Raw genomic sequence first — 144,179 nt, forward strand, 5'->3', positions numbered from 1 at the left:
AATGGGCCTTCAGTCCAGATGGAATCTGAAGCCCAGCAGAACGGTATGTGTGAAGAATTGGTTCCTTGATCCACCGCGCCAGGGTGGATTTGGAAGCTTGCGATCCCTTATGCTGACCAGCGACTAGGACAAAGAGCGCATCCGAACGGCGTAGAGGCGCCGTGCGAGAAATGTAAATCCTGAGTGCTCTCACCAGGTCCAACAGATGTAAACCCTTTTCAAATTGGTGAACTGGATGCGGACACAAAGATGGCAAAGTGATATCCTGATTGAGATGAAAGGAAGAAACCACCTTGGGAGAAAACTCTGGAATTGGACGCAGTACTACCTTGTCTTGGTGAAACACCAGGAAGGGAGATTTGCAAGATAACGCCGCCAGCTCGGACACTCTTCGAAGAGATGTGACCGCTACAAGAAAAACTACCTTTTGTGAAAGCCGAGAAAGGGGAACCTCTTTCAAGGGCTCGAAAGGCGGCTTTTGAAGAGCAAGGAGAACCTTGTTCAGATCCCAGGGTTCCAATGGCCGTCTGTAAGGAGGAACGATATGACAAACTCCTTGGAGAAACGTGCGTACTTTAGAAAGCTGTGCCAAGCGCTTCTGAAAGAATACGGATAACGCGGAGACTTGACCCTTAAGCGAGCTAAGGGACAAACCTTTTTCCAACCCAGACTGCAGGAAGGAAAGAAAAATTGGCAATGCAAATGGCCAGGGAGAAAACCCTTGAGCCAAGCACCACGCTAAGAATATCTTCCACGTTCTGTGATAGATCTTAGCTGAGGATGGTTTTCTAGCCTGTCTCATTGTGGCAACAACTCCCTGAGATAAACCTGAGGCCGCTAGGATCCAGGACTCAATGGCCACACAGTCAGGTTCAGGGCCGCAGAATTCTGATGGAAAAACGGCCCTTGAGACAGCAGATCTGGACGGTCTGGTAGTGCCCACGGCTGGCCTACCGTGAGATGCCACAGATCCGGGAACCACGACCTTCTTGGCCAATTTGGAGCGACGAGTATGGCTCGCTGGCAGTCGGACTTGATTTTCCGGAGAACTCTGGGTAACAATGCTAGAGGTGGGAACACATAGGGGAGTCGGAATTGCGACCAATCCTGAACCAAGGCGTCTGCCGCCAGTGCTCGGTGATCGTGAGACCGTGCCATGAAAACTGGGACCTTGTTGTTGTGCCGTGACGCCATCAGATCGACGTCCGGCGTCCCCCAGCGGCAACAGATCTGCTGAAACACGTCCGGGTGAAGGGACCATTCTCCTGCGTCCATGCCCTGGCGACTGAGAAAGTCTGCTTCCCAGTTTTCCACGCCTGGGATGTGAACTGCGGATATGGTGGACGCTCTGCTTTCCACCCACGTCAAAATCCGCTGGACTTCTTGAAAAGCTTGGCGACTGCGTGTTCCCCCTTGGTGGTTGATGTACGCCACCGCTGTGGAATTGTCCGACTGAATCCGAATCTGCTTGCCTTCCAGCCATTGTTGGAAGGCTCGCAGGGCAAGATAGATTGCTCTGATTTCCAGAACATTGATCTGCAAGGTGGACTCTTCCTGAGTCCACGTCCCCTGAGCCCTGTGGTGGAGAAACACCGCTCCCCACCCTGATAGGCTCGCATCTGTCGTGACCACTGCCCAGGACGGGGGAAGGAACGACTTTCCCTGTGACAATGAGTTGGGGAGAAGCCACCAACGTAGAGAGTCCTTGGCAGTCTGAGAGAGGGAGACAGTCCTGTCGAGGGACGTCGATTTCCCATCCCATTGGCGCAGAATGTCCCATTGGAGAGGGCGCAGATGAAACTGCGCGAACGGGACTGCCTCCATTGCTGCTACCATCTTTCCTAGGAAATGCATGAGGCGCCTCAGTGAGTGCGACTGGCTCTGAAGGAGAGATTGCACTCCAGTCCGTAGCGAGCACTGCTTGTCCAGTGGAAGCCTCACTATCGCTGATAGAGTATGAAACTCCATGCCAAGATAAGTCAGAGATTGGGTCGGGGTTAGATGAGACTTTGGAAAGTTGATAATCCACCCGAAAGTCTGGAGAGTGTCTAGCGCCACCTCCAGACTGTGTTGGCATGCTTTTTGAGAGGATGCCTTTATAAGCAGGTCGTCTAGATACGGGATGACCGAGTGACCCTGCGAGTGCAGAACAGCTACTACTGCTGCCATGACTTTGGTGAAGACCCGGGGGGCTGTTGCCAGACCGAAGGGTAACGCTACGAACTGTAGGTGCTCGTCGTGTATGACGAAACGTAGGAAACGCTGATGCTCTGGTGCAATCGGCACGTGGAGATACGCATCTTTGATGTCTATTGATGCTAGAAAATCTCCCTGAGACATTGAGGCTATGACGGAGCGTAGGGATTCCATCCGGAACCTCCTGACTTTTACGTGTCTGTTGAGCAACTTCAGATCCAGGACGGGACGATACGATCCGTCCTTTTTTGGGACCACAAACAGATTGGAGTAAAAACCGTGACCCTGTTCCTGAAGAGGGACGGAGGTCACCACTCCTTCCGCCTTTAGAGCGGCCACCGCCTGCAACAGAGCATCGGCTCGGTCTGGTGGTGGAGAAGTTCGGAAGAAACGAGTTGGCGGACGAGAACTGAACTCTATCCTGTACCCGTGAGATAGAATATCTCTCACCCAACGGTCCTTGACGCTTGCTAGCCAAATGTCGCCAAAGTGGGACAGCCTCCCACCGACCGCGGGTGTGGGCATCGGAGACCGCAAGTCAGGAGGACGTCGTTTTGGCAACGGTTCCTCCGGCTGGTCTTTTTGGGCGTGACTGAGACCTCCAAGAATTTGAACGTCTCTGGTCCTTTTGAGTCTTTTTTGACGAGGCGAATTGGGACCTGCCCTGTCCTCGAAAGGACCGATAACCAGACTGACCCCTCCTCTGTTGGGGCTTGTTTTGTCTGTGTTGCGGTAAGGAAGAGTCCTTACCCTTGGAGTGTTTGATGATTTCATCCAAACGCTCTCCAAACAATCGGTCACGAGAAAAAGGCAAATTGGTTAAGCACTTCTTGGAATGAGAATCTGCTTTCCAATGTCTCAACCACAGAGCCCTACGCAAAACAACTGAGTTGGCTGACGCCACTGCCGTGCGGCTTGTAGCGTCCAGAACAGCATTAATCGCGTACGACGCGAATGCCGCCATTTGCGAGGTCAATGGTGCTACCTGCGGGGCAAATGCACGTGTGACTGAGTCGACTCGCGCAAGCCCGGCCGTGATAGCTTGGAGTGCCCATACGGCCGCAAAAGAAGGCGCTAATGACGCTCCAATCGCTTCATAGATGGATTTCAGCCAGAGCTCCATCTGCCTGTCAGTGGCATCTTTAAGTGCCGCTCCATCTTCAACAGCAACCAAGGATCTAGCTGCAAGCCTGGAAATTGGAGGATCCACTTTTGGACACTGGGTCCAACCCTTGACCACTTCAGAGGGAAAAGGGTAGCGTGTATCTTTAAGTCGTTTAGGAAAACGCCTTTCAGGATAAGCATGGGGTTTCTGGATTGCGTCTCTGAAGTCAGCGTGGTCCAGAAAAGTGCTTAATGTACGCTTAGGGTATCTGAAATGGATTCTCTCGTGCTGCGAAGCTGACTCCTCTACAGGAGGAGCTGGTGGGGAAATATTCAACATCTTATTGATGTTAAATATAAGATCATTAACTATGGCGTCACCATCTGGTGTATCTAGATTGAGAGCGGTCCCAGGATCAGAATCCTGATCAGTTACTTCCGCCTCATCACCCATAGATTCATCTCGCTGGGATCCTGACCATTGAGATGAATGTGAAGGCCCGTCATAGCGAGCCCGCTTAGGCTGCCCGGGGCCATCGTCCGAGTCAGAGTCTTCACCCTGAGGTGTAGATGCCCGTCCCGGAGCTAGGAGCTGAGGGGGACCAGGGGGCAATACATGCACAGTGTCCGTGGTCTGAAGTACAGGCCTAGCTCGCAATGTGTCAGGAATTTGTGACATAGTGAGAGACATTCTGTCAGCAAAAGCTGCAAACTCAGTTCCTGTCACCTGGACAGCATTCACAGGTGGTACACCCTGGGACACGTCCAGCAGAGGTCCCGACTGTGCAAGCGCCGCAGGGGCCGAGCACTGCACACAATGGGGGTCCGTGGAGCCTGCCGGTAGAAAAGTCCCACATGCGGTGCAGGAAGCATATAATGTCTGTGCCTTGGCACCCTTGCGTTTTACGGGCGACATGCTGCTGGCTCTCTGCATGTGAGAGAGTCTATAGCCAAAGGGCGACCAGCGCTATGCAGTACAAAGTATTTGTAGCAACAAAATACTAAGAATACTACGAGCACAAGAGGGGGTGAGCCCTGAGGGCTGCTTACCGCCCGCTGAACAGCGGGTAAGAGGCTGTAGAATGCCTTGTCTGGGTCTCCCCGGATCCCCTCTGCAGCTCAGCGTGTCAGCAAGAATGGCTGCCGGCTTGTGTGGAGAGGGGCGGTCCGTGGGAGTTCCCAAACAAAAGTGCGGGAACAGTGTCCCCTCTGTGCTGACTGTGAGGGCTGGAGTATGTAAAAACGACTCCAGCCCTCAGCGCTGATGCACTGGCCAGCGTCCCGCCCCTCTCCTGACTGGCAGGTCTGGGGGCGGGAACGAACGAAAGCAGGCCGCAAAAGCCGGGGACTCGAGTTATCAGCGCGGCCGCCGTAAAAGCGCGGGCCGCGCTGAAGTCCCCGGCGCACTACAAGTGCCAGCCGCGCCGCTGTTCCAGCGGCCGGCGCGACCGAGTCCTAGACGTGGGCAGCGTCCCGCCCCTCTCCTGACTGGCAGGTCTGGGGGCGGGAACAAACGGAAGCAGGCCGCAAAAGCCGGGGACTGTAGTTATCAGCGCGGCCGCCGTAAAAGCGCAGGCCGCGCTGAAGTCCCCGGCGCACTACAAGTGCCAGCCGTGCCGCAGTCCCAGCGGCCGGCGCGGCCGATCCCATAAGTGTGCCTGCTTCAGCTAAGCTGAATGAGGCCATGGCACAGGCGCCGCAGCGCTGACGTCCCCCGGCGCACTACAACACCCAGCATGCTGCGGTGTGAGCGCCTGCACGGGGACACAGAGTACCTTAAGGAAGCAGGGCCATGTCCCTGATGTACTCCGCTCCATCCAGCATCTTCTCCAGGGGCTGTAGATGGAGCACGGTCTCAGTGCCTGGAGACCGGTAAATCCCACTTCACCCAGAGCCCTGTAAAAAGGGATGGGGAAGGAATCAGCATGTGGGCTCCTGCCGCCGTACCCGCAATGGGTACCTCAACCTTACAAACACCTCCGACATAAGTGGGGTGAGAAGGGAGCATGCTGGGAGTCTGTATAGACCCTCTTTTCTTCCATCCGACATAGTCAGCAGCTGCTGCTGACTAAAAACAATGGAGCTATGCGTGCGTGTCTGACCTCCTTGCGCACAAAGCTAAAACTGAGGAATCCGTACTCCTACGGGAGGGTGTATAGCCAGAAGGGGAGGGGCCTTACACTTTTAAGTGTAGTTCTTTGTGCGGCCTCCAGAGGCAGTAGCTATACACCCACTGTCTGGGTCTCCCAATTAGGAGCGAAAAAGAAAATAGACTAGCTGAATCCTAACTTTTGTAGAAACATGGAATATTTTTTTCATGCATTAGAGCTACACATCTAGGTCACGAAAACACTTTGTTGTTTTAATGATGACTCATTCAGGGAAAAGAGACTTCTTGTTTCTACAGGGAGCTTGGAAAAATTCAGCTAGTCTGTTTTTTAGTCACGTGATGTCAGACCTAATGGAAAATAAGAACTGGGTAAAAGGGCAAAATGAGCAATACAGTGGTATAATATGACTACAATATGTTTAGAGGATAAAATCTTTGATGGGAGTGCTTCTTTCAATATTTTAGGAGATTACGGCTATATTCACAGGTTGTTGTTTTTTTTTTTTTCCCCCATGCAAATTAAGAAGGGAATTTTCTTTACTTACCGTAAATTCCTTTTCTTCTAGCTCCTATTGGGAGACCCAGACAATTGGGTGTATAGCTTCTGCCTCCGGAGGCCACACAAAGTATTACACTTTAAAAAGTGTAACCCCTCCCCTCTGCCTATACACCCTCCCGTGCATCACTGGCTCCTCAGTTTTGGTGCAAAAGCAGGAAGGAGGAAACTTATAAATTGGTCTAAGGTAAATTCAATCCGAAGGATGTTCGGAGAACTGAAAACCATTAACCAAAAGAACAATTCAACATGAACAACATGTGTACACAAAAGAACAAACAGCCCGAAGGGAACAGGGGCGGGTGCTGGGTCTCCCAATAGGAGCTAGAAGAAAAGGAATTTACGGTAAGTAAACAAAATTCCCTTCTTCTTTGTCGCTCCATTGGGAGACCCAGACAATTGGGACGTCCAAAAGCAGTCCCTGGGTGGGTAAAAGAATACCTCGATAAAAAAGAGCCGAAAACGACCCCCTCTTACAGGTGGGCAACCGCCGCCTGAAGGACTCGCCTACCTAGACTGGCGTCTGCCGAAGCATAGGTATGCACCTGATAGTGTTTCGTGAAAGTGTGCAGACTAGACCAGGTAGCTGCCTGACACACCTGCTGAGCCGTAGCCCGGTGCCGCAATGCCCAGGACGCACCCACGGCTCTGGTAGAATGGGCTTTCAGCCCCAAAGGAAGCGGAAGCCCAGAAGAACGGTAGGCTTCAAGAATCGGTTCCTTGATCCACCGAGCCAAGGTTGACTTGGAAGCCTGCGAACCCTTACGCTGGCCAGCGACAAGGACAAAGAGGGCATCTGAACGGCGCAGGGGCGCCGTGCGAGACACGTAGAGCCGGAGTGCTCTCACCAGATCTAATGAGTGCAAATCCTTTTCACATTGGTGAATTGGATGAGGGCAAAATGAAGGTAAGGAGATATCCTGATTGAGATGAAAAGGGGATACCACCTTAGGGAGAAATTCCGGGACCGGACGCAGAACCACCTTATCCTGGTGAAAAACCAGGAAGGGGGCTTTGCATGACAGCGCTGCCAGCTCCGACACTCTACGGAGCGATGTAACTGCCACTAGAAATGCCACCTTCTGCGAAAGACGTGATAAAGAGACATCCCACAGCGGCTCGAAAGGTGGTTTCTGAAGAGCCGTTAGCACCCTGTTAAGGTCCCATGGTTCCAGCGGATGCTTGTAAGGTGGGACTATGTGGCAAACTCCCTGCAGGAACGTGCGGACCTGCGGAAGCCTGGCTAGACGCTTTTGAAAAAATACGGATAGCGCCGATACTTGTCCCTTGAGAGAGCCGAGAGACAAACCCTTGTCCATTCCGGATTGAAGGAATGAAAGAAAAGTGGGTAAGGCAAAGGGCCAGGGAGTAAAACCATTATCAGAGCACCAGGATAAGAAGATCCTCCAAGACCTATGATAGATCTTGGCTGACGTTGGTTTCCTGGCCTGTCTCATAGTGGCAATGACATCTTGAGATAACCCTGAGGACGCTAGGAGCCAGGACTCAATGGCCACACAGTCAGGTTGAGGGCCGCAGAATTCAGATGGAAAAATGGCCCTTGTGACAGCAAGTCTGGGCGGTCTGGGAGCGCCCACGGTTGACCCACTGTGAGATGCCACAGATCCGGGTACCACGACTGCCTCGGCCAATCTGGGGCGACGAGAATGGCGCGACGACAGTCGGACCTGATTTTGCGCAGCACTCTGGGCAGCATCGCCAGAGGAGGAAATGAGAATGCATGAGTGGATGTGTGCCTCCTTCCACACAAAGCATAAAACTGAGGAGCCCGTGATGCACGGGAGGGTGTATAGGCAGAGGGGAGGGGTTACACTTTAAGTGTAATACTTTGTGTGGCCTCCGGAGGCAGAAGCTATACACCCAATTGTCTGGGTCTCCCAATGGAGCGACAAAGAAAAACCGTTTTACACTACCATTAAAAGCTATGATCTATAAAAAAAAATCTAATGCCAACACTTTTTTTCTCTCCAGACAAATGGAAAACTGCTGCATTTTCTAAAGTAGCAGCATGCCAATTCTTTCAGTGGATTTGTTTGTTTTTTTTAACCCATTAAAAGCAATGAGTGCAATGCTGCCACTGCATTTTTGCGGTGAATGAAAGTCTATTTAAACATTTACTGTAGACAAATGACACCAAAACCTGCAGCAAAAAAACCTGCTTTTGGGAAGTAACTTTTTTAGTGCAGCAAAATAAAGCAACATGTGAACATACCCTAAATCACACAAGAAGAAAAATATTCCTCTTCTTTGGCCCATGCACCTGAGGTATAGCCCTGGACACGAGCCCATATTTTTGTACCAGCTCTCCTATATAGCTCTGTCAGATCTAGTTATAAAACCTGAGGTCAGGCCAACAGTTTGTCATTTTACATGTGAGTCTTTGCTTAACATATATTCACATGCCGTGGTACATGGGCATGGTTATGTCTGCATGTTACACACAATGCGCCAATATCATCATACTGACTCAGTGGGATCAACAATCCCATTAAAAGCTTTGTCTACAGGTTATGGATTATTTAAGTCCGTCATCTCCAGAAGAGAATGGCAGTTCCAAGCGCCGAGAACCAGAGCAGTTTCTGGATGAATTCAGACATCTGTGTTACACGGTACAAGTCCAAACTGTGATATCAGGCCTAACCGCAGGTCCCTTAATATCAATGGTCACTTTTTTTTTTTCGGTCCAGACATCGCGACCTCCATTGGCACTATTTCATGGAAGTCTGAATTGGGCCTTAATGTATCTCTCACCCCCCCCAAAAAAAAAAAATGACTTAAAAGGGACTGCCACCAGGTTTCATAATGTAGAGGCAGAGATCCTGGCTGCTTAGTGTAGCTTTTAATCACTGTTTAATCAGCAGCAGATTATCATTACAGGACTACTTGGCATGCTGCAGGTAGTCCAGCATATTCCTGAGCTCTGTATAAGGCCAGAGTCACACTTGTGAGAGACTCGTGCAAGTCTTGCATCACATCACCCGACATGGCCTGCAGCTCACTGGACAGGAGCGTCTCAGCTGCAAAGAAATACATGCAGCTGACCCGCTCCAGTCAGGAGAGTGTGTGTCCACGTCAGGTGATGCGATGTGAGACTCGCGCGAGTCTCTCGCAAGTGTGACTCCAGCCTAACCGCTAGATCTGCAGCAGAAAAAACACTGATTGTATCAAAATGACAGCACACAGCTCAGTAAGTGACACATCACTGGAATCAGGGTCTCTGTCTCTATATTATGCTGCCCTGAGATGAGGGAACAAAAACCTGGTGATAGATTCCCCTTAAAAATACCTGCCCACCAATTTATGCCTTTTTTTTCTTTCCCCCCAAAACTCATATTTCATTGCCAATAGCGATACTAGTACCATTTTAATTCCATGGTCTCTGGAGCTGATGAATAAGACGGTTAACACTGTATAAAGTGTCCTCATATTGTAATATCCACTGCGCTGTAAGGATACACAAGAAAATCTTTCACGTTCCCTTTACTTACATCATGGTACAAATAAAACTTGTAATAACATCAGTCTCTTTGGATAAAGGTTAGAAGGGACTGTGCAGTAACCGAGATTTGGGTCTTATCATATAGTGAACATTTCAAAAGACTGACCTGCACATCCTACAAGTGTGTATAGGTGCCAGCTGAAAAAACCTAGCAAATACAAAATGGATACAGCTGCACACTAACTGACTGAGCACTCCGCCCTATAAACCAGGCTGTGTTCGCAATCCTTATACCAGGAGTCCTAGCTGCCCAGACATGGAGGTTAGTCCAGATAGTGGCATTTCAAGTTAGATTTTTAGTCTAGCTGCCCAGACATGGATGTTTTAACCTAGCTAGTGGCATTTTAGTTAGGGACCCGGAATATTGAGATTTACCTTGCCGTTTGGTTTCCGGGCTTACATGCATTGGCCAATTCATAAACTAAAAATCACTTTTTCATATAGCAGTAATGCAGTACCAGAGTTCCCTTATACATTGATGGCATTTAGTGTGCGGCTGTATCCATTTTGTATTTATCATATAGTGAGGCATAGTAAAATGACCACTTCCATGTACAATTCATAGTGCAATCTGTTACACATTTCCACCATGTTAATGTCAGGAGTTAGTGTTGGGATATGAAGGCAGGAGTGATTGTAATAAATATATAGGAAAGATGTTAGGCTAGACACAGGGGACTTGCACTACTCTTCAGGGGTACTTTGCACACTACGCCATCGCAGGTGCGATGTCAGTGGGGTCATGCCGAAAGTGACGCACTTCCTGCGTCGCTCTCAACATCGTAGTGTGTAAATCCTAGATGATACGATTAACGAGCGCAAAAGCATCATAATCGTATCATCGGTGTAGCGTTGGCGAAAACCATAATTACGCTGACACGACGGTCCGATGTTGTTCCTCGCTCCTGCGGTAGCACACATCGCTGTGTGTGAAGTCGCAGGAGAGAGGAACATCTCCTTACCTGCGTCCCGGCTGCAATGCGGAAGGAAGGATGTGGGCGGGATGTTCACATCCCGCTCATCTCCGTCCCTCCGCTCCTATTGGCCGCCTGCCGTGTGACGTCGCAGTGACGCCGCACGACCCGCCCCCTTAATAAGGAGGCGGTTCGCCGGCCAGAGCAACGTCGCACGACAGGTGAGTGCATGTGAAGCAGCCGTAGCGATAATATTCGCTACGGCAGCTATCACAATGATATCGCAGCTGTGACGGGGGCGGGGACTATCGCGCTCGGCATCGCAGCATTGGCTTGCGATGTCGTAGTGTGCAAAGAACCCCTTAGTTATAGACATGGCCACTGGTGGAGCAGTCACTGATGGTCCTATTCATCCAGTGCAGCTGGTAATCGCAGTCTCACGCCGTCATCCAGTCTGAAGTGGAGATCAGGCTACGGCGGTGTGTGATGGAGGTACATATCTGGAGGCTTTCCCATGGTGTAACTCCGAGCTATGTTGCTATATAGCCATATGTAACCCATAGGCTTCCATTACAAGAAAAGAAAAAAAACCTAAACAAAACGCTACATGTAGAGATGGGCGAATAGTGAAATATTCGGGATCGGATTAGGCTTCTTTCACACTTGTGTCGTATTGCATCAGTTGTGTGACAGATGCAACGGATGCGTTGCAGAGAGTGCCACAACTGATGCTGCAAAAAAACTGATCCGTTGCAGCTTTTTTTTTTTTACCTGGAATTTACTCATCTGAGCATGCTCAGTTGGTAAGTGATGGCTCCATCACAGGAATCTGTCCAGTGACGCATTCCAACGGATTCCGCACCTATAGGCTTCCATTATAAAAACGACGGACGCCGACGGAATCCCGCACATTGCGTTTTTTCGACACTCTGAAAAACAATACATGCTGCCGCCCGACTGTCAGTCATTCCATAACTGATCTGTCACGCGGCGGATACAACGTAGGGCCATCAGTCACAATTCGTCGTCCATACAAGTCTATGGGGAAAAACGGAATCCTGCAAAATATTTTGCAGGATATCGTATTTCCTAAAGGCGACAGGTTGCAACTGATGCAAAATGACGCAAGTGTAAAAACAGCCTAAGTCGTACCAAATACCTAGCACTAGTCCAGTATTCGTCACAAATAACAAACCTAATGCAAGACAATGGGGAACCAGAGCGTTCTTCTTGAGGATTTCCCAGCAAAATATTCAGGTTTCCCATTGACTTGCATTAGGTTTGTTATTCGTGACTTCTACTGGACTGGTACTAGGTATTCGGTACAAATAATCCAAATATTTCACTATTTACCCATCACTTCTTACACTTTCTGTTAAGGTGTTACCTTTGCATAGAAAAGGTATCCAGATATGTACCAGCGCTATCTTTTTGCCTCTGTGTATATGTAAACCTATGCATACACTTTACGCATAGACCAAGAACTTTTCTGGTGCATGCGACAGAGTGTAAATGCAGCCTTAGGATCCTGGAAGATCTGCTCCCTTTGTGTATAGGTCATTCTGTTATAGGATAACTTTTCCTATTAACACATACAGCAACAATTTAAAGGGTTAGGTCTAGGACACATGGCAAGTAAAACGGCCCGAATGGAATGCGAGAAAAAAAAAAAATATAAAATCACATTCCACTCGGACCCATGTTACTTTATGGGGCCGTTCCCATCTGCAAATATTTTCCCAGTCCTAATGGGACCGCGAAAACAGTTGCAGCATGCTGCGGGTGGAATCTGATCCATATTCACTCACACCCATACAAGTCTATGGGTGCGAGTGGAACATCACACTACACTCAGATGACACCGGAGTGCAGTGCGATAATTGTATCAGCTGGCAAGGGAGGAGATGGGGAGATTAATCCCTCCTTCACCTCCGCAGCTGTGATCAGATTGCAGGATTAGATCACAGTTGCATGACGCTCTGCTAACACTCGCAGTACAGTGGGAGCCAAGGGTCATTAGCACACCATTGCTCTCACATCGGATGCCATATGCTCATGTGGCCGCAGCGTTAGTCTGAATATGAAAAGTTATGGATCCACAGGTTGGATGATAACTTTCTGATCATGGGGGGTCTGACTGCTGACAACCCCCACACATCCAGACAACTCAGCCTTGAAATTCCCTATCCAGAATTGAGGAACAGCAATCTCAGGCAGTCCCATAGACAATGAATGGAGCATTTCGGAGCCTCTTTCTTGAGAAATGTGATAACTTGTAATATTGGTGTTGGATGATTCCAATCAAACAGCCCCCTGTATCTCAGCTTACTAGATCCTAATGAGGGGGATATTGGGATAAAAAGTAAAAAAAAACAAAAACAAACCCTCGATCTCTTATAAAACCTGTTTATCTGTTTTTTAATTATCCTCCTGAAGTTTATGAAGTCAATAAGATTAATGGATCAGTGGCCGTTCCATATGGTTGAAGAGCACTTATATAAGTAAGCGTTAGTTTCCACGTAAAATACAGCAGATATATACAAGGATCACGTGTCTATCAATAATGGAGATATGAGTGGCATTTCCACCGAGCAGATATGATACATGCGGAAAGGAAGGGACCCCGTGTGAGCCGTGTCTGTAATATGCAATTATAGCTAAATCTGGCCGTACATTGTAGACAACTGTAGGGGTAACATTAGTGGGGCAGACAGCAGACTATATACGCTTGTCATGCAGAGCTGTGCTTTTCAAAACTGCCGTCATACCGTGCAATGGGTCCAACGTGGGAGTGAATAAAGGCAAATGTGGTATGCACGATGATAAAACAACATGGGGTAAGACTGACAGGTTTAACAAGACAGATGTTGGCGGACAGGCTGCATGACTCGGTAGTGGGATTACCTACTATGTGCTTCATAGGACAGGACAAAAATAAATAAATATGAGCAACTAAAACCAGGACGGGGACTGCGGGGTCTTCACAACCACCTGAGAATCCAGTTTTGCTTGAAAAAAGTTGTATGAGAGTAAAACTAAAAACAGCACCCCCTTTTGTCTATAGGTGGTGCCTGGTATTGCAGCTTTTCACATTTTTTTTTTTAATGGTGTTAAGCTGCAGTACCACACAAAGGCCAGGAGTGGCGCTGTTTCTAAGCTAGTTCAGTCCTTTCTAATCTCAAACAACTCGTTAAAGGGAATCTGTGACATTGAACACTCATCATCTTACCTTTGGGGTCTCTGCCATAGAGCAGATTGCCATACATTAATGGGAAAATATTTATTTTAAACTTAATTTATATCCCTGCTCATTCTAGGCTTGCGTAGTCCAGTGGGCGGTTACATGTCGTGATTGACAGCTATCTCATTGGACAGTTATTCACAGAATGCTGTCAATCACTGAACAGGACCGCCCACTGGACTCCTAAGCCTGGAAAGAGCAGAGAGCTACATGTAAAAAATAAGTCATACTGAAGCTTTTCCAGTAAAGAAAAAAAAAAGTTAATCTGCTCAATAACATACTGCCCACAGAGAGGAGTGCAGGTACAATGTAACGGGTTCCCTTTAAAGGGAACCGGTCACTAGATTTTTCTCTTATGAGCTGTGGCCACCACCAGTGTGTCCTTATATACAGCATTCCAGAATACTGTATACAGTGTGTCCACCGCCATTAACTTGAGAACGGCGGCAGCTATAGGCATAGAAGTGGTGTCTAGGTAAAGTAAAGTAGCCATGCGCTACGGAATGAAACCACCTATAGCGCCACCTGGTGGAAAACAACGGAGTTATTTTTAACTCAAACGGAACGAGATAGAGAAAAAAAGTGAATTACAAAGTTGCAGGACATCATCAATTCAATACAAATCGACACCTTGCATACAGAAATGCTATGATTAGAATGTGTAAAACTCACAAGGCTGCGGACATGAAGCGATACCTCATGGAGACCTTCCTACAAGTCATTGGGTGTGGTGGCTGTGTGGAGTGGCCTCCACATTCACCTGATCTGACCCCATTGGACTTCTTCCTGTGAGGTCTCATCAAACAGCAGGTGTATGCGACCCCTCCACCAACATTGCAGGACCTACGACGACGTATCACAGATGCTTGTGCAAACGTGTCACCTACCATATTGCACAACGTGCAGCAAGATACAGTATGCTGTCCAGAGTCCAGATGTGCATTGCAGCTGACGGGGGCCACTTTGAGCATCAAAGTTAAATGAGCGCCATATGCGTTACCAGCATTCAATGTTTTGGGGGGTCATGGGTTTCATATCATAGCATTTCTGTATGCAAGGTGTCGATTTGTATTGAATTGATGATGCCCTACAACTTTGTAATTCACTTTTTATCTCTATCTCGTTCTGTTTTCGAGATAAAAATGCCAACTCCGTTGTTTTCCACCAGGTGGCGCTATAGGTGGTTTCATTGCGTAGCGCATGGCTACTTTACTATACCTAGACACCCCTTCTATGCCTATAGCTGCCGTCCGTTCTCAAGTTAATGGCGGTGGATAGGATATGGGTGGACACACTGTATATAGCATTCTGGAATGCTGTATATAGGGGCTCACTGGTGGCGGCTGCAGCTTATAGGGAAAAATCCTTGTGTCAAGTTTCCTTTAAAGTGTGTAGGATAGCGGAAATAAAGAGGGGACAGAATCTGCACTTTCCTGCATCTCCTGCAATGTAACCTACACTCCCTGCAGACAGGCTGAGTGACAAGGATACTCCACAACAAAGACAAAATCCAGATGTCTAACTATATAACTATACTGGTCTTTTATTACATGCAATAGAAACATTTTCCAAAATCCATGGAGTTTTAAGGTTTAACATGTTACATCTTTTCTTTGTGGAGTCAAGTAAAATGCAATTCTGGAGGCCTGTGCGGCAGTGTGAGTGCGGGGGACACAGCGTATCCTGACCCACTGCAACATGGATCCTTCACTTATTTTTAGGTCTTACGTCTGCTTATCTGTTACGGTAGAATTGGCTATAACGCGATAAAAGAGGAATTTTCGCAACAGACCTTTGCACAAACCCTGGCGCAACGTAATACACATAAATAGGAATGGGATAAAGGCGTTCCTCTCCTAGGAGCTCTCTGCTGGTCTTTACAATGTCAGATCTTTTACCTTTGTGTGACCACTTCTTGGCATGCTGGAGAGCGCATACAGACACATACATTCACACCCACCCACCAGTCACCTCCCGACCACACTCTCATACTCAAAAAGCGAGTTTTAAACTGAAGTGGACAGATATCGCGATTTGGTCTTCCTGGATGTTAGAAGGTCTTTCTGTGGATAGCTCTGGGTCCGTCTTCTTCGTATTCCTTCTTTGAGACCCACATTTTCTTGAAGGTGTCCAGAGAGGCCAAAATAGATCCACTGGAAAAGGAAAGGAGAACAGTTTACTTTAAAGGGGTTATCCGGCTTCTTTTGACTTTTTTTTTTTTATTACCCTATTGGGCTACATTGGGGCAGGTAAGTAGATAGAGACCACTTACCTGCCCTGCTGTCAGCCCCTCTCCCCCGGCTCAGAGTGGTCATGTGACCGCTCCTGCCGCGATTTTGCTGCTTCCGGTCATTTCATGTCAACATAGGCAGGGCCATGTTGACATGCAAATCTGGAACAGCATGTCGCCTCCCTGCTGGGCTGTACAGTACGTGGAGTCCCCGCCCCCTTCCCTGCACCCTCCCACATATTCCCCCGCACCCCGTACTCTGCCCACAACCTTCCCCTGCACTGCTGTGGGGTCCGTGACCCGGGGGAGGGGCCTGGAGGCGGCTGCCGTGGTGTCAGCGCCAGCACCGGGCCCCTGCTCAGGATCGCACATTCAAATATACCGGCATCACAGATCACAGATGCCGGTACATACGAAAGTGCTGATGAGAGGGAGGACAGCTTCTCATCACTGCCCGGCTGTCTGTGCTCTCTTCAGCACAGCGGTGACATCACTACTGTGCTGATATGGCCAGAGCACAGACAGCGCGCGAACGTGCAGGAGCGGCGGGGACCGAAGACGGGCGAGTATGCACTCCCTACATGTGTTCCCTATGGGGATTGGGGATGTGGGATGGGGGGGGGGGGTCGGTGCATAGCCATATGTGTGCGCGTGCGGTGCAGAGCCATATGTGTGCGCGTGCGGTGCAGCGCCATATGTGTGCGCGTGCGGTGCAGAGCCATATGTGTGCGCGTGCGGTGCAGAGCCATATGTGTGCGCGTGCGGTGCAGAGCCATATGTGTGCGCGTGCGGTGCACACCCATATGTGTGCGCGTGCGGTGCAGAGCCATATGTGTGCGGTGCAGAGCCATATGTGTGCGTGTGCGGTGCAGAGCCCGATGTGGGGCTGTTATTTGCAATGCTGTAGTGATAACAGGTCAGTGTTGGGGAAGAATACTGACAGGGACTGTGTGTGCAGGGGGCGGGCAGGGGGCGAGGCTGCACACTGAGGCTGGGCGGTGCCAGCTGTGACTGGGAGGTTTTGCACAGGAAGTGGTAATGTTTGCTGGAGCTGAATGTAAACAAGGAGCTGCAGAGAATAAAGGGATAATTCAAGAGGAACAAAAGCTAAAAAACAAAAAATAGGGGTGTTTTATATGACAATACAGCACAGATTAGCCTAACAAAAATGTTTGAGTTTATGTCGGACAACTCCTTTAAGTGAGGAACATTTTTTTTTCCTGGCATTTGTCATAGGATTTGACTACTCTTTTCATTACAAAGTCATCCTGCAGAGAGGAACTCAATGGGTGACCAACGCAGCTGCGTGCATGTGTCTGCTCCTTAAAGGAAATCTGTCACTAGGTTTTTGCTCCCCCATCTGAAAGCAGCATAATGTAGACACAGAAACCCTGATTCCAGCGATGTGTCACTTACTGAGCTGTTTGCTGTCCTTTAGATAAAATAAATGTTTTCTCTGCTGGAGATCTACCAGTTATACAGAGCTCATGACTATGCTGGACTACCTGGCAGCACGCCAAGTAGTCCTGTAATGATAATCTACCCAGTAAATGACATTGCTGGAATCAGCATCTCTACTCCTACGTTATATGCTGCTCTCAGATTAAGTGGCAAAAACCTGCTGACAGATTCCCTTTAAGTTCAGCGAGTATGTCAGGGACCAATGCTGTATTCTTTAAACAGAATTGAACTCTACTCAATGCCTTCATGCATTTAGGGATTACTTAAATGGACTTAATTGCTAGGTGATTTGCTATTTCTGTGAAATGCTATGTAACAACAGACCCCAGATTGTGCCAGTATCTGATCTGTAGCTACGGTACATCAGACAGAATTTTAAAGGGGAACCTATCAGGTCTCCTATGCCCTCTAAACTAGCAGCAGGCACATGTGTGGGCCAAAATTCCCTGCCTAACCAGCCCTGTCTACTGCCATTGTCAAAAATCAAAGTTTTAAAATAATGATTTATAAGGTTCGTTATCCCTATGCTAATGCCTGTGACTAGTCGCAGGGCCGTTGATTCCCCTGACTAGTTGGCCCACTAAGCACGTTATCATACTTTAGAAAAGTAGTGCCTTTGCCGGTGCAAACGAGCGCGGCTTTATCCTTCTCAACACTGAGCTTGTCTGAGGTCGTGTATACACATCCCAGCTTCAGGAGTTCACTGTGCGTGATCGAAGTCGTCCACACTTCCGGTCACGCACACTACGCTGAAGAGAGGTGTACTGCGCATGACCGGAAATATGGACGACTTCGAACAGGTGCAGGGAGTATCAGCTGTATGTTATTTTATATGTACGTAAGCCTTTGCCGAGGTAAAAGTTAATCCAAGAAAACCCCTTTAACCTACACTTCATCGACTAGACCATGCATTATTAAACATTATGGTGTTGTGGTGATTGTTTTTTTTGCATCCAGATAATGTGGGGGTCACACCGATTGGTATTATGGGCTGCACATGGCCCCAGGGATGCAGGTTGAGCACTCCTGCTCTATAACATTCTATCTTATATAAAAATGTACAAGTTCTTCTTACCCAATCCACGTAGAGTATAATCGTTCTTGAGGAGCAGATATCTACAATAAATGATAAAACGTTACAAAATGTCATAAAATAACAATTAACGAAATAGAACTGGTTATACAAAAAGTCTACATCTCAATAAGACATGAAAAGTCCACAGACCCTAATCGGTCATAATGACAGGGGTCACCATCCAGAGACAGACCCTTTTTTATGATAATGGGGCCCCGTCTACACAATACAGCAACAGATAAAAAGCAGATGTCAGGAGATTTCTTCTGATCCTGGGAGGACAGATGTGCGGGTGAAGTGAAACATGTGAATGTGTGAGCATATCGGCAATACAGAAGAGATACCTGCAGGAATCATATCAATAAAGAAGAATGTGAACAGTATAAAAATATTGTAAAAAACTAAAAATACAACCTACCCTTATTTTTACATCTTTCGGTGCTAATTTTTTCACTTCACTTAGAAGCCGGTCCCCGAAACCTGAGAAGTAAAATATATGACTGCGGTTATTAGTGGATTGTTCCCTACTGTATTTTTTGAATTATAAGACGCAATTTTCCTCCCAAAAATTTGGGAGGACAATAAGGGGTGCGCCTTATAATCCGAATGTAGCTTACTGGGAGGTGGAGAATGGGGGCTGTGCTGGCTGCGGGTGCTGTGCGTGGAGTAGGGCGATGCTGCAGGCGGTGCGGCGGATGTCCCAGATGATCTCTTGTCAGTGCAGGCGTCAAACAATGGCGCCTGGAGTCGGTGCATACGCAGATGGAGCTCTCGGCTCAAGATCTCAGCCTGGAGGTGGTGCCTTCACAGATGACATCTCGGCTTCTCATTGAGCCAATAACTTAATCTGCGCACATGCAGACTCCAGGCGCCATTTCTTTGAGGCCCACACCGCCGACAGAGCAGTTGGGACACCCGCCTCACCATCGACCTACTTCAGCACCTCCTGTAACCCCCGTTCCACCACTGCTGCCGCCCCCTCCCAGTAAGACACCACCAGCTTGTAAGATGGACCCCCCTTTTTTCCTCTAAATTTGAAGTGCATCTTATAATCCGGAGCGTCTTCCAAAATGAAAAATATGATAAGTGGAAAAAAAAAATTACAAAAACCATCTCCATAAACTTGCAGCAAAACTTCTTTAAAAACCTGTCACCTCCAATATGTGACCTGACATATTAACAGACGCATATTTGTCCTAACAGCAGCTCCCTACCCATCCCTGGTGACAGGTTCCCTTTAAACTAAGTTATCGCCAGGCTGCACAGGAGATGTTATTTGTATCACAGATTACGTGTGTTGGGTTTTTGTTTTTTTGCGCACCTTTAAATAAAGTGGATCCACCAGACAACACGATGTTGGAGAATAAGGTTCGCCTCAGGTCCATGTCTGACTTCTGAATGGCGAACACTAACACCTCGTGGATGCCCTCGCATTCTTCCCCAATTAGATCTGGTCGGAACAGCAGCTCCGGGGCTCTGAACCGGGCTGGGCCGATCTAGAAATAGACAGAAAAAAAATCAATTTGGCATCAACAATACAGGGAATATCAGCGTCCAGACCTCACACCGCACCCATCCATCACAGCGAGAGTCATTCACACTGATCGCTCGCAGGCGGTCACATGTCTGGAGGAAAAACAACTCACTCCCGTCAGGAAGACGACACCCGCTGTAGGGCTATTGTTCTCACAGCCAAGGAACAGACTAGAAATGCATCAAATTATGGAGTGTGCTCAGACAGATTCAAGACACTTTGCAGGAGAAAAAAAAATAAATAAAAAAAAAAATCTGGTTCAGCGGCATGTAAATCTTATACCATGTTCGGACACATTTTTTCTTTGTCGCTCCATTGGGAGACCCAGACAATTGGGTGTATAGCTTCTGCCTCCGGAGGCCACACAAAGTATTACACTTTAAAAAGTGTAACCCCTCCCCTCTGCCTATACACCCCCCCGTGCATCACGGGCTCCTCAGTTCAGTTTTATGCTTTGTGTTGAAGGAAGACGATCTCCTAGTCAAGGCACCCTCCCGGGTGGCATGTCAACACAGTCTGACCGTGGCTCTGGAGACGCTCCAGAGGTTCGGGTGGATCATCAATTTCCCAAAGTCAAAATTGACTCCGACCCAATCACTGACTTACCTCGGGATGGAGTTTCATACTCTCTCAGCGATAGTCAAGCTACCGCTGGACAAACAGCGTTCGCTGCAAACAAGGGTGCAATCTCTCCTTCGGGCCCAGTCACACCCCTTGAGGCGCCTCATGCACTTCCTGGGGAAGATGGTGGCAGCAATGGAGGCAGTTCCCTTTGCGCAGTTTCATCTGCGTCCACTCCAATGGGACATTCTCAGCAAATGGGACAAGAGGTCGACATCCTTAGACAGGAACGTCTCTCTTTCACTGGCAGCCAAAACCTCTCTTCAGTGGTGGCTTCTTCCCACTTCCTTGTCGAAGGGAAAATCATTCCTGCCCCCATCCTGGGATGTGGTCACGACGGACGCGAGTCTGTCAGGGTGGGGAGCGGTCTTCCTCCACCACAGGGCTCAGGGAACCTGGACTCCGACAGAGTCCTCCCTTCAGATCAATGTTCTGGAGATAAGGGCAGTGTATCTAGCCCTAAAGGCGTTCCATCGGTGGCTGGAGGGCAGGCAGATCCGCATACAGTCGGACAACGCCACGGCGGTCGCGTACATCAACCACCAGGGCGGCACTCGCAGTCGTCAAGCCTTCCAAGAAGTTCGGCGGATTCTGCTGTGGGCGGAGGCCACAGCCTCCACCATCTCCGCGGTTCACATCCCAGGCGTAGAAAACTGGGAAGCAGACTTTCTCAGTCGCCAGGGCATGGACGCAGGGGAATGGTCTCTTCACCCGGACGTGTTTCAAGAGATCTGTTGCCGCTGGGGAACGCCGAACGTCGATCTAATGGCGTCTCGGCACAACAACAAAGTCCCGGCATTCATGGCACGGTCTCAGGATCACAGAGCTCTGGCGGCGGACGCCTTAGTTCAGGATTGGTCGCAGTTTCGACTGCCTTATGTATTCCCTCCTCTGGCAATGCTGCCCAGAGTGTTGCGCAAGATCAGGTCCGACTGCCGCCGCGCCATCCTCGTCGCTCCAGACTGGCCGAGGAGGTCGTGGTACCCGGACTTGTGGCACCTCACGGTGGGTCAACCGTGGGCGCTCCCAGACCGACCAGACTTGCTGTCTCAAGGGCCATTTTTCCATCTGAATTCTGCGGCCCTCAACCTGACTGTGTGGCCATTGAGTCCTGGCTCCTAGCGTCCTCAGGGTTATCTCAAGAGGTCATTGCCACTATGAGACAGGCCAGGAAACCAACGTCAGCCAAGATCTATCACAGGGCTTGGAGGATCTTCTTAGCCTGGTGCTCTGATAAGGGGTTTACCCCCTGGCCGTTTGCCTTACCCACGTTTCTTTCCTTCCTTCAATCTGGAATGGACAAGGGTTTGTGTCTCGGCTCTCTCAAGGGACAAGTCTCGGCGCTTTCCGTGTTTTTTCAAAAGCGTCTAGCCAGGCTTCCGCAGGTCCGCACGTTCCTGCAGGGAGCTTGCCACATAGTTCCACCTTACAAGCGTCCACTGGAACCCTGGGATCTCAACAGGGTTCTACGGGCTCTTCAGAAACCACCTTTCGAGCCGCTGAAGGATGTCTCTATCACGTCTTTCGCAGAAGGTGGCATTTCTAGTGGCAGTTACATCACTCCGAAGAGTGTCAGAGCTTGCAGCGCTGTCATGCAAAGCCCCCTTCCTGGTATTTCACCAGGATAAGGTGGTTCTGCATCCGGTCCCGGACTTTCTCCCCAAAGTGGTGTCCCCTTTTCATCTCAATCAGGATATTTCCTTACCTTCATTTTGCCCTCATCCAATTCACCAATGTGAAAAGGATTTGCATTTGTTAGATCTAGTGAGAGCACTCCGGATCTACGTGTCTCGCACGACGCCACTGCGCCGTTCAGATGCGCTCTTTGTCCTTGTCGCTGGCCAGCGTAAGGGGTCGCAGGCTTCCAAGTCAACCTTGGCTCGGTGGATCAAGGAACCGATTTTTGAAGCCTACCGTTCTTCTGGGCTTCCGATTCCTTCAGGGCTGAAAGCCCATTCTACCAGAGCCGTGGGTGCGTCCTGGGCATTGCGGCACCGGGCGACGGCTCAGCAGGTGTGTCAGGCAGCTACCTGGTCTAGTCTGCACACTTTCACGAAACACTATCAGGTGCATACCTATGCTTCGGCGGATGCCAGTCTAGGTAGGCTAGTCCTTCAGGCGGCGGTTGCCCACCTGTAAGAGGAGGGCCGTTGTTGGCTCTTTTTCTCAGGGTATTCTTTTACCCACCCAGGGACTGCTTTTGGACGTCCCAATTGTCTGGGTCTCCCAATGGAGCGACAAAGAAGAAGGGAATTTTGTTTACTTACCGTAAATTCCTTTTCTTCTAGCTCCTATTGGGAGACCCAGCACCCGCCCCTGTTCCCTTCGGGCTGTTGTTCTTTTGTGTACACATGTTGTTCATGTTGAATTGTTCTTTTGGTTCATGGTTTCAGTTCTCCGAACATCCTTCGGATTGAATTTACCTTAGACCAATTTATAAGTATCCTCCTTCCTGCTTTTGCACCAAAACTGAGGAGCCCGTGATGCACGGGGGGTGTATAGGCAGAGGGGAGGGGTTACACTTTTTAAAGTGTAATACTTTGTGTGGCCTCCGGAGGCAGAAGCTATACACCCAATTGTCTGGGTCTCCCAATAGGAGCTAGAAGAAAAGGAATTTACGGTAAGTAAACAAAATTCCCTTCTTTTTTCTCTGTGTGCAGTATTAAGAGTTTTAAAATGTTTTCTTATTCATATATTCAACTGTTTTTTGGCTTCTTTTTATATGTAGTGCCTAATATTTTTAGGTTTTGTTTTTGTGTGCAGCTTTCAACAGAAAATGTAAAGGAAAAAAAAAAAAAAAAGAGAATTTTGTTTACTTACCGTAAATTCTTTTTCTTATAGTTCCGTATTGGGAGACCCAGACATTGGGTGTATAGCTTCTGCCTCCGGAGGACACACAAAGTACTACACTAAAAAGTGTAGCTCCTCCCTCTGAGCATATACACCCCCTGGATAACCAGATCTAGCCAGTTTAGTGCAAAAGCTGAAGGAGAATAGCCACCCACAAGTAAAGACAGAGCAAGAACCGGAACAACCGGAGACTCTGTCCACGACAACAGCCGGTGATAACACGCGGAACAAGAAACTGCCAACAGGCAACAGGGAGGGTGCTGGGTCTCCCAATACGGAACTATAAGAAAAAGAATTTACGGTAAGTAACAAAATTCTCTTTTTCTTCATCGTTCCTATGGGAGACCCAGACATTGGGACATCTCAAAGCAGTCCATGGGTGGGAATAAACAGAAAAACTAAGAAGTAGGCAGAGCCTAACTTCACAAATGGGCGACAGCCGCCTGAAGGATGCGTCTGCCCAAGCTCGCATCTGCCGAAGCATGAGCATGCACTTGGTAGTGCTTTGAAAAGGTATGCAGGCTAGTCCAAGTGGCAGCCTGACAGACTTGCTGAGCCGTAGCCTGGTGCCTGAAAGCCCAAGAGGCACCGACAGCTCTGGTCGAGTGTGCCTTGATCCCCGGCGGGGGAGGCACCTGAGTACACTGGTAGGCATCGGAAATGGCCGACCTAATCCAACGAGCTAAGGTTGGCTTAGAAGCCGAGAGGCCCTTACGCCGACCTGTGGTTAGCACAAAAAGAGAGGTGCACCGCCTAAAAACAGCGGTGCGAGACACATAGATCCGGAGCGCCCGCACCAGATCCAGAGTATGCAACGCTTTTTCAAAGCGATGAACAGGAGCCGGACAAAAGGAAGGCAGGGAAATGTCCTGGTTAAGGTGGAAAGGAGAAAGCACCTTAGGGAGAAAGTCCGGAGTCGGACGGAGAACCACCTTGTCTTGATGAAAAACCAAAAAAGGTGACTCCGAAGAGAGCGCAGCCAAATCAGAGACTCTCCTGAGGGAAGTTATGGCCACTAGAAAGACCACTTTCTGTGAAAGACGAAACAAAGAAACCTCCCTAAGAGGCTCAAATGGGGGGTTTCTGGAAGGCCGTGAGGACCAAATTGAGGTCCCAGGGATCCAAGGGCCGCCGGTAAGGCGGAATGATGTGAGACGCGCCCTGCATGAAGGTGCGGACCTGAGCCAGCCGGGCGATACGCCGCTGGAACAGCACTGACAGAGCCGAGACTTGTCCCTTGAGGGAATTGAGGGATAGTCCTAGCTGCAGACCGGACTGTAGAAAGGACAGAAGGGTCGGCAAGGAAAAAGGCCAAGGAGCATGGCCGGAAGAGCGACACCAGGACAGGAAAATTCTCCAGGTCCTGTGATAGATTTTGGCCGAGGAAGACTTGCGAGCCCGAGTCATAGTGGAGATGACTTCAGGAGGGATACCAGAAGTCGTCAAGATCCAGGACTCAAGAGCCACGCCGTCAATCTGAGAGCCGCAGAATTCTGGCGGAAAAACGGACCTTGTGAGAGAAGGTCTGGACGGTCCGGAAGATGCCACGGCACGTCTACGGACAGATGGAGCAGGTCTGGGTACCTAGCTCGCCTGGGCCAGTCCGGAGCAATGAGGATGACCCGACGGCCCTCCATTCTGATCTTGCGCAGAACTCTGGGCAAGAGAGCTAGAGGGGGAAACACGTAGGACAGACGAAACTGGGACCAATCTTGAACCAGAGCGTCCGCTGCAAAGGCCTGAGGATCGTGGGAGCGAGCCACGTAAACCGGAACCTTGTTGTTGTGACGGGATGCCATTAGGTCCACTTCCGGAGTGCCCCACTTGCGGCAGATTGACTGAAACACTGCCGGATGCAGGGACCACTCGCCACTGTCCACGGTTTGACGGCTGAGATAATCTGCTTCCCAGTTTTCCACGCCTGGGATGTGGACTGCGGATATGGTGGACTTGGAGTCCTCCGTCCATTGAAGGATGCGTTGAACCTCCAACATTGCCAGGCGGCTGCGTGTCCCGCCTTGGTGATTGATGTAGGCAACCGCTGTCGCGTTGTCTGACTGGACTCGGATGTGCTTGCCCGCCAACAGGTGGTGAAAGGCTAGGAGAGCCAGAAGCACGGGTCTGGTTTCCAGCACATTGATCGAGAGGGCTGACTCGGACGGAGTCCAAGTGCCCTGCGCTTGGTGGTGGAGACATACCGCTCCCCAGCCGGATAGACTGGCATCCGTGGTGAGGATCACCCAGGACGGGGCCAGGAAAGAGCGTCCCTGAGACAGAGAGAGGGGCCGAAGCCACCACTGAAGGGAGCTCCTGGTCTGTGGCGACAGAGCCACTAGCCTGTGCAAGGAGGAAGTCCGCTTGTCCCAACAGCGGAGAATGTTCAGCTGCAGAGGACGCAGATGGAACTGGGTAAAGGGAACAGCCTCCATTGACACCACCATCTGACCCAGCACCTGCATTAGGTGCCTGATGGAATGACGGCGGGGCCTCAGCAGAGAGCGCAGCGCCAGATGGAGGGACTGCTGTTTGACTAAGGGCAGCTTCACAAGTGCCGGCAGAGTCTCGAACTGCATCCCTAGGTACGTGAGCCTCTGGGTCGGAGTCAGAGTGGATTTGGGCAGATTGACAAGCCACCCGAATTGGGCTAGAGTGGCGAGAGTGAGCGAGACACTCCGCTGACAGTCTGCGCTGGATGAAGCCTTGACTAGGTCGTCCAGGTAAGGAATCACTGCCAACCCCTGGAGGTGCAGAACCGCAACCACTGCTGCCATGACCTTGGTGAATACTCGAGGGGCCGTGGCTAACCCGAAGGGGAGAGCCACGAATTGGAAATGTTCCTCTCCGATTGCTCGACGCTGGTGTGAAACTGCAATTGGCACATGCAGATAGGCATCTCTGATGTCGATGGATGCCAGGAAATCTCCTTGGGTCATTGAGGCAATGACTGATCGCAGAGACTCCATGCGAAAATGCCGCACCTGAACATGCTTGTTGAGAAGCTTGAGATCCAGGATGGGCCGGAAGGAACCGTCCTTTTTGGGGACTAGGAAGAGATTTGAGTAGAAACCTCTGAACCGTTCCCGGGCGGGAACCGGTACAATTACTCCGTTGGCCTGCAAGGATGCCACGGCCTGAGAGAAGGCGGCGGCCTTGGAGCAGGGGGGAGTTGACAGAAAAAAATATGTTTGGCGGGCTAGAAGAGAATTCTATCCTGTAGCCGTGGGAGATGATATCCCGCACCCACTGATCGGAGACGTGTTGAAACCACACGTCGCCAAAGTGGGAGAGCCTGCCACCGACTAAGGACGTTGCTGGCGCGGCCAGATAGTCAAGAGGAGGCTGCCTTAGTGGCAGCAGCTCCTGCGGTCTTCTGTGGACGCGCCTTTGTGCGCCAGTTGGATTTTTGGTCCTTGGCTGAGTTAGTGGACGAGGCCAAGGGCTTAGAGGATGACCAGTTGGAGGAACGAAAGGAACGAAACCTCGACTGGTTCCTACCCTGGGCAGGTTTCCTGGTTTTGGTTTGTGGCATGGAAGTACTCTTCCCGCCAGTAGCTTCCTTAATAATTTCATCCAGTTGTTCACCGAATAGCCTGGATCCAGCAAAAGGGAGCCCAGCAAGGTACTTCTTTGAAGAAGCATCTGCCTTCCACTCTCGAAGCCACAAGATCCTGCGGATAGCGAGGGAATTAGCCGAAGCCACCGCAGTGCGGTGAGAAGCCTCCAGCATGGCAGACATGGCATAGGATGAAAAAGCTGAAGCTTGGGAAGTTAAAGCAACCATTTCGGGCATAGATTCCCTGGTGAGGGAATGCATCTCCTCTAGAGAAGCAGAGATGGCTTTGAGAGCCCACACTGCTGCAAAAGATGGGGAGAACGAGGCCCCTGCCGCCTCATATACAGATTTGGCCAGAAGGTCAACCTGGCGGTCAGTGGAATCCTTAAGAGAGGTGCCATCAGCCACTGATACAACTGTCCGGGCTGAGAGTCTAGACACCGGAGGGTCTACCTTTGGTGAATGAGCCCACTCCTTGACCACCTCAGGTGGAAAGGGAAAACGGTCATCAGAACCACGCTTTGGGAAGCGTTTGTCAGGACAGGCCCTAGGCTTGGTCACAGTGGCCTGAAAACTGGAGTGGTTAAAGAACACACTCCTTGTCCTCTTAGGCAAGGTAAACTGGTGCTTTTCTGCCAGAGAGGGTTGCTCCTCTGATACTGACGGATTGAGGTCCAGTACAGAATTAATGGACGCAATCAAATCACTAACATCTGAGTCACTTTCGGACAGATCAATGGGGCACATGGAGGTAGCCTCCGAGCCCCCAGTAAAGGCATCCTCCTCGTCCTGCGAGTCAGCTCTTGAATCAGAGCCGCGGGACGAGGAAGGAGAGGGGACCCTGCGTCTCCTTTTAGGAGGACGGGGTCTGGGACCAGATGATGAATCCTCTGTGAGCTCCGCTGAGAGAGCCCTAGCAGCAGAGGCACCCTGTGAAGGGGGCTGATGCATGTTCAGCAAAGTCCGGGACAGCTGTCCCATGGAGTCGGCAAAAGACTGGGAGATTGACCTAGAGAAGGATTCTACCCAAGCCGGGGGTTCAGCCACAGGAGCCGGAGCAGCCGGAGAGACCACTGGGGGGGCGATTCCAGGCTGAGGCATTGTCAGGGCAGAGCAGGCATCACAATGTGGATATGTGCTCGGTTCAGGCAGCACGAGCTTACATGCAGTGCATACTGAATATAGCTTTGGAGCCTTGCTCCTCGTGTGAGACATGCTGCTGAAGTGGGGGCTCTTGCCAGAGTGACCCCCAGAGAGTATATACGGAGACCCACAACCAGAGGTTGTGGCTTACCAGACCGCTGGAGCGGTGTTGTGTGCCCTCCAGATCTCAAAGCCCGGACCCCCAAGCACCTCAGCAGGGATGCTGCAGCCAGTGCTGATTGCAGAGAAAACGCTGATAAAATGGCGCCGGAGCGAGGAGAGGGGGCGGGGCCAACCCTGAGAGCGGGATCTGGAGGGCCAAAAGAGACTTATAGGGGAGGAGACATGTACTCAGTGAGGAGTGTCTCTCCCCTGTGCAGAACGGCCGCTGGGCGGAGCCACACTGTCCCTCTGCATGAATGACATGCGAGGGCAGTGAAACCGAAAGTAGGCCTCCGGCGAAGCCGGGGCCTAAATTTGAGCGGTGCGGCCAGCGCGCAGGCACCATCGGCGCGGTTCTCAGGCGACAGCCAGGGAACCCGCCGGAAATGTCACAAAAAACACTCAGCACACCCTCATAAAAGTGTATGATCTGGTTATCCAGGGGGTGTATATGCTCAGAGGGAGGAGCTACACTTTTTAGTGTAGTACTTTGTGTGTCCTCCGGAGGCAGAAGCTAAACACCCAATGTCTGGGTCTCCCATAGGAACGATAAAGAAATGTTTCTTAATATTTCTAATAACTTTTTTTTTTTTTTACAACCACATGGGACTATTAAAATACATTCTAATTTGTGTTCACCTTTCTATAACAATCACTTGGCCACGTTTTGTTTTTTATTTTTTTGGGTGGGAGCCGACTTAGAAACTGCAATTCAGACATACGTGCCTTTTTTCTCCCCTTTTTCATTAATTGCACACATTGCAACCCCTATAAAGTCATGAAAGACCTTTTGGGGGCATTTCAACAGATGCAGATTTCCTTTGTACTTTGTCCTGCCATATCGGCTCCAGTTACAAGGTACATTCACCCTCTATCTGCGGTGCAGAACTGACCGGGGTCTTTTAGGACTTGAGAGCCCCTGCTGTCCCCCCAATCCTAGGGAATCACACAATTACTGGGAATGGAGATGGAAATGCTGATGACGCTTCTTATAGTATATACACAGCGCTCAATCACAGCTGTGTATAGAGCAATTAGGAAGGCAGAGATGGTTATAATCCACATCTGCCTTTTCTGTGGGGAGTCCAGCGGTCTGTGACAGCCAGCTCTGCTCCTGCAGCTGCTCGGTCTCTGCACACGGCTGACTCTGCGGTGACATTTTGAAACAGAGTTGAATGTGAATCACCCCGATGTTTTAAAGGGGTTGTCCACTGCTTTTACATTGATGGCCCATTCTTAGGATAGGTCATCAATGTCTGATCGGCCATGGTTCAACACCCCGCACCCCTGACGATTAGATGTTCTTGGTGCCACCGGAAATGCTCAGTTCCGGAGCTGCTCTGTCCTCTGATAGCGGCCAAGGCCGGGTACTGCACATCAGCCTCCCATTGAGATCAATAAGTGGCGGATGTGCAGTACCCGGCTGCTATCAGAAATCGGAACAGTGCCGGAACTGAGAATTTCCGGCTGCCTGCTGCCACCGCCGGGACAGAGAACAGCTGATCGGCGGGGGTGCGGGCTGTCGGACCCCAGCCAATCAGACATTGATGACCTATCCTAAGTACAGGCCATCAATGTAAAAGTAGTGGATAACCCCTTTAAGTTATTGCACTGTCTGCAAGAACTGCTGAAGCAAGATGACCGGATGGAAATTCTTATTTCATAGAATTCCTCAACAAAACTGCCTCCGTCTGACGAGTCATCTAAGTAATGCTGCACTAAAACACTAACGATGATCATAAAAAACCAGCACATATGCACAGCGTCTGGGTTACACCCTTGCTTGCAGCTATCGCTCACATCACCTCTCACAGATGGTATTGCTGCGGTAGTTTTACAGCTTCTGCAGACGACAATTCTGTTCACATCCGGCTCTATGTGAATTAATAAGATTCACTACAACATTAGTAACACGTCCTGAAGGAGGAGTGAGAAATACCTCAATGGTGCTCCCGTCAGGCAGGTAATACTGGGCCTTCTCCGTCTCCAGAGTCTCATCCTTTTGTGGATTTATGGACAGGTAACAAGCTCGCTGCATGTTCAGTGGAGGAAAAAATGTAAAGCATTAAAATTACAGTCTACATAATACCGTATCACCAACTCAAGCAACTTCTGAGTCCTGTGTAATGGTGGGCCCCTCTACACTAATAGCTGATGGATACAAGTGCATGCATGTATATAGTTTCTGCAAGTTGTTTCACAATGTCTTTTTTTTTGTGTAGGTGACTGATGGATGTTACAGGGAATCTGTCACCAGGTTTCTCACCTAATCTGAAAGCAGCCTAAAATAGGGGCAGAGATCCTGATTCCCGCAATGGGTCACTTACTGGGCTGCTTAGTGTAGTTTTGATAAAATCAATGATTAATCAGCAGTAGATTATCATTACAGGACTACTTGGCGTGTTGCAGGTAGTCCAGCATGTTTCTTGAGCTCTGTATAACTGCTAGATCTGCAGCAGAGGAAACATTGGTTTTATCAGAATGACAGCAAACAGCTCAGTAAGTGACACATCGCTGGAATAATTTTTTGCATGATCCTGCAAAACATTTTGAAGCGGATATCCATTCATCACAACCTATTTAGCACAGGGATCGTCTTCTCACTAAGTGTTCAGTATCAAAATCCTTATGTCGCAGCCAGATATTCCTACAAATGCCATATAACGCAACAGATATTGAGAGGACTGGTTGTCCATGTAAGGTTGGTTTCATATTGACGGTATTTTGCCGCACTGACGAATCCGGCACAAATGCGGTACAGTTCTATATAGTTCACAGGCATCGCAGCAAGCTCCGGTCACATGCTGTCTCATGCTCCGGTCACATGACTGAATGTGACGGCAGCTTGCCGCGATGCCTGTGAACTGTACAGAACTATACTGCATTCGTGCTGGATGCGGCAGTGCAGCAAAATACCGCAGATGTGAAACCAGCCTAATACATAGACAGGCCAGGTCCAGTACAGTGAGAACCCCTGCTCCGAACACAGAGGTGGTCCTGAGGGGTCTCTATGAACACAGTCATTAATATATGGTGATGTCAGAACATACAGAACGCTGCACAAACCTCTTTGATAGTTTTGACAATTTCAAACTCGGCTGAAGTGTGGAAGTCGTAGCCCTCCTTCCGGAGATAGAGGCGGAGGAAGCGGGAGACGTCTCGACCGGCAATGTCAATCCTCATGATTGAGTGTGGCATGGCAAAGCCTTCATAGATGGGGACAGCGTGTGTCACTCCGTCCCCAGAGTCCAGCACGACTCCTGTTGTCCTTCCCGTTGCGTACCTAAAATTAATGTGGGTATATAAGATAAACTGCATCAGTCTGCACTGGAAGACAACAGTGCGTGAAATATGGAGGACATGTGCGTCTGGGGTTTTGATACAAGTCTCTGTGATAATTATGTGTTAATAAGGAGCAGATTTACTGCAGAAGTGTCCAAGTTTCCATGAAGCCATTGATCTGCGTCTAGAAGTGTCTGGCAGGGACTTACTCCGCTCTTCCTACTGGAAGAAGGGAATGTGCACACCGGACCCCGGATGATTGCCGGAGACACGCTCAGACTGTGGGTGGACGGGCCATAACCATTAGATTAGGTGTATACGGCTTGATGCTGTTTTTAGGCGACTGGGTAACACATTCATGCACCAGTATGGAGGGGTCAGAAGAGATTGCTAAAAGCTATCTAAGGCTATGTGCACACCTGGAGTATTTTTAGTAGATTTTTCTGCGGAAAAAACCTGAGTGTTGGTACAATATTGATGCTTAAAATACACTCTTTGTTGTGCTTTTTTAATTTGGGTCATTTTCCTTGTCATTTGAATGGGCGAAAGATGCTGCAAAAACGCTAACAGATCTGAACACAAAAAATAAACTAAAAAAAAACAAAAACAAAACAAAACACAACACACTTTCATGGTTCAAATCTGCATGGAAGAAAATAAGTGGCGTGTGCATGAGATTTCAGAAATGTAACTAATCTTACTGGGACACAAAAAAACAAACAAACCCGACGTGTGAGCAGGCCCTAGTTTGTGCGGCCAGCCTAAATCTCCTATGCAAAGCAAATAAAAATTCCAAGACGACGTAAAGTTCATGGTTGTAGAACAGGTTGAGCGGAACCTCGTAGTACAATAAGATTACCAGACAAATATATCTGTAAAGTAACCAAAGTCCATGACAGGAGGTCCCTGCTTAAGAAAAATACGGTGCCCCAGAAATCATACTGCCAGATCAGATCCCATACTTTGCACTGACGTGGGACAATCGCCCGCTAACACCGTGTCTGCAAATTGGGGTTCTGCTGGCATAAATCCTTAGCCATATAATCACTATATGGTAAAACCTAGCAGTACGATTCCCCAGGTCAGCACAAGCTTTTTTTATTATTATTATTATTATTATTCATTTTTTTATGTAAGTGGTGAAAAAAAATAATCAGAAATTTGTCAAGTTTTTTTTTTTTTAAAAAGAGAATTTTGTTTACTTACCGTAAATTCTTTTTCTTATAGTTCCGTCATGGGAGACCCAGACCATGGGGTGTATAGCTACTGCCTCCGGAGGACACACAAAGTTACTACACTCAAAACGTGTAGCTCCTCCCTCCCAGTATATACACCCCCTGCTAGCCAGTCCTAGCCAGTTTAGTGCAAAAGCTGAAGGAGGACATCCACCCACAAGAAGAGACAGAGTAAAAACCGGAAGAACCGGAACCTCTGTCTACAACAATAACAGCCGGTGAAGACACCGGAACAAGAAACCTGCCAACAGGCAATAGGGAGGGTGCTGGGTCTCCCATGACGGAACTATAAGAAAAAGAATTTACGGTAAGTAAACAAAATTCTCTTTTTCTTTATCGTTCCTATGGGAGACCCAGACCATGGGACGTTCCAAAGCAGTCCATGGGTGGGAATAAACAGACAACTGAGAAGCAGGCGAAACCTAACTTCACAAATGGGCGACAGCCGCCTGAAAGATGCGTCTGCCTAAGCCCGCGTCTGCCAAAGCATAAGCATGCCTTGGATAGAGCTTCGAAAAAAGTATGCAGACTAATTCGAGCTGCAGTCTGACAGACCTACTGAGCCGTAGCCTGGAGCCTGAAAGCCCAAAAGGCACCGACAGGTCTGATCAAATGTGCTCTGATCCCCGGCGGGGAAGGCACTTGAGTACACTTGTTGGGCCTCGGAAATGGCCGACCTAAGCCAACGAACCAGGGTCGGCTTAGATGCCGAGAGACCGCTACGCTGACTAGCGGTCAGCACCAGAGAGAGGTGCACCGCCTAATAACGGCGGTGCAAGACACATAGATCCGGAGCGCCCGCACCAGATCCAGGATATGCAACGCTTTCTCAAGCGATGAACAGGAGCCGGACAAAAGGAAGGCAGGAAAATTGCCCCGGATAAGGTGGAAGCAGTAACCACCTCAGGGAAAAAAGTCCGGAGTCGGACGGAGACCACCTTGTCTTGATGCAAAAGGCCAAGAAGGGGGTGACTCCGAGAGAGTACAGCCAGAATTCTCTGGCGGGAAATTATAGCCACTAGAAGACTACTTTCTGTGAAAGATGAAACAAAGAAACCTCCCTAAGAGGCGCAAAGGGGGGTTTCCGGGAACCGAGAGGACCGGATTAAGGTCCCAGGGCTCCATAGGCCGCAGGAAAGGCGGAATAATGTGAGATGCGCCCTGAAAGGAGCGCACCGGAGCCAGCCGGACGATACGCCGCTGGCACATACTGACAGAGCCGAGACCTGTCCCTTAATGAGGGATAGTCCTAGCTGTAAACCGGACTGTGAAAGAGACAGGAGGGTCGGCAAAGCTAAAAAGGTCAAAGGACACCTTGAAGCTCGAGTCATAGCGGAGATGACTTCAGGAAGGATACCAGAAGTCGCCAAGATCCAGGACTCAAGAGCTACGCCGTCAATCTGAGAATCCAGAATTCTGACGGAAAAAACGGACCCTTTTGAGAAAAGGTCTGAACGGTCCGGAAGATGCCATGGCAACCCAACGGACAGAAGGAGCAGGTCAGGGTACCAAGCCTGCCTGGGTCAGTCTGGAGAATGAGAATGACCCGACGGCCCCCTTAACTGATCTTGCGCAGGACTCTGGGCAAGAGGTAGAGACGAAGCTGGGATCAAACATGAACCAGTGTGCCTACCGCAAAACCTGAGGATTGTGGACCACGGTTGGACAGCTGAAATAGTCTGCCTCGCAGTTTTCACATCTAGGATGTGGGCTGCGGATATGGTGGACTAGGAGTCCCTTGTCCACTGAAGAATGATGAGCCGCCAAGATTGCCAGACGGCTGAATGTCCCGCCCTGGAAGTTGATGTAGGAAAACGCTGTCACGTTGTCCGACTGGACTCGAATGTGCCTAGCCGCCAACAGATGGTGAAGGCTTAGAGAGCTAGAAATACAGCTCTGATTTCCAGCACATTGAACCAGAGGGCTGATTCGGACAGAGTCCAAGCGCCCTGCGCTCCACGGTGGAGATATACTGCTCCCAAGGCGGAAAGACCAGCACCCTGGTGAGGATCACCCGGGACGGGGCCAGGAAGGAGCATCCCTGAGACAGAGTGGCCGAAACCACCACTGCAACGAGCCCCTGGTCAGTGGCGAAGCCACCACTCCGAGAAGGAGGGAGGTCGCGTATACAGCGGAAACCCTCCAGTCTCAGAGGACGCAGGAGAAACTGGGCAAGGAATCGCTTCCATTGACGCCACCGTCTGACCAGCACCTTATTTGGTGTCTGATAGAACGACGTCGACCGCCAGCGGAGGGACTACTGATCGACTAAGAGCAGCTTCACAAGTGCCGACAGAGTCTCGAATTGCGTCCCTGAAAACCTCTGGTGCGAAGTCAGAGTGGACCTGGACAGAATGACAAGCCACCCGAATAGATTAGAGTGGCGAGAGTAAGCGAAGTACTCTACTAAGAGTCAGCACTGGATGAAACCCCGAGAAGAAAACCGTCCAGGGCAAACGATCACTGCCAATCCCTAGGGGTGCAGGACCCTAATCACAGCAGCCCCAAGGAGAATACTCGAGGGGCCGTGGCTAACCCCAAGGGAAGAGCCACGAATTGGACCACTCCGATGGCAAAACGTAGTCAACGCTGGTGTGAAACTGCGATTGACCCTTGCCGAAAGGCATCCCTGATGCCGATGGCTGCTAGGGAATCTCCTTGGGTTCTTGATTGATCCGGTGAAAAAAAACACGGAACAAGACCGAGACTCCATGTGAAAACGCCACACCTGACCATGCTTGAAAAGCTAAAGATCCAGGTCGGAAGGCACCGCCCTCTTCGGGGACTAGAAATAGATTTAAGCAAAAATCTCAGAACCGTTCCCAGTCGGGAACCGGAACAATTACTCCGTTGGCCTGCAAGAAATGCCACGGCCTGTGAGAAGGCGGCGGCCTTGGAGCCGGGAGGAGTTGACAGAAAAAAATCTGTTTGGCGGGTGGACAGAATTCCATCCTGTAGCCATGGGAGATATAAACTCGCCCCCACTGAACGGAGACGTGGTAGAACCATACGTCGCCAAGTGGAGAGAGCCTGCCACCGACCAAGGAGGTGGTTGGCGTGGCCAGATAGCTCGGAGGAAGCTGACTCCGTGGTAGCATCTCCTGCGGTCTTCTGAAGACGCAGCTTCAAGCCATTTGGTTCTATGAACTAAGGCCGAGCTAGAGGACGATCAGAAGGAGGAACGGAAACCACCGAAACCTCAACTGATTCCTGCCCTGGTTTAGGTTTGTGGCAAGGAAGAACTCTCGTCGCCGAGAGCTTCCTAAATTTCATCTAGTTGGTTCCGAAGAGACTGGTCCCACCAAAGGGGAGCCCAGCAAGGAACCTCTATAGAGGCATCTGCCTTCCATGGCCGAAGCCACACCTGCGGATAGCGAGGAAAGTAGCCAAAACCACCGCTGTGCGGTGTCCAGCATGGCAGACTTGGCAGAGGATGGAAAGACTGAAGTCTGGAAGTTCAGGCAACCGTCTTGGGCATAGAGTCCCTGTGGGGGAATGCATCTCCTCTGAGGAGCCATCAGCCACTGACATAACGGTCCGGGCTGAGCCACCTGAGGTGAATGAGCCCACCTCTTGACCACCATTGGTGGACGGGGGAAACCCAGTCCTCAGAATCACGCTTCATGGGAAGCGACTGTCAGAGCGGACCCTGGGCTGGTCACAGGGGCCTGAAAACTGGAGTGGTTAAGGAACACACGTTGTGTTCACCTAGATAAGGTAACTCCGGCGGATTGAGGTCCAGTACAAAATTAATGTACCGTGGGATCCTTATAGAGGTGCCGTCAGCCACTGATACAACTATCCGGGCTGAAAGTCTGGACACCGGAGTGGCCACGCTTGGCGAATGAGTACACTCCTTGACCACCTCTGATGGGAGGGGGAGACAGGCAGCAGAACCCCGCTGTGGGATCTGCAGGACAGGCTGCGGGCTTGGACGCAGCGGGCTGAAAACTGGAGTGGTTAAGGAACACACTCCTCGTCTTGTTAAAGGTATACTGATGCCTTTTTGCCAGCGGGGAATACTCCCCTGATACAGGCGGATGGAGGTCCAATACAAGTATAATGGACGCAATCTAATCATTCGCATCCCCGTCATCAACGGACGGATCAAAGTACGTAAAGCAGCGTCCGAGCCCCTGACAGAGACATCCTCCTCGTCCAGTGAGTCAGCTCGTATCGGAGCTGCGGGACGGGGAGGACAGGGGACCCTGCGTCTCCCTGTCAGGAGGACGGGGTCTGTGAGCTTTGCTGAGCAAGCAGAAAACGCCCTGAGAAGGGGGTTGCATGCTCAGCGGATGCCGGGACAGCCGACCCCTGGAAAAAGAGATTCCCCCAGGGGTCAGCCACCGAACCCGGAGCAGCTGGAGGGACCATGCATGAGCCTCCAAGCTGAGGGGCCACAGCGGTTATGAGCTCGGTACAGCCGTACGAGACTACCAGCAGTGGATAATAAAAAACAGCCTGCAGCCTCGCTCTGTGAGACCTGCTGCAGAGGTGGGGGGCTGTGTCTAGAATGTCTAGAAAACACAAGACAGGGGTTCAGCCTGGGGAGACTCCAGGCTGAGGCACCACCACCTAAGAACCATTACAGTATGGGTCTGTGCCGGTTCAGGCAATATGAGCCTACATGCAGAACATGTAGTGTACAGCCTTGGAGCTTTGCTCCTAGTGAGACATGCTGCTGAGGAGGAGGTTCTATAATAAAGAATTAACTCCTTCACAATGCACTGATAGTATATAAAAGTGCACAACCAGAGGTTGTGACTTGTCAGGCCGCTATTGTGAGTGCCCCCCCAGGTTCCAAGCCTGGACCCCCAGCCAGATATTCACTCCCTCTGCACTGCAGAGCAGCCAGCGCCGATCAGCGTACTAAGAACGCTGAGAAAATGGTGCTAGAGTGAGGGGGGAGGGCGGGGGTTAACCCAGGAGCGGGAATCGGAGGGCTAAGAAATGTACAGGGGAGGGAATCATCTCCTCAACAAGGAGTGTCCTCCCCTGTGCAGAGCGGCGGTTGGGCGGCGCTGCAGCGTCCCCCTGCATGACTGACATGCAGGGGAACGAGACGAAACTAGGCCGCGGCTGAAGCCGGGGCCTAGAGTTAAACATGCGGCCGAAAATCAGGCATCATCGGCGCGGTACACAGAAAAAAACAGTGGAACCGGCCGGAAACACAGTAAAAGCAGCATTATCAAAGTCAAACACTGTCCCCCTAATAAAGTGCCCCACATTGCAGAAGGACCCTCTGAATAACGTCTCTATACTTAGCTTTGAGACGCAGGGTCCAGTCCCTGGGTGGGGTGGGGGTCCAGTGCTCCGTCCAGCAGGGTCCTGTCAAAGGGCTGCGGATGGAGGCCGGTCTCCTGCAAAGCAGTGAGAACCGTGTTGGCTCCCACTTCAAGCCAGAGCCCCAGCATGGGATGGTGAAGGAGCGCGGCATGAAGGGCTCTTGCCCTGAATCAACCTTAACAGCACTGCCGCCAGGGGAGTGTGAAGGGACATGCCGGGGGTCCAGTGGACCCGCTTTTCTTCCAAATCTGTAGAAAAAATGAAAATCAAAAAAGGATGCATGTGTGTGTGTGTGATCCTCCTGACACAAAGCATGAAAACTGGCTAGGACTGGCTAGCAGGGGGTGTATATACTGGGAGGGAGGAGCTACACGTTTTGAGTGTAGTAACTTTGTGTGTCCTCCGGAGGCAGTAGCTATACACCCCATGGTCTGGGTCTCCCATAGGAACGATAAAGAAATGGTACTTTTGAAGCCATTTTCGAAGACCCATAACATTTTCATCGGGATCTGGGGCTGTGTGATGGCCTCTTTTTTGTGCCCAGAGCTGTTGGTTAAACTGATACCATTTTCTGGTAGATGTGATCTTTTATTGCATTTTATTGCAATGTCGCGGCGACCAAAAAAAAAAAAAAAAAAATCCTGTCGTTTTGATTTTTTTGCTCATTACGCCCTTTACCGGTTGGATTAGTTTATTTTACATTTTGTTAGATCAGGCATTTCTGAACTTTGCAATGCCAATTATGTGTATCTTTTATTGTTTTATATTCAATACGGCAAAAGGGGGGTGATTTGAACTTGTGGTTTTTATCATAATAATAAAAAAAAAAAATGTGCACATTTTATTGTATTTATTAGTCCCCTTAGAGGACTTGAAGCTGCGATCATCCGATCACTTGTCCTGTACAGAGCGTTGCATCAGCATCAGCACCGCTCTGTGTAGCAGACATGCCGTCTTCTATATGTTGCTTGTAGCCGGCGTTCACAGAAATATTTGTCATGACAGACACAGGAGACAACAGCTGACCCCCAGCTGTCATGTCAACCCATCGGCTCCCCGCATTCACGTCATGGGGCCACCGATGGGAGTGGAGGATTGTGTGCACCCTGCCGACATACGTTAAATCTCGCTGTCAGAGATTGACAGCAGGATTTAGCTAGTTAGAAGGAGCGGGCAATCCACCCACGCCTGTTAGAGGCACATGTTCAGCTGATCAGACCAGCCGACATGTGCAGGAAAAAATGCGGGCTCAGCGTGTGAGCCTGCATCAAAGTTAGGGAGCAGACATAGGATGCCGGTACGTCTTATATCAGTAAGGGGTTAAACATTAAAGTGTTTGCTTTTTTCACAGCTGTAGCATGAGAGTTCTGGACCTGAATATAGCACCAATTCAAAACCAGTAGGTATTAGAGGAGAATTCCAACATGTACGACTTAATCAGATATAGCAACATGTGATAATAAAACTTAACCTTTAATTGGGTTATTTAAAATAACGTTAATACATACAGTGATCCGGACACCAATTAAAACCAGAAAAATGTTGAGGCCAATATGGTTCATGTATTTATGGCGCCAACATATTTCAATATACAGGGGAACGGGAGACGTTCGCCCTTTACAAACAACACAGGATGGGTAGGGAGATCTTGTGCACAATAAGGGTCTACTAAGGGTCAGCCACAACAGGGCCAGCTGTGGACTGCCCTTGTAAGGGCGGGAGTCATTGTGGATAACTAAAGGGTCAGTTTAATCCCAGACAGGGCTAGTGACCAAGCCACTACTCCCACCGTGCCGGTACTTGGACTAAACAACACGGGAGAACTTTGATCCATCCATGAGACGAAAGGATTGGGCGAGATTGTTCCACTTTAAGTGGTCTTGATACTGCATTGTTTTTTCTTATTACATGCTCCTTGCCTTAAGATATAATTGGTATCTAGCATAGTATATCCATTTAGGAGTCACCATCTTCTGGATATTACAATCTATGGTGCATGTTTCTGCTTAAATTGTCCTTTGATGGTACGTTACATTAGTGTAATTTTATAGCTGGGCAATTATTTTCATCCATTTAAGCCTAATGGTACTAGCGCTGACTGGGTTAATTGGCATACTATTTTCATTGTGATCATACATATGTCCTGTAAGCTACATATACCCAGCAATAATCCAGCTCATTAGCGGTGCCGTAATAGCCAATTGTGCACAAGATCTCCCTACCCATCCTGTGTTGTTTGTAAAGGGCGAACGTATCCGTTCCCCTGTATATTGAAATATGTTGGCACCATAAATACATGAACCATATTGGCCTCAACATTTTTCTGGTTTTAATTGGTGTTTGGATCACTGTATGTATTCACGTTATTTTAAATAACCCAATTAAAGGTTAAGTTTTATTATCACATGTTGCTATATCTGAGCATGAGAGTTCTGGCAGCGATTTTCACCCATTCAAATGAATGAGGAAAAAACACAAGTAAAATGTATTAAAAGAAGGGAATTTTGTTTACTTACCGTAAATTCCTTTTCTTCTAGCTCCTATTGGGAGACCCAGACAATTGGGTGTATAGCTTCTGCCTCCGGAGGCCACACAAAGTATTACACTTTAAAAAGTGTAACCCCTCACCTCTGCCTATACACCCTCCCGTGGATCACGGGCTCCTCAGTTTTGGTGCAAAAGCAGGAAGGAGGAAACTTATAAATTGGTCTAAGGTAAATTCAATCCGAAGGATGTTCGGAGAACTGAAAACCATGAACCAAAAGAACAATTCAACATGAACAACATGTGTACACAAAAGAACAACAGCCCGAAGGGAACAGGGGCGGGTGCTGGGTCTCCCAATAGGAGCTAGAAGAAAAGGAATTTACGGTAAGTAAACAAAATTCCCTTCTTCTTCGTCGCTCCATTGGGAGACCCAGACAATTGGGACGTCCAAAAGCAGTCCCTGGGTGGGTAAAAGAATACCTCGATAAAAAGAGCCGAAAACGACCCCCTCTTACAGGTGGGCAACCGCCGCCTGAAGGACTCGCCTACCTAGACTGGCATCTGCCGAAGCATAGGTATGCACCTGATAGTGTTTCGTGAAAGTGTGCAGACTAGACCAGGTAGCTGCCTGACACACCTGCTGAGCCGTAGCCCGGTGCCGCAATGCCCAGGACGCACCCACGGCTCTGGTAGAATGGGCTTTCAGCCCCAAAGGAAGCGGAAGCCCAGAAGAACGGTAGGCTTCAAGAATCGGTTCCTTGATCCACCGAGCCAAGGTTGACTTGGAAGCCTGCGAACCCTTACGCTGGCCAGCGACAAGGACAAAGAGCGCATCTGAACGGCGCAGGGGCGCCGTGTGAGACACGTAGAGCCGGAGTGCTCTCACCAGATCTAATTAGTGCAAATCCTTTTCACATTGGTGAATTGGATTAGGGCAAAATGAAGGTAAGGAGATATCCTGATTGAGATGAAAAGGGGATACCACCTTAGGGAGAAATTCCGGGACCGGACGCAGAACCACCTTATCCTGGTGAAAAACCAGGAAGGGGGCTTTGCATGACAGCGCTGCCAGCTCCGACACTCTACGGAGCGATGTAACTGCCACTAGAAATGCCACCTTCTGCGAAAGACGTGATAAAGAGACATCCCGCAGCGGCTCGAAAGGTGGTTTCTGAAGAGCCGTTAGCACCCTGTTAAGGTCCCAGGGTTCCAGCGGACGCTTATAAGGTGGGACTATGTGGCAAACTCCCTGCAGGAACGTGCGGACCTGCGGAAGCCTGGCTAGACGCTTTTGAAAAAATACGGATAGCGCCGATACTTGTCCCTTGAGAGAGCCGAGAGACAAACCCTTGTCCATTCCGGATTGAAGGAATGAAAGAAAAGTGGGTAAGGCAAAGGGCCAGGGAGTAAAACCATTAGAGCACCAGGATAAGAAGATCCTCCAAGACCTGTGATAGATCTTGGCGGACGTTGGTTTCCTGGCCTGTCTCATGGTGGCAATGAGATCTTGAGATAACCCTGAGGACGCTAGGAGCCAGGACTCAATGGCCACACAGTCAGGTTGAGGGCCACAGAATTCAGATGGAAAAACGGCCCTTGTGACAGCAAGTCTGGGCGGTCTGGGAGCGCCCACGGTTGACCCACCGTGAGATGCCACAGATCCGGGTACCACGACCGCCTCGGCCAATCTGGGGCGACGAGAATGGCGTGACGACAGTCGGACCTGATTTTGCGCAGCACTCTGGGCAGCATCGCCAGAGGAGGAAATACATAAGGCAGTCGAAACTGCGACCAATCCTGAACTAATGCGTCCGCCGCGAGAGATCTGTGATCTTGAGACCGGGCCATTAATGCCGGGACTTTGTTGTTGTGCCGTGACGCCATGAGATCGACGTCCGGCGTTCCCCAGCGGCGACAGATCTCTCGAAACACGTCTGGGTGAAGAGACCATTCCCCCGCGTCCATGCCCTGACGACTGAGAAAATCTGCTTCCCAGTTTTCTACGCCCGGGATGTGAACTGCGGAGATGGTGGAAGCTGTGGCTTCCACCCACTGCAGAATCCGTCGGACTTCCTGGAAGGCTTGACGACTGCGAGTGCCGCCTTGGTGGTTGATGTATGCGACGGCAGTGGCGTTGTCCGACTGGATACGGATCTGCCTGCCCTCCAGCCACCGATGAAAAGCCAATAGGGCTAGATACACTGCCCTTATCTCCAGAATATTGATCTGAAGGGAGGACTCTACCGGAGTCCAGGTTCCCTGAGCCCTGTGGTGGAGAAAAACCGCCCCCCACCCTGACAGGCTCGCGTCCGTGGTGACCACAGCCCAGGTTGGGGGTAGGAAGGATTTTCCCTGCGACAGAGAGTTGGGAAGGAGCCACCACTGAAGTGACGTCTTGGTTGCAAGGGAAAGAGAGACGTTCCTGTCGAGGGAAGTCGACCTCATGTCCCATTTGCGGAGAATGTCCCACTGGAGTGGCCGCAGATGGAATTGCGCGAAGGGCACTGCCTCCATCGCTGCCACCATCTTCCCCAGGAAGTGCATGAGACGCCTCAAGGGGTGTGACTGACCCCGAAGAAGAGATTGCACCCCTGCCTGCAGAGAAAGCTGTTTGTCCAGCGGTAGCATGACTACCGCTGACTGAGTATGAAACTCCATCCCGAGGTAAGTCAGTGATTGGGTCGGTGTCAACTTGGATTTTGGGAAGTTGATGATCCACCCGAACTGCTGGAGAGTCGCCAGAGCGACGGTAAGGCTGTTTTGACACGCCATCTGAGAGGGTGCCCTGACTAGAAGATCGTCTAAGTAGGGAATCACCGAGTGGCCCTGAGAGTGTAGGACCGCCACAACAGATGCCATGACCTTGGTGAACACCCGTGGGGCTGTCGCCAGGCCGAAAGGCAATGCCACGAACTGAAGGTGTTCGTCCCCGATGGCGAAACGCAAAAAACGTTGATGTTCGGGTGCGATCGGCACATGGAGATAAGCATCCTTGATGTCGATCGATGCTAGGAAGTCTCCTTGTGACATCGATGCGTAGTTTGAGGTCCAGAACGGGACGGAATGAACCGTCCTTCTTTGGCACCACGAACAAGTTGGAGTAAAAGCCGCGACCATGTTCCTGGGGGGGAACAGGGATCACAACTCCTTCTGTCTTCAGAGCGTCCACCGCCTGAAAAAGTGCATCGGCCCGCGCAGGGGGCGGAGAGGTTCTGAAGAAACGAGTCGGGGGACGAGAGCTGAACTCTATCCTGTAACCGTGAGACAGAATGTCTCTCACCCATCGGTCTTGAACATGTGGCCACCAGGCGTCGCAAAAGCGGGAGAGCCTGCCACCGACCGAGGATGCGGTTCGGGGATGCCAAGAGTCATGAAGAGGCTGCCTTGGAGGCATTGCCTCCGGCGGGTTTTTGGGGGCGTGACTTAGCCCGCCACGCATAGGAGTTCCTCTGGCCTTTCTCCGGCCTGCTGGACGAAGAGGATTGGGGCTTGGCGGAGGGACGAAAGGACCAAAACCTCGATTGTATTTTCCGTTGCTGAGGTCTCTTCGGTTTGGACTGGGGTAAGGAGGAGTCCTTTCCCTTGGATTCCTTAATAATCTCATCCAATCGTTCGCCAAACAATCGGTCGCCAGAAAACGGCAAACCGGTTAAGAACCTCTTGGAAGCCGAGTCTGCCTTCCATTCGCGCAGCCACATGGCCCTGCGGACTGCCACAGAATTAGCGGATGCCACCGCTGTACGGCTAGCAGAGTCTAGAACTGCGTTCATGGCGTAGGAAGAAAAAGCTGACGCCTGAGAAGTCAAAGACGCAACCTGCGGAGCAGAATTACGTGTGACCGCATTAATCTCAGCCAGACAAGCTGAGATAGCTTGGAGTGCCCACACGGCTGCAAAAGCCGGGGAAAAAGACACGCCCGTGGCTTCATAGATGGATTTCACCAGGAGCTCTATCTGCCTGTCAGTAGCATCTTTTAGCGATGAGCCATCTGCAACCGATACCACAGATCTAGCCGCCAATCTAGAGACTGGAGGATCCACCTTGGGACATTGAGCCCAACCCTTAACTACGTCAGAGGGGAAGGGGTAACGTGTGTCAGTAAGGCGCTTAGTAAAGCGCTTGTCCGGAACCGCTCTGGGCTTCTGGACAGCATCTCTGAAGTTAGAGTGATCGAAAAACGCACTCCGTGTACGTTTAGGGAACCGAAACTGGTGTTTCTCCTGCTGAGAAGTCGACTCCTGTACAGGTGGCGGCGGGGGAGATAGATCTAACACCTGGTTGATGGACAAGATAAGGTCATTTACTAGGGCGTCCCCTTCAGGTGTATCAAGATTGAGAGCAACGTCAGGGTCAGAGCCCTGAGCTGCGACGTCCGCCTCGTCCTCCAGAGAGTCCTCAAGCTGGGAACCCGAGCAGCGTGAAGAAGTCGGGGAAGATTCCCAGCAAGCCCGCTTAGCCGGTCTGGGACTGTGGTCCGGGCAGGAGTCCTCCACGTGAGACCTAGGGCCCCCCCTGGGAGCGCGCTGCGGCGCGGACAGAGAGGGGCCTGGAGGAGACGATCCAACAGGGCCCGGGGCCTGTGTAAGGACCGGTCTGGACTGCAAAGCTTCAAGCAGCTTGGCAGACCATTTGTCCATAGACTGAGCCATGGATTGTGAAAGTGACTCAGAGAGTTTCTCAGCAAAAACGGCAAACTCTGTCCCTGCCGCCTGGACAGGGGGAGCAGGGGGGTCTACCTGAGCCGAGGGGCCCACTAGTGACCGAGGCTCCGGCTGAGCAAGCAAAACAGGGGTCGAGCATTGCTCACAGTGAGGGTAGGTGGAACCCGCAGGTAACATAGCCGCACAAGAGGTACAGGTCGCAAAATAACCCTGTGCCTTGGCACCCTTGCTCCTTGTGGACGACATGCTGTTGTCTCCTAGGAGAGTGATCACTGAGGGTATATGGGAAAAGGTATATAGCCCGACCGAACAGAAATATATAAATATATAGTATCTATTCCGGCACCCTAAGGGGACCAGCACCGGGTGACCGGTGTGGCTTACCGACCGCTAAAAAGCGGAGCGTGTGTCCTCCAGATTCCCTGCCTTAGGTCTCCCAGAGTTGCAGAGCTCTTTCCTGGAAATCCTCCACCGGCAGAATGCCAAAAAAAAATGGCTGCCGGAGCTCTCTGGGGAGGAGTGGAGCCGTGGGCGGCGCTAGAAAAGTGCGGGAATCTGGGGTCCCCACAGTGATCAGTGAGGGGGGAGGAAACATACAGGATGCTACGGCCCTCACATCCGACGTCAGGTCGGCAGTCCCGCCCTTACCCCTGACAGACAGGCCCGGGGGCGGGAGTTTTGCTACTAGGCCGCAATGAAGCCGGGGACTAAATTTAAGACCGCGGCCGACAAGCAGGCGCGGTCGGCGCGGAAGTCCGCTGGTCTTCACAAATCAGCAGCTGCTGCAGCGTCCGGGATGAAGGCGCTCCATGCACAGCCCCCATGGGGACACAGAGTACCTTAGAGATGCAGGGCCCGGTCCCTGAGGATGAATAGACTCCTGTCCGGCAGATTCCCACAGGGGCTGCGGAGGGAGCACGGTCCCAGTAAATGGATGACTGGTCAGGATCCCACTTCTCCCAGAGCCGCTAAGGGATGGTGAAGGAAAACGGCATGAGGCTCCGGCCTTTGTACCCGCAATGGGTACCTCAACCTTAACAGCACCGCCGACGTAGTGGGGTGAGAAGGGAACATGCCGGGGGCCCCGTGGGGGCCCACTTTTCTTCCAACCGATATAACTAATATGAGAATGCATGAGTGGATGTGTGCCTCCTTCCACACAAAGCATAAAACTGAGGAGCCCGTGATGCACGGGAGGGTGTATAGGCAGAGGGGAGGGGTTACACTTTTTAAAGTGTAATACTTTGTGTGGCCTCCGGAGGCAGAAGCTATACACCCAATTGTCTGGGTCTCCCAATGGAGCGACAAAGAAAAAAAAGTGTTTAATTTAAGCAGCGTTTTTCTTCGTAGTAAAAGAGTAGTTTACAATCTGCAACATGTCAATTTTACCAGCCTTTATTATACATTCATATGGATGGGAACAATAAAAACCGCGTCAAACGTGTGAGTATTTTACGCTGCGTTTTCCTGAGTATTTTACTCTGGTTTTTGGTACAGAAAAATCTGCTGCAAATAATAAGTGTGAACATTCTCTAAAGCCTCCTTCAGGTTAGATCGTCCGAGCCCTGAGTGACTCAATTTGAGGAATTTCCAGCAGGGATCAGTTGTCAGGTTTGGGTTTAGTGTTAACACCAAGTAAATACTGTCTGTACCAGTGTATATAATGTGCCGCAATGACACCAGCAGAGCAATAATGTAATATTAATACCGCCTCTGTTTACTTGCGGTGCATTATTCTCACGCTGCTGTGTAACCTCCCGTCACGTGCGGTGTCATTTCCTTATTTACACACGGCGGGGTGCAGAAGTCACTTACAGGCTGAGGACGGCTTGCATGGAGATGAACAGAGCTGGAACGTTAAACGTCTCAAAGAAAACTTCGGCTGCGCGTTCACGGTTTTTCCGTGGGTTCAAAGGAGCTTCTGTGAGCAGCACTGGATGCTGTGGAAATAGGAAGAAGAGGAAGCTTGATTGTATAGTTTATTGTTTGATGACTTAGTTACCAGACACCTTTACAATGGAACAGCAGAGGCCGGTTCCTAGGCACTGAGCTGGCAAATCTGGCCGGATCACTAGATCCAGACAGCTATAGTGCCTTGTGCTCCTCCTATGCTGCAGATGCAAAGATGCCTCCGCTTCCAGCCATCGGAAGGTACAAATTTCAGGCCAGCAATTCAACCATGACACTGGTCCAAACTGTCAATCATCAGGAGCACACCGCCCCCTGGCAGGCAGGCAGGAAGCTGGTAGGAAGGGTGGCAATGAGCACGTGAAGACATAATCCCTTTAAAGCCTTATTCCCAAAATAACAAATAATCCCCTATATATCCGCTGGAACTGCCAAGGACCCCAAAAATTTGCTCTGTAAAGTTTTGTCTTGAATTGAGCAGTTGCACCTCCGCTACATTCAAGTCTGTGCCCTGCAGAGCCGCCATCCAGACCCCTATTTTTGGGATCACTGGGGATCTCAGTGGTCGGACCCCCATGATTAATAAGTTACTATTTTGGGAACAACCATTTAGACATACCAAGGATTAGAAAAATGTTGGCGTAATGACAGTCAAACTCTCACAATGTCTGATGTATAATGAGGCGTACTGAATAAACTTTGTTACACGGTTGTTGTCCATCTTCATCATTTTTTTATTTCTTTAAGCTTTTTTATTCTATTGGGGATTTAGGATATATTTTTATTTTCTAAGCTTTTTTTTTCCATTTAGTACAATACCCAAGATAAGCCCTGACAGGCAGAACTAACGGGGCATTTCCCTCTAGAACATCAACCTTGGTAATTATGTTGGCTGGGTTTCCCTAAAAACAATTAGCCCCTTCATTGATTGAAGTATCTAAAATCTTAAAGGGGACCGGTCACCAGATTTTGGTCTTCTCAAATAAACGTAGCACCTTAAGCAGCGCCTGTGCTGCATTCTGTAAAAGGTGCACGTTACCCCCCTGATCCCCCCGTAAACCGAAAAAAGAGAATTTTGTTTACTTATCGTAAATTCTTTTTCTTATAGTTCCGACATGGGAGACCCAGACCATGGGTGTATAGCTTCTGCCTCCGGAGGACACACAAAGTACTACACTAAAAGTGTAGCTCCTCCCTCCGAGCATATACACCCCCTGGATGACAAATCTAACCAGTTTAGTGCAAAAGCTGAAGGAGGACATCCACCCATAAGTAGAGATAGAGTAAAACCCGGAATAACCGGAACCTCTGTCTACAACAACAGCCGGTGAAAACACACGGAACAAGAACTGCCAACAGGCAACAGGGAGGGTGCTGGGTCTCCCATTACGGAACTATAAGAAAAAGAATTTACGGTAAGTAACAAAATTCTCTTTTTCTTCATCGTTCCTTATGGGAGACCCAGACCATGGGGCGTCTCAAAGCAGTCCATGGGTGGGAAATAAACAGAACTGAAAAGTAGGCAAAACCTAACTTCACAAATGGGCGACAGCCGCCTGAAGGATGCGTCTGCCCAAGCTCGCGTCTGCCGAAGCATGAGCATGCACTTGGTAGTGCTTCGAAAAGGTGTGCAGACTAGACCAAGTGGCAGCCTGACAGACCTGCTGAGCCGTAGCCTGGTGCCTGAAAGCCCAGGAGGCACCGACAGCTCTGGTGGAGTGCGCCTTAATCCCTGGCGGTGGGGGCACCTGAGAACATTGGTAGGCATCGGATATGGCCGACCTAATCCAACGAGCTAGGGTCGGTTTAGAAGCCGAGAGACCCTTGCGCTGACCTGTGGTCAGCACAAAAAGAGAGGTGCACCGCCTAAGAGCGGCGGTGCGTGACACAGATTCGGAGCGCCCGCACCAAATCCAAAGTATGCAACGCTTTCTCAAAGCGATGCACAGGGGCCGGACAAAGGGAAGGCAATGAAATGTCCTGGTTAAGGTGGAAAGGAGACACCACCTTAGGGAGAAAGTCCGGAGTCGGCCGAAGAACCACCTCGTCTTGGTGAAAAAGCAAAAAAGGTGACTTCGAAGAGAGCGCAGCCAAATCAGAGACTCTCCTGAGAGAAGTTATGGCCACCAGAAAGACCACTTTCTGTGAAAGTCGAAACAAAGGAACCTCCCTAAGAGGCTCAAAGGGGGGTTTCTGTAAGGCCGTGAGGACCAGATTAAGGTCCCAGGGATCCAAAGGCCGCCGGTAAGGAGGAATGATGTGAGATGCGCACTGCATGAAGGTGCGCACCTGGGCCAGTCGGGCGATACGCCGCTGGAACAATACCGACAGAGCCGAGACTTGTCCCTTGAGGGAATTGAGGGATAGACCTAGCTGCAGACCGGACTGTAGAAAGGACAGGATGGTCGGCAAAGAAAACTGCCAAGGAGCATGGCCGGAAGAGCGACACCAGGACAGGAAAATCCTCCAAGTCCTGTGGTAAATCCTGGCCGAGGAAGACTTCCGAGCCTGAGTCATAGTGGAGATGACCTCGGAAGGAATGCCTGAAGCCGTCAGGATCCAGGACTCAAGAGCCACGCCGTCAATCTGAGAGCCGCAGAATTCTGGCGGAAAAACGGACCTTGAGAGAGAAGGTCTGGGCGGTCCGGGAGATGCCACGGCATTTCTACGGACAGACGGAGCAGGTCTGGGTACCAAGCTCGCCTGGGCCAGTGTGGAGCAATGATTATAACCCAACGGCCCTCAATCCTGATCTTGCGCAGGACTCTGGGCAAGAGAGCTAGAGGGGGAAACACGTAGGCCAGACGGAACTGGGACCAATCTTGAACCAGCGCGTCCGCTGCCAAGGCCTGAGGATCGTGGGAGCGAGCCACGTAAACCGGGACCTTGTTGTTGTGCCGGGATGCCATTAGATCCACTTCCGGAGTGCCCCACTTGCGGCAGATTGACCGGAACACTGCCGGATGCAGGGCCCACTCGCCGCTGTCCACGGTTTGACGGCTGAGATAATCTGCCTCCCAGTTTTCTACGCCTGGGATGTGGACTGCAGATATGGTGGACTTGGAGTCCTCCGTCCACTGAAGGATGCGTTGAACCTCCAACATCGCCAGGCGGCTGCGAGTCCCGCCCTGGTGATTGATGTAGGCAACTGCTGTCGCGTTGTCCGACTGGACTCGAATGTGCTTGCCCGCCAACAGGTGGTGAAAGGCTACGAGAGCTAGAAGTACAGCCCTGATTCCCAGCACATTGATCGAGAGGGCTGATTCGGACGGAGTCCAAGTGCCCTGTGCTCGGTGGTGGAGAAATACTGCTCCCCAGCCGGAGAGACTGGCGTCCGTGGTGAGGATCACCCAGGACGGAGTCAGGAAGGAGCGTCCCTGAGACAGAGAGAGGGGCCGAAGCCACCACTGAAGAGAGCTCCTGGCCTGTGGCGACAGAGCCACTAGCCTGTGCAAGGAAGAGGTCCGCTTGTCCCAAAAGCGGAGAATGTCCAGCTGCAGTGGACGCAGGTGGAACTGGGCAAAGGGAACCGCTTCCATTGACGCCACCATCTGACCCAGCACCTGCATGAGGTGCCTGATGGAATGACGGCGGGGCTTCAACAGAGAACGCACCGCCAGATGAAGGGACTGCTGTTTGACTAAGGGCAGCTTCATAAGTGCCGGCAGAGTCTCGAATTGCATCCCTAGGTACGTAAGTTCCTGGGTCAGGGTCAGAGTGGACTTGGGCAGATTGACAAGCCACCCGAATTGAACAAGCGTGGCGAGAGTGAGCGAGACACTCCGCTGACAGTCTGCACTGGATGAGGCCTTGACTAGAAGGTCGTCCAGGTAGGGGATTACTGCCAACCCCTGGAGATGCAGAACCGCAACCACTGCTGCCATGACCTTGGTGAACACACGAGGGGCCGTGGCTAACCCGAAGGGAAGAGCCACGAATTGGAAATGTTCCTCTCCGATTGCAAAGCGTAGCCAACGCTGGTGTGAAACTGCAATTGGCACATGCAGATAAGCATCTCTGATGTCGATGGATGCTAGAAAATCTCCTTGGGTCATTGAGGCAATGACCGATCGCAGAGATTCCATGCGAAAGTGCCGCACCTGAACATGCTTGTTGAGAAGCTTGAGATCCAGGATGGGCCGGAAGGAACCGTCCTTCTTGGGGACTAGGAAGAGGTTTGAGTAGAAACCTCTGAACCGTTCCCGGGCGGGAACCGGAACAATTACTCCGTTGGCCTGCAAGGATGCCACGGCCTGTGAGAAGGCGGCGGCTTTGGAGCAGGGGGGAGTGGACATAAAAAATCTGTTTGGCGGGCTGGAAGAAAATTCTATCCTGTAGCCGTGGGAGATGATATCCCGCACCCACTGATCGGAGACCACCGACCAAGGACATTGCTGGCGCAGCCAGATAGTCAAGAGGAGGCTGCCTTAGTGGCAGCGGCTCCTCCGTTCTTCTGAGGACGCGGCTTTGCGATCCTTGGCTGAGTTAGTGGACGAAGCTGAGGGCTTAGAGGATGACCAGTTAGAGGAAAGAAAGGAACAAAACCTCGACTGGTTCCTGCCCTGGACAGGTTTCCTGGTTTTAGTTTGTGGCATGGAAGTACTCTTCCCGCCAGTAGCTTCCTTAATAATTTCATCCAGTTGTTCACCGAACAGCCGGGACCCAGCAAAGGGGAGCCCAGCAAGATACTTCTTGGAAGAAGCGTCTGCTTTCCACTCTCGAAGCCACAAGATCCTGCGGATCGCGAGGGAATTAGCGGAAGCCACCGCCGTGCGGTGAGAAGCCTCCAGAATGGCAGACATGGCATAGGATGAAAAAGCCGAAGCCTGGGAAGTTAAGGCAACCATCTCGGGTATAGAGTCCCTGGCGAGGGAATGTATCTCCGCCAGAGAAGCAGAGACTGCCTTAAGAGCCCACACTGCTAAAAAGGACGGGGAGAACGAGGCTCCTGCCGCCTCATATACAGATTTGGCCAGAAGGTCAACCTGGCGGTCAGTGGGATCCTTAAGAGAGGTGCCATCGGCCACAGATACGACTGTCCGGGCCGAGATTCTAGACACCGGAGGGTCTACCTTTGGTGAGTGAGCCCACTCCTTGACCACTTCTGGTGGAAAGGGAAAACGGTCATCAGAACTACGCTTTGGGAAGCGTTTGTCAGGACAGGCCCTGGGCTTGGTCACAGTGGCCTGAAAACTGGAGTGGTTAAAAAACATACTCCTTGCTCTCTTAGGTGAGGTAAACTGGTGTTTTTCTACCAGAGAGGCTTGTTCCTCTGACACTGGTGGATTGAGGTTCAGAACGGAGTTAATGGATGCAATCAAGTCACTAACATCCGCATCACCCTCAGATAAATCAATGGGGTACATAGAGGTAGCGTCTGAGCCCACAGTAAAAGTATCCTCCTCGCCCTGCAATTCAGCTCGTGAATCAGAGCCGTGGGACGAGGAAGGAGAAGAGTCCCTGCGTCTCCGTTTAGGAGGACGGGGTCCTAAAACATGCTCTGTTAGCTCTGCAGAGCGAGTCGGAGCAGCAGAGGCGCCCTGAGAAGGGGGCTGATGCATGGTCAGCAGAGTCCGGGACAGCTGTCCCATGGAGTCGGCAAAAGACTGGGAGATAGCTCTGGAAAAAGATGCTACCCAAGCCGGGGGTTCAGCCACCGGGGCCGGAGCAGCCGGAGGGACCCCTGAGGAGGCTCCAGGCTGAGGCACCACCATGTTAGAGCAGGCATCACAATGTGGATATGTGCTCGGTTCAGGCAGAATGAGCTGACATGCAGTGCATATAGAGTAAAGCCTTGCAGCCTTGCTCCTAGTGACAGACATGCTGCTGAGGTGGATGCAGTAAAGAATAAACTCCTTTAGGCTGCTTTCACACTACGTCTTTTTAACATGCGTCCTGAACGTTTTTTTAACCCAGAAACGGATCCAGTGCAAATGCGTTTTCATTTCAATGCATTTGCAATGGACTCGCGTTAACATGCGTTCACCTGCGTTTGCGTGCGTTATAGTGAGGATCCAGCAACTTGCAGTTTTTTAACATCTTTCAAAAACGCTACTTGTAGCGTTTTTGAGCTGCGTCCAACTTCTGCAAATTGCTGGATCCTGACTAAACAGCACGCAAACGCATGTGAACGCTGGCATGCTGATAGGCAGGATCCTGCTTGCTCTACTGAGCATGCCCAGAAACCAGCCTCGCGTGATCAGTCTCTCTCTCTCCTCCCTCTCTGTCTCTCCCCCTCCCTCTCCTCCACCTGAGAGCTGCGGACACTCGTAACCAAGGTAAATATCGGGTAACCACTTCTCTTAGTTACCCGATGTTTACGTTGGTAACGTGTGCAGGGAGCCCGGCTCCTAGCAGCTGCAGACGCTTGTAACCAAAGTAATATCGGGTATCCAAGCAAGTATACCCGATGTTTACCTTGGTTACGAGCCTCGCAGCTGTCAGATGCCGGCTCCCAGTCTGGCACGTTTAGTTCCCCTCACTCCCGATCACATGACTCCAATGCCCGCCCCTAAACATCCAGTGACAGGATCCTGCAAAGTAAGACATGCGTTTGCATGCGTTTTTTGCTGTAAAAGCAGGATCCGCTTTTGCAGCAAAAAAACGTTCAGGACGCATGTTAAAAAGACGTAGTGTGAAAGCAGCCTTAGAATGACCCCCTGAGAGTGTATAATAAAGCCCACAACCAGAGGTTGTGGCTTACCAGACCGATTCTTGTGTGCCCTCCGGATTCCACAGCTCGGACCCCCAGTGGATGCAGTAGCTGCAGCAGCCAGCGCCGATCAGTGTGAGAACGCTGATAAAATGGCGCTGGAGTGAGGAGGGGGGGCGGGGATTAGCCCAAGAGCGGGAACCGGAGGGCCAAGGAGAGATACAGGGGAGGGAAACATCTCCTCAGAGAGGAGTGTCCTCCCCTCTGCTGAACGGCCGGTGGGCGGCGCCGCACTGTTCCCCTGCATGACTGACATGCAGGGGAAATGAAAACGAAACTAGGCCGCAACTGAAGCCGGGGCCTAGATTTTTACATGCGGCCGACGAGCAGGCACCCTCGGCGCGGTTCTCAGAAAAAACCCAGAGAACCGGCCAGAACTCACAGCAAGGTTAACAAACACACTCCCCCCTCAATAAATGTACAAGGGACCCCTGAATAACGTCTCAATACTTAGCTTATGAGACGCAGGGCCATGTCCCTGGGGGGGGGGGGTGTGAGCGCTCCGTCCGGCAGGATCCTGACAGGGCTGCGGATGGAGACAGGTCTCCTGCAAAGCAGAGAGAACCGTGATGGCTCCCACTTCAAGCCAGAGCCTCAGGGGATGGTGAAGGAGCGCGGCATGTGAAGGCTCCAGCCTTGTAAAGTCAACCTTAACAGCACCGCCGACACAGTGGGGTGAGAAGGGACATGCCGGGAGTCCAGACTGGACCCGCTTTTCTTCCAAATCTTTGAAATCAAAAATCTTAAAAATCAAAAATCAGAGAATGCATGTGTGTGTGTGACCTCCTGAACACAAAGCATTGAACTGGTTAGATTTGTCATCCAGGGGGTGTATATGCTCGGAGGGAGGAGCTACACTTTTAGTGTAGTACTTTGTGTGTCCTCCGGAGACAGAAGCTATACACCCATGGTCTGGGTCTCCCATAAGGAACGATGAAGAAACATACCTTTATAAAAACCTCCCACCTGATATGTAAATTGTCCAGTCCGGTCCAATGAGCATCCTAATCTGCGCCTCCTTCGCCCTCCTCCTGTGCTGATTGACATGGATGACACCTCGGATGCCGTCCACGTAGGCGGGCAAAATCTCCGTATTCCCGGCTCGGGCAGGCGCACTTTGCTTTGCCCTGTTGCGAGCACAGTTGAAAACATAGGTGCGCCTGGGCGAAGCGGTGAGTTCTCTGCGCAGGTGCAAAATTTTGCCTGGTGGTGTGGCTAAAGCAGGTGATGTCATCCACATCGCCAGGCAAAATCTTGCGCCTGTGCAGAGAACTCGCCGGTTCGTGCAGGTACACCTATGTTTTCGGCTCTGCTTGCAACAGGGCAGAGGGAAGTGTGCCTGTGCGAGCTGGGAATATGGAGATTTAGGACAGCGTCCAAGGCGTCATCCACGTCAGTCAATCAGTACAGGAGGAGGGCGAAAGGAGGTGCAGATTAGAATGCCCAGCAGACCGGATAATTTACATACCGGGCGGGAGGTTTTATAAAGGTATTTTTGGGGTCTACAGGGGAGGTCAGGGGGTAACGGTGCACCTTCATGGAATGCAGCACAGACCCTACTCAAGGTGCTAGTTTTAGTTTAGAAGGCCAAAATCTGGTGACAGGTTCCTTTCAAAGAACCAGGATTAGAGATGCTCTTGGCACAGGAATATCTCAATGACTGTCCGACGTGAAAGTCAACCTGAGGGCTTACATGTACGACACACTGAAAGCATCTGTCCTGCTAAATGGGTGCCTGATTTTCCACCTAGTGAAAGGAGTTAAATCAGACAAAATATTTTTGACATATTTTATTGAGTATCTGAATACAGTCACCACTACTAGCAAATATTACACATAAATCGGCATAAAGGCCTGAGTCTGGAGATCACTCGCCACCACTCACTGTAGCAGTGACGAGACCCGAGATTATGGATTTCCGCCATTTTTATCTGGGTGTTCCAGGCAAACGAAGCAGCAACACAGTTTATTGTCAAAGATACTGCACAGCGAGTATAAGGGTATTTTTATATATTATACCATGATAACCACATTCATCGGGTACAGACTTGTGCTCATTTACCTCTTCAGAAAAGGTCTGCAGCTGGTCCTTGGAGTAGACATACTGCCAGATCCGCTCCATGTCATTCCAGTCCTTCACAATCCCATGCTCCATAGGATATCGAATAGACAGGAGGCCCCTGTGTTCCTGGACGGAGAAGGGATAAAATGAAATATAATCTCATTCTAAAATACATTTTCTGCCAAATCACAGTGACCTAAACATCGCACCCCATAAATGTCTTTTGGTTTACTACTTTTCCAGTCAAACCCTTTGCCCAATATAGTACCAATAGGATCCCTCAAAGAAGAGCATCAGCAAAGTACCAAGTTCTCCTCAGCGGTGAAGTGTTTCTCTAAATGGACTCTGGACGCTAATAAAAGTCTGAAGTCATCCTACAGATCCGATCACAAACTGGATTTCAGTTCTGTTGGTCACCAGCGCTGTAGCCCAGTATTTGTAATCTGGTGCCCATATGTCCACTTAGGCCCGGCAGTATAAGAGTAGAGCATTAATTTTCAATGGGCAAATGAGGGGTGATTTGAACTTTTAGGTTTTTACATTTTTTAGAACTTTTTTTTATTTTATTTTACTAGTCCTCCTAGGGGGCTATAAGGATCAGCAATCTGATCACTCATTCATTTCTCCAGATCACAGCTACACAGATGAGATCTGCAGAAAATCAGCTCTCCTATTACAAACGGCAGTCTGCACGATTGGGTAGCAAATCCACTCGTGCTTGATAGCTGCACATGTCAGCTGTTCAAATCTGCTGACATGTGCAGTGATCGCTGCTGGCGGCAGCAGGCAGGAATTAACCTGTTACAGTCCATGATGTACCCAGTACGTCACTTCTCGTGAAGAGGCTATTAATCAGTCAGGCCCTGTAATGGCACATTGCTAGGAAAAATATCACTAATAAATGATCACTGGGGGAGGGGAGTCACCTCCAGCACCGCTGCTAGTCCTGCACAGAGTGCTCCCGGTTTCAGACAACCCCATTAACATGAATGGAGCCCGGTTGCAGCCGGTGGCCAGGAACGGCTGGTGCAAAAAAAAAAAAAACTGAATTGCGGTTCTGAGAGATCTCAGAGATGCGTGAAACAAAAAGTGGTAAGAGCGCTCTAGATGATAATATTGCCGTAGGTGGGTCGCATTCAGTTCCTGGGCCGGCTACAAGGTGGTAATGAAAACGAAGGAGAAAGTGAGAAATCCAGCATTCACAAAAACTGAAGATAAAACATAGCTTTAATTCTTTCCATTAGAAACAGTGATACAAAATTTTATATTAATGTGTAAGTAGATGAAGAAACAGTCTACGCGTTTCGAGTAAAACAAACCTTGCTCTTAATCATGAGTATACTTTAGTATAAATTTGGTATCTGTTTTTAATGGAAGGAATTACAGCTGTTTTATCTTCCATTTTTGCGGATGTTGGATTTCTCACTTTCTCCCTCCTCTTGGATCCCAGAGACGCACGTGGCAATCAGGGTACAAGGCGTTTTACCAACTCTCAGCTCAAAGAAGTCTTCACTATTGGACATTCCCCTCTGAATAACTTGACTGTAGAGTCAAAAATAATGAAAACCGTCATACTTGTCTCCAGGTGTGGTGCCGCTCCTCAGAAGTCGGCACTGTGCCCCTCAGCGGTCATGTGACATTGCTGTGTGATGTGACCACTGCAGCCAATCAGAGGCCAATGATCAGCTGCAGCCTTAGAATTCCATCACAGCAGAAGTCCACTTGGAGGAGCGGCGCCGGTCTGGTAACTACTTATACATTTTTTTCTTACTTTAGGCTACACAGTCGAACGATTTAACGGGTTGGATAGTAGAGGGATGCCTCAAACAGCTAGAGGGAGCCCATCAGTGTCATACCTCTGCTTTTGGTCCAATAAATAAGTCTCCTTCCAGGGCACCAGCCATGACTCGAATGTGCTTAGGTCGGCCCACACTAGAGGAAAACACAACATTGTGTTACACATGTACAGAAGGTGCAGAGACATATGTACAGCTGTTTTTTTAATACTTAACTTACTAGTTTGGAAAACAGTATTTCGGGATCTGATCGCCTGCAAATCCTGCTTTTATCACTCCGGAGCCCTAAGAGAAGAAAAAAGTGTAAGAATATATATACCGTATTTTCCGGCGTATAAGATGACTTTTTAACCCCTGAAAATCTTCTCAATAGCAGGGGTCGTCTTATATGCCGGGTGTCATCACTTTACACACAATAAAAGATATTCTCACCTCTCCTCCGTTCCCGCGGTGCCTCCAGCTGTTTCTTGCAGACTGTAAGCACACAGAGCCCTCCGTGATAGTGTCCGGTGCACGAAGCGGCCGCTGCAGGATGTCGTCATTGCTTTACTACAGTTGAATACTTTACGGCGTCACAAAACATTCAACTGCAGTAAAGCGCTGACAGTAGCGGCGGCCCTGTGTATTAGACACGCTTTACTGCAGTTGAGTGCTTTGTGGCGCCGTTAAGTATTCATCTGTAGTAAAGCCATGATGACATTACTGCATAAAGGACAGGGAACATTACTATACAATGGGGACATTACAGCAGAAGGACATTATTAAACAAAGGGTTCACTACTGCAGGGGACATTACAGCAGGGGATTTCACTGCACAATGGGGACATTACTCGGGTCGGCTAAGGGGTACTTTGCACACTACGATATCGCAGTTGCGATGTCGGTGGGGTCAAATCGAAAGTGACGCACATCCGGCGTCGCTGTTGACATCGTAGTGTGTAAAGCCTTTTACATAGATTAACGAGTGCAAAAGCGTCGTTATCGTATGATCGGTGTAGGGTCCGACATTTCCATAATGCCGCTGCTGCGACGGTACGATGTTGTTCCTCGTTCCTGCGGCCGCAAACATCGCAGTGTATGAAGCCGCAGGAGCGAGGAACATCTACCTGCGTCACCGCGGCTCACGCCGGCTATGCGGAAGGAAGGAGGTGGGCGGGATGTTTACGTCTCGCTCATCTCCGCCCCTCCGCTTCTATTGGCTGCCTGCCGTGTGAGGTCGCTATGACGCCGCACGACCCGCCCCCTTAGTAAGGAGGCGGTTCGCCGGCCAGAGCGACGTCGCAGGGCAGGTGAGTGCGTGTGAAGCTGCCGTAGCGATAATGTTCGCTACGGCAGCAATCACAAGATATCGTACCTGCGACGGGGGCGGGGACTATGGCTGCAGCGTCGGTAACACATTGTTACCGATGTCGCAGCGAGCAAAGTGCCCCTTACACTCGAGTATATATGATATATATCCCAAACTCTATATTTTAACTGGAAAAGTTGGGGGTCGTCTTATACACCAGAAAATACGGTAAGTATAGAAAAGCCACATATATTGTGTAAAAGGTGTGCAGACTACAGGCTGCCAGAATACAGACTATAACATTACAGCTAAGAAATCAGTCTCCAGGTATCGCACTGCTCAGGTGGCTCCACTGCAATTTGGTTAAAATTTACTGAAAAATAAAAAAATAGTGCAGTAATTGACAGATACAATGACTGCACCCAACAGATCCTGTACAAAGTGACCAGACGTCGCCATTGCTGTCAATCACTCCGTACATTATGTAGCTCTAAGCCTGTGACAGAACACAACGAAAAAGAACAGTGAAGATGGAAATCAGGTCTGAAAGGGGTTGTTTGTCTTCAGGCAATACTATGATACATGCCACGACCACTGGAGAGCAGTGCAGAGCGAGCACTGGAACTAGCCGAGGACGCACAAATAAGCAGATTACATCACAGCTTCACCTTCATCAAGTTTGACCAATCTTCTTTTTTTTAATCCTCTGACATACCTGAGTCTGAGGAGTGAAGCGGCAGCAATGCTGACCCATGCATGCACTAGAATAGCTCATTAATATTATATTGTGGGGGTCAGTCTGCCATCACCACTACCGATCAGCTGATTGCATCTGCAGAATGTAAAAAGAGCCAGAACAGCACAGCATAGTGGTCGTTCTTGGGTACTGCAGCTCTGCAACAACTGCAGTGAATGGGATCTGAGCTGCAGCCTCAAGGACGACCAATTACAGTTTACATCCATCTGCTGGCAGATCTGAAAACAGCTGAATGGGGGTTTGGGAGGGTCCGGGTGTCAGAATCTCACCGATCTGATATTGATGGCATAGGTCATCAATATGAAAGTAGTTGACAACCCCTTCTCAGTCCCAATATTTGGGTCCAGTAAAGAAGGGAATTTTGTTTACTTACCGTAAATTCCTTTTCTTCTAGCTCCAATTGGGAGACCCAGACAATTGGGTGTATAGCTTCTGCCTCCGGAGGCCACACAAAGTATTACACTTAAAAGTGTAAAGCCCCTCCCCTTCTGCCTATACACCCCCCGTGCATCACGGGCTTCTCAGTTTTGGTGCAAAAGAAAGAAGGAGGAAAAGTTATAAATTGGTTTAAAGTAAATTCAATCCGAAGGAATTTCGGAGAACTGAAACCATTCAACATGAACAACATGTGTACACAAAGAACAACAGCCCGAAGGGAACAGGGGCGGGTGCTGGGTCTCCCAATTGGAGCTAGAAGAAAAGGAATTTACGGTAAGTAAACAAAATTCCCTTCTTTTTTGTCGCTCCATTGGGAGACCCAGACAATTGGGACGTCCAAAAGCAGTCCCTGGGTGGGTAAAATAATACCTCGTAATAGAGCCGTAAAACGGCCCTTTCCTACAGGTGGGCAACCGCCGCCTGAAGGATTTGCCTACCTAGGCTGGCATCCGCCGAAGCATAGGTATGCACTTGATAGTGTTTCGTGAAAGTGTGCAGGCTCGACCAGGTAGCCGCCTGACACACCTGCTGAGCCGTAGCCTGGTGCCGCAAAGCCCAGGACGCACCCACGGCTCTGGTAGAATGGGCTTTCAGCCCTGAGGGAACCGGAAGCCCAGAAGATCGGTAAGCTTCGAGAATTGGTTCCTTGATCCACCGAGCCAGGGTTGATTTGGAAGCCTGTGACCCTTTACGCTGGCCAGCGACAAGGACAAAGAGTGCATCCGAGCGGCGCAGGGGCGCCGTACGAGAAATGTAGAGTCTGAGTGCTCTCACCAGATCTAACGAGTGCAAATCCTTTTCACACTGGTGAACTGGATGAGGACAAAAAGAGGGTAAGGAGATATCCTGATTGAGATGAAAGGGGGATACCACCTTAGGGAGAAATTCCGGTACCGGACGCAGAACCACCTTGTCCTGGTGAAACACCAGGAAAGGGGCTTTGCATGACAGCGCCGCTAGCTCAGACACTCTCCGAAGTGATGTGACTGCTACTAGGAAGACCACTTTCTGCGAAAGGCGTGAGAGAGAAATATCCCTCATTGGCTCGAAAGGTGGTTTCTGAAGAGCCATCAGCACCCTGTTCAGATCCCAGGGTTCTAACGGCCGCTTGTAAGGAGGGACTATGTGACAAACCCCCTGCAGGAACGTGCGTACCTGTGGAAGTCTGGCCAGGCGCTTCTGAAAAAACACAGAGAGCGCTGAGACTTGTCCCTTAAGAGAGCCGAGCGACAACCCTTTTTCCAATCCGGATTGAAGGAAGGAAAGAAAAGTGGGCAAGGCAAATGGCCAGGGAGAAAAACCCTGATCAGAGCACCAAGATAGGAATATCCTCCACGTCCTGTGGTAGATCTTGGCGGACGTTGGTTTCCTAGCCTGTCTCATAGTGGCAATGACATCTTGAGATAACCCTGAGGACGCTAGGATCCAGGACTCAATGGCCACACAGTCAGGTTGAGGGCCGCAGAATTCAGATGGAAAAACGGCCCTTGAGACAGCAAGTCTGGTCGGTCTGGTAGTGCCCACGGTTGGCCCACCGTGAGATGCCACAGATCCGGGTACCACGACCTCCTCGGCCAGTCTGGAGCGACGAGTATGGCGCGGCGGCAGTCGGACCTGATCTTGCGTAACACTCTGGGCAACAGTGCCAGAGGAGGAAACACATAAGGGAGTTGAAACTGCGACCAATCCTGAACTAAGGCGTCTGCCGCCAGAGCTCTGTGATCTTGAGACCGTGCCATGAATGTTGGGACCTTGTTGTTGTGCCGGGACGCCATTAGGTCGACGTCCGGCATCCCCCAGCGGCAACAGATCTCCTGAAACACGTCCGGGTGAAGAGACCATTCCCCTGCGTCCATGCCCTGGCGACTGAGAAAGTCTGCTTCCCAGTTTTCTACGCCCGGGATGTGAACTGCGGATATGGTGGAGGCCGTGGCTTCCACCCACATCAGAATCCGCCGGACTTCCTGGAAGGCTTGCCGACTGCGTGTGCCGCCTTGGTGGTTGATGTATGCCACCGCTGTGGAGTTGTCCGACTGAATTCGGATCTGCTTGCCTTCCAGCCACGGCTGGAACGCCTTTAGGGCAAGATACACTGCCCTTATCTCCAGAACATTGATCTGAAGGGAGGACTCTGTCGGAGTCCAGGTTCCCTGAGCCCTGTGGTGGAGAAAGACCGCTCCCCACCCTGACAGGCTCGCGTCCGTCGTGACCACAGCCCATGATGGGGGAAGGAAGGATTTCCCCTTCGACAGAGAATTGGGGAGAAGCCACCACTGAAGGGAAGCCTTGGCTGCCCGTGAAAAGGAGACGTTCCTGTCGAGGGACGTCGACTTCCCGTCCCATTTGCGGAGAATGTCCCATTGAAGTGGACGCAGATGAAACTGCGCAAAAGGAACTGCCTCCATTGCTGCTACCATCTTCCCTAGGAAGTGCATGAGGCGCCTCAAGGGGTGTGACTGGCCTTGAAGGAGAGATTGCACCCCTGTCTGTAGTGAACGCTGTTTGTCCAGCGGAAGCTTCACTATCGCTGAGAGAGTATGAAACTCCATGCCAAGATATGTCAGTGATTGGGCCGGTGTCAGATTTGACTTTGGAAAATTGATGATCCACCCGAAACTCTGGAGAGTCTCCAGAGCAATGTTCAGGCTTTGTTGGCATGCCACTTGAGAGGGTGCCTTGACCAGCAGATCGTCTAAGTAAGGGATCACCGAGTGTCCCTGAGAGTGTAGGACTGCTACCACTGCTGCCATGACCTTGGTGAAGACCCGTGGGGCTGTCGCCAGGCCGAAAGGCAGTGCCACGAACTGAAGGTGTTCGTCTCCTATGGCGAAACGCAGGAAGCGCTGATGCTCTGGTGCAATCGGTACGTGGAGATAAGCATCTTTGATGTCGATTGATGCCAGGAAGTCTCCTTGGGACATTGAAGCGATGACGGAGCGGAGCGATTCCATCCGGAACCGCCTGGTTTTTACGTGTTTGTTGAGCAGTTTTAGGTCCAGAACAGGACGGAAGGATCCGTCCTTTTTCGGTACCACAAACAAGTTGGAGTAAAAACCGTGACCCTGTTGCTGAAGAGGAACCGTGATCACCACTCCTTCCTCCTTCAGAGTGCACACCGCCTGAAGAAGAGCATCGGCTCTCTCGGGGGGCGGAGATGTTCTGAAAAATCGAGTCGGAGGACGAGAGCTGAACTCTATCCTGTAACCGTGGGATAGAATGTCTCTCACCCATCGGTCTTTTACCTGTGGCAGCCAGGCGTCGCAAAAGCGGGAAAGCCTGCCACCGACCGAGGATGCGGTGTGAGGAGGCCGAGAGTCATGAGGAGGCCGCCTTGGGAGCGGTTCCTCCGGCGGTCTTTTTAGGACGTGACTTAGACCGCCATGAATCGGAGTTCCTCTGATCCTTTTGAGGCCTTTTGGACGAGGAGAACTGAGACCTTCCCGCGGGCCGAAAGGACCGAAACCTCGATTGTACCTTCCGTGGTTGAGGTCTGTTTGGTTTGGACTGGGGTAAGGATGGGTCCTTTCCCTTGGATTGTTTAATGATTTCATCCAATCGCTCACCAAACAGGCGGTCGCCAGAAAATGGCAAACCGGTTAAGAACTTTTTGGAAGAGGAGTCTGCCTTCCATTCACGTAGCCACATGGCCCTGCGGACTGCCACCGAATTGGCGGATGCTACCGCCGCACGGCTCGTAGAGTCCAGGACAGCATTAATGGCGTAGGACGCAAACGCCGACGCCTGAGAGGTTAAGGACACCACTTGCGGAGCAGATGTACGTGTGACTGCATTAATCTGCGCATGACAAGCTGAGATAGCTTGGAGTGCCCAGACGGCTGCGAATGCTGGAGCAAAAGACGCGCCGATAGCTTCATAGATGGATTTCAACCAGAGCTCCATCTGTCTGTCAGTGGCATCCTTGAGTGAAGCCCCATCTTCCACTGCAACTATGGATCTAGCCGCCAGTCTGGAGACAGGAGGATCCACCTTAGGACACTGAGCCCAGCCCTTGACAACGTCAGGGGGGAAGGGATAACGTGTATCCTTAAGGCGCTTGGAAAAACGCTTATCTGGACAAGCTCGGTGTTTCTGGACTGCCTCTCTGAAGTCAGAGTGATCCAGAAACATACTCAATGTACGCTTGGGAGACCTGAAACGGAATTTCTCCTGCTGAGAAGCTGACTCCTCAATTGTAGGAGCTGGTGGAGAAATATCCAACACCTGATTGATGGACGCTATAAGGTCATTCACTATGGCGTCACCATCAGGTGTATCCAGGTTGAGCGCGGTCTCAGGGTCAGAATCCTGATCTGCTACCTCCGCTTCATCATCCAGAGAGTCCTCCTGCTGAGACCCTGAACAGTGTGATGAAGTCGAGTGAATTTCCCAGCGAGCCCGCTTAGGCGGCCTGGGACTGCGGTCCATGTCAGAGACCTCACCCCGGGATCCGTGGGTCACCCCAGGAGCACTTTGCTGCTCCAATTGAGGGGGGCCTGAGGTCAATGATTCAACAGTGCCCGGGGCCTGAGTCACCGGTCTGGACTGTAAGGCTTCTAGTATCCTAGCAGACCATTTATCCATACTCTCAGACAGTTTGTCAGCAAATACTGCAAACTCCGTCCCTGTCACCTGGACAGTGGTAGCAGGTGGTTCCACCTGGGCCACCAGTAGCAAAGGCTCCGGCTGAGAAAGTGCCACCGGGGCCGAGCATTGCACACAATGAGGGTCAGTGGAACCTGCCGGTAGTATAGCCGCACATGAAGTACAGGTTGCAAAGTAAGCCTGTGCTTTGGCACCCTTGCTTTTTGCGGACGACATGCTGTTGTCTCCTCTGAGTACAATCCAGGAGGGTATATAGCCAAAAATCAACAGTGCGACTGTACAGTGTAAATGTATAGCATATAAGCATATATATATATATGTACACTCCGGCACTCAGTGGGGCCAGCACCTCAGGTGCTGCTTACCGACCGCTAAAAAGCGGTTGTGTGATCACCAGATTCCCTGCCAGAGCCTCCCAGAGCCTGTTGTCTCTCCTCTCCAGCGTTAGAAGTGCTGACAGGAATGGCTGCCGGCGTTCTGTGGGGAGGAGGGGGCCGTGGGCGTGCCCTAGAAAGTGCGGGAATCTGGAGCCCCACTGTGCTGAATGAGGGGGGAGGAGGATACAGAGTATGCTCCAGCCCTCAGCGCTGACGTCCTGTACAGCGTCCCGCCCTTCCCCTGACTGACAGGCCTGGGGGCGGGAATATGCGATACTAGGCCGCAAAAGCCGGGGACTAAAGTTATAAGCGCGGCCGGCATATAAGCGCGGCCGGCGCGGTAGTCCCCGGCGCACTAACACACCCAGCAGTGCTGCAGTGTATATGGCACAAGCGCTCCATGCGCGGTCCCCACGGGGACACAGAGTACCTCAAAGTAGCAGGGCCTTGTCCCTGACGATACCCGGCTCCTGTCCAGCAGATTCCCCAGGGGCTGCGGAGGGAGCACGGTCCCCTGTGCCTGGAGACCGATTAGGATCCCACTTCACCCAGAGCCCATTAAGGGATGGGGAAGGAAAACAGCATGTGGCTCCTGCCTATGTACCCGCAATGGGTACCTCAACCTTAACAACACCGCCGACCAGAGTGGGGTGAGAAGGGAGCATGCTGGGGGCCCTGTTATGGGCCCTCTTTTCTTCCATCCGACATAGTCAGCAGCTGCTGCTGACTAAGATGTGGAGCTATGCGTGGATGTCAGCCTCCTTCGCACAAAGCATAAAAACTGAGAAGCCCGTGATGCACGGGGGGTGTATAGGCAGAAGGGGAGGGGCTTTACACTTTTAAGTGTAATACTTTGTGTGGCCTCCGGAGGCAGAAGCTATACACCCAATTGTCTGGGTCTCCCAATGGAGCGACAAAGAATTAACACATATACTCACCTCCGGTGCCGCTCCACAGGTGTCAGCACTTGTTCTCCTGGGAATTGCATGACATTGTGATGTTATGCAATCTCTGCTGTAATTCAGTGGCCGCGTAACTCCCCCCACCATTGGACGAATCTCATACATCCGGAGGAAGCTTATAGTCCATGGTCGCGGAAAGCTCTTTGCCTCTTCACGAGCTTTAGCACTGCAGCATGAATGCATGCATCCTGCGTCCCCTGCACAATCTATGTAGATTGTGCATAATCCGTGCGTACGATGCTTTTTTGAACGCAACTATTTGAGTGTCAAAAATTTGACAAAATCACTGCGTTTAAAAATGCAGCCTGTCAATTATCCCGAGCGCTTTGGATGTGGCTCCCACTCTGTCTATGTTGGGGGCAGCATCCCGAGCGCATGAAATTGGCATTTTTTCTGCAGAAACACTGCATCCATTATGCAGTGTTTCTGCAGCGATTGGAATCGCACAAGAGCTGTCAAATCACTGCAGAATTTTCTGCAATGACACGACACAACGTGCGCACTATCCCTTACTTGCATTTTTGTCTAAATAAAGTTGGTTGAAACACAGGCCGCAGAACAAACAGGAAATTGGTTCAAGCAAAGAGTTCAAGATCCCAATATCCACAAACAAAAATATATAATGCTATAACTAGTGAGATGATAGAAATACCTACATAGGTTGTTTGTTTTTTAATAAAAGGGTGAACCATGGAAAGTGTCTGGGGGGTGTTTTTGAAATAAAACTATTTTTGTGTTTTTTTTGTACATACTGGGTTAGTAATGGGGGGGGGTGTCTGATAGATTCCTCTTCATTACTGATCCCTGGAATTGAAGAACATTACACCGCTTATATTAACCCCAACTATCATTATCATTGCCACCGCACCAGGGCAATTGGTAAGAGTTGGGGCGAAGCACCAGAATTTGAGCATCGAATGTGATGCGCCACTTCTGGGGCGGCTGCGGGCTGCTATTTCTAGGCTGGGAAGGGCTCAATAACCATGGACCTTTAGAGCCTGATATCAGCCCCCAGCTGTCTACTTATCCTTTGATAGTTCTCAAAAATAAGGGGGATGACATGCCATTTTTTTAAATTACTTATTAGGTTAAACCAGGCTAACACCCTTTAGTGCCACATGAAAGACATTAAATGGCGCAAGTGTATAATATGTAAGGGGGCTGTGACATTACAGCTGCAGGATATCCATCTCTCTATCTAGCTATATCTTTATATTTTTTGGGTGTCTGTGTATATTGGGACTTTGAACTCTTTGCCTTGAGCAAGTTCCTGTTTGTTTTGCTGCCTGTGTTTCCAACAACTTTATTAATACCTGATATATTTTGTTTATTTTTTTGTGTTAATGCTTTGTGAAAGCACTAAAAATACATGTGCATTTTTTCTCCCTGCGGAATTTCTGCTTCTCGTGCACATTTATGGGCAAACTCCACACTGAGAACTCAGTGTACCCGCAAGAGAAATAACGTTCTACGGTTTGGAAAAACGCTCTGCAGGCCAGAGTAAAAAAAAGAAGTACAATGGCCATGAGATTTCTATTAATTCCATCCATTTTGCTTGTACTGTACAGCACTGAGTCAAAAATGTGTGTAATGTAATTAACAGAAAGGTTTAACGCCTCCTGCGCTGTCGTAAGGACGATGAAAGAGTCCGGATAGAGATGAATAATGATTTTATTGTCTATGCGTTTCAAAGCCACTCGACTTCTTCTTCAGGACAAATCATAATAATGGGTAAGATGATTTGTTCTGAGGAAGAAGCCATTGGGCTTTGAAACGCGTAGACAATACAATCATTAATCATCTCGATCCGGATGCTCATCATTCTTACAGCAGCGCAGGAGACGTTAACCCTTTCTGTTTGAAATACATTTCCATTCCACGTGGGTCTCCTCCGGCCGTTTAATGCCAACACAGTTGGTTGTGGCTTTCACAACCCGTAAAGATGAGCGTCTCTCGGACATGTCGCTGTATTAATTGGATAAGACCATACGTGCGCTGTCTACAGCTTTGTTTAAAAATGCATGTAACACTGATGGTGAGAATATAGTCTTAGATTGGTCTCTTATTACTGACATAGTCAGATTAAATTAAAAAAAAATTAAAAATAATTGTGAAATGTCCTCTGTCAGGTCGTGTCTGCACGTGCGACAGGCAGGGATTGCTGCAGATACATGACGGATAGTGATGAGCAAGCATTACCATACTCTGCTGCTCAGTAATCGTAATGATAAGGTTGGATGGTCAGACGGGCGCGACTAGTGTACCGAATATAATGGAAGTCAGTGGGGAAATCTTCAGGGGAAACTGCTCGAGTCCCCCATTGACTTCAATTATACTCAGGTACCACCCACTCGAGTGTCCAAATGCTCATTACGAGTACCAAGCACCCGAGTATGGTAGTGCCTGCTCATCACTAACCACGGCTAACAAACACCGGAAAGAGAAGGAAACAAATGTCAGCATTTCATAAAATAAAAAAGTTACAGCTCTCGGAAAGAGACGAGGAAAAGAAACGCAAGCACTAAAATATGGGAATCGCCGAGGAGGAAAGGTTTCAATATGACCAAGGCCATAAGGCATCGGTAGGCAGGTAGTGGGCGACAATAGTGGTGTAAACAAGGCCTGCGCGGTCCTGGTATAGGGACTCATGGACGACCATAGGGGTGTGGACGAGGCCTCCACGGCCCTGGTATGGGGGCTTGTGGGTGACCATAATGGTGTGGACAAGGCCTGCAAGGCCCTTGTATAAAGGCTCATGGAGAAATGAACAACCATAGTGGGGTGGATAAGGCCTGCGTGGCCCTGGTATAGGGGCTCATGAACAACCATAGTGGGGTGGACGAGGCCTGCGTTGCCCTGGTATGGGAGCTCATGGGCGACCATAGGGGTGTGGAGAAGAAGGCTTGTGTGGCCCTGGTATAGGGGCTCATGGGAAACCACAGTGGGGTGGATGAGGCCTGCGCGGCCTTTGAACGGGGGCTCATGGGCGACTATAGTGGTGTAGACGGGGCTTGTGTGGCCCTGCAAAGCTCTGCTGGTGCCCGCCCTGGTATGGGGCCTTTTGGGTGACCATAGAGGTATGGGTGAGGCTTGTGTGTCCCTGGTATGGGGGCTCATGGGTGACCATAGTGGGGTGGATGAGGCCTGAGTGGCCTTGGTATGGGGGCTCATGGGTGACCATAGTGGGGTGGATGAGGCCTGAGTGGCCTTGGTATGCGGGCTCATGGGTGACCATAGTGGGGTGGATGAGGCCTGAGTGGCCTTGGTATGGGGGCTCATGGGTGACCATAGTGGGGTGGATGAGGCCTGAGTGGCCTTGGTATGCGGGCTCATGGGTGACCATAGTGGGGTGGATGAGGCCTGTGCGGCCCTGGTATGGGGGCTCATGGGCGACCATACTGGGATGGATGAGGCCTGAGTGGCCCTGGTATGCGGGATCATGGGTGACCATAGTGGGGTGGATGAGGCCTGCGCGGCTCTGGTATGGGGGCTCATTGGTGACCATAGTGGTGTGGATGAGGCCTGCGCGGCCCTGCTTTGGGGGCTCGTGGGCGACCATAGTGGGATGGATGAGGCCTGCGCGGCCCTGGTATGGGGGCTCATGGGCGACCATAGTGGGGTAGATGAGGCCTGAGTGGCCCTGGTATGGGGGCTCATGGGCGACCATAGTGGGGTAGATGAGGCCTGAGTGGCCCTGGTATGGGGGCTCATGGGCGACCATAGTGGGGTAGATGAGGCCTGAGTGGCCCTGCTTTGGGGGCTCATGGGCGACCATAGAGGGATGGATGAGGCCTGAGTGGCCCTGGTATGGGGGCTCATGGGTGACCATAGTGCGGTGGACGAGGCTTGCGTGGCCCTGGTATGGGGGCTCATGGGCGACCATAGTGGGGTGGATGAGGCCTGCACGGCCCTGGTATGGGGGCTCATGGGTGACCATAGTGGGGTAGATGAGGCCTGAGTGGCCCTGGTATGGGGGCTCATGGGTGACCATAGTGCGGTGGACGAGGCTTGCGTGGCCCTGGTATGGGGGCTCATGGGCGACCATAGTGGGGTGGATGAGGCCTGCACGGCCCTGGTATGGGAGCTCATGGGTGACCATAGTGGGGTAGATGAGGCCTGAGTGGCCCTGGTATGGGGGCTCATGGGTGACCATAGTGCGGTGGACAAGGCTTGCGTGGCCCTGGTATGGGGGCTCATGGGTGACCATAGTGGGGTAGATGAGGCCTGAGTGGCCCTGGTATGGGGGCTCATGGGTGACCATAGTGCGGTGGACGAGGCTTGCGTGGCCCTGGTATGGGGGCTCATGGGTGACCATAGTGGGGTGGACGAGCTTGTGTGGCCCTGGTATGGGGGCTCATGGGTGACCATAGTGCGGTGGACGAGGCTTGCGTGGCCCTGGTATGGGGGCTCATGGGCGACCATAGTGGGGTGGATGAGGCCTGCACGGCCCTGGTATGGGAGCTCATGGGTGACCATAGTGGGGTAGATGAGGCCTGAGTGGCCCTGGTATGGGGGCTCATGGGTGACCATAGTGCGGTGGACGAGGCTTGCGTGGCCCTGGTATGGGGGCTCATGGGTGACCATAGTGGGGTAGATGAGGCCTGAGTGGCCCTGGTATGGGGGCTCATGGGTGACCATAGTGCGGTGGACGAGGCTTGCGTGGCCCTGGTATGGGGGCTCATGGGTGACCATAGTGGGGTGGACGAGGCTTGCGTGGCCCTGGTATGGGGGCTCATGGGTGACCATAGTGCGGTGGACGAGGCTTGCGTGGCCCTGGTATGGGGGCTCATGGGTGACCATAGTGGGGTGGACGAGCTTGTGTGGCCCTGGTATGGGGGCTCATGGGTGACCATAGTGGTAGGGAGAAGGCCTGTGGGGCTCTGCTGGTGCTGGCCCAGGGGCTTGTAGCCACCACTAACTCTGCCATGAATGATTCCATCCAAAAATCAACCAAACCCTCCACGTAACGGGCTCGGCCTATTTACACCAGTCACTGCCATCCCTCCACACCCTAACTATCTCCTCCCAGCACTGAAACTGACCAATCACAGAGGCCGAAGCTGCGGTGACTCAGATCCCTGACCAATAAAGACTGAAAACCCCGCCAGCTGAGATCATCTAATCCCGCCCCTTATACGCAAAGTAACTGACAGTAATATTGTCCAATTGGAAGGCAAGGAGCTGACGTCTGTAACGCCCCTGTCGTTGCTTAGGCGTGCTCTGTCACGGCAGCAGGTTAGGTTGCGCCTGCACAGCCCTAAACATCGGTCAGAAATAATAATACAAATGTGCGCGGACGGCGGAACCCCGCTCCCGGCACCGCCTGCCCCCGGCCGCCCCTCCGGGCCGCTCAGCTGCGCTGCAGCCTCGTCACTATGACCGACAGGAGGGGCGCGGTTGTCATGACAAAGGGAAAATCATTGCCCGCAGAGCCGGTCCCAATCTCCGGCACAGAAACGTGACACAACGGTATATAGAGCCAGCTGCGCCCGCCGTACTGACGCGGTACTCACGTTATCAATCACCACGGGCTGGTTAGCGATCACATCGTATGACTCCATGGCGGCTTCCTCCTGCTCAGGAGCTGACGGGCCGGCTGCAGCAGCTTCTGCGCATGCGTAGCAAAGCAATGGACGGGCCGGCGCTCAGGAAAGAGGGCGCATAGGCCTGAGATTGTTTGCGCATGCGCCTTTATGGTCACTGTACAGCTGCACCCACCCAGTCAGCGGCGTCAGGATCTGAACGTGGTTCACAGGCAAATTGTAGGTTTCCAAACGGCAAAAATAATACACTTTCTACATGTGCATTTCATGTCATGCTGCAGACCAGCTCCATTGGTTTGAAATCACATATGAAACCTTTGGTGCGGTATTTGATGCAGTTTTTAGTGAAAGGCACAAATACAATTAAACTGAGTAGGAAATAGAAGTGTGTGTTCACATTGAGGCTTTGCTGAGTTTTGAAGCTGAAACTGAGTGGAAATTCCCCAAAGTCTTAGGCTGCTTTCACACATCCGGTTTTTCCTGTGCGGCACAATCTGGTGCTTTGCAGAAAAACCGCAACCGTTTTTTTGTGTTTTTTTGCCGCCGGTTGCGTTTTTTTTTGCAAAGACTTTCATTAGTGCTGGATTGTGCCGCATGAGCTTGCGTTCAGTCCGTTTTTTGCCGCATGCGGCAGGTTTAGCCGATGCGGTGCGATTTGCAATGCATGCCTATGGACGCCATATGCGGTTTTTTTCCACTGCGCATGCTCAGTAGCATGCCGCAAGCGGCAAAAACCGGACGGGCCGCATGTCAAAAACGTATGCAAAGGATGCGGTATTGTCGCCGCATCCGTTGCATAGGTTTTAGAGCCGCATTGGCCGGCTCTGCTAAAACCGGAGGTGTGAAAGCAGCCTAAACTGAAAATTCCTCAAAACCTTTCACCCCAATTTATCACGGTGTTTACGTCATACAACACTTTGATATGCCAAAAAATGTTGCGACTTTTGATGTTTTCATGCCAGTTTCAGTAGCTTCACCAATATCGGTGGATTTGGGGGTTTAGAGACGCCCACTTGTCTAATTCATGACGAGCTGTGGCATTCCTTATTTATTTACTCTCTTAGGCCCCCTTCACACGTCCGTGAAAATCATGCACGTTTTTCACGGACGTGTCAAAGGTGCATATTGCCCTCTGTGTGCCGTTTTTATGCCGGTCTCCGGTGCTGATCTTCGGTCTGCGGTCCTGCCGACTCCCTGCTGCTGCTTCCGGCCCGCAGTGGAGTGAATATTGAATGAGCATAATGAGCGGGGGTCGGAAGCAAAGTACAGCAGCGGCAGAGACAGCAGTGCTGGAGAAGGTGGCACATGTGTTTTCTCCGGTGCGTGTCATACAGATCACATCCGTGCGGGCCGTGTGACACCCGTGATGCCGGAGAAAAACGGACATGTCTACGTGTGGAGCACAAGGACACACGTATGCTCCACACGTACACACGGTCCATGGCAAAACACGGACGTGAGCACAGACCCATTGATTTTAATGGGCCTACGTGTGCCCGTGTCTCCGGCACGTGAGGAAAAGGACAAAACACGTACCGGAGACACGTACATGTGAAGGGGGCCTTATATAGCGCTATTAATTCCACAGCACTCTATAAACGTGATCATCTTATGCTACAAATCTTAATCCAGTTCGTGACTGGAGTAAGATTTGCAGTGAGATGTGCACAGAGCCTCAATCCACTTTCTATACGTGCCTGATTCATTACGAGGCGTGCGCTTCTTAACGAATCTAGCTCCTCTGACTCTAGCACTGCCCCTCATCAAGACCAGCAAGGACATCTCCATTCTGATCAATCAGGACCTTTAAGTTTCCACTCCAAAAGTTCAGCAAAGAGAATCAGGCTGTAGAATCAAATGTAGGATGTGAGTTTTGCTCATAAGCTTTAGTAAAGCCTTAGGGTAAAGGTCCCCAACCTTTCGGCCCTTGAGAGCCACATCCATCTCCCATACCCCTCACAGTAGTGACACCTAGAGCCCACATCGGTGTAATGACAGAAAAAGCTTTTCCACTCAAGTCACACTAAGGTGTCTTTCAAACGTCAGTCAAAAACACACGTTTTTCACTGACGTGTTAAAGATGTATTTGGCCTTCCGTGTGCTGTGATTTTGGCACACGTGTGCTCTCCATGATAGCACACGGAGATCAGGCACTCCTATACTCACCTGTTCCCGGCGCTGTTCTCCGTGACGCTGATGTCTTGGCTCACCTGTCTCCGGCCACTGCTGTCTCCCCTCTGCTGTTACTTCCGGGTCGTGGTGCAGTGAATATTCATAAACATAATTAGCCGGCCTGTAAGCAGAAGATAGCAGTGGCTGGAGACAACAGGGCTGGAGAAGGTGAGTATAAAAATCATTTTATTTCAAAGATACGTGTTTTTTCTGGTACGTGTCACACGGATCCCACCACTGTATGGGCCGTGTGACATCAGTGATGCCAGAGAAAAACGGACTTATTTCCATGCAGAACACACAGTCACGCGTATGCGCCACATGGAAACACTGTCAGTGAGAAATCACAGATGTGCGCGCAGACCCATTGATTTTAATGGGTCTGTGTATGTCTGTGATGCCGGTATATGTAAAAACTACAACATACATACCAGAATCACTGACGTTTGAAGGAGGCCTAAAGTATACAGGGGTTCCTGTGACAACTCAACGTTTGGTCACTTGTGTGGGGCGTAAACTGTTCCTATTTAGGCCAGACATGTTTTCTTTGTTAAATCAAGAGAAGTTAGCTATTGTCTCATGTTAGTCCTATTGTCTGTAAATGTGGATTGCCTCAGCCCTTCTGACTACATAATTCAGAGGAAAATTATGCAGTCGGATTGAACTAGTGACCAATGAGAGAGCAGCCATCTCCACCAATCCTGTAAGAGAACTGAGGGGTATGAAAGAACCCTGCTTCTGTCATCAGAGAGTTATTTTACAGGACCTCAGCCGAGATGCTTTGGTTCCACCTGGGGAATCACAGAACTGCTTCCCTTCGGATATTCTAAATGACCTCAGCTTAGGAGCTACAGTTCCAGATGGAGGATGCTTCAAGATTCATTCTACAAGATTTCAGCCAAGGATCCAAGATGTTTAGTAGAGCATGGGAAAGTGGGGTTCAGGGACAAATTTATAGCAAAGCATGCAGAAGCTGGGTCACGAGGGAAAGAGCCTTATTGCCTCAGCAATCGGTTTTCCCATCCCATGCTTGTATCTTTGTCCCCCATCCTCGTATATGTTCCTGTCCTTGTATATGGCCCCAGTCACCTTTTTTTCTGTACTAAAAATAACATTATAGATTTATTAATTTTGCATATAAAATGGTAGTTGTGTTTTTTTAATGGTGCACGAGTTTTGCCATTGTTAGTTGTTTTATGCTTTAAAGTATTATTTATGCTTTTAGGCTATGTGTCCACAGTAAAAGGTCCCTGCGGATTTTTTTGCCTGAAAATCCGCAACTTTCGCGGCAAATCCGCACCCGCGGATTTGCCGCGGATTTACCGCGGATTTGCCGCGGATTTTGATGCGGATTTTATTTTTTTTTTTTTCCCCATTCAAAACAGAAAATCCGCACCAAATCCGCACCAAACAATTGACATGCTGCAGTTTGTTCCGCATCAAAATCCGCGGCAAAATCCGCAGCGGAAAAATCCGCAGCATGGGCACAGCATTTCCAAAATGCCATTGAAATGGCTGGGAAGTAGCTGTGCTGCAGATTTTCGGCAAATCCGCGCTAAATCCGCGTCAAAATCCGCGTCAAATCCGCGATAAATCTTGTAGCGTGGGCACATAGCCTTAATGTCTGAATTTTAGCACTAAAATGTCAGATGTACACAGTCACTTTTTCACACAAATGCAGACATACACACTATATTTGTTATATATTTATGTTATATACTGTATATGTCTTCATTTTCATACACACTGTATATATAAAGACATAAGAAAGTTGGATGTCTGACAGCAAATCATAAAGATAAGGAGGCTGGGCCACCATCACAGGACAGCAATGAGGCATCATCAGCTACAGGGCAGTGGGGGAGGGGGCAGGAGCATGCAGCTGTGGGGGAGGGGGCAAGAGAGTGCATTTGTGAGGGCAAATAGGAGGATAGGTGAAGGAGAGAAGAGGGGAGTGGGGGAAGGGGCAGAAGAGTGCAGCTGTGAGGGCAAATAGGAGGATAGAAAAAGGTAGTGAGGCTAGAGACATCATTCAGGGAGCTCCAGTACTCACTTCAGGTCGCATTGTGTTCTCTGGAGCCTCCCCTCCTGCTAGTGCCGACTACAGAGCGATGACATGCAGGAGGGAGGGATACACTCTCCTCAGAAGTCTCTCATATTTCTACAGCACACACTGCACAGGCCTGAAACTCCACAGCAGCTTCGTGCCTGTGGGTGGGGCATACTGCTGGTGGGTGGGCCTGGCTTTGCTGAAGAGGAGGCAATGATCAGATTTTCTCCCTCTTCTGATGGATGAGAGGGGCGGAACCTAAATGGAACATACAGCATCTGTGCTGTATACTGCAGGAGAGATTGTGAGGGGCCCAGCGGGGGATCCACTGATTTCCATATAGGCTGGAGAACAGTGAAATCTTTAAAGCAGCAGACAATCGCCCAGCAGATACACAAAGCCGGGGGCGGGTGATCACTGCACTGCTATTACTGCTCTCCCCCCACATAATCCCGCCTACCTCTCAGCACTGGCTTCAGTGGAAAGAGGTGGGCGGGATTATGGGCGGGGAGAGAAGTGCATATGCATTTTTTAAGTAACCGGGACACGTGTTTTCCTCAGAACCGGCCGCAGTGACCGTGTTCCGCTGCAATTTGCAGCACAGGGTCCAGACTGGGCTCAGTGCTTCAATACATTTCAGCTGGATGTGGTACTCGGTACAGTCATATGAAAAAGTTTGGGCACCCCTATTAATGTTAACCTTTTTTCTTTATAACAATTTGTTTTTTTGCAACAGCTATTTCAGTTTCATATATCTAATAACTGATGGACTGAGTAATATTTCTGGATTAAACTGAGGTTTATTGTACTAACAGAAAATGTGCAATCCGCATTTAAACAAAATTTGACTGGTGCAAAAGTATGGGCACCCTTATCAATTTCTTGATTTGAACACTCCTAACTACTTTTTACTGACTTACTAAAGCACTAAATTGGTTTTGTAACCTCATTGAGCTTTGAACTTCATAGGAAGGTGTATCCAATCATGAGAAAAGGTATCTAAGGTAGCCACTAGCAAGTTGTTCTCCTATTTGAATCTCCTATGAAGAGTTGCATCATGGGCTCCTCAAACAACTCTCAAATGATCTGAAAACAAAGATTATTCAACACAGTTGTTCAGGGGAAGGATACAAAAAGTGTCTCAGAGATTTAAACTGTCAGTTTCCACTGTGAGGAACATAGTAAGGAAATGGAAGAACACAGGTACAGTTCTTGTTAAGCCCAGAAGTGGCAGGCCAAGAAAAATATCAGAAAGGCAGAGAAGAAGAATGGTGAGAACAGTCAAGGACAATCCACAGACCACCTCCAAAGACCTGCAGCATCATCTTGCTGCAGATGGTGTCAATGTGCATCGGTCAACAATACAGCGCACTTTGCTCAAGGAGAAGCTGTATGGGAGAGTGATGCGAAAGAAGCCGTTTCTGCAAGCACGCCACAAACAGAGTCGCCTGAGGTATGCAAAAGCACATTTGGACAAGCCAGTTACATTTTGGAAGAAGGTCCTGTGGACTGATGAAACAAAGATTGAGTTGTTTGGTCATACAAAAAGGCGTTATGCATGGAGGCAAAAAAACACGGCATTCCAAGAAAAGCACTTGCTACCCACAGTAAAATTTGGTGGAGGTTCCATCATGCTTTGGGGCTGTGTGGCCAATGCCGGCACCGGGAATCTTGTTAAAGTTGAGGGTCGCATGGATTCAACTCAGTATCAGCAGATTCTTGACAATAATGTGCAAGAATCAGTGACGAAGTTGAAGTTACGCAGGGGATGGATATTTCAGCAAGACAATGATCCAAAACACGGCTCCAAATCTACTCAGGCATTCATGCAGAGGAACAATTACAATGTTCTGGAATGGCCATCCCAGTCCCCAGACCTGAATATCCTTGAACATCTGTGGGATGATTTGAAGCGTGCTGTCCATGCTCGGCGACCATCAAACTTAACTGAACTGGAATTGTTTTGTAAACAGGAATGGTCAAATATACCTTCATCCAGGATCCAGGAACTCATTAAAAGCTACAGGAAGCGACTAGAGGCTGTTATTTTTGCAAAAGGAGGATCTACAAAATATTAATGTCACTTTTATGTTGAGGTGCCCATAATTTTGCACAGGTCAAATTTTGTTTAAATGCGGATTGCACATTTTCTGTTAGTACAATAAACCTCATTTCAATCCAGAAATATTACTCAGTCCATCAGTTATTAGATATATGAAACTGAAATAGCTGTTGCAAAAACCCAAATTGTTATAAAGAAAAAAGGTTAACATTAATAGGGGTGCCCAAACTTTTTCATATGACTGTATTACATCCAGCTGAACCAAGTGCTGAGGTCCAGGACTGGCCTTTTGAAGCCCCGGGCCGGTCGCTGTGGCAACCCCTGCGACCGCGATCGTTCTACCCCTGGCAAGATGGTGTTAAGTTTGTTCCAAGGAGAGGTTTAACAGTTGGAAACATGCTATCCCCAAGCCATCACAGCAGTAGGTGACAGGGGAGTACTAAGACTGCTTTCACACATCCGTTTTCTCCTGTGCGGCACAATCCGGCGCTTTGCAGAAAAACCGCAAACGGGTTTTTTTTTGCCGCCGGTTGCGTTTTTTTTTGCATAGACTTACATTAGTGCCGTATTGTGCCGCTTGCGTTTGCAGATTCAGCCGATGCGGCAGCTGGATGGAACGTTGCCTGGCACGTTTTTTTGTCCGGCAAAAAATACCGCATCGCGCCGCATCCAGCCAATGCGGCGCGATTTGCAATGCATGCCTATGGACGCCGCATGCGGCGTCCTGCGGCAAACACCGCATCCAGCTGCCGCATGTGTATTTTTCCACTGCGCATGCTCAGTAGCCTGCCGCAAGCGTCAAAAAACGGACAGGCCGCATGTAAAAAACTTATGCAAAGGATGCGGTTTTGTCGCCGCATCCGTTGCATAGGTTTTAGAGCCGGATTGGCCGGCTCTGCTAAAATCGGAGGTGTGAAAGCAGCCTAAGCAAACTGCAAAAGGGAAGGGAAACCCTGCATCTAGGGAAGGAGTAAAGGGTGACCTCTGACCAAACCTACCACTGACCCCTGTGATCCCTCACCAACCTAGCTAGGTTCCGCCGAGCTAGATACCTGACCCTTGGATGACCCTAGAGCTGGGCCCTAGATAGGAAACGGGTGGGATGAGCTCTTCATCAACCCCACTAAACACTAAAGAAGACACTGGGAGCATACACATGGGGAAAGCGCATTAATAATACTATGACCATATACCTCAAGAAGAAGTTAAGCAACGAGCAGCAATGATCCTACAGATGAGTGCAAGCTGCCTGCTTGCATCCAGAGCTTGTGAAGGAACTGAATATCACCAGCACAGGTCCAAGGAAAATTAGAGTATTTAAACGCACAGGGAAATACAGATGATTAGCAGCTGAAGGGAAGAGGAGCTCTGCAGGGTCCTAAAGGGAAAAGGATGAAAACCCAGCTGAGGAGATACCTAGTACACTGAATACTAACAGCAGGAATTATAGAAAGTCAGGGAGCATTTTGTGCAGCCAAACACTGTGACCTTCTATGGCTGGACACAACAGGACTATCTCACCCGTGATAGGTTAAATAAAATATGTCTAAAGAATACAGGAAGTAATTGGTTAACTACTGTGGGGTCCTATAAATGCAATCAGAAAGCATGTGGATTATGCCCCTACATGGACAATATAAAAGCGTTTAGTTCTACTGTCACTGATCAAATCTATAACATCAAAACTTTTATGAACTGTGGAAGCAAATATGTTGTCTACATGATTTTGTGTCAAAAGGGCAACTTACAATGTCGGCTGTACATCGCAGCCACTCAGGAGACGTATCTCCGAACATATTTATGTCATACATAAAATTATACGCAGTCCATCGGGAACATCTAGACCAGGGGTCTCAAAGTAAGCTGGATGTATGGGCCGCATATAGACAAAAAAAATGAGAGGGGCCACATTCTTTGCATGACAAAATGACATTTTTAATGAATTCTTGCTTGTTTATTATAACAAACCTGCACTTTTGTGTTTAGTTAAGTTTGTATATAAAAAAGCATTTTTAATAGCAATAAATAAAATAAAATTCATGCTTTATTTTGAATTTTATCACCCTCTTGTAAAATTGTTTTAAAATTAGCAGCATCATATAGTAATCTTAGCCAACATCTTGTGGTAATGTCCTCATCTGCGTGCCCTGTAGTAAGGTGCTCATCCTTGTAGCATTGTGTCCATCCTTGTAGTATTGTGCCCATCCATATAGTATTGTGCCCATCTTTGTAGTATTGTGCTCATCCTTTTAGTATTGTGCCCATCCTTTTGGTATTGTGCCCTGTAGTATTGTGCCCATCCTTGTGCCTTGTAGTATTGTGCCCAGTAGTATTGTGCTCATCCTTTTAGTATTGTGCCCATCCTTGTTGTATTGTGCCCTGTTGTATTGTGCCCAGTAGTATTGTGCCCATCCTTGTGCCCTGTAGTATTGTGCCCAGTAGTATTGTGCCCATCCTTGTGGTATTGTGCCCTGTAGTATTGTGTCCATCCCTGTAGCATTGTGCCCATCCTTGTGGTATTGTGCCCATCCTTGTGGTATTGTGCTCATCCTTGCGGAATTGTGCCCAGTAGTATTGTGCCCATCCTTGTAGTATTGTGCCCAGTAGTAATGTGCCCATCCTTGTAATATTCTGCACAGTAGTATTGTGTTCATCCTTTTAGTATTGTGCACATCCTTGTAGTCGTATGCCCATCCTTGTGGTCTTGTGCCCATCCTTGTGGTATTGTGACCTGTAGTATTGTGCCCAGTAGTATTGCCCATTGGTTAGTGGGACGGTCCATGGGTTAACCAATGGGAGGATCTGCGATGGCGCTGATGGGTGGGTCTATGATGTAATTGGCGTCCATCTTGGATTTGTGTGTCACACTATATCTGAAAACTGGCTTATGTAAAGAGAATCGATTTCATTGGACATACTTCCCACAATCCCCTATGTCAAGAGGTTAATTAAGTATTTGATGGAAAGCCCCTCCTCAACATAGACACACAGCTGTGCTACATGCACACACACACACACACACACACACACACACACTATACTTTACTATATCTTGCAGTTCCTGATCGTGAGCTGAAGGACCTACCACACAGTTAACCCAAGGATCAGTGACATGACCTGAAAGGTCCTCTTTGATTTGATCGGTCCATCAGCTGCTCAGCTCCTGCAGCCGCCATTCAGGTCTCAGTAGCATCCTCTCCTGCACTGCACCGATCATATTGATTAGTGTGTGGCAGGAGGAAAGCAGTTCTCTTTGATCAGGGAGGATGCACTGTCAGCTTCCTTCCAAGAAGTATTATTAGTATCTTATATATCTTATATTCTAGTTTTCAAGGCTGGGAATAAAACTGCTTAGTTTAAAAGCAGGTGGGAAAAGCTTTAAATTGTTTACACAGCTATCGAGATATGACTATTCATAGTAAGTAGCCTCCTTGGGTCTAAAATATAATGACAGACCTTCCTACAGAGAACACTGCACCTGGGGTGTCATGCTAGGTACCAAGCGAATGGCGAAAGGTAAGGGAAACCCTGTGTATAGGGAGAGGGAAGATGGTCACCCCTGACCAAACTTACCGCTCGCACCTGGGGTCCCACACCACCCTAGATAGGTTCCGCTCCTATGCGCCAAGCCAGATACCTGACCTTAAGATTACCTTAGAGCTGGGCCCTAGATTGGGAATGAGTGGGATGAGGTCTTCGTCATCCCCATTAAACACTAAAGAAGACACAGGGAGCACATACATGGGGAAATTGCATTAACAGCTTATCTCCAGATGCCTCAGGAAGAAGTTCACTAAAAAGCAGCAACAATCCTAGAGATGAGTGCAAGCCACCTGCTTACATCCAGAGCTTGTGAAAGAACTGAATATCACCAACACAAATCCATGGGAAATGATAGTATTTAAACCCAAGGGGAAATACAGATGATTAGCAGCTGAAGGGAAGAGGAATTCCACTCGGTCCTAAAGAGAAAAGGATGAAAACCCAGCAAAGGAGATACCTAGTACACTGAATACTAACAGCAGGAATAATATAAAGTCAGAGAGCATTTTGCGCAGCCAAATGCTATGACCTTCTAATGCTGGACACCACTGGACTCATACGTGACACACCTGGGACAGTAGTTTAATGAAACAATTTGCTGTCTTTTACAGCTTTCTGCCTATACACAGTATAAACAGAAAGTTGTCAATCAGTAGTATGGGCAAGTTATACAGAGCTCATAAGTGAGAAGAGTAGCAGAGCTACATGATATAAAAGTGATTTATGAAAACTATAGATAGAAGCTCAGTAAGTGACCCAACTCTTTCACCACGGTCTTTGTCAATTTTTTATGCAGCTCATACATAGAGAAGTATAAGCTTGGTGACCAATTCCAATTTAGTGTTATATGTAATAATAATTACAGAAACCAATTACACAATTATTATCCCAAGCTTAAAAAGTGAATATTTCTACAAACCTATAATGCACTAATTTATTTTTACGTCTTTGCTCATACCTCACCAGGTAAAACTAGTAAAAGGTGTGTGGTTGAAATGGTTTTCCCATAAGCACAACTTATCCACGTTAGACATGAAATTTGGGGGCGCTGATTCCACCGTCTGAATGGGGGGGTAGAGCTCATTCGTGGCCACTATTTCATTCACTGGCCATGGGACTGCCGAAGATAACTGAATACAACACCCCCAAATATAGCAAACTTTCATCACAAGGACTGGTATAAATTAAGTTTTCTCCAAATTAGTGCAACATTTTGATACACTTTGCTCAATTTCCAGCATTTGTCATGACTAGCAAAGCTCTGCATTTTATACTATTAATAAATTACACCCAATATGGGAATGAATAGAGGTGGGATCCCAATACTGAGGCCACTATGCAGTGACAGGGCTGTGCTGTTCTGTGCCGCAACTGATCACATCCGATCACCACGGGAGACACCTGATCGGTAAGTGGCCAGGCATCGCACCCCACCAATCTCATATTGATGATCGATACTAAGGATAAGCCATTAATATAAAGTACTGGACATCCCCTTCATACTGAGGACTCCCTCCTGTAATTGGTGCTGCTATATTGAACGGTTTATCTTTTTTCTGTGCCTCTCCGGTCCAAAGTTATGCCCCCCGGGTAATAAAGATTTACCCTTCACCCATCAGCGCGTATACCCGAACCTCTCTGTGGGTGTTTGCTTCTTCTCACTTGTGACAGAAGTTTTTGTGATATTCACTAAGTTGGTTGAATGGAAAATTTGCATCTTTATTAACCATGAAGGAAGGTGGTGGAGGGAAGGGGCATTATTTGGCATCGGGGGGCTGAGAAGAAAAAGAAAAACTGAATCAGTGAAACAGCGGCAACTGGATCAGATACTCAGTTTTAGTTAAAAAATCCAGTGAATGTTCTTCTTTACCGGAGCACAAGACAATGAACAGATCCAGTTAGATGTCAAGTTACCGTTTTCTCCATCGAGGTATTTGGTAGATGCGACATGTTAGGAAATTCTACATCTATAGGGACCGAACAAAGGTGGAAACAGTGACCTATTGTGTTGCTATTGACAGGTAAATATATGGATATTTTTTCTTACTATATAGAATACTATATTTAAAGAAGTATTCCAGGACTTTGATATTTATTTTTTTGATGACCAGATAGCTCTGTACATATTAGGCTATGTGCGCACGTTGCGTACAAGCCCTGCAGAAATTTCTGCAGCGATCTGAAGAGCACATGTGCGCTTTAGATCGCTGCAGAAATGTCCGTAGTGAGCGCCGATTCCATGCGCTCTGCCTGCAGCTCCTGCCATAGACAGAGCAGGAGCTGCCGGCAAAGCGCAGGAAAGAAGTGACATGTCACTTCTTTTTGCGCAGCGCTTCGGCAGTAGCCGAAGCGCTGCGCTCTTAAACGCCACGTGCGCACGGCCCCTGCACAGTCTCCATAGACTGTGCAGGGGACGCAGGACGCATGCAGTTACGCTGCGCTACAAAGCGCAGCGTAACTGCATGTTTTTACGCGACGTGCGCACATAGCCTTACAGTGTCTGTGCCTGATATTCCAGCTCAGCTCATTGTACTTGGCACATTTCCTATACAAAGCTTGGATCTTTGCCTCTGGCATTGGACCTTCATGGATACCAAAGTTCCTCAACTCCAGTCCTCATGGACCCCCCAACAGATCATATTTTCAGGATTTCCTTAGCATTGAATAGGGGATGGAATTATTATCAAGGCATCAGAAATTTCCACAGGTTCTCCAACCTGTACAATACTAAGGAAATCCTTAAACATGATCTATGGGTGGCCATGAGGACTGGAGTTGAGTAACAATGGCTTATACTAAGGGTAAGTCATCTATATTTAAAAAATTCCTTTCAATTTTGGTCCTTAGGACTGTATGGATACAGGATAACAAAATAAATATTACTCAAATACATAAGCAATAGGAACTATAAGTGTGTTTAATGGATAAATATTGTGTCTTGAACAGAAGGGGTGAGATGTAGTAACCTGAGCCGCTGATGGAGGCCTAAAGAGTTATTCCCACACTGCACCCAGGAGTAGATGAATGGAGGATGCCGGAAATGCCCATCCTGAGAACCCAGGAAAACACAACAGCAAATAAAACTTATGTAGCTTCTTATAACATCTGTCAATTATATTAGAAAAAAACAATCTTTAATAAATAGTAAAAGTAGAACAAATTCAATAAAATGATTGAAAATTATCAAAACACTTTGAATCTTGACGCACTGTATAATGCTTGTAAAATTCCTTTATGTCACTATTTTGGGTACAAACTGGGTTATATAAGACCTGATAGTGATACCAGTATTTCATACATTTCTCAGTTCATCACTGACGACTTCTTGTTGCTGTTATCAGTGAACATTAATCATAAATTGTGTTCAATTAAAGTGAAAAAAGAAAGATTAAACCAACGGAAAATTATAACAATGAGGATTTACAAAGAAAACTGGTCATGAGCAGATAACCCATATTTAACATAACCCATATAGAAATAATAATAATATTTATTTCTATATTACATACAGAGATGAAAACTTTCATTTTATTTAGATTTGATGAGTTAGACCCATAGGATGCTCTGTAGTAACAGACACAAATGGCCACTTGGTGCAGATCTGCTGCTATAAGTAATAGTGGCACCTTGTATTCTGCAGAACACCTGACATAATTTTATATACCTGTGTATTAAATGTCATCTAAAGTATATTCATCTGATAAATATGATTGGTCAGCTGCCGATCACATGACCGGTGGATTGCTGTGCAGCCAGGGCAGTTGGCATGTTTACATTTCATCGTCGGTGAGTGACAGTTGGTTGTGACCAGCGACGGTGAAGGAGATGTCTGCTGAGCACAGCGATAAAATGGATGCAAAAGAAGAGAAATTTAGGAGAGAAGGAGCGAAGAGACGAAGATCTACCTATGACCCATCTGATGATGAGAGGAAGACTTCAGTCAACGGGATCAAACAACCTAAGAGACGAAGATCTACCTATGACCCATCTGATGATGAGAGGAAGACTTCAGTCAAGAGGACCAAACAACCTGTCCAGAAGGAGGCGGAAGAACTGATAGAGGCACATCGGAAGATGGAAGCCAAGAAGAGAAGTGCCGTCTTCAGCTCATCGGGGGACAAAAAGATGTCTTCAAAAGAGAGCCAGAGAAGAAAACGGCAAAGGATTTCATCAGGGCAGAAAGCCATGGACATGAAGAAGGAAGAAGACTGCAGTGAAGCCAAGAAGAGAAGACCAGACTTGGCAAAATCCATCAAGACACCTGCCGAAGTCCAGAAGAAAGAAGACCTGCAGGAGGACCAGCGAGGCTCAGGTAGGACATTATACATAATTCCAATTGGTGCTGTAGAATTATGATTGCTGTACGTATTTTATATCTAATGCTGCTTTGTAAAGACTGAGAAAATGATTCTTTATTCTCAATGTATAATGTGAAATGATCAAACTAATAATGTAAATGACATGTTCCTGTATAATGGTGTCATGCTAAGATGATGATCAATGTAAATGTTCAGCACAAAGGTTTATAACTCTATGTATATTGTACTTTGCAATCTCCAGCAGTTCCTTAGACATTGAGACGGTAATGGACACTTCACTTACAGCATCACTCCAGGGTTATTATTTTTATTTTTTTTTTAGCAATGGAGTGGCGCTTTAAATGTAAGCCCCCGGCCCACTGTCATATACTGACTTCCAACAAATTCACCTTTAATCCGTCCCGATGCTCCATCTTGTGCCCTAACACCTGACTGGACAGAAGTCAGATGTTACTTCACAAGCTCTCAATGCATCTCTATGAGAGCCAGAACGAGGATCTCATAGACTTGTATTGAGTTGTGACCTCCGGCACGCTCCATGAAACTCTGGAGCTGCAGTTACTTTTCACTGCAGACTGACTGGAGTGGCGCTGGGAAAGGATGAAGGCGGCAGAAGATGAGTATTCAGTGTTCAGAATTATTAGGCAAGTTGTATTTTAGAGGATTTTTATTTATTGATCAACAATTATGTTCTCAATCAACCCAAAAGACTCATTAATATCAAAGCTTAATATTTTTGGAAGTTGGAGTGTTTTTTTTTTAGATTTGGTTATCTTAGGAGGATATCTGTTTGTGCAGGGAACTATTACTGTGCGGAATTATTAGGCAACTTAATAAAAACCAAATATATTCCCATCTCACGTGTTTATTTTCACCAGGTAAACCAATATAACTGCACAAAATTTAGAAATAAACATTTCTGACATGCAAAAACAAAACCCCAAAAAATTAGTGACCAATATAGCCACCTTTCGTTATGATGACACTCAACAGCCTACCATCCATAGATTCTGTCAGTTGCTTGATCTGTTTACGATCAACATTGCGTGCAGCAGCCACCACAGCCTCCCAGACACTGTTCTGAGAAGTGTACTGTTTTCCCTCCCTGTAGATCTCACATTTTATGAGGGACCACAGGTTCTCTATGGGGTTCAGATCAGGTAAACAAGGGGGCCATGTCATTATTTTTTCATCTTTTAGACCTTTACTGGCCAGCCACGCTATGGAGTAGTTGGATGCATGTGATGGAGCATTGTCCTGCATGAAAATCATGTTTTTCTTGAACGATACCGACTTCTTCCTGTACCACTGCTTGAAGAAGTTGTCTTCCAGAAACTGGCAGTAGGTCTGGAAGTTGAGCTTCACTCCATCCTCAACCCGAAAAGGTCCCACAAACTCATCCTTGATGATACCAGCCCATACCAGTACCCCACCTCCACCTTGCTGGCGTCTGAGTCAGAGTAGAGGTCTCTGCCCTTTACTGATCCAGCCTCTGGCCCATCCATCTGGCCCATCAAGAGTCACTCTCATTTCATCAGTCCATAAAACCTTTGAAAAATCAGTCTTAAGATATTTATTGGCCCAGTCTTGACGTTTTATCTTATGTTTCTTGTTCAAAGGTGGTCGTTTTTGAGCCTTCCTTACCTTGGCCATGTTCCTGAGTATGGCACACCTTGTGATTTTTGATACTCCAGTAACGTTGCAGCTCTGAAATATGGCCAAACTGATGGCAAATGGCATCTTGGCAGCTTCACGCTTGATTTTCCTCATTTCATAGGCAGTTATTTTGCGCCTTTTTTGCCCAACACGCTTCTTGTGACCCTGTTGGCTATTTGCCATAAACGCTTGATTGTTCGGTGATCACGCTTCAAAAGTTTGTCAATTTCAAGACTGCTGCATCCCTCTGCAAGACATCTCACAATTTTGGACTTTTCAGAGCCAGTGAAATCTCTCTTCTGACCCATTTTGCCAAAGGAAAGGAAGTTGCCTAATAATTAAGCACACCTTATATAGGGTGTTGATGTCATTACACCAAACCCCTCCTCATTACAGAGATGCACATCACCTGATTTATTTAATTGGTAGTTGGCTCTCAAGCCTTTAGAGCTGGGAGTAGGACAACATGTATAACAAGTATCATGTGATCAAAATACTCATTTGCCTAATAATTCTGCACACAGTGTTTAAGACTGGGGCGATTGACTTACAGGTAAATTACTACTCAAGCAGTGCAATAAAAAAAAACCACTAGCGTGGTGCTTTAAAGGGGATATTGGACCATCATTTTCAGGATTAGTTTTCAGGATTATTTTTTTTATAACTGAATTTTTATTGCATTGTCAAAGTTAAATTTACAAAATTACAACATAAACCTCCAAATAATAAAAATCCATAAACAACAGCGGATGAAGTCACCTCTGCAGAGCTCACCCCTTATATTTAACCATCATCAAAGACTAGACAGGACAGGATAATGACACAAAAGGGAAAGGAAGGGGGGGAAGAAAATACCAAAGAGCAGCGTCAGTCTGATAATTCTACATGAACTTCTATTCGCAGCCATATCCATTAACAATGCCTTTGCCTCCATATAACATAAACTTAAAGGGGTTGTCCGACATAACAAAAATGTTTGAGTTTAAGCTAATCTGTGCTGTATTGTCATATTAATCACCCCTACATTGTTATTTTTTGTTTTCTAACTTTTGTTCCTCTTGAATTATCCCTTTATTCTCTGCAGCTTCTTGTTTACATTCAGCTCCAGCAAACATGACCACTTCCTGTGCAAAACCTCCCAGTCACAGCTGGCACCGCTCGGCCTCAGTGTCCAGCCCCACCCCAGTGTCCAGCCTCGCCCCCTGCCTGCCCCCTGCACACACTTTCCCTGTCAGTATATTCTGCCCCAGCACCTGACCTGGTATCACTACAGCATTGCAAATAACAGCCCCACATCAGCCTCTGCACTCCCCCCACACCACATCGGGCTCTGCAACGCAGACCACATCAGGCTCTGCACCGCACACCACATCAGGCTCTGCACCCCACACCACATCGGGCTCTGCACCGCACACCACATCAGGCTCTGCACCGCACACCACATCGGGCTCTGCACCGCACACCACATCGGGCTCTGCACCGCACACCACATCAGGCTCTGCACCGCACACCACATCGGGCTCTGCACCCCACACCACATCAGGCTCTGCACCGCACACCACATCGGGCTCTGCATCGCACACCACATCGGGCTCTGCACCGCACACCACATCGGGCTCTGCACCGCACACCACATCGGGCTCTGCACCGCACACCACATCGGGCTCTGCACCCCACACCACATCAGGCTCTGCACCGCACACCACATCGGGCTCTGCATCGCACACCACATCGGGCTCTGCACTCCATACCACATCAGGCTCTGCACCGCACACCACATCGGGCTCTGCACCGCACACCACATCGGGCTCTGCACCGCACACCACATCGGGCTCTGCACCGCACACCACATCGGGCTCTGCACCCCACACCACATCAGGCTCTGCACCGCACACCACATCGGGCTCTGCATCGCACACCACATCGGGCTCTGCACTCCATACTACATCAGGCTCTGCACCGCACACCACATCGGGCTCTGCACCGCACACCACATCGGGCTCTGCACCGCACACCACATCGGGCTCTGCAACCCACACCACATCGGGCTCTGCACCCCACATCACATCGGGCTCTGCAACCCACACCACATTGGGCTCTGCACCGCACACCACATCGGGCTCTGCACCGCACCCCACATCGGGCTCTGCACCGCACCCCACATCGGGCTCTGCACCGCACACCACATCGGGCTCTGCACCGCACACCACATCGGGCTCTGCACCCCACACCACATCGGGCTGTGCACCGCACACCACATCGGGCTCTGCACCACACACCACATCGGGCTCTGCACCGCACACCACATCGGGCTCTGCACCGCACACCACATCGGGCTCTGCACCCCACACCACATCGGGCTCTGCACTGCATACATACACATCAGGCTGTGCACCGCACACACACACATCAGGCTGTGCACCGCACACACACACATCAGGCTGTGCACCGCACACACACACATCAGGCTGTGCACCGCACACACACACATCAGGCTGTGCACCGCACACACACACACATCAGGCTGTGCACCGCACACACACACATCAGGCTGTGCACCGCACACACACACACATCAGGCTGTGCACCGCACACACACACATCAGGCTGTGCACCGCACACACACATCAGGCTGTGCACCACACACACACACATCAGGCTGTGCACCGCACACACACACATCAGGCTGTGCACCGCACACACACACATCAGGCTGTGCACCGCACACACACACACATCAGGCTGTGCACCGCACACACACACATCAGGCTGTGCACCGCACACACACACACATCAGGCTGTGCACCGCACACACACACATCAGGCTGTGCACCGCACACACACATCAGGCTGTGCACCACACACACACACATCAGGCTGTGCACCGCACACACACACATCAGGCTGTGCACCGCACACACACACATCAGGCTGTGCACCGCACACACACACATCAGGCTGTGCACCGCACACACACACATCAGGCTGTGCACCACACACACACACATCAGGCTGTGCACCGCACACACACATCAGGCTGTGCACCACACACACACACATCAGGCTGTGCACCGCATACACACACACACACATACATACACACACACACACACACATACACCTATAGTTATATAATATACATTATCCCCCTCATGCACTCTCTTCTCTCCCACTGCACTGTCTCCTCTGCCCCCCAGAACTCCCCTGTCTCTCACCCCCATGAAGTCTCGTTTCTGCCCCCCTGCTGTGTCACCCATGATCTCTTCTCTAGCCCCCCACTCTGTCAGCCGTGGACGCTCTTCTCTAGCCCCCTCCCCCCCTGCTCGCTCTCCCTTCTCACTCGTGCAGCATGCTGTCTCTTCTCCGTGCTGTGATGATTCCAGTGTCCCATACAGAGCTCAGTGCTGTTGTTCGCTGGTGTCAGGTGACATCCCTGCTTCTGACTGTATTCAGAAGCCAGGAGCATGGGAGGCTGCAGTCATCAGAGACAGTGCACGGGGGAGGGGGGTCACAGTTGCCCGGGCACCATACAACATAATGAGCTGAGGACACTGTTGGGCAAACAGCGCTCACGGTGTCCTAGACAGAGAGGGCAGCCCTGTGTTTGTCCAGCACATACAGTGCAGAGATAGCAGCGCACAGGGAGGGGGGCGGGGCTCATCGCACTGTACAGCCCAGCAGGGCGGCAACATGCAGTGGCAGATTTGCATGTCAACATGGGCCTGCCCATGTTGACATGAAATGACCGGAAGTAGCAAAATCACAGCAGGAGCAGTCACATAAGGCTACATGCGCACGCTGCTTCTTTTTCGTGTTCACAAACTGCAGCCAAAACTGCAGCCAAAACTGCAGCCAAAACTGCACCTTGTCAGAGAGAGCCTGGAAATGTCACAAAAAATGTAGGTGCTTTTTTGGTGCATTTTTGCTGCTTTTTTTGGTGCGTTTTTGGCTGCAGTTTTGTCAACAATTGTTTCATGTATTTTTCAGTTCAAACAAGCCCATAAAGCTTGTTGAATTGGAAAAAAAAAAAAATTAGAAATAAATAAATAATTTAAAAAAACGGCGTGCGGTTCCCCCCCAATTTTAATGCCAGCCAGATAAAGCCATACGGCTGAAGGCTGGTATTCTCAGGATGGGGAGCCCCACGTTATGGGGAGCCCCCCAGCCTAACAATATCAGTCAGCAGCCGCCCAGAATTGCCGCATACATTATATGCGACAGTTCTGGGGCTGTACCCGGCTCTTCCCGATTTACCCTGGTGCGTTGGCAAATCGGGGTAATAAGGAGTTATTGGCAGCCCATAGCTGCCACTAAGTCCTAGATTAATCATGTCAGGCGTCTATGAGACACCCTCCATGATTAATCTGTAAATTACAGTGAATAAACACACACACACCCGAAAAATCCTTTATTAGAAATAAAAAACACAAACAAAGTCCCTCATTACCAATTTATTAACCCCGACAAAGCCCTCCATGTCCGGCGTAATCCAGCATGCTCCAGCGTCACTTCCAGCTCTGCTGCATGGAGGTGACCGGAGCAGAATACACCGCCGCTCCGGTCACCTCCATGCAGCTAATGAAGACCGCCGCGCGATCAGCTGAGCTGTCACCGAGGTTACCCGCGGCCACCGCCGAATCCAGCGGTGGCCGCGAGTAACCTCTGACAGCTCAGCTGATCGCGCTACAGCGTGGAGCCGGCGGCAGGAGCGTGGAGCCGACGGCAGGAGCGTGGAGCCGGCGGCAGGAGCCTGGAGCCGGCGGCAGGAGCCTGGAGCCGGCGGCAGGAGCGTGGAGCCGGCCGGCGGCAGGAGCGTGGAGCCGGCCGGCGGCAGGAGCGTGGAGCCGGCCGGCGGCAGGAGCGTGGAGCCGGCCGGCGGCAGGAGCGTGGAGCCCGGGACTTTCAGCGGCGGCGGCGGTGGCGGTGAGAGGGGTCCATCATCTCCCCTGTGCGGGGACCGCGGTACTTCGGGGAGGACGGGGAGGACGGGACTATCAGCGGCGGCAGCAGCGAGAGGGGGATGGACGTTGGCAGCTGAAAACATTGATTTTTCCCTCTTGCTGCCGCCGCCGCTGATAGTCCCGTCCTCCACATCATCTCCCCTGTGCGTGCACGCTGGGGACAGTGGTACTTCGGGGAACACGTGGAGGACGGGACTACCAGCGGCGGCGGCAGCAAGAGGGAAAAATCAATGTTTTCAGCTGCTGATAGTCCCGTCCTCCACATCATCTCCCCTGGGGACAGCGGTACTTCGGGGAACACGTGGAGGACGGGACGGGACCACTTGCCTGACCTCACTTCCTGACAAATCACCTGCGTTTTTGCTAGCAAAAACGCAGGTAAAAGGCAGGTAAAATGCACCACTTTTGATTAGCATGCATTTTTCCTGCGTTTTTGATGCCCTCATTGATTTCAATGGGTGACAAATGTTGACAAAAACGCAGGAAGAATGAACATGGTGCATTTTTTTTGTCACAAACTTTTGACAAAAAAAACGCTGACAAATAAACTGCAGTGTGCGCATGACAAATCTGACTTCTCATAGACTTTGCTGGGAAGTCAGATGTCAGAAAGTTCTGCTGACAAAACTGCAGCCAAAAAAGCAGCAAAAAAGCAGGAAAAAAAGCAGCGTGCGCATGTAGCCTAACCGCTCTGAGCCTGGGGAGAGGGGCTGACAGCAGGGCAGGTAAGTGGTCTCTATCTACTTACCTGCCCCAATGTAGCCCAATAGTGCAAATAATAAAAAAAGCAAAATAAGCCGGATAACCCCTTTAATCCCAATATCCCCATCTGTTGTTGGAGATGTGGAAACACTGGGGGAGACCAACCTCATCCATTGTCACATATTTTAGAGATCGGTCATAAATGTTAGTGTGCGGAATCCTTTACCCTCTTCTGCTGCAGCATTTTAGGCCTTTACCCCTTAGAGCAAAATGACTTAACTGCTCATCTGCGCTGGGATATATGTGTTTAAAGGGTTCAGGGGCTCCGCTCCCTCCACGAGGAGATGCCAGTTGTATTATACAGCCGGTCTCTGTCTCTAACAACAGCGATGACTGTTGTAAACCATCCAGATGCTGCTATCAATCCTCCACAAAAAATACAAGCTCTCAAAGAATGCCATCAACGGAAAAATAGAAATGGCAGAAAATGACAAAACTAATGTCCCATTTTTTTATATTTTTTTATAAATTTTAGGATTTTCTTTTGCTACATAAATAGAAAACAAACTCTTTGCAAGTTTGGTGTCACCATAATCATACTGACCTGGAGAATCTTATCAACAATTTATGATGCAAAAAAAAAAATATATTTTTTTTTTCACCAATTTCATCCCACTGTTTTTCCTGTTATTCAGTACATTGTGTGATAAATTGAATGGAATCATTAAAAAGTACAAATTACAAAGAATCTATATCATTGGAAAAGTAAGAGAATTATAATTTTTGAAAGAAGGTAAAAAATAAAAAAAAGTGCAAAAATTAACCCTCGCCCGCTCCTGAAGGTGAAAATGACCAAAGTAAATCTTGCAGTTTTCTGTTATTTGTCAGGTTATGTGTTTTGTAGGAATTGTATGTATCCCTGTGACATTGACTGTTTTGTTTTTTTTGAGACATCTGTATATTTTATTGATGTATTATAGTCATTCTCCTTTATTTTATTTTGTAATAATAGAGGAAACACCGTTTTCTTCAATTTCATGTGTAACTTTTCTTTTTTTTCAATAAATGAAGTTTTTACTTTTGTGTACGTCTGAATCTATTTCTGCATTTGTTCACATTACATGGATACTACATGCCAATTTTTCAGTCTAGTTTATGGTCTAAAAGGGAACCTGTCATATTGGGAAAAGCTATTTACCTGCAGATATAGGGTTAATCTGGAGGTGAAAAGTATTAGGCCCTGTGCACACGCTCAGTATTTGGTGAGTTTATTACCTCAGTATTTGTAAACCAAAACCACAAGTGGGTAAAAAATCCAGATGTGGTGCCCGTATTTCTATTATACTTTTCCTCTGATTGTTTCTCTCCTGGTTTTGTCTTACAAATACTGAGGTAAAAAACTCACCAAATATTCAACATGTGCACATGGCCTTAATGTCTGGCCTGTCTACCTTACTAAAAGTGCGGCTATAAGTGGAAAATCAGCTTATATCTTCCCTGCAGCTGCTTTCTTTCAGTCATAGGGGCGGTGTAGGAAGCTGTAACAGTCACTGCATTCCATACTGTGTCCGTGGCTGTAATCTCTCCCCAGCACATTGACTGACAGCCTGCTCTCTACACAATCACTGCATATACACGCTGCAGAGCAGGCTGTCAATCAATGTGTTGGGGGAGTAATTACATCCGCAGTCACTGTGTAGTGAGCGGCGACTAAAACAGCTCTCAGTATTACCCTGATAACAGAAAGCGAGCAAATGTAGGAAGGATATAAGTTAATTTTCTCCCTGTAGCCGCTGCTCAAATAAGCCAAGCCTGATCTTAAAAGGGAGGTCTGAAGGCTGAAGAATTTCAGTCTAAATCCCTATCTATTTACTAGAAGGTGGCCCGATTCTAACGCATCGGCTATTCTAGAATTTATTGTGTAGTAAATGTATGATTTTTGTTATATATATCAATGTTGTTGTGTGTAGTTGCCAGTGTTTGTGTAGGGCACTGTAAATGTTCTGGGTGTTGTCTGGGTGGGGGGTGTGTGAGAGCGGTGTTGTATGTGTGTTTCGTTGTGTGTGTTGCGTTGTTTGTGGAGCGCTGTGTGTCTGCAGTGTTGTCTGTGTGTGGTGCTGTGTGTGTTGCGCAGTTTATGTGCGTGTGGGTGTGGGGTGCGTGTGTGTGTTTTGGGGGGAGGTATGTTTTGTGCAATGTGTGTGTTGCGCGGTATGTGCGTATATTTGTGTGTGCCGCGGTGTTTGTGTGTTGTGTGTGTGCGGCGTTGTCTGTGTGTGTGGGTGTCTGTGTAGGGGGGTGTTTGTGGTTCCCAGTGTGTGTGGTGTGTTGTGTGGTGCGTGTGTGGCGGTGTGTGTGTGTTTTGGGGGGAGGTGTGCACCCCCCATCGTGCTCCATCCCCCATGCTGCACACCCCCATTGTGTTCCATCCCCCATGCTGCGCACCCCCATTGTGTTTCATCCCCCCATTCTGGGCACCCCCCATCGTGTTTCATCCCCCCATTCTGGGCACCCCCCATCGTGCTCCATCCCCCCCATGCTGCACCCCCCATCATGCTCCATCCCCCATGCTGCACCCCCCATCGTGCTCCATCCGCCATGCTGCAAACCCCCCATCATGTTTCATCCCCCCATTCTGGGTACCCCCCATCATGGTCCACCCCCCATGCTGCACCCCCCATCGTGCTGCATCCCCCATACTCCATCCCCCATGCTGCAAACCCCTCAGAAAGGAGTATAATAGGAGTATAATGGGAGGAATTGTCCTAGGGGGAGGTGTACAGGTGCCAAACATGTGCGAGGGGCGTGGCCTAGCGGCATAGTGGGGGCGTGGCCTAGCGGCATAGTGCGGGGGCGTGGCCTAGCGGCATAGTGTGAGGGGGCGTGGCCTAGTGCCATAGTGTGAGGGGCGTGGCCTAGCGCCATAGTGTGAGGGGCGTGGCCTAGCGCCATAGTGTGAGGGGGTCTGGCCTAGCGCCATAGTGTGAGGGAGCATGGCCTAGCTGCATAGCGTGAGGGGGTGTGGCCTAGTGCCAGTGTGAGGGGGCGTGGCCTAGCGGTATAGTGTGAGGGGGCATGGCCTAGCAGCATATTACGAGAGGGAGTGGCCTAGCGACATCGTGAGGGGCGTGGCCTTGCAGCATATTGTGAGGGGCGTGGCCTAGCGGCATAGTGTGAGGGGCGTGGCCTAGCAGCATAGTGTCAGGGGCGTGGCCTAGCGACACAGTGTGAGGGGCGTGGCCTAGCGACATAGTATGAGGGGGCGTGGCCTAGTGGCACTGTGTGAGGGGAGTGGCCTAGCAGTACAGCGTGAGGGGCGTAGCCTAGCGACACCGCATGAGGGGGCGTGGCCTAGCGGCACCGCGTGAGAGGCGTGGCCTAGCGGCACCACGTGAGGGGCGGGGCCTAGCGGCACCGCGTACGGGGGCGTGGCCTGGCCAAACGGCCAATCCATGCGGGGGCGGGGCCAGCGGCCAATCCGTGGGGGGGCGGGGCCAGGCAGAGGCCAGTGGCCAATCCGACGGTTGTCACTGTAAGGACACAATTTTGGAGCAAGACAGACAGACAGAATAAGGCAATTATATATATAGATTGCCCTAATCTAAACTAATTTCTAATATGGCTGTTATACAAATTTTCTACCCTTCAATGGCTACATTATCAAAATACTCTAATTTTATTTCCTGTCTGATGATACTTTGTTTTAGTATCCCAGTGCATGCTGCGATACTCAAACAAAGCGTCATCAGGAGGCAGAGGCTGCAATCACTGTCACAACCCCTGCCCTTCCCTGAAACGAAGAATCATCAGCGACGCTTGTTTCAGGGGCTGCTCTGTCCCTCCCTGCTTGCTGTGCACTGTGAGATCTGCATAGTGACTGCATCCGCACTGTTGCCGGCTCAGATCTGTAGAGCTGGCAACACACAGCAGCGCACAGTGTCAGTGCACTCAGAGCTCCCGGCGGCATTCAGAGACCAGCGCTGTTGTACTGAGCTGGGTGGTGGTAAAGAAAGTGAAACATTGATGATGTAAAGAGATTATGTGCGGAGATACTCTGTGTAACAAAGGAAATGTATGAGAAGTTGTGTACCCGCTATCTGCTGTATATAATTGCTATCAAGAGGTTGTGCAGTAAAATAATGTTTTTTAAAGAAAAGGTGTCTCCTTCACTGAACTGGTTAACACCTGGTCCTACCCAGGCGTATCACCTCTGTAGCAAAAGTCCACACATCCAGCCAGGACCCCCTCTTTCATGTAGTATGTTGGGGTGTAAGAAATGACTACATCCCCCACAGCTACCGTCCCGCCCCTTGTTACATTGATAACAGCAAATCTGTGCACTGCCGGGTATTGGACCCCCACCAATTAACTATTAACACCACCAGGTGGTTACTAGAAGCTAGGAACAAAAAAAAAAAGCACCACTCTGTACACTGATTAGTAATGACTGAAGACAATTGAAGTTGATCTGCAGCACCCAGCAGCGGCCACTAAACTTTGTGTGGAGTTAGAGTTGTTGTGTTCCTTGCACTGTTTGCATCCAACCATCAAAGAAAGTGATGACAATTCAAAGAATAAGGGGCACTTTGCACGCTACGACATCGCAGGTGCGATGTCGGTGGGGTCATGTCGAAAGTGACGCTCTTCCGGCGTCGCTCTCGACATCGTAGTGTGTAAAGCCTAGATGATACGATTAACGAGCGCAAAAGCGTCGTAATTGTATCATCGGTGTAGCGTCGGCGAAAACCATAATTACCTTGCTGCAACAGTCCGATGTTGTTCCTCGTTCCTGCGGCAGCACACGTCGCTGTGTGTGAAGTCGCAGGAGCGAGGAACATCTCCTACCTCCTTCACCGCGGCTCCTGTCGGCTATGCGGAAGGAAGGAGGTGGGCGGGATGTTTACGTCCCGCTCATCTCCGCCCCTCCGCTTCTATTGTCCGCCTGTCGGTGACGTCACTATGACGCCGCATGGGCCGCCCCCTTAGTAAAGAGGCGGGTCGCCGGCCAGAGCGACGTTGCAGGGCAAGGTGAGTGCATATGAAGCTGGCGTAGCGATAATTTTCGCTACAACAGCTATCACCACATATTGCAGCTGCGACAGGGGCGGGGACTATCGCACTCGGCATCGCAGCAACGGCTTGCGATGTCGTAGTGTGCAAAGTACCCCTAAGTCATCAATATAAAGAGCCAAGACTTTTTCTCTGAAATATTGTTCACAAATTTGTCTTAATCGTTGTTAATGTGCACTTCTCCTTTGCCGAGATCCATCCACCTCACAGGTTTGGCATATCAAGATGTTGATTAGACAGCATGATTATTCCACAGGTGTGCCTTAGGCTGGCTGCAATAAGAGGCCACTCTGAAATGTGCAGTTTTACATTATTGGGGGGGGGGGGCAGAAGGTCAGAAAATCATTCAGTATATAGTGTGACCACCATTTACCAGTCTGCCATCTTCCCTGTACCCATCCTGATATTATATGACCCCGATCCTAGTATTACATGGTCCCCATCTTAGTATTACATGGTCCCCATCCTGGTATTACATGACCCCTATTCTGGAATTACATTGCAACATTCTAGTATTACATGGCCCCATACTGGGATTATATTTCCCCATCCTGGTATTATATGGCCCCATCCTGGTATTACATGGCCCCATTCTGATATTACATGGCACCATTCTGAAATTACATGGACCCATCCTGGTATTACATAAACCTATCCTGGTACATATGATACCCCATCATGCTGCACACAGTAAAAAAATAACAATTATACTCACCTTCCCTCCACTCCCCTGGTGTCCTACTCTAATGCTGGCAACTGCCTTAAGCGTGTAAGTGGCGCAGCGTATGATGTCACTGCCATGCACGCCCACTTACACCTGCGTCAGCTGCAGGCATATTCGCTGCTCCCCATACCTGGGACTATGGGCATGGAGAGCAGTGAATATTTGTTCTCTTTAACAGCAGACTGTGATCGCCCAGCAGCTGCAGATAGACGGTGGATGGGTGATCACGTGTGCTGCTATTAAAGAAAATTAATATTCACTGCTACCCATACCCATAATCCTGCTCCCTTCTCAACACCGGTTTCAGTGCAAAGATGTGGGTGAGATGAGGGGTGTGGGGAGCAGGGAATATGCAATTTCTTAAGCAGCCTCAGCGCCAGCCGTTGCCTCTTGTGACGCTGCGCCACTGCAGTTTGCAGTGCAGAGACCCGACAGATCTCTGAGCTGTAATGCATTTCAGCTGGATGTGCCCTCGGATTCACATCAAGGGGAAGCATGCGCTGAGGTCGGTGAGCCCCTGCACCCCGAGCCAGGTCACGACCCCTGCAACTGCAATCGTTCCGCCCCTCCTGGTGGACATTGCTGAAGTCATCTTACCAAATTGCATGCTCCCTCAAAATTTGAGACATCTGTAGCATTATGCTGTGTGATAAAATATGCCCATTTTAGAGTGGTCGTTTATTGTGGCCAGCCTAAGGCACACCTGTGCAATAATCATGCTGTCTAATCAGCATCTTGACATGCCATACTTGTGAGGTGGATGGATTATCTGGGCAAAGGAGAAGTGCTCATGAACACAGATTTAGACAAATTTGTGAACAATATTTGCATTTACATTTTTGTTCATATGTATTTGTCACGCTCCCCGGCTCCCCTGCTAGGCTCCCCGGCTCCCCTGCCATGCTCCCCGGCTCCCCTGCCTTGCTTACCGGCTCCCCTGCCACGCTTCCCCGCTCTCAGGTCGCGCTCCGCCGCTCCCGTGCCAGGTTTCCCGGTCCCCCGCTCCACAGCCTTCCTGCTCCATCGCCTGCGGTCCCCAGGCAGCCCGGTCCCCGCTCCCGGCGCCCGTCGGCAACTCGGCCCCAGCCCGGCTCTCCTGCCTCCTGTTCACCGCTCCCTGCTCTGGCTTCTGGCACCCGGGCCTCGCGCATGCGCATTAGGGCGCGCGCGCGGTCATTGACCCTCTCTTAAAGGGCCAGTGTCCTCCAACAGGATATTGAAGAATCAGGTACAGGGTATATAGGGGAATCCTTTCCAAGTGGGCGGGGCCTGTTCTTCGTGTTTTGCTAAGCTAGGAGTCAGGTCTCCTTGTGTCTTGCGGTATACTTACCTATCTCTCTCCTAGAGCCGCTCCTGCCTCGCCATCCGGTCCTGACGATTCCCGAACCCCGAACGGTGACTGTCCGCCATCCCGTCAGTCCATACCATCTCTGATCCCTGTGGTGACCCGTCTTCTCGCTCCGTCGGTTCCGGACTCTGCCTGACAACATCTCGGCCTCCGAACCTGAGCTCCGTCACCCGGACTACCTTCGGTGACTCCGTGGTCCCAGGGACTTCTACACTCCACTCCTTTGAACGAACTGTCCTGCTACCTGTAGTGCTCTGGCTACCGGACCCCTTGCCTTCAGTGAGGTGTTCGGCCCAGTGGATCCACCTCCTGGGTCTGCCCGTCCACCTGGCCCTAACAGTATTGTAGTTTATCAATTTATTCTCCCGCTAGGAGGCAGCGATGTTCGGCCATCCGGCTTCAGCAGCACAGTCTCTGATAACATTAGAAAGAGATTATTGTTCCATCATGTGCTTGGCCGGGGAGCTTTTGGATCGGTCCTGCTGGCGGAGGATCCATTTACCCGCAAAGACTTTGCAGTTAAGATCATTCGCAAAAGAGCTGTGCTTGCTGCTGGTGAGGAATTTGCGATGGTGGAGCAACGAGTTTTACAGCTGGCATCTGGGAGCCCCTTCCTTGTCCACGCAGACTTTGCTTTCCAGACCAATGTAAGATATTCACGATTTATAGGAGTTTTCTGCTTGCATTTATAAGATAGAAATAGGAAGGGATACTTATAAAAGAAAAGAATAAAGCATACTTACCCCATAATGAGCTCACTCCTGTATTGCTGCTGCTCTGACTGTCTCCACCAGACTGAAGGACATGAGGTCAAGACCACCAATCATATGACCACTCAGGCCACTGACTGGCTTCAGGGTGATGTGAGTCATCTCTTCCAGCCTGCTGGAGATGGTCCGAGCAATAGCACTCAAGCGACACTCTATGATGTACAGCTTAAAGGGAATCTATCAGGACCCCTATGGCCTCCAGCCCAGCTGCATTTACTTATGTACAACTAATTTCCCCATCTAACCAGCCCTGTATAATGTTATTTTTTTAAATAATTGTTTAAAAAACCTCCTCTTTTCCTACACTAATTAAGGCTTTGACTAGTCGATGGGGCGTTAGTTTCTCCAGACCAGTCGGTCCCTTTGTATCACACCCCTGTGGGCATGATAACATGATTTGCACAAGTCACTGTCATCGCCAATATCTGCAAATCTTGTACATGCACACAGTTCAATTCTGAAGCGTCACTGCGCCTTTGTAGTCAGGTGTACTCTTCCCTGCTTCAGAGGCGCACTGTGGATGACCGGAAGATCAGAAAACCCATCACATACACTGAGGAGCCTTAAGCGGGCTTTACACGCTACGATATCGTTAATGAATTATCGTCGGGGTCACGGTGTTTGTGACGCACATCCGGTGTCATTAACGATATCGCAGTGTGTGACACTTATGAGCGACCTTAAGCAATCGCAAAAGCGGTCAAAATCGTTTGCCGTGGAGAGGTCGTCCTGAAACAAAAAAATGTTTTCTGCTTATTGGTGATGCTGTTCCTCGTTCCTGCGGCACCACACATCGCTGTGTGACACCGCAGGAGCGAGGAACATCTCCTTACCTGCCTCCACTGGCAATGCAGAAGGAAAGAGGTGGGCCCCTCCGCTTCTATTGGACGCCTGCCGTGTGACGTTGCTGTGATGCCGAACGAACCGCCCCCTTAGAAAGGAGGCGGATCGCCGGCCAGAGCGACGTCTCAGAGCAGGTATGTGCGTGTGATACTGCCGAAGCGATAATGTTCGCTACGGCAGGGATCACCAGATATCGGCCGTACGACGGGGGCGGGTGCTATCATGCTCGACATCGCCAGCAAATGCTAGCGATATCGCAGCGTGTAAAGCCCGCTTTAGAACAGTTGGAGATCTTATTTCTAATCTTTGGTGGAGTGTTGGAATCGGTGTTTAGAGAGAGTGGCTGTAAAACCAGCCGTGCTGACAGATGGGCGCTTCACTTGCTTGATCCCGGCTTTTCTAAGGCTATGTGAATGCTGCTGGGTTGGATGGCATAGGGGACCTGAAATGTTACCTTTAATGAGTACCATAAACTGAAGTATCATGAGGACTGATATTTTAACCCCTTAACGACCGCGGACAGTAATATTACGTCCTAGCGGTCATAATGTTACTGCCTGCGGTCTGCTGACGGCAGCATGCCATGATCGGCGCACATCTCAGCTGATTTTCACAGCTGAGATGTGTGCCTGCCAGGCACGAGCAGAATCGTTATCTGCTCGTGTCGTTTAACCCCTTAAATGGCACTGCAATAAATAAAAAGTTATGTCTCTCATAAGAAGAATGGCGAAAAAAAAACGGAAAGCGAAAAATCGGCCGGTCGTGAAGGGGTTAAAAATATATAGCAGGGGTCACATTGAACCTCCTTCATAAAATCTGTTTGCTAGTCAAACTGATCTTGTTACCTTTAACAATTAATTCAAGAATGAGTTTTAGTTTATAGAGTAAACTGAGCTCTGATTGGTTGGTATGTGTAATAAGGCACTTTTTTATATTTTTATACAGTATTAGCTGTAATACCAGGTGTGGCCCGGGATAGTAACTGTCTCTCTGTCTCTCTCCTTCTCTTCCAGTCTCTGTGTGTCTCTCTCTCTCTATGTCTCTGTCTGTCTGTCTCTTTGCCTGTCTGTATGTCTCTCTGTCTGTCTATCTTTGTATCTTTTTGTCTGTATCTGTCTGTCTTTCTCTATCTATATGTCTATCTGTCTGTCTCTGTCTGTCTCTGTCTGTTTCCCTGTCTGTGTCTGTATTTTTTTGTCTGTCTGTCTGTATCTGCCTATCTGTCTATCTCTCTGTATCTTTCCCGGTCTGTCTCTGTCTGTCTATGTGTGTGTCTCTCTCTATCTCTCTGTCTGTCTGTCTCTGTGTCTGTCTGTCTGTCTCTGTCTGTCTGTTTCTGTGTGTCTGTCCGTCTCTATCTGTTTCTGTGTGTCTGTCTCTCTGTGTGTCTGTCTGTTTCTTTCCCTGTCTGTCTGTCTCTTTCCCTGTCCGTCTGTCTATTTCTCTATCTCTCTGTCTGTGTTTGTCTTTTTGTATGTCTGTCTATTTCTCTGTCTGTATCTTTCCCTGTCTGTCTCTTACTCTGTCTGTATCTTTCCCTATCTGTCTCTTTCCCTGTCTATCTGTATCTTTCACTATCTGTCTATTTCCCTATCTGCCTCTGTCTACCGGCCTCTGTCTGTCTCTTTCTTCGTCGCTCTATTGGGAGACCCAGACGATTGGGTGTATAGCACTGCCTCCGGAGGCCACACAAAGCAATTACACTAAAAAGTGTAAGGCCCCTCCCCTTCTGGCTATACACCCCCAGTAGGATCACTGGCTCACCAGTTTTCTGCTTTGTGCGAAGGAGGTCAGACATCCACGCATAGCTCCACTGTTTGTAGTCAGCAGTAGCTGCTGGCTATATCGGATGGAAGAAAAGAGGGCCCATATGGGGCCCCCAGCATGCTCCCTTCTCACCCGCGGTGGTGCTTGTAAGGTTGAGGTACCTATTGCTGGTACAGAGGCTGGAGCCCACATGCTGTTTTCCTTCCACATCCCCTGGAGGGCTCTGTGGAAGTGGGATCTTGCCGGCCCCCAAGCCCTGGGGCCGGGCTCCATCCACAGACCCATAGAACCTGCTGGATTTGGAGCGGGAGTGCCGTTCAGGGACAAGGCCCTGCAACTTTCAGGTACTCTGTGTCCCCGGCAGGCACGGACACTCTCAGGCTTGCTGAGCGTTATAGTGCGCCGGGGACAGTAGCGCTGTGCGCCGGGGTTAGGTCACTGCAGCTTTGCTGAGTGACGTTTCATGTTGGGAACTACTGCGCCGACCGCTCCTGGAGCGGCGGCGCAGCTGCGACTTGTAGTGCGCCGGGGACTTTGCGCCGACCGCGCTTTTACGGTGGCGGCGCTTCTAACTTTAGCCCCCGGCTTCTGCGGCCTAGTGCCGCTTCGTTCCCGCCCCCACCCTGTCAATCAGGGTAGGGGAGAGACGCTGCTCAATTAACAGCGCCGAGGGCTGGAGCTTTATTTACATGCTCCAGCCCTCTCACTAGGCACAGGGAGAAGCAGACTTCCCGCTCTTCGTCGGTGTACGCCCAGGGCCCGCCCCCCCTCTCCACAAGGACGCCGGCAGCCATTACACATGCGGTCTGGCTGGGGAGAGGCAGCAGGCTCTGGGAGACCCAGACTAGAGGGATTTCTGGCGTCCACACACCGCTCCTAAGCGGGCGGTAAGCAGCACAGTAGTGCTGGCCCCTCTAGTGCCTCAGTGTTATATTAGTGTACTTTTTTCTTGGTACCATATATATATATATATTTATATAGTGCACTGTAAGGTCGCTTCTTGGCTGGACACCCTGTACTGCTCTGAGGAGGCAGCAACATGTCATCCGCAAAACGCAAGGGTGCCAAGGCACAGGCTGTGTACACTGTTTGTACTGCATGTGGGGCTAATCTACCAGCAGGCTCCAACGACTCTCATTGTGTGCAATGTTCAGTCCCAGTGGCACTTCGTCAGCCAGAGCCTATTGTGGTGGTAGCCCAGGCAGAGGCGCCTGTGAACCCTGCCCCGGTGACGGGGACAGACTTTGCAGTTTTTGCTGATAAAATGTCTGTGACTATGGCAAAAATCCTGGAGACCTTGCAGTCCAGGCCAGTTGCTCAGACCATGGACACTGCTGTGTCTATGCTCTCCGGTCCCCCTCAGTTGGAACTAATCCGTACTTCAGGGGGGTCTCAAGCATCACAGGCTGAAGTCTCTGACTCAGATGACAGTCCCAGGCAGCCTAAGCGAGCTCGCTGGGAAAGACCCTCCACGTCTTCACACTGTTCAGGGTCTCAGCGACAAGAGTCTCTCTGTGATGAGACTGAGGACGGTGACCAGGAGTCTAATCCTGAGGCCCCTCTCAATCTGGATGCCCCTGATGGTGACGCCATGGTTAATGACCTTATATCGGCAATTAATAGGCTGTTGGATATTTCTCCCCCAGCCCCTTCTGCAGAGGAGGCAGCTGCACAGCAGGAGAAGTTCCATTTCCTATATCCCAAGCGTAAATTAAGTGCTTTTTTGGACCACTCTGACTTCAGAGAATCGATCCAGAAACACGACGCTCATCCAGACAAGCGTTTCTCTAAACGTTCTAAGGATACCCGTTATCCTTTTCCCTCTGAGGTGGCCAAACGCTGGACCCAGTGTCCAAAGGTGGATCCCCCAATTTCCAAGCTTGCGGCTAGATCCATAGTCGCAGTAGAGGATGGCGCTTCACTTAAAGATGCCAACGACAGACAGATGGACCTTTGGTTGAAATCTGTCTATGAATCTATCGGCGCGTCGTTTGCTCCAGCATTCGCGGCCGTGTGGGCACTCCAAGCTATTTCAGCTGGTTTAGCACAGGTGGATGCTTTCATACATCCAGCAGTGCCGCAAGTGGCGTCCCTAACTTCGCAAATGTCTGCGTTTGCGACCTATGCTATCAATGCTGTCCTAGAATCTACGAGCCGTACCGCTATGGCGTCCGCCAATTCTGTGGTTTTGCGCAGAGCCTTGTGGTTAAAGGACTGGAAAGCAGATGCTGGTTCCAAAAAATGCTTAACCAGCTTGCCATTATCTAGAGACAGACTGTTTGGTGAGCCATTGGCTGAAATCATAAAACAGTCCAAGGGTAAGGACTCTTCCTTACCACAGCCCAGAGCAAGTAAACCTCAACAGAAAAAGTGGCAGTCGAGGTTTCGGTCCTTTCGAGGCTCGGGCAAGGCCCAATTCTCCTCGTCCAAAAGGACTCAGAAAGAACAAGGGAGCTCAGATTCCTGGCGGGCTCACTCACGCCCCAGGAAAACAAATGGAGGAACCGCTTCCAAAGCGGCTACCTCATGACTTTCGGCCTCCTCCCTCCGCATCCTCGGTCGGTGGCAGGCTCTCCCGCTTTTGCGACATTTGGCTGTCACAGGTCAAAGACCGGTGGGTAACAGACATTCTGTCTCGCGGGTACAGAATCGAGTTCAGTTCTCGGCCTCCACTTCGGTTCTTCAGAACCTCCCCACACCCCAACCGAGCAGATGCCCTGCTGCAGGCGGTGGACTCTCTAAGAGCAGAAGGAGTTGTGATCCCTGTCCCCCCTCACGAACGGGGGCGAGGATTTTACTCCAATCTCTTTGTGGTTCCAAAAAAGGACGGCTCCTTCCGTCCTGTTCTGGACCTAAAACTGCTCAACAAGCATGTGAACGCCAGGCGGTTCCGGATGGAATCCCTCCGCTCAGTCATTGCCTCAATGTCTCAAGGAGATTTCCTAGCATCAATAGACATCAAAGATGCTTATCTCCACGTGCCGATTGCTACAGAGCACCAATGCTTTCTACGCTTCGTGATAGGAGACGACCATCTTCAGTTCGTAGCTCTGCCATTTGGTCTGGCGACAGCCCCTCGGGTGTTCACCAAGATCATGGCGGCAGTGGTAGCAGTCTTGCACTCTCACGGACACTCTGTGATCCCTTACTTGGACGATCTACTGGTCAAGGCACCCTCTCAAGAGGCATGCCAACTCAGCCTGAATGTTGCACTGGAGACTCTCCAGGCGTTCGGGTGGATCATCAACTTCCCAAAGTCAAATCTGTCACCGACCCAATCACTAACGTATCTTGGCATGGAGTTTCATACTCTATCAGCGATAGTGAAGCTTCCGCTGGACAAGCAGCGGTCTCTACAGACTGGGGTGCAGGCTCTCCTTCAAAGTCAGCCGCACTCCTTAAGACGCCTCATGCACTTCCTCGGGAAGATGGTGGCGGCAATAGAGGCGGTTCCGTTTGCGCAGTTTCATCTGCGTCCACTTCAATGGGACATTCTCCGCCAATGGGACGGGAAGTCAACATCCCTGGACAGGAAAGTCTCCCTTTCCCAGACGGCCAAAGACTCTCTGCAGTGGTGGCTTCTTCCCACCTCATTATCACAGGGAAGATCCTTCCTACCACCGTCTTGGGCGGTGGTCACGACAGATGCGAGTCTGTCAGGGTGGGGAGCAGTCTTTCTCCACCACAGGGCTCAGGGTACGTGGTCTCAGCAGGAGTCCACCCTTCAGATCAATGTTCTGGAAATCAGAGCAGTGTATCTTGCCCTACTAGCCTTCCAGCAGTGGCTGGAAGGAAGGCAGATCCGAATTCAGTCGGACAACTCCACAGCGGTGGCATACATCAACCACCAAGGGGGGACACGCAGTCGGCAAGCCTTCCAGGAAGTCCGGCGGATTCTGATGTGGGTGGAAGCCACAGTCTCCACCATATCCGCGGTTCACATCCCCGGCGTAGAAAACTGGGAAGCAGACTTCCTCAGTCGCCAGGGCATGGACGCAGGGGAATGGTCCCTTCACCCAGACGTGTTTCAGGGAATCTGTCGCCGCTGGGGGGTGCCGGACGTCGACCTAATGGCGTCACGGCACAACAACAAGGTCCCAACCTTCATGGCACGGTCTCGCGATCAAAGAGCGCTGGCGGCAGTCGCCCTAGTGCAAGATTGGTCGCAGTTCCGGCTCCCTTATGTGTTTCCACCTCTGGCACTCTTGCCCAGAGTGCTACGCAAGATCAGATCCGATTGCAGCCGCGTCATACTTGTCGCCCCAGACTGGCCGAGGAGGGCGTGGTATCCGGATCTGTGGCAGCTCACGGTCGGCCAACCGTGGGCACTCCCACACCGACCAGACTTACTGTCCCAAGGGCCGTTTTTCCATCGGAATTCTGCGGCCCTGAACCTGACTGTGTGGCCATTGAGTCCTGGATCCTAACGTCTTCAGGATTGTCCCAAGGTGTCGTTGCCACCATGAGACAGGCTAGGAAGCCCACGTCCGCTAAGATCTACCACAGAACGTGGAGGATATTTTTATCCTGGTGCTCTGCTCAGGGAGTGTCTCCCTGGCCATTTGCATTGCCTACCTTTCTTTCTTTCCTGCAATCTGGGTTAGAAAAAGGTTTGTCGCTCGGCTCCCTTAAAGGTCAGGTCTCGGCGCTATCCGTCTTTTTTCAGAGGCGTTTGGCACGCCTTCCTAAGGTGCGCACGTTCCTACAGGGGGTTTGCCATATCGTACCCCCGTACAAGCGGCCGTTAGATCCATGGGATCTGAACAGGGTACTAGTTGCCCTCCAGAAGCCGCCCTTCGAGCCTCTGAAGGAGGTTTCACTTTCTAGACTATCACAGAAAGTGGCTTTTCTGGTAGCGATCACATCTCTTCGGAGAGTGTCTGAGCTGGCAGCACTATCATCCAAGGCTCCCTTCCTGGTCTTCCACCAGGACAAGGTTGTGCTGCGTCCTATTCAGGAGTTTCTCCCGAAGGTGGTATCCTCTTTTCATCTTAATCAGGATATCTCTTTGCCTTCGTTTTGTCCTCATGCAGTTCATCGGTATGAGAAGGATTTACATTTGTTAGATCTGGTGAGAGCACTCAGAATCTACATTTCCCGCACGGCGCCCTTGCGCCGTTCGGATGCACTCTTTGTCCTGGTCGCTGGTAAGCGCAAAGGGTCGCAGGCTTCTAAAGCCACCCTGGCTCGATGGATCAAAGAACCAATTCTTGAAGCCGTCCGCTCTGCTGGGCTTCCGGTTCCATCAGGGCTGAAGGCCCATTCTACCAGAGCCGTGGGTGCATCCTGGGCATTACGACACCAGGCTACGGCTCAACAGGTGTGCCAGGCAGCTACCTGGTCGAGTCTGCACACTTTCACCAAACATTATCAGGTGCATACCTATGCTTCGGCGGACGCCAGCCTAGGTAGAAGAGTCCTGCAGGTGGCAGTTGCCTCCCCGTAGGGGAGGGCTGTCTTGCAGCTCTAACATGAGGTATTTCTTTACCCACCCAGGGACAGCTTTTGGACGTCCCAATCGTCTGGGTCTCCCAATAGAGCGACGAAGAAGAAGGGAATTTTGTTACTTACCGTAAATTCCTTTTCTTCTAGCTCTTATTGGGAGACCCAGCACCCGCCCTGTTGTCCTTCGGGATTGTTGGTTTGTTTGCGGGTACACATGTTGTTCATGTTGAACGGTTTTCAGTTCTCCGATGTTACTCGGAGAGAATTTGTTTAAACCAGTTATTGGCTTTCCTCCTTCTTGCTTTTGCACTAAAACTGGTGAGCCAGTGATCCCACTGGGGGTGTATAGCCAGAAGGGGAGGGGCCTTACACTTTTTAGTGTAATTGCTTTGTGTGGCCTCCGGAGGCAGTGCTATACACCCAATCGTCTGGGTCTCCCAATAAGAGCTAGAAGAAAAGGAATTTACGGTAAGTAACAAAATTCCCTTCTTCCCTGTCTGTGTCTGTCTGTTTGCCTCTTTCCCTGTCTGGCTCTTTCCCTATCTGTCTCTTTCCCTGTCTGCCTCTTTCCTTGTCTGCCTGTCTCTGTCTGCCTCTTTCCCTGTTTTACTCTGTCTGTTTCTTTCCCTGTCTCTCTCTTTCCCTGTCTATCTCTATCTCTCTGTCTGTCTCTTTCCCTGTCTGTCTCTTTTGTATAGACCAAAGGACCAAAAAACCCCTTTAAAAATACTTTATATTTTATTTAATACTTGTTAAAACATACCCCAAACAAACACAAAACACATATAGACGGGACATAAATTCCAATAACCGCCAGGAAAGTAAAGGACCCCTTCACTCAGGAGGTCACGCTGGCTAGCACCAGAAAAAGGGAAAATGCACGTCCCTAGTACATAACAATAAATACTGCCTATTGAAACAGTCAGATTGTATATAAATATCCAATCTAGATTGGTTTGAAACAGTCAGATAGTGTATGAATATCCAATCCGGATTTAGAAGGTGCAACCAGGGTATGGCCAAACGAACCCTATGAAGGCCCTGCCTTACCGCGGAGGTTGGCACCCTAAACCTAAGCGCTGTGGCGCCCCCACTCAACGAAGACTCACCCTGCTTTCCCTTCGCTGGTCTTATTGTGCAGCTAGTCTGGGAAGGAGGAAGTGAGGGACGGTTGCACTTCGCAGAAAATACTCAAGGGAAATCTCATACAATCATAACAATAGAACAGTCTTCAATTAAATAGTATAGAGTGTTACAAGTGGACCATACCAACAGTATTTATAAAGCTTCAAAAATTGGCACACCAATAGTTACTGTGGTGCCTACATATACCACTCACGTATCTCTACACATGCACAAGACAAAGGTGGTAAGTCAAATGTGCCTACAATATAAAGAACCCTTGGAAAGACCTCCTAGGTTCCATAAACTACTCAAATGAGCACCCTCAATTCCAGAAAGAAGGAGATAGTCACAATTTCGCATGACAAGACAAAGGCAATGCCTAAAATGTCCTAAATAGAATCTCCTAATGACCCATTGATCACGTACCAAAAGCTCCCTCCACAAAAAGTTTTTTGGGAGACGCCGGATTACAAGTCCTACACGTGGCAAACTGCAGCCAGATTTTTTACCCTAATAGGGAGCCCCTGATGAACCCCGATGTGACTTGCGACCGGGGGGAAACGCGTTGGGCAGTGCTTTGGTGGTGTCAATTTGGACCCTGATGTATTTACATCCGTCATAGGACTTCTATGATTAAGCTAAGTACTATGCTTACATCTTACAATGTCTGTTATGGTTATGTGGACCTTAGTAACTAGCTCATAATCCACTGCATGTATCACCTTCTGTGAAGTTCATTTTGCCTTCTATGAAAGTGTCTACAATATCTTATTTGCCTTCTGTGAAGTGTGCACCCTATGTCTATTTAACTATACGGACTGTTGTCTCCCAAAAAACTTTTTGTGGAGGGAGCTTTTGGTACGTGATCAATGGGTCATTAGGAGATTCTATTTAGGACATTTTAGGCATTGCCTTTGTCTTGTCATGCGAAATTGTGACTATCTCCTTCTTTCTGGAATTGAGGGTGCTCATTTGAGTAGTTTATGGAACCTAGGAGGTCTTTCCAAGGGTTCTTTATATTGTAGGCACATTTGACTTACCACCTTTGTCTTGTGCATGTGTAGAGATACGTGAGTGGTATATGTAGGCACCACAGTAACTATTGGTGTGCCAATTTTTGAAGCTTTATAAATACTGTTGGTATGGTCCACTTGTAACACTCTCTATACTATTTAATTGAAGACTGTTCTATTGTTATGATTGTATGAGATTTCCCTTGAGTATTTTCTGCGAAGTGCAACCGTCCCTCACTTCCTCCTTCCCAGACTAGCTGCACAATAAGACCAGCGAAGGGAAAGCAGGGTGAGTCTTCGTTGAGTGGGGGCGCCACAGCGCTTAGGTTTAGGGTGCCAACCTCCGCGGTAAGGCAGGGCCTTCATAGGGTTCGTTTGGCCATACCCTGGTTGCACCTTCTAAATCCGGATTGGATATTCATACACTATCTGACTGTTTCAAACCAATCTAGATTGGATATTTATATACAATCTGACTGTTTCAATAGGCAGTATTTATTGTTATGTACTAGGGACGTGCATTTTCCCTTTTTCTGGTGCTAGCCAGCGTGACCTCCTGAGTGAAGGGGTCCTTTACTTTCCTGGCGGTTATTGGAATTTATGTCCCGTCTATATGTGTTTTGTGTTTGTTTGGGGTATGTTTTAACAAGTATTAAATAAAATATAAAGTATTTTTAAAGGGGTTTTTTGGTCCTTTGGTCTATACACTTGATCCCTCCCCTACATATAAGTTTTTTTTGGTCTTTTTCCTGTCTGTCTCTTTCCCTGTCTGTCTTTTCCCTGTCTGTCTTTTCCCTGTCTGTCTCTATCTCACTGTCTCTTTCCCTGTCTGTCTCTATGCGTTTCGCCACAGAAATTAAATTAGCTCACACATAAGCTTCTTATACTAAGAATGTCCTTCGTTTCTATAGCAACCAATCACATCTTCTATTAATGACCTGTAGTTCCCTGTTCCTTTGACTTTAATAAAGGGAGATATTTTGGAGAGTAACTGTAAAGTGCGGGGTTAAATTTTCCCATCAAAACATAGCCTATGACGTTCTTTGAGTCACATGGGGTGTCTGTGCAAAATTTCGTGATTCTAAATGCGATGGTGCAGATTCCTTTAGTGGACATACATATACGCACACACACGCACACACACACAGACACACACACACAAACACACACACACACACACACATACATACACTCATCTTTATATATTAGATTGTGCAAAAATTTTAGGTACTGAAGTACTGAAAAAATGCTAAAAAGTTAGAATGAAATTAAAATGTTAAAATTTTTCTTTTTTTTATTAACTAAATGAAAAGTGAATAAACAAAAGAGAAATCTAATTTGGTGAGACCGTCCTTTGCCATCAAAATAGCATCAAAGCATCAATTCTTCTAGATATAAACAACATAACAAAATAGTATTAGGCCTACAAGTACAACTTTATTGAAGATAAAATTAAAACAAATCATATAGTATAAAGATGGTACCACAAGGAAATGTACGTTGGGGTGGAGGGGATGGAAGGAACTTGTATTACAACTATTGTAAGTAGTTTACTTGAATCCTAATTATGTTCTAATGGATCATTCTTAGGTGTTCACTATACATAGCTTGCTTTCAATTCATGTCCTCTGGATACTTATCTTATCGCCCTCTGAGCTCCCCCTGCTGGGCACTTACTGAATATCCTTAGAATTCATTAAAGTACACTTATTGTGCAGTAATGGGTTATCTCACTTAGATCTCCCCCTGTTGGGCATTGCTTGTACTATTGCATAGTATTCACATAATATCAACAGAAATATATATATATATATATATATATATATATATATATACATATATATTCCAGTGATAGTTATTGTTGTGTAATCATGTGAGTCTATATATGTATGTGATCTATAGCTGCTATTTGTATATTTATATTTTCCATTCATCCCCCATATGTTGTGGTACCATCTTTATACTATATGATTTGTTTTAATGTTATCTTCAATAAAGTTGTACTTTTTGGCCTTATACTATTTTGTTTTGTTGTTTATATCTTAATTTAGTTCATCGCCCTATATATGAGTCATAAAGGGTATGCTGTGTTGAATCTATTCTTCTAGGTAACTTGTACATAATTCCTGAAGGAACTTGGCAAGGAGGTTGTTCCAAATATCTTGGAGAACTAACCCCTGATTCTGTGGATGGAGCTTGTGGAAATCCTTCTGTCTCTTCATATAATTCCCGACAGACATGACGCTCTGTGGAGCCATACCATTAAGTCTTTGGTCTTTTCTACTATGACGTTAGTTTTTAGTGACATGGCCTGTGTTTGGGGTCATTATCCTGCTGGAGAATAAATTGGAGCCAATCAGACGCCTCCCTGATGGTACTGGATGGCCAGGCTCAGATTGGGGAATAGGGGAATACCCCGGTGGGCCCCTGTGCCGGAATGAGCCACTCAGCCCCAATATGAGCAGAATGTGGCCCCATTACAGTATTCACTATGTACAGAAAAAACAGTATCTCATCGTTCACTCAACAAACTACCCAGTGCATTATTACATAGAAGTACAGATAAATCTGTGAATGAGGCTGACTGCACAGTGGCCCCTAGAGTCAGCATTACTAGGGGGCTCTTGGCAGCTCAGTTCGACACTGTGCATGGCAGATAAGTATCTGCCTATATTTCCCAGCACTGAGGACTGCAGCAAAAAAATGACACCTTCAACTCTGCCTGAAATGATAAGAATTGGGGTGCAGGAAATTGGTAGCAGATGTTTTGGGCTGATAAGTTAAAACCATCCTAACTTTTGAGTCAGAAATTTACAAAACCCTAAACATTTAGCTGTAACAGAATGCAGAAGGCTGGAGAGCGGCACAATGATGAGTGAGCATGGTGGAGGGTCCTTGCAATTCTTGGGTTCCATTTCAGCAAACAGAGTTGGGGATTTGGTCAAGATCATTAGTGTCTTCAATGTTGAGATATTCAAGCAGATATTTATTCATCATGTAGTACCTCAGGAACGCGTCTGATTGACTCCACATTTATTCTGCAGTAGGGATGAGCAAACCAAATGGTAACGTTCGTAGTTCATATCGGACACCTAGTGTCCGAGGCTCTTGAACTTGAACATGGATTTCTCATGGAAGTCCGTGTGCAAATCGAGAGTTTGGATGCTGAAAAAAGTTTTTTTGAAAGGCTGCAGCACATCCAATCCCACAAGCTTTTGGCACAAGGAAAATGCTTGGACGCTGTTAGGGACAAAATAAATAAATAATTATTAAAAATTACGTGGGGCCCCCCTTTTTTCATAACTAGCACAGGTAAAACAGACAGCTGCAGCCCTTAGCTTTTTACTTTATCTTGGGTGGCTATCACACCAATGAGACATTCCATGCCTGCCACTGACTGGGAGTGACCTATGGAACCTTGTTCTCAGATTTGATGGACATCATGGGACATTACACCATTGTATTACGTCGGAACATTGAGGATTTATTTTAAATTGGTGAACAAGGTAATCTGGGGAGTCTTTATTCACCATTGGATCACATTAGAACTTCAAGGATTTTATTAAATTAATAAACTGGTGAAACAGGGAGTATGGGGGAGTCGTTATTCAAATAAACTATTTTTTCCTGTGTGTTTTTTTAACTTTACATTTGCCGGATTAGAAATGGGGTGGGGGGGTGTCTGCTAGGCGCCTATCCATTACTAATCCCTGGGCTTGATGTCAGCTGTCAGTTCACAGCTGACATCAACCACAAAAATATTACCCTGATTGCCACCGCATCAGGGCAATTGGGAAGAGCCAGGCAAAGTGCCGGAATTGGCGCATCTAATGTGATGCATCACTTCTGGGGAGGCTGTGGGCTGCTATTTTTAGGCCTGGAAGGGCCAAATAACCATGGGTCTTCCCAGCCTTATAATACCAGCCCACAGCTGTCTGCTTTACCTTAGCTAGTTATCAAAAATAGGGGGACCCCACGTAATTAAAAGAAAAAAAATGTATTCCTTATCCACATTTGTTTACAGAGCAATTGTCCTGCTCTTACCCCCATTTTTCTTCCTTTTGCATCCCATAGCCCTTACTATGACCATTTCACAGCACAAGCGTTCAGGTCCTCATTGACTAATATGGGTTTAGGGTCCAGGGTCAAGTTCAGATACCGAACAAAACTATTACCTAACATCTACGAGTCCACTCATCCTTATTCTGCAGCATAACAAAGACTGCAAACTTACAGCCAATGTAATTAAGAACGAACTTCAGCATAAAGAAGAATAAGGAATCCTGGAAACGAAGATACAGCCCCCTGATATCAAGATTGCTGAATCTGTTTGCAATTACATGCAGAGAAAGATTGGCACAAGCCTTCATCCACAGAAGCACTCAAGCAAAATGGAAAAAAGCTGAAGACTGCAAAGAGTGGACACAGGAAGTTGAAAATGCATTTCTGCTTAAAAATAAAATGAAAAAAATATTTTTGTAAAATGTTAGATACTTAACAGATAAAAATGGGCAATTTTTTTTGAGCCCAGTTACCACATCACAATGTACTTCTCAACTGGGTAATAATCTAGTGAATGCCTCTCTTTGTGTCAAACCTGACCTTTTATGAATGGGCTGGAAAAGGACCTGCTAACAGAGCATGAAAAACGCCTAAAGTAACTGGAAGGAGTGCACAGACAGAGGGCATGACCCCATAATTCACAGATATTGAAGAAACTCAGCAGGGAGGTTATTCTAAAGATCTTGGAGAACTAACTACAGATCTTTTGTCAGTGTAAAAATAGATAAATTACCTGCACATCCTACCCTCAAGGTCTGAACTGGTGCATATTGAACATAACAAATACTATCACAAAAACAGTTTCAATCAAGCAAGAGGGGGGAAAAGGGTTCCTCAACTGGGTTGAAATTGAGAGGTACACCAGTTGAGAGGTGCACCGTGACGTGGTAACTGGGCTCAGGTAAAATTGGCCATTTTTATCTGCTAAGTATCTTTTTTTTCATAAATATTTTTTCATGTTATTTCCAAGCTGTAATACATGTTCATTCTTGTGTCCACTGTTGGTATCCTTCAGCTTTTTCCCTCTTGCTTGAGTGCAACTGTTTTTGTGATAGTATTTGTAATGTTCCGTATGTACCAGTTCAGACCTACAGTTTAGGAAGTGCCCGCAGTTTATCTATTATTGCATTCACAAAATATCTGTAGTTAGTTCCCCAAGATCTTTAGAACAACCTCCTAGTCAAGTTTTTTCAAATTCTGTGTTCAAGTTACCTAGAAGGATTGATGTTTCGATGCTGTTTTGAAGTCAAAGGATGGTCTCACCAAATATTGATTTGATTTAGATTTCATTTTTATTCATTCAATTAGCATTTTTTTAACTGATGAAAATAATTTTTACCATGCCTGCCTAAAACATAAAACTTTTGTAGAGTATTGTCTATACAGTGTATACATGCACACACAAATACATATATACTGTATGTATACAGTCATAGCTGAAAATGTTGGCACCTTTGAAATTGTTCAAGAAAATTAAGAATTTCTTCCAGAAAATTGTAATAAATTAATAAAATGATTGCAATTACACATTACATTTTGTCATGCATGTTTATTTCCTTTGTGTGTATTGGAACAACACAAAAAAAGAACAGAAGAAAGGTAAATTGGACATAATTTCACACAACTCCAAAAATAGGTCAAACAAATTGTTGGCACACTCAATTAAATCTTTGGTTGCACACCCTTTGGAATAAATAACTGCAATCAATCACTTTCCTTAACAATCAAGAAGCTACTTGCACCTCTCACCTGGAATTTGGACCACTCTTCATTTGCAAACTGTTCCAGGTCTCAAAAGGGCAGGGGGTTGGGTGTGGCAAAACTTCTGAGTGGGCTCTGGTAAATTATTTATATGTTCTCTCTGTGTTACAGCTGCATTTAGTCCTTGGACTGGAATTCGTGAGCTGCGGGGACTGTTACAACTATCTACAGAAGGAGGGGTGGCTTGACATCCCCAGTGCAAGGTAAAGGTCTATGTAATTATATTATATGTCCACCTTCTTTACATCAGGGTGTTTTTAAGTGTCTTTTGGGTTTTGGTCTTGTTTATGTCACAGATATCATATCTTTCAGCAATATTTTGGTCACCAGAACCTGTACATACACCTGATGGTCCCATTATAAATTTATGGGATCAGGCAGGAGATTTGTATGTTCTTTAGACAATGGGGGATTACCTATTGACTAGAAGAAACATCTTGTTTGATCATCAGGCTGTTATACTAATTTTTTATCTTTTCATCAGATTCTATGCCGCTGAACTTGTCTGTGGAATACAATATCTCCACTCCAAGGGCGTCATTCACAGAGACCTGAAGCCCGAGAACATCTTGGTGGCTGAAACGGGCCATATTAAAATCACAGATTTCGGTCTCGCAATTGATAACATCCATGGAGACCAAACAGCCACTGGATACGCTGGAACCCAAGGCTACGTGGCTCCTGAGGTGAGAAGAACTCCATTACATTACTCTATTACATTACAGAAAATGCTACATTCTTACACTTTCCCATATCTGACATTTCATACACAATACAGAGGGAAAAATAAGTATTTCATACACTGCCGATTTTGCAAGTTTTCCCACCTACAAATAATGGAGAGGTCTGTATACATGTTTTCTTAATGGGGAGAGGGTAGTAAGTCGCATCCCGATACAAAAATATTGAGTGTTGAAATACAATATTAGATGGTGGGCTGATCAATGAGGTTGGTTAACATATTAATAATAGTAATATTCTGGAAGCCAAAACTAGAATACAATCTCATGTATTACATAATCATACACTTATAGTGAGAACATGCTGACATAAAGTTTGTAGAAAGTTTTGACCCACTTTTTTCTATCTTCTTTATTTTGTAGATGATGGCGGGGGAGGAGTATAATGCCGGAGTAGATTGGTACGCTTTCGGTGTCATCCTGAAAAAAATGGTTATGGGTGCGCGTGTTGACCATCAGATGCTCACTGATCAATCCTCCGGCATCGATGACATCTTGAAACAGGTCAGTAGTCTTACAGGTTATTATTACTGTGGTTTATACAATGGTAAAGTCATCATTACTGTCTCTACTCTCATTTATGGGTTTTGCTTTATTATTTTTCAGCTCCTCCAGAAAGATCCTGCCCGCCGATTAGGAGTTAACGGTAACATCAGAGCGCATAGGTTCTTTCAGTGTATCGATTGGGTCTCAGTGGAAGCCCTGAAAATGCCTCCACCTCACATCCCTGTAGTAAGTATCTCACCCGATATTGTTCCTGAGCTGCTTACATTATTCCTTACAGGAGAGAACAACAGGAGAGAACATTTCCTCTTATCCTGAAGGTGTTTGAGCTGGAGCATTACACTAACACTAGGAAGACACCACTGTCCAGAGCTGCTGCTCCATAGATAATGACTGGGTCTGATGGTTCAGATATTTAGACTCTACAAGCAACAATCTTCATCTTAGAAGAAAACATTATTTTAGTAATTGCTACTATTTTGAAGTAGTGTTGGTAGTTTTCACTTGGTACAATGATTTATTAATGAAGATTGCGGTAAAAGTCATAATCCTGATATTATAATTATTTTTTCCCCTTTTCCAGCCATCTGAGCCTCACCGTCGTACTACACCAATCCATCTGGACGACATAGAAGCAGAGGCAACAGCAAAGTTCAGAACACCGATATCAGCAAAGGACCAGGCTTTGTTTGAGGGATTTTCATTTGTCAACTTGGAAACCCTCAATGAGACACCAGCCCATAGTCCTCAGAGCGAGCTGTCCTCCTGAGCCTCCGGAAGACGAAGAACAGAAGACAGGACATCGCTTCAGGAAACACTGCAGGAAGGGATGTGATCATCGAGAAGACGCCGGATCCTGATGGAAGACCCTGAAGATGGCGGAGCCAGCAGATTCACCCTCAAGCTGGCAGTAGGTATAAGCGCCATAATATCTGCGCTCAACTATAATCATAGGCATGTGTCAACCATTTTACAATTACTAATAAGATTTCCTCATGCTCACTACAGCTCCAGGTTTTGGTGCTGTCTTGGGCAAAGAAGAAATAACACGGTGTGTGATGGCCGGCTATTAAGGGGTGGAGGAGGCCGGATTTTTTTTTTTTTTTTTTTTAAATAACATCTAGCACATGCCTATGATAAATTTACCATTACCGGTAGTTGGATTTCCTTAGACTTATGACAGTCTTGTCATGGGACTGGGGAAAAGGTGAGAGATGGCTGGCTATTAAGGGGTGGAGGAGGCCGGATTTTTTTTTTTTTTTTATATATCTTAGTCCCCTTTCACACGTCAATGAAAAACACACACATTTTTCACTGACATGATAAAGGTGTGCATGTCCCTCCGTGTGCTGTGATTTTGGCACACCTGTGATCTCTGTGTGCTGTGATAATACATGGAGATCAAGCACTTATACTCACCTGTCCATGCTCCTGCTGTCTATGGTGATGAAGTCTCTCGCGATGCTCTGTCTAGGTAAAGCTGTGGAGAAAGGAAGCGCAATATGGTCTTACCCGGTATATATTCGGGGAAAAATTAAAAGAAATGCACTCACCTCAAGGAAATGTGTCAGTCACAACCCCTGAAAAAGCTTATGTTGTTGAGATGAAATCTGCTGCAGCCCCCATGGTTGATAACAGAGAACAATAGAGAAAGGGGTTTATGCCGCGCTATTCACCAGGAAGGAGGACAGGAAGATGATCAATGTTCCTGTAGCTTTTTTCTATGCGTTTCAGGAGCTCTGCTCCCTTCATCAGGACATACAACACAAAAACACTATGCAGTGGATACCGCTGCTTGACACTGCTGCTCCATGCTGTCGCTGGCTCCTGTTACTGGGTGAATCTCTGCTTTTGACACAATGTTAAAATTGTTTATATTACCATTTTCTTACTGACCTTGGTCTTTTTGCATAAGACGCTGCTCCATACTGTGCTAATATACATTGCTGCATATATTTGTTCCGGTAAGTACAATTTTGTGAGTTGTTTGATGAAGGCCACTACGTGGCCGAAACGTCACATGTTCACGACAAAAATCATTTGAAAATAAACTTTGTCTAAAGTATACCCTGAAGAGTGCCTTGTTTTATCTTGGATCCAAAAATCCCAGCATAATGTTTTCTTTTTTTTTCTTTGTTGTATTTATGCTGGGATCTTTGGATCAACTGCAGATATGTTGTTTTTGTGCTGTATGTCCTGATGAAGGGAGCAGAGCTCCTGAAACGCGTAGACAAAAGCTACAATAAAGGAACATTGATCATCTTCCTGTCCTCCTTCCTGGTGAATAGAGCGGCATAAACTCCTTTCTCTATTTTTTTCTGTGATGCTCTGTCTGGAAGTGCTGTCTCACCACTGCTGTTACTTCCAGGTTGGCTATGCAGTGCATATTCATGAGCATGAATAGCCGGCCTGGAACCAGAGACAGCAGCGGCTGAAGACAGGTGAGTTTAAAAAGCTTTTCATTTTAAATGTATGTGTTTTTTCTGGTATCTGTTTCACGGATCACACCACTGTGTGATCCGTGGGACATCAGTGATGCCAGAGAAAAACAAACATTTCTCCGTGCGGAACACATGGACACGCGTGCGCGTCGTACGGAAACACATCAGTGAAAGATCACTGATGTGTGCGCAGACCCATTGATTTTAATGAATCTGCGTATGTTCGTGATTCTGGTATGTATAAGAACTGCAACATACGTACCAGAACCACTGACGCGTGAAGGGGGCTTTAGACATAGTTTTGTCCTATGACACAACATGACTCTGTATCTAGTGACCCTTCACATCCACCAAAAGTAAGTGAAAAATTAAGATCATCAGTGTTTCTGAACAGACATAGTTAATCAAGAGGACCCTGAAGATGGCGGAGCCAGCACATCCATCCTCAAGCTGGGGGTAGGTATAAGCGCCATAATATCTGCATTCAACTATAATCATAGGCAATGGCCAAACATTTTACCTTACCGGTAATAGGATTTCTTCATGCTCACTACAGCTCCAGCTTTTGGTGCTGTCTTGGGCAAAGAAGAAATATTTTTTTTTTGTTGAAATAACATTTAGCACATGCCTATGATGAATTTTCCATTACCGGTAGTTGGATTTCCTCAGACTTATGACAGTGCTGTCATGGGACTGAGGAAAAGGTGAGTATTGGCCAGCTATTAAGGGGTGGAGAGGGCCGGATTTTTTATTTTTTTAATTTAGAGAACAGATTTTTGCAGCCAGCCCACCTATATATTCATGTATACATTCACCTATACATTCACACATACACAGATGTAAGGGAAACATTCAGAGCAGCAATGTTTTGTAACAAACACATTTCATTAACTTCTTCCTGACTGGATGATCTTCCTGTTTCGCACTTTTGTTTTTCCTTTTCTTCCAAGAGCTAAAATATTTATAAATTTTTTCATTGACATAGGAAGTTGTAGTTTTGAATGACATGATTCATTTTAATGGTTGAAGTATTGGAAAACGCAAAAAAAATCCAAGCGGGATAAAATAGTGAGAAAAACGTAATTCTGCTAATGTTTTTTTCTGTGTTTTATTTTTACTATGTTCATTATGCTGTTACAATGACCTGACGGTCTGATTCTTCAGGTCAGTACAATGACATGACCGATACTAAACTTGTATAGTTGTCCTTTTTCTTTAAATGCTGAAAAAAGATTTGGAAACTTGTAGAAAAAAATTTCCTTCTGTCTCTGTTCTCTGAGACCTATAACGCTTCACTTTTATGTGGATGGAGCTGTGTGAGGTTTGTTGTTGGCATGGAGAGCTGACATTCTTATTAATATAATTTCTATGGTAGAATGACGTTTTCAGAGTTTCTTATTGTGACTGAAAAACATAATTCTGACTTCTTATTTTTTTTGTTCACTTTACAGCATTTAAAGTTTAGGTTAATTAATTATATATTTTGATACATTGTGCGTTTACAGATTTAGCGATAACACATATGTTTATTTTTATTATTATTCTGTCTTTACTTTTAATGAGGGTAAAAGGGATGTGATTTCAATTTTTATATATTTTTATAATTTTTAAAACTTATTTTTTTTACTATATTTTTACTCCTTTTAGTGGACTTAAGCTTTTGATCATCCAATGACTTGTACTATGCCACAGTATTGCAGAATACTTAGAAAATCACAGTTTCCTATTAAGGCCAGCCATAGACTGATTTCACAGAAGCCCCATAGTGGCAGGTAGAGTCCTTCAGCAGACCTCTTACTTCCATGGCAATACATAGGTGCATCGCGAGGGGCCAATGTGCAAAGCTGCACCTCCTGGACTTTGGGCTTTAAATGCAACTGACTGAAATTGAGAGCGAAATATAAAAGATTAACAGCAGCGAGCAGAGTGCAGCGAGCAGAGCGCAGCTCTGTTTGCTGCTGTGAAAATATGTATAACCCACTAACTTCCTTCAGTGCATTGAAACTAGCAATAAGTGAGGATTAATTTTTAAAGTACGGCTACAATGTTAGAGTCCTACTGTACTTTTATTTTTCTGTGCATTGTACATAAAGATCCACATTCTTAGATCCATTCTCCAGTATTTAGCATGTAAACAGACAACTCTCCTAATCCACAATATCAGAGAATATATAATAAACTAGTATAATAGCTACACTCTGTACACACTATAGGACTAGTAAATTAGCTCTGTAATATTAATTACTTCACTACACATAACATCAGTAGTTTTGATCCAGGGTCCTAGGACTAATTGCCTTTTCTCGGGGTCGAGAAGGAATTTTTCCCCTGTGGCACAGATTGGCTGAAGGTGTCATGGGGTTTTTTGCCTTCTTCTGGATCAACAGCTTGGGGATAGTTATTATTAATAGTTTTAGAAAACACTAAATTAGAAAAAAATAATTTAGAATTACACTGTAATAAGAGATCAGGATAAGATTAGTATAATAGCTACACTCTGTACACACTATAGGACTAGTAAATTAGCTCTGTAATATTAATTACTTCACTACACATAACATTATTAGTTTTGATCCAGGGTCCTAGGACTCATCGCCTTTTCTCGGAGTCGAGAAGGAATTTTTCCCCTGTGGCACAGATTGGCGAAGGTGTCATGGGGGTTTTTGCCTTCTTCTGGATCAACAGCTTGGGGATAGTTATTATTAATAGTTTTAGAAAACACTAAATTAGAAAAAAATAATTTAGAATTACACTTTAATAAGAGATCAGGATGAGACTAGTATCATAGCTACACTCTGTACACACTATAGGACTAGTAAATTAGCTCTGTAATACTAATTACTTCCCTACACATAACATTATTAGTTTTGATCCAGGGTCCAAGGACTGATCGCCTTTTCTCGGGGTCAAGAAGGAATTTTTCCCCTGTGACACAAATTGGCAAAGGTGTCCAGGGGTTTTTGCCTTCTTTTGGATCAAAAACATTGGGAATTATTTATTAGGAGTTTTTAGAACTTAGAACAACAGGTGTAAGAAAAATAAAAAAAATAATAAAATGATAACAATAGGTGACCATATAAAATGTAATAGTGCAGTAATAATAAAAATGGTAGTAATAATCTCAGATTTATCCTAGCCCCAGTTAGTTAGTAATTTAGTGATAAGTTAGTGTAGGGACCCATCTGAAGAGGTCGCCTTGACGTTGGCAGATGGGCTCACACAATTTGATCACATTGTGTGCCAAGAACCTCACATGTATTTGTATAGAAAATATAGTATCTATGTAGAGAGCATGACAGCTTAACCTCTCATATGCTTAAGTCCACATCTAGGTGGTTAGTCAAAAGGAGAGGGCTTTTTCTACACTCAATGGCTCCCAGTGATGAGATTGCAGGTGCTGATGGATTGCTAAGACCACCATGACTACCATCTTACTCCTCCTATTTGACCCTGACATAGCCTGTCAGAGTTCTCTGACTGCTCTACTGCTGTTAGTTGTACCTCTGTTGCCCACCAGCTCTTTACAAGTCATGGAGCCCGACACCTTACAGTGTGAGTTGTCCAACATCATGCACATTGGCTGGCACAATTAGCTCACCACCGAGCTCAGAACTGACAGATCAGTGAATTCATTTATAGACCTTGATAAATAAAGATCATTCCATAAGCCGCCTCCTGTGTTCTGGTGATAACTGTCCTCCGTCGTATCTATTCTAATAAAATACTAAGTGAAGAGCAGATATTACTGTATCCCAGACTCACACATTAATACACATTACTCTGCAGGGAGCCACCTTCACGCTCCGCTCTGAGGTCGTGTTGTCCCTTCACTACTATTGGATATCACTATCCCCCCCCCCAGATGCAGATTCAGGCTCACAACCCCCAATATTCACAGTGAGGATTGTTGTTTTAGTATCAAACTCTCTCCTCTACGTATGATACTGATCTGAGGCTATGTGCACATGTTGCTTTTTTGTGTGCAGAGTTTCTATACATAAAAAAGCATGTTTTGGCAGAAAAAAGGCAGCAGAAAAAACACACTTTTTTCTCGTTTGCACGTTTTTTCACGTTATTTTCATGCTTTTTTTTAGTCATGATGATTTGCGGGGGTTCAGGCGCTGTAGCCACGCGATCGCCATCGAATGTCCGGCTGATGTTATAGCTGGGACCCAACTCTTAGTGCCCGAAGTGGTGCCCGCGCAGCTCCTGGCTGTTTAACCCCCTGAATGCTGTGATAAATGCAATAGCAACATTCAGAAGCCAGGGAGAGAGATTGTCTACTTCTCCCTGGCAATCAGGTTCCAGTTATGCGATCAGAGGGACCTGATCGCTGCCATGGCAACTCTGGGATGTAGCCATGACAACCCCGGGTTATTGAGCTATGGAGAGCCTGACACACCATGCCGTATTTATGGTGTGTGAGGTGAAGCATCAGTGCTGCCTGCAAGTGCAGCCCTGACAGATATAATCCATTGTAGTGACCGAGCTCGAGCTCTGCAGGAGATTATATGAGATGCAGGAGAAAACGCAGAAACAATTGACATGCTGCTAATTTTTCTGCAACAAAATCTGCAAGGAAAAAAGAAGTAACATGTGCACAGCAAGTCAGGAGTCTCATAGACTTTGCTGGCATGCATTTTTCCTTGCAGTATTGATTAAAAAAGCGGTAAAAATGCAATGTGTGCACATAGATTTAGAATGTTTTTTAGTTCAGCCAAATTCAGCTTTTTGCCTTTTCTGTGTAACCGTCATGCTGCTGTATTGTATAAAAGTTAATTTGTGACCCTTGAAATACAACAGTTCTAAAAAAAATTTGGGACGCTGTCTAATATGTAAAGAAAACCTCCATATTGTGCTCAGCATTGATGGTACCTTTCATGCACTGGTGGACATGCGCCGGTGCAGCATGTGCAGTCGTACAGGGGCCCCGAGCGGGAGGGGGCCCCTAGGGCCTGAAAACATATGGGGATTTCCTTTGCCTTCGGCAGCTTGAACACTAACTGGAGAGACAGGGGCCCGATCAGCTGACCGCATATCATTATGCAGAGCTGACACGGGCCCCTTCCTCACCTGTTAGGGGCCTGCAGGAGGGAGAATTCATATCTGTATAAGCTGCCGGCCGGAGCGCAGATGATGATGTCATTTCTCAGAGCCCAGAGGAAGCTCCGCCAACCAGCTCCGTCTCCAGCAGAGCAGAAGCCACTGTACGCAAACATGGGTTCCTGCCCCCCTCATCCCTAAGCTGCTCTCCCCCTCCTGCACAGGCATTATTTAAAGAAAATACAGCAGTCGGGCCCCAGGAGGAGGAGGGGAGGCTGCACGACAGACAAGATGGAAGTACAGGCTCCAGAAAAGAGCCTGCCATCCTGGGCTCCATGTGCCATCATCTGCAGAGAGGGTGAGTCCATGTGTAATGTGTGCACATCTATCTATCTATCTATCATCTGTGAATCTAATTATCTGTCTATCTATGCATTATCTGTGTATCTAATCTATCTATGCATTTTCTGTGTATCTAATCTGTTTATCTATATATTATGTGTATCTAATCTATCTATTATCTGTGTATCTAATTAACTATTATCTGTGTATCTAATCTATTGGTCTATCTGTGGCAACCTGGACTAGCCAGATTGTCACAGGAACTACAACACAACACCCTCCACCCCGAGATAGGCACATCAGTCAAACATAAATCCTTGTTGCCTCCCTCCAGGGGCTGATGTCCACACCAGGTGGGGTGGAGCCAGGCGGTTGGCCCCACCCACTGAGGAGTTCACAGTCCTGGAGGCGGGAAAGGAAGTGAGTGCAGATCTGAGTAGGAGTCAGGAGAGGAGTGAAGTGGCAGTAGAGGAGCAAACTGACTGTGTCCGGGTACGTGGCCCGGGCACCGAGAGCAAGGTTGGCAGACGGTGGTGGCCGTCTGCAGGAGAGGCAGATCGACGCGGAACCATAGGACCGGGGACGGGCGGTGGCCCGCCGGTACCGAACCGGGGAACGAAGTGAAGCCAGCACAAACCGGCAGGGCCTGCGGACCCCGACCAGGCTTGGAGTCGGCGTTAAACAGGTCAAATCCGTTAGTGACCGGAACCCCAGGGGTTCCCAAACAGGCAAGACCTGATTGAAAGCAACCGTTCAAACAGCAAACGGGAAATACAGCTACCGCTACAGCTAGAGTTCCCAGGGCCAGAGCCTGCGCAAAAGGGCTCCTCCAGCATATATCCACGCTGGGGAGCGGGTTACCGGTGGGAAGCCATTGGGACCGAACACACACAAAAGGTGCAGGGAAAGGCAGCCACCACCAACCGTCCGGGAGAAGCCACAGCAGCCGGCTGCGGGACCCGTCCATCCAGCTGTTTGTTTTACCAGAGACTGTGTACCCATTTGTGGCTGAGTGAGTACTACCGTGCCGGCTGGCACCGCGCTGCGCAGTCCAAGCGACCCTGCACCTTACCAGCCCTGCTTCCCCGTCACATCAACCGGGCCCCAGGACCACCAACCCCCTACCCACGGAGAGGGAAAACATCTCAGCTGCTCCCTAACAACGCTCCTGGGATCCCCGTCACCAGCAGCGGTGGTGCCCACCTTCACCACAAACCGGGGGTGGCGTCACGGACCAAATCCCCAAACCAAACCACCCCTTTCACTCACGGGCGAGGAGCGCCGCTCGAGTCCCCGGATCCGGCCCACCGCTCGAGCCACCGAGCAGCAGCGCCGGACCCGAGCGCCAGCGAGAGCGCAGCAGCGACGGCTCCCTCCCCGCCCGCGACAACTTGACATCACGAACAGGATCTTACCGTTCTACCGGCTGGTAGAAGTGCGCCTTGTGTCCTGCCGGCAGTATCCGGCCAAAAAATTTCAGAAGCCGCCATCTTGGGCGCGAAGATTTTCCCGCTCGAGCGTCTTCTCGAGCAGTGGAGGCGCGAAAGCCGAAGCTCCGCCCCTGAAGAGGAGGTGCTGAGAAAAGACCAAGGGGGGACGGATGGCGTCCGGTCGCATGTAAACCACGGCTATAAAAGCAGGGACGCCAGGACTCTGCGGCCATACTTTGGTTCCTGGAAGATACCGCTACCAACATGTCCACCCCGTCCAGCCACGCAGAGATCACGGAGCCGATGCCCGGAACAGCGACATGGATCAGGGCCCGAACGGCGGGGAACTGTCAGCGCTACCGGAATCAGATATGCCTTCTGATGGAGCAGAGGACCGCGGAGGTGGAGGAGTTAGCTGTGGTCGCCCGGGTGTACGGGATGGAGGCCATGATGGAGGTGCTGGTGAGTGACCCACGCCCCTATGTCCCTGAGGGACCGGCCGTTGCGGCTGAGGGACCCGGTCTGCCCCTGGCCCCCATACTGCCTCCGTGTTCCCTGCCCGCGTGCCCCGCCGCTGCTGGTCCGTCTGGCTTGCGCCCCCCTGCAGCGGCAGCCGAAAGAGTGGCGAGCCCGGAGACTGCGGCAGCTGGCGGCAACCTGCCTGGCGCAGGAACGGATGATAGTGACTCCGGGCCAGACACAGAGCCTGTCTCGGAGGAGGAGGGAGTCGTCGGCTTGCATGACATGGAGGCCACCTACATCCCACGGAGCGGAAATAATGGATATCGGGCGGCCCTTCCCCGTCGCGCCTGCCGTGCGCTGGAGGGGCTGGTACCCGTGTTTCTTCACCTGAGGCCGGGTGAGGAGTATGAAAGTGAGCAGTGAAGGCAGTGGTCCCTCCGTTGCACCGTTGTCCCCGTTGGGACCACCAGTACCGTAACCTGTTAAATGAAAAGTAATCAACCGAAGATGTCACCTGATTGTCGATTGTGATTGACCCGGCCGTTGCCGGCAAGTTGTCCCCATAGGGACCCTTTGTTACCGTGCATAAGAAACTACTTATGGACATGCCTGAGAACTAGCAGGGCACCCACAAACTAGTGGAAATGTTAATATGTTGGCATGTTTCCGTTGCCGCCTCCGGAGAGGCAGATTGGAGGAAGGGCCCGCAGCAGAGTAGGCTGGGGCCCGGCCACCACCTGGACTGGTGGCCATCCTCCGGGGGTCAGGGGTCCCCCTGGATGTGGGGTCCCCTGAAGTGACCGTAGGGTGCGAAACACCGTACCCGTTCCCGCTCGGGCAGCCTGGATCTGGACTGGGGTCAAGAGGTGCTGCCCACTTCTTAGGGGCAGCATCAGGGCCAGGTTGTTTGGGTGGGAGAGCGGAAGCCGACCGTTATTATTAATAAAAATGTGTTGTAACGTTAAAGTACCGTGCCTCCCGTTAAGGGAAGATCCATAAGAATGCTTTGTTGAATGTTTTTCATGTTTTTCTACCTTTTCAGCTGAAAATAAAACCGGTGATGGACGGGCAGCCCGCGGACAGTCTGCCTTTAACCAAGGGGGAATGTGGCGCCCTGGACTAGCCAGGTCGTCACAGTAACTACAACACAACACCCCCCAGCCCGAGATAGGCACATCAGTCAGACACAAATCCTTGTTGCCTCCCTCCAGGGGCTGATGTCCACACCAGGTGGGGTGGAGCCAGGCGGTTGGCCCCACCCACTGAGGAGTTCACAGTCCTGGAGGCGGGAAAGGAAGTCAGTGCAGGTCTGAGTAGGAGTCAGGAGAGGAGTGAAGTGGCAGTAGAGGAGCAAACTGACTGTGTCCGGGTACGTGGCCCGGGCACCGAGAGCAAGGTTGGCAGACGGTGGTGGCCGTCTGCAGGAGAGTCAGATCGACGCGGAACCGTAGGACCGGAGACGGGCGGTGGCCCGCCGGTACCGAACCGAGGAGCGAAGTGAAGCCAGCACAAACCGGCAGGGCCTGCGGACCCCGACCAGGCTTGGAGTCGCCGTTAAACAGGTCAAATCCGTTAGTGACCGGAACCCGAGGGGTTCCCAAACAGCCAAGACCCGATTGAAGGCAACCGTTCAAACAGCAAAAGGGAAATACAGCTACCGCCACAGCTAGAGTTCCCAGGGCCAGAACCTGCGGGCAAAAGGGCTCCTCCGGCATATATCCACGCTGGGGAGCGGGTTACCGGTGGGAAGCCATCGGGACCGAACACACACAAAAGGTGCAAGGAAAGGCAGCCACCACCAACCGTCCGGGAGAAGCCACAGCAGCCGGCTGCGGGACCCGTCCATCCAGCCGTTTGTTTTACAAGAGACTGTGTATCCATTTGTGGCTGAGTGAGTACTACCGTGCCGACTGGCACCGCGCTGCGCAGTCCAAGCGACCCTGCACCTTGCCAGTCCTGCTTCCCCGTCACATCAACCAGGCCCCGGGACCACCAACCCCCTACCCACGGAGGGGGAAAACATCTCAGCTGCTGCCTAACAACGCTCCTGGGATCCCCGTCACCAGCAGCGGTGGTGCCCACCTTCCCCACAAACCGTGGGTGGCGTCACGGACCAAATCCCCAAACCAAACCACCCCTTTCACTCACGGGCTAGGAGCGCCGCTCGAGTCCCCGGATCCGGCCCACCGCTTGAGCCACCGAGCAGCAGCAGCGCCGGACCCGAGCGCCAGCGAGAGCGCAGCAGCGACAGCTCCCGCCCCGCCCGCGACATATCTATATATTATCTGTGTATCTAATCTATTATCTGTGTATCTAATTTATCTGTATATCTAATCTATATATTGTATATCTATCCCTCTATCTGTCTATATATTTTCTGTGTAGATTAGACAGATTAGATCTGTCTATCAATCTAACTATAATCTGTGTATCTAATCTGTCTATTATCTATCTATCCCTCTATCTATTATCTATTCCTCTATCCATTTATCACATATCTATCTATGGATATATATAATCTGTGTATCTAATCTATATATCCATCCATTAATCATATGTGTCATGTGTATATGTATTTCTGTGCATATGTGTATATGTTATAGTCCAGGGTCAGACATAGACTGGGGGGTCTCTGTGCAAGAAATCTTTTTGGGCCCCCCCTTCATATCACAACAAAATGATGTAAACATATAGATTGCACAGTTTATTCCTACTTTAGGACACAACTACCAAATCTAAATAATAAATAAGCTCCATATTTACCTACTGAATGTAAGGGTACCTTCACACTTTAGCGATGCAGCAGCGATCCGACCAGCGATCTGACCTGGTCAGGATCGCTGCTGCATCGCTACATGGTCGCTGGTGAGCTGTCAAACAGGCAGATCTCACCAGCGACCAGTGAACAGCCCCCAGCCAGCAGCGACGTGCAAGCGACGCTGCGCTTGCACGGAGCCGCCGTCTGGAAGCTGCGGAGACTGGTAACTAAGGTAAACATCGGGTATGGTTACCCGATGTTTACATTAGTTACCAGTGTGAGCAGGGAGCAGGGAGCCGCGCACACTGAGCGCTGGCTCCTTGCTCTCCTAGCTGCATTACACATCGGGTTAATTAACCCGATGTGTAATGCAGCTACATGTGCAGAGAGCAGGGAGCCGCGCACACTGAGCGCTGGCTCCTTGCTCTCCTAGCTGCTGTACACATCGGGTTAATTAACCCGATGTGTACAGCAGCTACATGTGCAGAGAGCCGGAGCCGGCAGCACAGGCAGCGTGAGAGCTGCGGAGGCTGGTAACTAAGGTAAATATCGGGTAACCACCTTGGTTACCCGATGTTTATCTTGGATACAGCTTACCTCAGCTGTCAGACGCCGGCTCCTGCTCCCTGCTCGCTTCATTTGTCGCTCTCTTGCTGTCACACACAGCGATCTGTGTGTCACAGCAGGAGAGCGGCTTTGAAGAAAACGAACCAGGGCTGTGTGTAACGAGCAGCGATCTCGCAGCAGGGGCCAGATCGCTGCTCATTGTCACACACAGCGAGATCGCTAATGAGGTCACTGCTGCGTCACAAAAAGCGTGACTCAGCAGCGATCTCGGCAGCGAGCTCGCTGTGTGTGAAGCACCCCTAACACAGACCAGTCCTGCCCCCTTCTATCTGCTGCAGCTTCAGCGCTGTCTCCAATGCTTTTATTCACATTGAAGATGGCACAACCTGGATACTCTGTGAGTGTGTTGCAGCTTGTCAGTGGTATAAAGCTTAAGTCTGAAACCAGTGATTGTCTGCAGCGGTCACATGAGGCACCTGGGCTGTGATGTCTGCAGCCATTGTAAACAGAAGCATCAGGGAATGTAACACTAGAGTTGTCAGGTGGAAGAAATATGAGGATTATAGTTTTTTAAAGGGATTGTCCAGACAAAGGCCATTACCTGGAGGCCAGATTCTGTAAAAATAACAAAATAAATTGTATTCACAGCTGCTGTCACCTCCAGGATCCAGCGCCGGCCGTCCTGTGCTCTGTGCCAGCATTAATTATGTCACCGTTCTATGGGAGACAGGACCGCTGCACCTTGTGATGCCTGCAGTTCAAGTCACCTGACTGCTGCAGCCGATCACAGACTGCAGCGGTCGTGTGTCTTGTAGAACGGTGACATAATTAATGCTGCATAGACTACAGGACGGCCTGCACAGGATCCAGGAGAGTGACAGCAAGGGTGAATAATTATTTTGTTAGTTTTGTAAAATGTAACCCCCATTAGATCCTTTTGCCAGACAGCTTCTTTACAGTGCATGTATTGTATTTCACACAACTTCTTTAAAGGGAACCTGACAGCTGAGACCCATGAGCCGTGGGCAGCCTGTACCAGGCAGTGGCTATATGATCACAGCCAGGTATATGTGAACCTGACAGCTGAAACCCATGAAATGTGGGCAGCGTATGCCAGGCAGTGGCTATATATTCATTGCCAGGTATATGTGAACCTGACAGCTGATACCCATGAAATGTGGGCAGCGTATGCCAGGCAGTGGCTGTATGATCTCAGCCAGGTATGTGTGACCCTAAAACGCTGCAGAGATTCAGACAAAGACATTAATAGATGTCAGGGACTGAGCTGCATGAAATCCTAGTGGTACATTTGTGTTGTCTGATACAGGCTGCTGGATCAATGGGTGACATGTATCCGCTATCAGGTTCCTTGTAAGCAGCACTCTATACCACAGGTGGGTACAGAAGAGAAACAGAGGAAATACAACAAAAAAACGTGGCACCATAGACATCATTAAAGAAGGTCTCACTTATTTGTTTACTGGAGCAGTGCCGATCGGCATGAGCAAAAAAATGCAGCATGCTACTATTGTCAGCGTGTCATGGATCACACGCAACTATGACACCCTGGCAAAACCAGGTAGTCACAGATAGGCCCCCGCACTACACCGTTCCCTCATTAGGCAACACACAGCCAACCATTAAACTCTAGTCACCCCCCATTAGGGACAGATAGACATACCAGTGGGCGTGACCAGGCAGTTGGTACACGCCCATCCAGGGGCCTAGGCAGCCCGGGGGCGGGAAAACAGTCAGTGAAGTTGAGTCAAGGGCAGTCTGTGGTTCGGTGTGGAGAGGCGTGTGGGCTGGGGCTAGGTGTAGTCACAGCCGGAGTAGAAACTCACTGACAGGTGCCAGGGTTGGAGCCCTGGTGCCTTTGGCTAGGAGGCAGACGGTGGACTCCGTCAGCAGGAGACTGGAAGACGGCTCGGTGGAACCGAGGTGGACCGGGACAGGGTAGTGGCCCGCCGGTACCGACACGGGGAACCAACCCGGAAACTGTAGCACAAAGGGGGGTATTCGGACCCTGAAGCCAGGACCAGAACCAACTGGAGCTGGTTAATTAACCGATTGAGGCCAGGACTAGAGGACCTGTACCACCCAAAGTCCCTCATAGAAGACAACAGCCCACCGATTAGGGATAAGAGGTCACTGCCAGGGCTCATAGATCCCACGGACTAGCGTCTGCGGGCACGGCTCCTTAGGCCACATCCAGTTTGCTGGAGCGGACTCCTGAGTTTCAAGCTAGGAAGTCTAATTCATACAAAGAGGTGCAGGAAAAGGATAGAGACCACCAACCGGGTGGGGGAACCCGAACGCAACCGGCCGCTGCACCGGCCACCATCACCTTGGTTTACCAGAGACTTGTGTGGTTTACTAATCGTGAGTACACCAGCACCCCCTGCGGTCGCCATCCCCTGCACACGCCAACCGGGTCTCGAGGGCCAACAACTTGCTGCACAACATCTCCCCCAGGTGCCCCGCAAGAGCAGCGGTGGTGTCCTACCTCACCACACACCGTGTGTGGCGTCACTTATTACAGCCCAGCCCATACATATACGTCCCCCCATTTATTCGGCATGTCCACGAGACCCCCGGGTCCGGAGACCCTTGAGACACCCACCGGAAGGTCCGGATCCGAGCAGCGCCGGCTGCTAGCACGGGGGCGGCACACAACCATACAAGTCAAAAGTTATCTGAGTGTAGTCTGATATACGCCGAGTCAGACAATGTAGAAGATGGAGAAACGAATCTCTCCTCATCACCTGGGCGCCAATTCTCGCATGTGAATCAGATTTCAGCCACATGACACCCGGCTCACGGTCGCACCAGAGTTTGAGCCGAGTGTCATTATCTGAGGAGGATAAAATAATAGGGACGCGCTGTGATTGTACCTGGTGGCAGGGACTAAATAACAACTGTGCCGAGAGGCTACTCACCTATTGGGGTTGTGCACCCCTGCACACCCCCAGTTAAAGTATATCTAATCGACCGTGGGAGCTGGTAGGATCCGTGCTGGCTGGACACACGTGGCTGTCGCTTCGGTCTTGCTGCCAGGTGTTACCACATGATCGGAGGGAACTAGAAGTGTGTCACCACAGGTCCTGCCACACGCTTCTCATATACCCCGTTATCAGGCAACCGGAGATTTTTTTTAAATTCTTAATCCGCCGTAATCCCGGAGCTGCTCCTGCCATCAATCACTCAGACGGGATATAAACAGGTAATTGGGGCAATAATGGAGCGCTGGGGAAAAAAGCGATTTAAACCAAGAATAAAACAAACCTTTTTATTGAACCCTCTAGCTGGCCACAACGCGTTTTGATAGATTAAGCTATCTTCATCAGGTGGTATAGAGGGTGAGGATAAGGAAATAACATATATATGACATAGATAAAAGACCACAGTGATTGGATACAATACATGACAATGATTGGATACAATAAATGACAATGATTGGGTGAGAAATGAAACATTTTTAACCTCTAGAATGGCAATAAAAAAATATAAAAACACAATTAGAAATATGACCAAATTGTCAGAAGTTTAGACAAATTATTTGACATAGATCTTTAAAGTATGATCAGTTCACCCCTGATGAAATGATCATTCTTTAAAGATCGTGAAACGTACGTTGGGGTCTAGCTATCGGGGCACCTCTCTGCTGCTATCTATTGGACCTTGTGTTGGTAGATTATTAATGGGTATGGTGATCTGTGTGATCCCGACACATCTTGCTACACTGTGTGCAATATCTCTTGTAACACACGTCTGTGGGTTTTACACATTACTTTTACCTGCTGCACTTTAGATAGTTTTAACAATCTGTTGCCCCATATACTATTGACTTGTTTATTGTGACATCCGTTCGATATATGTTATGTGATACATACATCTATGTATATTGGGGCATATATGTGTTTTTTGTATGTGTGTCGGTCTAAGATTGTACCCATGTTCTGTACTTTTTTTTATATTGCTGTGCCATAAGTTGTACATTTGATTTTCACATGTGTCCATAGATTGTCTTGCCAATTTCCCTTTTTGTGCCAGTTTTTGCCATTAAATTTATTCACTTGCACTTTACTCTGGTTTTCCTCCTTTTTTCTTCTATATAATATATGTGTTTCCCTTATTATATTGGATTACTGAAATAAATTAACTTTTTAATACTATTCTAGTTTATTGAGATGCACTTGTATGTACTAAAAAAGAGACATCGGTGGCAAAAATGCGGCAAAAATATCAAAAGAGGCGCCAAAAAATAAACTTCAAGAAAAACAATGCTGGCATTTTCTTGAAGATTTTTCTGCTTCAAAAATGATGCTGGTACACCAGCGTCTGCAAGATGAGGGGTTCCCCTACCATAAGGATACGCACACACAGGGTCTTTTTGCTGAATTTTTGGAGCAGAATGTGCACATGATGTCTGTAAAGGCCCATTTACACACAACGATATCGCTAACGAGATATCGTCGGGGTCACGGTGTTGGTGACGCACATCGGGCCTCGTTAGCGATATCGTTGTGTGTGACACCTTTTTGCAATCAGTAACGATCGCAAAAAGGTGTCAAATCGTTTGTCGTGTACACGTCGTTCATCTTTAAAAAATTGTTTCTCGTTTGGAACGCAGGTTGTTTGTCGTTCCTGTGGCAGCACACATCGCTATGTGTGACACCGCAGGAACGAGGAACAACATGGTACCTGCGGCCGCCGGCAATGAGGAATGAAGGAGGTGAGCGGGATGTTCCGGCCGCTCATCTCCGCCCCTCCGCTTCTATTGGGCGGTTGCTTAGTGACGCCGCAGTGACGCTGAACGAACCTCCCCCTTAAAGGAGAGATTGTTCGGTGGCCACAGCGACGTTGGTGAACAGATAATTGCGTGTGACGCTGCCGTAGCGATATTATTCGCTACGGCAGCGAGACCTCATGACGCGCCACCGATGTGGGCGGGTGCTATCACTCGCGACATCGCTAACGATGTCGCAGCATGTAAAGCCCACTTTAGACCCTGGTGCAGCCACCAGAGTATTCACTCACAAAGCCAATTAAAGATAAAGCTGGCGGCTTTTTCTTGGGGCGGATACGCCGGCGGTCTTGCTGTCCTTCCTGGGGCGGATCCGCTGGCGGTCTTGCTGTCCTTCCTGGGGCGGATCCGCCGGCGGTCTTGCTGTCCTTTCTCAGGCGGCTCTGACCCTGGAAGCTTGTTAGTGTACGTCCCATTAGCGGCCGGCAGTTTACACACCCTGAAAGACATAACAAAAGGCTGAACATCTGCAGTTTGTTTTTGGGTCAGAAACTGACTAAAAAAAGACGTTGTACGCACATACCTCAATTGAACAGAAACTCTAATTTTTTGAGGAGGGTTGGGAGAGTTTACGCTTAGTTTCTGCTTTAAAAAGTCCGAAAAAAACCCCTAAAGGCTATGTGCACAAGGAGTTTGACAAGGATTTTTTTGCAGTAGAAACTGAACTGTAACTAAAACTCTCCAAACTCCTCAAAAACTAAGTTTCCTCTCAGTTTCTTCTCATACCTGAAGGGGGAACCAGTTTAATGATGAATTTTGCTGACACTTTTAGGTCTGGCTCTTTTTACAACCAACAATATGTCTACTCCCATGCCAGCGACAGTAATGTAAAACGTGTACCGTAGTATGATTGGCTGCGACGCTACCAATGAGGAGTAAGAAAGGAAATGTCGGAGCCTGACGTAACGACGTTCGTGATTGGCAGACTCTGCAGCCAATAGAATTACTTTCTCAGTAGAGGACCACCGACTACTCTGCAGCAACAAGCTGTGTGTGGCGCTGCCTAGAGACTTCTCCCGGGACCGGGGAGAGCACGGGACGGCGCCGGCCACACCGGGCACTGACGGCACTGTGTGGCAGAGAAGTGCTTGTTTCTTCCCGCTGCTGAGTGTTCGGAGGGGATGGAGGAGATGCGGCCTAGCGGCGGCCCCGCGTCCCAGCCCTTCCCCACTCTCTTCCCTCCCGGGCTTCATTCTATCTATGGAGAGTGCCGGCGGCTGTACCCGGAGCAGCCCAATCCCCTGCAGGTCACCGCCATCGTCAAGTACTGGTGAGTCCCGGCCGTGTCCTGAACCTGCTGGTACCTGTGGTGCTCACAGGGCGTCCTGGACACTGGTCACGTGATGTCCGGGCCTCACACTCTGATCTTATTGTTGCTGCTGCTTATAGTAGTGTATGGAGATGTGCCAGCGCTACAGGAGCCCCTGTATGAAGAGGAGAGCCCCTCTGTAGGGTTGTATCACTCTCCTGCCCACTGCTACCCATAGAAGTGTATGGAGATATGTTTCTGGTGTATAGGAATTTGCCAGCGCTACAGGTGCCCCTTTATAGAGAGGAGACACCCTGTAAGATGGTATCACTGTCTTGCCCCCTGTTGCCCATAGAAGTGTATGGAGATGTAGGTCTCATGTACACCAGTATGCCTGGGGTTTAGGAGCCCTTTTATGGAGTGAAGTGTCCCCTGGTGGTGCGTTCTCCTGCTGCCCATAGAAGTATATGGAGATGTTGGTTTGACATAGAAATGTGTTAAGGGTAAAGGAGACCCCTTTATGGAGAGAATAGTTCCCTTGCAGGGTGCTGTCATGCTGCTGCCCTTAGAAGTGTATGTAGATGCAAGTCCGGTGTATAGCAATATGCCCGGGGTACAGGAACCCTTTTATGGAGAGGAGTATCCCCCTGTAAGGTGGTGGTGCTCTCTTGCTGACCATAGAAGTGTATGGAGATGTTGATCTGACTTAGGAATGTTAGAGGTACAGGAGACTCTTAATTTAGAGGGGAGTCCACCTGTAGGGTGGTGTCACACTGCTGCCCATAGATGTGTATGGAGATGTGTGCCTGGTGTATAGGAATGTGCCTGGGGTAGATTAACCCTGTTATGGAGAGGAAAGTTCCACTGTAGGGAGGTATCCTTTTCCTACCCCAGTGTCATACATTTTACCGAGGCAGCATTGATGGTATAGTGACTGGTTACTACACCAGTGTATAAGAAGCTCCTTTTTTTTTTTTTTTTTTTTTTTTTTTTTTTTTTTTTTTTTTTTTGGAGGGGGGGAGACGATGCCATGAACAGGTAGTTCGGTCGCCTCCTTTATTTGAACACCTTTACATGCTGATTTGGGGTTTAGTCTTCCCACTTGCAGCCCAATAGCCGGACACTAATCAGACCGGGCAAGTACTTTGGTCTCCTCTTCTTGTCCAGGCCCCACCATTGCAGATAGGATTCTGTCCCCTCACTCCACCAACTGATCATTCCAGTCACACGTATGTGCCCAGATAATGGGGAACGTATAGAACACCCTGCCTTGTTGCGTCCAAATACAACCAGTCGGAAGCTGTTCCCTGGGACAATCCCCATCTGACTGTATCACAGCGGATTTACCCAATACAATGACAAAAGCAGACGGATGAATCCAATTCATGTTTTTTAGTTTTGGCCCATATTTTTGGATGGGTGAATTAGGTGTCAGGAGCTGTCCCGTTTCTTGGCTTTTCCAGATCAACGGCATCTCCAGTACCGTAAGACCCTTCTGGCGGAATAGTAAAGGCTGCCGCCAATCAAATGACTGACTGCAGAGGTTGTGTGATATTGTTTGTGATGTGGGAACACCGCACAGAGTGATCAGGGGAATAGGAAGAATATATACACGTAGAAGTGATGTTGTTGATGACCCCATAAAATTGAGTTTGCGTCTTTTACATTAATATGTGGCTCTTTGGATTGCAGCGGCTCTAGTGTTTGGCACATTCATCTGTAGGTCCCTCCTCACTGTATACACCTCATCCTCTATGCATATACCAGGCACAACAATGAGCATTTGGTTGATTACTCACAGGACTTGTCCTCTTGGTATCGGAGACTCCTGGTGAGAATTTTGCCCCAGGATCCCTCATTATCCGGAGTTGTGAGGCCACCAGGTGAAATCTGAGCTTTCCTTATTGGCTTTGTTGGGGACAAACTGCCCCATGGCCATTTATGTACTTAAAGGAACAATGACCAGAACATACAGACTGGATAATGCCAGATCTGCAAATGTGTAGAAATTACCACGAGGCTCTGCACATGGGGGATGTGCTGGATAAAGTAATCATTATTGGGGTCCAGCCTGTAATGGATAACTGGAAATAACGAATTAGGCTAGGTGAACATTTCCGTTGTTTTAAATCAGTCAGGTCCGTAAGCGACTGACCCGTCGTTTTTTAGTTGTCAACTGACGCAACGGATGTTTTTCACAGGAATCCTGTGAAAAAAACGGGTACGTTACATCCGCTGTGCGTCCGTTTTTTGACGGATCCGTGATGATCCGTTTGTGTTTGGGACAGCCCAGTGGGTGTGCCAAACATGCTGGGCATGCTCAGTAGAGCATGATGGAATCCAGCGCTGGATTCCGTCGTAAGACGGATTGCGACGGAATCCAGCACCATAGACAAACATTACAAGCCTGATTCCTGCGCGGTGCGTTAATTTTGATGACCCAAAAAAACGTTACATTCTGCGTTGTTTCCACCCGGCGGTTAGTCCATAAACGACTGACCGCCGCGCAGCGGATGCAACGCAAGGTCATCAGTCGCAATCCCCCACTAATACCAAGTCTATGGGTAACAACGGAATCCGCAAACGGATTCCGTTGTTTAAGAGAGCCACGGATTGTGACTGATACATTTTGGCGGAAATGTGAACCTAGCCTTACTCAATAATAAGAAAGATGTAAGATATTCTCTTCCGCATATTCAGCTACAGCTATTTATACAGTAATTAGTGGAGAAATATGCTGTAAATATGCATTTCTGAGACTTCCTGGAAAAGTTGTCGGTATTTTGCCATCCTAAAGTGTTTAGGGACCATAAGACAAGATCCAACTACTTATTTGTATCACATCAAAGTCTCCCCTTGGGCTGTGACTGTATACTGCACATTAATAGCTCTGCATGAGGACCGGCTGTACTCCCTGGGGTGTAAGTACCACCTGTTGGAGGTTGTTCAGCTACAACACCAATGTGCTCCGTAGTATTAGGTGGTATCTAATGTAAGGGGCTGTATTACTGGAGCTGCATTTCACTGACTGTCTTTGTAGTGAGTGCCATTGGTTGTTGCAGCTGTTTGAGACCCGATTTTGTAATTGAGTTGTGTGGTTAGTAAGTTTCTGTTGCTATCTGATGTTACACTTTCAGTTGTTGCGATCAGTTAAGCTGGGTTCACACATAGCGACAGCGACAACGACGTCGCTGTTACGTCACCATTTTCGGTGACGTAACAGCGACCTTGTAAGTCGCTGTTATGATCGCTGCTTAGCTGTCAAACACAGCAGAAGCAGCGATCATAACGTCGCTACATGTGCAGAGAGCAGGGAGCCGCGCTTAGCGCTGGCTCCTTGCTCTCCTAGGTACAGTACACATCGGGTTAATTAACCCGATGTGTGCTGCAGCTACATGTCACAGTGCAGAGAGCAGGGAGCCGCGCGCACTGCTTAGCGCTGGCTCCTTGCTCTCCTTGCTACAGTATACATCGGGTTAATTACCCGATGTGTACTGCAGCCACATGTGCACAGAGCAGGAGCCGGCGCTGGCAGCAAGGGCGGAGGCTGGTAGCGAAGGTAAATATCGGGTAACCAGGGAAAGTCCTTCCCTTGGTTACCCGATGTTTACGCTGGTTACAGCTTACCGCAGCTGCCAGACACCGGCTCCTGCTCCCTGCTCGCTTCATTTCGTCGCTCTCTCGCTGTCACACACAGCGATGTGTGTGTCACAGCGGGAGAGTGACGACCAAAAAATGAAGCTGGACATTCAGCAACGACCGGCGACCTCACAGCAGGGGCCAGGTCGTTGCTGGATGTCACACACCGCGACAGCGACGGGACGTCGCTGCAACGTCACAGAAAATGGTGACGTAGCAGCGACGTCGTTGTCGTCGTCGTTATGTGTGACACCAGCTTTAGGCTATGTGTGCACATTGCATCTTTGTGGTGACTATAAAGATGCACATTTTACCCCCCCCTCCCCGAAAACACACCCCAAGAAAAAAACGCTACATCTCAAACTCACAGCGGGTGCCATAAAACATGACTGCCCGTTGTGAGCTCCACACAGCAACTGAATTGAGCCACGTGATCGGCGGTGATGGCACTCAGATGATTTGTGGTCACAGGTGGAGGACTCCAGCTGTGGCCGCGACTAACTTGAGTGACGTCACCGCTTATCGTGTGGCTCACTTCAGTTGCTGCGTGGATTTAACAGTGGTCAGTCATGTTCTATGGCGGTAATGTCGGGGTGTGTGCAGAGATGTCGGCGGTAATGTCGAGGTGTGTGCGGGGATGTTGGCGGTAATGTCGGGGTGTGTGCGGGGATGTCGGCGGTAATGTCGGGGTGTGTGCGGGGATGTCGGCGGTAATGTCGGGGTGTGTGCGGGGATGTCGGCGGTAATGTCGGGGTGTGTGCGGGGATGTCGGCGGTAATGTCGGGGTGTGTGCGGGGATGTCGGCGGTAATGTCGGGGTGTGTGCGGGGATGTCGGCGGTAATGTCGGGGTGTGTGCGGGGATGTCGGCGGTAATGTCGGGGTGTGTGCGGGGATGTCGGCGGTAATGTCGGGGTGTGTGCGGGGATGTCGGCGGTAATGTCGGGGTGTGTGCGGGGATGTCGGCGGTAATGTCGGGGTGTGTGCGGGGATGTCGGCGGTAATGTCGGGGTGTGTGCGGGGATGTCGGCGGTAATGTCGGGGTGTGTGCGGGGATGTCGGCGGTAATGTCGGGGTGTGTGCGGGGATGTCGGCGGTACTGTCGGGGTGTGTGCGGGGATGTCGGCGGTACTGTCGGGGTGTGTGCGGGGATGTCGGCGGTACTGTCGGGGTGTGTGCGGGGATGTCGGCGGTACTGTCGGGGTGTGTGCGGGGATGTCGGCGGTACTGTCGGGGTGTGTGCGGGGGTGTCGGCGGTACTGTCGGGGTGTGTGCGGGGGTGTCGGCGGTAATGTCGGGGTGTCGGCGGGGGTGTCGGCGGTAATGTCGGGGTGTCGGCGGTAATGTCGGGGTGTCGGCGGGGGTGTCGGCGGTAATGTCGGGGTGTGTGCGGTGAAGATGATAATCAGGACGCCACACACAGACAGAGCCGCGGGATGACAATGAAGTTGGGTGCAGTTCACCTGAGTTCATTCTCATCGCGCGGCTCTGTCTGTGTCTGCTGTCAGCGGGTATGTAGCAGAGCTGAATTGCTGGGGGAATGCACTGTCAAAATTGCATCCACAACGCATGGAAAAAGCATCCAAAATGCATGCGTTGTGGATACATTTTATTTTATAAACGCAGTGTCCAGTCTGCCAGAGGGTGCGTTCTTTTCCGCACTGCAGAGAACGCAACGTGCGCACATAGCCTTAGTCTTATCGGTAAAATCAACTTGACAGGTTCCCTCATACCCCTCCTAAATCTTGCACCCCGGCTGCAGAGCACCTACATGGCTCTGTTCATTCAGATGTGACCATCCGCAGAGCTGAGTCTTGTGCAATCATCGGCTTGTGTTGTGGATGTGACTACAGTTGTTAGGCTGATTGTGTAGTTCTCTTGTATATTATTGTAATAGATTAGGTGTGATATATTTGCTTTGCTGAATAAGATGTGTGATTAGTGTTGGAGAGCCTCCAGGCTCCTTGAAGAATATTGGTTCCCTACACAGCTCCGTAGTAACGGGCCCTGTCTATAGAGGACTGCTTTGGGGCGCTGCTGTTTTGTAGACCTTCTTGGTTACTTTCAATACTTTGTATACACTTCTGTCTAGTTTTGTTTTTTTTCAGCTTTTCCACCCCCTGAATACTAGAGGGAAAGATGACTGTTTTTTTTTTGTCTTTTTCTTTTTAGCAAACGTTAGCATGAAATGTAGTTATTTTCTTACTGGTTGCAATGTGCACACAGGGCATATACACAGATTTTCCAGCATCGTGGGTAAAATTTGATAAAAGCTCATCCACGCTCTGCACATTTTGTAATGCCGAGGTTGAGCATTGAGGGAGGCTGGCAAGTTTCCTACTAGCAAATAAGTCCCGTGTCACATATACCAGCATGACATGTGGCTCCCTCCTTTATAAGAATCTATGGGGGAAATTAATTAAAGGGAACCTGTCAAGTGTAAAATACTCCCAGAATTAAGAGCCGTTCTGGGTGTATATTGTTATTACCTGCCTAACCATCCCTGTATCTAGCAGGGCTGTGGAGTCGGAGTCGGAGTCGTGGAGTCGGAGTCGGAGTCGGAGCTCATTTTGGTGGAGTCGGAGTCGGTATAAAATGCACCGACTCCGACTCTTAAAATATATAATAAATTGGGGACAGGAGTGCAATGCAGAATGTGCTGAATATTTTACTAAATAATAACATTTAGTATAATGCTTATATTTAAGTGAAAAATTTATTGTAGTACAATGTGAACATCAGACATTTAATTGTTTTTATGATACAATAATCAAGATATTTGGATAGAACATAAAATATTTATTGGAATACAACTTTAGAACACAAAAAACTAATAAATTGTAAATATGTAATATATATATATATATATATATATATATATATATATATATATATATATACACACACACAGTGTATATACACACACAAGATATATATGTAATCTACTGTATATTACATAGTGTATTACATATTTACAATTTATTACAGTTTTTTGTGTTCTAAAGTTGTATTCCAATAAATATATTTTATGTTCTATCCAAATATCTTGATTATCGTATCATAAAAATTATTAAATGTCTGATGTTCACATACACATATTCATGTACTACAATAAATTTTTCACCTAACTAAGCAATATA

The 144,179-nt window shown here is 48.9% G+C and overlaps 2 protein-coding genes across 3 annotated transcripts in view; one reads left to right on the forward strand and one right to left on the reverse strand.

Moving 5' to 3' along the window:
- Positions 1-15,158: 15,158 nt before the first annotated feature.
- Positions 15,159-71,748, reverse strand: ACTR1A (actin related protein 1A). Its single transcript, XM_075348598.1, has 11 exons — positions 71,637-71,748; positions 57,920-57,984; positions 57,760-57,835; positions 55,904-56,029; positions 47,037-47,161; positions 31,337-31,553; positions 30,210-30,302; positions 19,729-19,903; positions 18,826-18,887; positions 18,408-18,448; positions 15,159-15,794 (listed from the first exon to the last, which is right to left on the reverse strand). Exons 1-11 carry the CDS (start codon positions 71,682-71,684, stop codon positions 15,692-15,694), a joined length of 1,131 nt encoding a protein of 376 aa, XP_075204713.1. The 5' UTR covers positions 71,685-71,748; the 3' UTR covers positions 15,159-15,691.
- Positions 71,749-137,117: 65,369 nt separating this feature from the next.
- Positions 137,118-144,179, forward strand: part of SUFU (SUFU negative regulator of hedgehog signaling) — a 157,132-nt gene continuing 150,070 nt past the window's right edge. For both annotated transcript variants that reach the window (XM_075348600.1, XM_075348601.1), the window contains exon 1: positions 137,118-137,423. In XM_075348600.1, the coding sequence (XP_075204715.1) occupies positions 137,275-137,423 (149 nt within the window). In that variant the 5' untranslated portion in view covers positions 137,118-137,274. The remainder of the gene's footprint in view (positions 137,424-144,179) is intronic.

Source organism: Anomaloglossus baeobatrachus, chromosome 5 (genome assembly GCF_048569485.1).
Source record: "Anomaloglossus baeobatrachus isolate aAnoBae1 chromosome 5, aAnoBae1.hap1, whole genome shotgun sequence".
Taxonomy (NCBI): domain Eukaryota; kingdom Metazoa; phylum Chordata; class Amphibia; order Anura; family Aromobatidae; genus Anomaloglossus; species Anomaloglossus baeobatrachus.

Bases quoted from the DNA above. Each gene is read 5' to 3' on its own strand.
- ACTR1A (XM_075348598.1), bottom strand. From the start codon at position 71,684: ATGGAGTCATACGATGTGATCGCTAACCAGCCCGTGGTGATTGATAAC. The intron at 18,888-19,728 runs GTGCGCAAAAAA...TTTACTTCTCAG, and splicing joins TGGATCCACTTTATTTAAAG to GTTTCGGGGACCGGCTTCTA. The intron at 15,795-18,407 runs GTAAGAAGAACT...TTCCTTTTCCAG, and splicing joins TTATACTCTACGTGGATTGG to TGGATCTATTTTGGCCTCTC.